Raw genomic sequence first — 144179 nt, 5'->3', positions numbered from 1 at the left:
GGTGTAACAACAACAAAAACCAGATGAAGTTTCCCTCTTGTCCCAAGGTCCTTAGGAGCTTGACCTTGTAACCATGAGCAGTACTTTCTCTTGATCTTCGCCATCTGGAGGACAGGAATTTTGGAGTTTATGTCATAGCTCTAAAACATATCTTGAGCATTTAAAAGCCATTGCAAGCTCAAAATTGACTGCTCTAGGCTCCTTCTGAGAAGAGCAATAGAGACTGCCCAGTGCTGAAGCTTAGTAGCTAAGGCTTTCTTTTCACAATGGTGGCATGAATTCAGGGTTCAATTTCTGGCTTAGGGAATGAGTCCTTTCTGGTTTGATATCTGTGTGATCTTTGCCATTTGTTGATTCTCTTCTCCTCTGTGAACAACTTCTGACTTCCCTTCTTGAATCTTCCTTTCTCTGAGCTACCTTTGGTGTTTCTAAAACTTGAAAAAACTTCTACCCACATCTTTGAAAATATCTCATACACTCATGGTTAAGTCATAACCTTAGTTAAGGCTTATTGGTTTCACCTGGGAGATTACTTTTGGTAAAGTTCAAAGGCCAGAAATATTGACTGTTTGGCCTGGCTAAAGTCAGGTAATAAGAGATACAAAAGGAATTTTTTTTTTTTTTTTTTTTTTTTTTTGAGATGAAGTTTGGCTCTTTTTGCCCAGGGTGGAGTGCAATGGTGCAATCTTGGCTTGCCGCAACCTCCACCTCCCTGATTCAAGTGATTGTCCTGCCTCAGCCTCCCAAGTAGCTGGGATTACAAGCGCGTGCCACCATGCCCGGCTAATTTTGTATTTTTAGTAGAGACGAGTTTTCTCCATCTTGGTCAAGCTGGGCTTGAACTCCCAACCTCAGGTGATCCACCCGCCTCAGCCTCCCAAAGTGCTGGGATTACAGGTGTGAGCCACCATGCCCAGCCACAAAAGGATTTTTTTTAAGAGCTCGATAGGTAAAAGTCAGCTTAATTAAAAGTGGATATCCAAGTTATGCATATATGTAGAAGGCCTTTATGTTTTTTCTCTTCTTGACTCTTGTTTTTCTGGAAAAGAGGCTTTATTTTCTTCTCAGTTGACTGAATGGTTTGCCTCCATTTTGCCTTCTTGCTACTCTTGATGCACACATGAGAGGACCTAAGATAATTTCTAACAGCCTGGGACTGCTGGGGAAAACAGAGGAGGCACCACAGACTCTATTTTGGGAAAAATCTGTTTTCCTCGTGAAACCCCAGGAATTGAAAGTGGATAGATCCCTCTCAAAATCCAAGGAACTGTTCTGTTTTGTATTGTCTTATCTGACTTTTTTTACTTTTGGAGCGTTAGCAGAAATTCTCATTATGAGAAAGCTTTGGTGTGGAATAACTAGGTAGGAAATATACTTTTGGGGATAGCTAATGGCAGTTATCAGGGGATACTCAGCTCTTTGATGTTTGGATTAGAGAAGCATGCTCTTGGCCACCTGAAAGTTATGGCAAAATGTCCTCACCCCCCATTGAGAGATAAGACTGCAATGGGAAATGGGCTAGTTCCCTCTCTTTGGTGATCCAGTATCTGGTATAAAAATGAGACCCTTAATTTTTGTGGATCTATTTTCCCTTCCAGCCGTGCCTGCTTACTAGGTCCTGGAAACTGCATGTTTTCCTAGACCTGTTTCTCGAAGGGTTCCACCCTGAAGCCAGTAATCCAATTAAGAAACTAAAAAACTGGGCCGGGCGCAGTGGCTCAGGCTTGTAATCCCAGCACTTTGGGAGGCTGAGGCGGGCGGATCACGAGGTCAGGAGATCGAGATCACGGTGAAACCCCGTCTCTACTAAAAATACAAAAAAATTAGCTGGGCGTGGTGGCGGGTGCCTGTAGTCCCAGCTACTCGGAGAGGCTGAGGCAGGAGAATGGCGTGAACCCGGGAGGCGGAGCTTGCAGTGAGCCGAGATTGCGCCACTGCACTCCAGCCTGGGCGACAGAGTGAGACTCCGTCTCAAAAAAGAAAAAAAAAAAGAAACTAAAAAACTGGCAAATGAAAAATCCTACAACTACTAGATCTTCTTCTGTCTGTGTATTTATATGTGGTATGTGTGTGATGTCTATGTATGAAAGAGATCTAATTAACTGGCTTAAAAATAATAAGCACTTAATTCAAATGTTTTGTCAGAAAAATAAAAACTGTAATGCTTTTTAGTTCACATGACTTTAATAAGCTTTGGGAAATAAAGACAGTTTTCAAGATTATTGGTAGGCCGGGTGCAGTAGCTCATGCTTGTGATCCCAGCACTTAGGAAGGCTGAGGTAGGTGATCACCTGAGCTCAGGACTTCAAGACCAGCCTGGGCAACATGGCAAAACCCACCTTTACCAAAAATACAAAAAATTAGCTGGGTGCGGTGGCATGCGCTGTGGTCCCAGCTACTTGGGAGGCTGAGGTGGGAGGATCACTTGAGCCTGGGAGGTAGGTAGAGGTTGGAATGAGCAGAGATCACACCACTCCACTCCAACCTGAGTGACAGAATAAGATCCAGTCACAAAAAAAAGCAAAATAAAGATTAATAAAATTTAGATATTTGGTTTAAATTAGGTCAGAGATTAGATTTGCTAAATGCTTTAATGTCATAAACTGCTTCTCTGACTTTTGAAAATTGGTTGACTTTATTGTGGAAGACAGTATGGTGATTCATCAAGGATCTAGAACCAGAAATACCAGTTGATCCAGCAATCCCATTACTGGGATATACCCAAAATATTATAAATCATTCTACTATAAAGACATATGCACACATATGCTTATTGCAGCACTATTTACAATAGCAAAGACTTGGAACCAACCCAAATGCCCATCAATAATAGACTGGATAAAAAAAATGTGGCACATATATACCATGGAATACTATGCAGCCATAAAAAAGGAAGAGTTCATGCCCTTTGCAGGATAAAGCTGGAAGCCATCATTCTCAGCAAACTAACACAGGAACAGAAAACCAAACACTGCATGTTCTCACTCATAAGTGGGAGTTGAACAATGAGATCACATGGATGCAGGGAAGGGAACATCATACATCAGGGCCTGTCAGGCGTAGGGGGCAAGGGGAGGGAGAGCATTAGGACAAATACCTAATGCATGCAGGGCTTAAAACCTAGATGATGGGTTGATAGGTGCAGCAAACCACCATGGCACATGTATACCTACATAACAAACCTACACATTCTGCACGTGTATCCCAGAACTTACAGTACAATTTTTTAAAAAAATTGATTGACTTACCTGCTTTGGAGCCATTAGATTCTAGGTAAGGCCTGGGGACACGTGGAGTTAGTTATGCCCCCGGCTATGCTGGAAAGAGTCAGACCTTTTCTGCACTTCTGTCTGGTGTCCTAGGCTCCACACCTAGTACATAATTCTAATTGCTTGCTTACCAGGTTTTTCACCAAAAGTAAAAGTTGCTAAGAGTTAACAGTATAAAGTGTAAATGAGAGTACTTAAGAAACAATTTTACATGCAAGGCATGTGAGGAAAGTGAAATGACCTTTTGGCAAAAGGTTATGAGAAGGCATGGGAAAGTGGATTTTTCACCTAAAGGGTTGAAGGATTGTTCTAAGTTTTATTAGGATAAAGCTGAAGGTTTGAGCAAGATGTGGAAGGTTTGTGAAAAATTAATCTTATAAAAGAAATTCTGTGCGTGAACATATTGGCTAAAGTTAAAGGGGTATTACTCAGTTTTTCTGTAAATTAGACATTGGAATAAAAGCACAATATGGTTTTCTTAGAGCACTAATCTGCTCTTTTACAAAAATTGTAAAGGGTTATCAAAGGTTTATGAGGCTCTTACCTTATGGTCAGACATTAAAATTGGATAGATTTGTCTATAAATTTTCATTAAGAACTGGGTTTGATATCAGTAGTACACTAATGCAAGGGTGAAATTTGGCTTTCTCTCTTGAACAAGATTTTCATGTAATATTAAAAAAAAAAAAATGAGGTGCTGTGGCTCACACTTGTAATCCCAGCACTTTGTGAGGCTGAGGCAGGTGGATCATGGGAGGTCAGGAGTTTGAGACCAGCCTGGCCAACATGGTGAAACCCTATCTCTACTAAAAATACAAAAATTAGCTGGGTGTAGTGGCATGTGCCTGTAATCTCAAGGCTGAGGCAAGAGAATCACTTGAACACGGGAGGCAGACAGAGGTTGCAGTGAGCCAAGATTGCACCACTGCACTCCAGCCTGGGCAGCAGGGCAAGACTCCATCTCAAAAAAGAAAAAAAGAAAGAAAGAAAGAAAGAAATTTTTGGGTTTTGTTTGACTTTTGAATAAGCTACAGGAAAAAGAAGGGAAAGACAAGAGACAGATTGTTTGGAAAGCTAAATCTTCCCTCTATCAATGAGCAAAGTTTCTGCTTTTAAAAAGTTTTTTGAGTTACCATTTTGACCAAGTGAATGACTTATGGTAACCTGGGATTCTATTTCAAAATATCAAGTGCTTAAATCTTTGATATTTAATAAACTTTCCAAAATCATTCTCTAAATTATGTCTTTTTCTGATCTAATTAATCTTTTAGATATTAGGTCCCCTAAAGTCCAAAAGAGACATATTTGGCTTATTTGGTATAAAAATCACACAGGAAGCATTGTCAAATATGAAATGGTATTTGACTTTCTTTGGGTTGTATTTGTATATGTTATTGGTATGTGTTCCAAAATTATTTGAAACTCCTATAATTCTTATATGACTTAGTGTATGTTATTAATAGTTATATTATTACATAAAATTGTTGTATGCCACAGAAGTAACCAACATTTCCTGGTCAATTGTGGCTTTTTTTTGGAGTCTCACTCTGTCACCCAAGCTGGAGTGCAATGGCATAATCTCAGCTCACTGCAACCTCTGCCTCCCAGGTTCAAATGATTCTCCTGCCTCAGCCTCCTGAGTAGCTGGGATTATGGGGGGTGGGGGGGGGCACTACGCCCAGCTAAGTTTTGTATTTATAGTAGAGATGGGGTTTCACCACGTTGGTCAGGCTGGTCTCAAACTCCTGACCTCATGATCCACCCACCTCAGCCTCCCAAAGTGCTGGGATTACAGGCATGAGCCACTGTGCCCAGCAATTGTGGCTTTAAAAGTGGCTGTACTAACTAAGACTTTTGGTCATTCACAGACAATTGTTCTCTTGTTTTGATCCTCTACATAAGGTGGTTTATAGGACTTTGATGGGTATAGGACATTGACAGGTGCTCTTGAATGCAGGTTTCTGATAATTTTGGAGACTGCGACATTAGAATATAGGAAAAAACTTTCGGACTCTCATGGAGAGCTGAAATGTTCATGAATATCAAGAACAGGAGTTAACTGCATGGACTGAGCTAATAGAAGACTGAAATAATCCTTTTATGACTTTTTGCTTAAAACATTGCTGATGAAAAACATTGTTTTGTTTTTCAGAGCCAAGAAAACTTTTGAACTATTTATAGCTTTTTTTTTTTTTTTTTTTTTGAGACATAGTCCCACTCTGCCACTCAGGCTGGAGTACAATGGCGTGATTTCAGCTCACTGCATCCTCTGCCTCGTGGGTTCAAGCAATTCTCCTGCATCAGCCTCCTGAGTATGTGGGATTACAGGTGCATGCCACCACACTGGACTAATTTTTGTATTTTTAGTAGAGATGGGGTTTCACCATGTTGGCCAGGCTGGTCTCCTAACCTCATGATCCACCCACATCAGCCCCCCAAAGTGCTGGGATTACAGGCATGAGCCATATTTATAGCTTTTAACATTTTAGTAAATTATACTCCTATAAACAAAACTTGGAGTATATTTCTCTCCACTTGATTTCTCTAAAATTTGGAAACTAGTTGTGAGTATTCTTATCAATATAGTTATTTTGCATAAGTGCAATAAGAATCTGTTTTCTCTTGTAACAGGACACAATTGGAGACATTGATTATTTTACCTAGGCTTTCACCGCCTGCTTTCCTTTAAGGAATCAAACCTGACTTGTAGAACCAATAAAAGCCCTTTCAGAAAACTGGCCACATATCTCATCTACACAGTTCCTGTACAGGGTTCCTAATCTGGGGTAAGTAAACAATGCCACTTCTGACAGGCCCAGGAGCCCCAAATTATCTTGGGAGCTCAAGGGGAAAGGAATTTGACCAACTCATACAGGTATTTGATGGTTGTATGTGTAAACCCATGGCTGGCCTTGACTTTAAAAAAGATCTTATCTGAGATTCCTTATGAAACAAAGTTCCATCAAAACCAATTAAAAAGAGCCTATGTGACAAATAATTATTCTTGCTGCACTTTTTACAAATAATTAAGCCAGGTATAATAAGATCAAAGCTTGTTTTGTAAACAAATCAGTCCTATCATGATTTGCTTTTAATAAAAATGAGAACTGGAGAGAGAAAAATTATGTCTCAAGAACTATGATACACCTGTTTATTAGATTCTGGTCTTATCAGTTGTTTTTGAGTTTTTTTCTGCAATTTAGACTCACCCTGCTTATTTCTGTGAACCAACTAGTGATTTCTGACTGAAGCGCAGAAGAAACAAGAGGGATAGGTAATGTAAAAATCTGAATCAATGTTATAATTCTGGGTACATGTTGGAATCAGCCAGAGACTTCATATCAGCTGGGTTCCAACAATTGCCCAGTTCATGGAAAGCCTTATTATTTAGTTTACTTGGGATCATTTGCTTATTTTGCTTTACTCTTGTGGAGTATATTGCTGTTGTACTCTTTGTGTTGGAATGCAGGATAAGCTTACTGCATGTTTTCTTAAATTGAACACTTTAATCTTCCAGATGTCACCTTTGGTCAGAACTCAAGAGATATGAATGGCCCTTGCCATACCTATGCTTTCCGACTGAGCTCCTGTCTACCCTGAATACAAGAGACCCTAATACTTAGGCAGAAATATCATTGCCCCTATTCAGTCCGAAGAAGTTACAGAAGATGGACTTCAACCCTCTGCAACCCTTGTAAAAGGGAGGAGGGACATATGTCGGAGCCGTTTGAACCAGAGCAACTCCATCTTGAAAAGGGGCTGGGTAAAATAAGTCTAAGACCTACTGGGCTGCATTCCCAGAAGGTTAGGCATTCTTAGTCACGGAATGAGATAATAGGTCATAAAGATACACAAGACACAGGTCATAAAGACTGTGCTGATAAAACAGGATGCAGTAAAGAAGCTGGCCGAAACCCATCCAAACCAAGATGGTAATGAAAGTGACCTCTGGTCATCCTCGGTGCTCATTATATGTTAAGTATAATGCATTAGCATGCTAAAAGACACTCCCACCAGTGCCATGGCAACATCAGAAAGTTACTCTATATGGTCTAAAGTGGAGAGGAATCCTCAGTTCCAAGAAATCTTTGCTCATTTCCTGCAAAATTCATGAATAATCCCCTTCTTGTTTAGCATATAATCAAGAAATAACTATAAGTATACTCAGTAGAGCAGCCCATGCAGTTGCTCTGTCTATGGAGTAGCCATTCTTTTATTCATTTACTTTCCTAATAAACTTGATTTCACTTTATAGACTTGCCCCCAATTTTTTGTTGCATGAGGTTTAAGAACCCTCTCCTGGGATCTAGATCAGGACCCCTTTCCATAACAGTCATGCCATTGACCCTGGGATTAGTAAAATCTACTTGTGTTAGTCCATTTTCATACTGCTATAGAGAATTGCCCGAGACTAGGTAATTTATAAAGGAAAGAGGTTTAATTGACTCACAGTTCAGTGTGGTTGGAGAGGCGTCAGGAAACTTATAATCATGGCAGAAGGCAAAGGGAAAGCTAGGCACCTTCTTAACAGGGCGGCAGGAAGAAGTGCCAAGCGAAGTGGGAAGAGCCCTTTATAAAACCATCAGATCTCATGAGAACTCAGTCACTATCATGAGAATAGCATGGGGAAACTGCCTCCATGATCCAATTACCTCCACCTGGTCTCTCCTTTGACTCGTGTGGATTATGTGGATTATAATTCAAATGAGATTTGGGTGAGGACGCAAGCCTAACCATATCACTACTCTGGATTGTTTGCTGCCTCAAATCATCTAGACCTGCAGTGGGAGTCAAGGGTAACATAGAGGCCCTCAGGTGGGGGACCAACCCAGGAGGTGGGAGTACACAGCTGAGACACATAGACTTTTAGCTCTGGCACTTGAGGAAGGGCAACCTACGCAAAGGAACTGGCCTGTGGCAAGAATGACATTGATCTTTAACTGATGGACTTGTATGGGTATGACAATAAGAATAATTCAAAGAATTAATAATTCATGGTGCTATTAGGAAATGAAGACCATTGACATTGAAAACTTATCTAATAGTTTTCATAAGATCTGTACATATCACTGCATTTAATTTTACCTCAAAAAAAAAGAATTATAAAGAAACCTTGAACTTTAGTTAATGATATGAATGCAGACATGTTTAGGGATGAGATGCCCTAATGTCTGCAACTTCAAAATGCATTTAAAAAATAGATAGATGGATAGATATGTGATAAACCAACTTTAGCAAAATGTTGTCAATTATAGAATCTAGTTGGTAGGTATATGGGTTTCTCTGTACTATTCTTTGAACTATTGTGTTTTGTTTTGTTTTGTTTTGTCTTGTTTTGTTTTGTTTTTTTTGAGACAGCGTTTTGCTCTGTCACCCAGGCTGGAGTGAGGCAAGACCTTGGCTCACTGCAACCTCTGCCTCCTGGGTTCAAGCAATTCTCCTGCCTCGTTTCCTGAGCAATTGGGATTACAGGTGCCCACCACTATACCTGGCTAATTTTGTATTTTCAGTAGAGATGGGGTTTCACCATGTTGTCCAGGCTCGTCTCGAACTCCTGACCTCAAGTGATCCGCCCACCTCGGCCTCCCAAAGTGCTGGGATTACAGGCATGAGCCACACCACACAGCCTGAACTATTCCTTATGTTTTAAATGATGCATGCTCATGAATTCTTGTTGTTTTTTAAAGACAGAGTCATGCTCTGTCGCCCAGGCTGGAATACAGTGGTACCATCATAGTTTGCTGCAGCCTTGACCTGGGCTCAAGTCATCTTCCTGCCTCAGCCTCCCGATGGCTGCCTCTGTCTATGGAGTAGCCATAGGGACTACACGTATGCACCACAATGCCAAATTAATTATTAAAACAACAACAACAACAGGCCGGGCACGGTGGCTCACGCCTGTAATCCCAGCACTTTGGGCCAAGGCAGGTGGATCACTAGGTCAGGAGTTCAAGACAAGCCTGGCCAAGATGGTGAAACCCCACCTCTACTAAAAATACAAAAAAAAATTAGCTGGGCGTGGTGGTGGGTGCCTATAATCCCAGCTACTCGGGAGGCTGAGGCAGGAGAATCACTTGAACCCGGGAGGTGGAGGTTGCAGTGAGCTGAGATCGTGCCACTGCACTCCAGCCTGGGCGACAGAGCAAGACTCCATCTCAAAAAAACAAAACAGAACAAAACAAAACAAAAAACAACAACAGGCTAGGCCAGGCATGGTGGGTCAGATCTATAATCCTAGCACTCTGGGAGGCCAAGGTAGGAGGATTTCTTGAGCCCAGGAGCTCAAGACCAGCCTGGGCAACACAGCGAGATCCTATCTCTATAAAAAAAAAATTAGCCAGGTGTGGTGGCACATGCCTGTAGTCCCAGCTACCTGGGAGGCTGAGATGGGAGGATCGCTTGAGCCCAGGAGGTGGAAGTTAAAGTGAGCCAAGATTGCAGCACTGCACTCCAGCCTGGGAGACAGAACCAGACCTTGTCTCAAAAGAAAAAAAAAAAAAACAGGCTAAATTAATCTGGGCTTCGAGAAGCCAGGATAGTGGAGGTGATGACTAAAAAGTGCATGAGGGGGCTTCTGGGAGCACTGGTAATGTTCTGTGATCTGGGTGGTGGTTACACAGGTATGAAATTATCTTTGTGAAAAGTCAATGAGCTATATATATATACTTCCGGTATATGTACATTTCTGTATGCACCTTTTCTGACAACAAACTACAAAAATAGAATGCAAGATATGTATATGTACGGATAGAGAATGATACTGAAGTATGTATGTCTTCAAATAATTTTAAAACAAACTGAATGATGAATGAATGCTGGCCAAATTCCTCTGCAGGCAAGATGTGGCCTCCTTGGCACCAGTTTGCATCTTGTTGCCCCCAACTACTACACAAGTAGGTTAATTCAGTGTGCCTCCAATAAGCTCATCCATCTTTCTCTGTCTCGCTGTCCATCAAATGCCCAGGCCGAATGCCATCATTCTCAACTTCTTGTCCTTTCTTAACCCTGCTCAAATGCTCATATACCAAAACTGGTTGATTTTACTGTTTATCCAAACTTCACTCACTGTTTTCCACTTCTATCCTAGCCACAGGCACCTTTATTCTCCTAGAGCAATAATATCCCCACTCTTCATCTCCAATTGTCTCCAAGCATTCTTTTCCATTGCAGCCAGAATTAAGTTCAAACAGGCAAATTTGACTGTGTTGCTCCCCAACTTAAAAAAAAAAAAACCCACTTCAGTGTCTGGGCACAGTGGCTCATGCCTGTAATCCCAGCACTTTAGGAGGCCGAGGCGGGTGGATCACCTGAGGTCGGGAGTTCGCAACCACCCTGACCAACAATGGAGAAACCCCATCACTACTAAACCCCATCTCTACTCAAAATACAAAATTAGCCGGCCATGATGGCGCAATCTCAGCTGTAATCTCAGCTACTCAGAAGGCTGAGGCAGGAGAATTGCTTGAACCTGGGAGGCAGAGGTTTCAGTGAGCCGAGATCACACCATTGCACTCCAGCCTGGGCAACAAGAGCAAAACTCTGCCTCAAGAAAACAAAACAAAACAAAACCCTTAGAGGACCCCCCTGCTCCTGCTCTGTCCCTCGACACAATGACCCCTCTTCAGTTCCTCAAACAAGCCCCACTCTGTCCTCTCCCACACCTCACACATCACTCTCCTCCTCTCATCTCACCAACTAGTGTACTTCCTCAGGCACTTCTTCAAGAAGGCCTCTGTTGAAACTAAACTGATTTAGGCCCTTCTGCTCTGTCCCCTGAGGACCCCACAGCTCCCCTCTCACCTTTTGTAACTCTTTGTTTAATATCTGTCTTTCAGATAAACTATAAGCACTTTGGGTGCAAGGATGGCATCTTCCCTTGCACTGCTATATGTCCAGTACCCAGCCCAGGCCACCCGGTAGGAGCTCAATATATATTTATTATGTAAGTGAGAGATGAGATGAATGAATGCTTCTTTAATTAAAGTTATTTATCTATTATGATAAAATACTTCATGGGCACTATTTAAGGTGAAGCCCTTGAGGAAAACCTTAAGGTCCTCTACATCCTAAAACTCATTTAATGAACGCACTCTTCATACCAAAGGAGGGTGCAAGTCTTGCACAGGTTGCTGGGTCTAGCAACTTTTCTTTTTTTTTTTTTTTAAGAAAAAAGAAGAGAACATAGAGGAAGAGAAGCAAAGAGGATCAGTCCTTTTTTTTTTTTTTTTTTTTTTTTTTTGAGACATGGTCTCAGTCTGTGGCCCAGGCTGGAGTACAGTGGCACAATGATCACAGCTCACTGCAGCCTTGACCTCTCAGGCTCAAGCCATCCTCCCACCTCAGCCTCCTGAGTAGCTGGGACTATAGGCTTGTGCCACCATGCCTGACTTATTTTTTTATTCTTTGTAGAGCCAGAGTCTTACTGTGTTAAGCCGGCTGGCTTCAAACTCTTGAGCTCAAGGAATCCTCCTGCCTCGGTCTCCCAAAGTGCTGGGATCACATACATGAGCCACCATGTCCAGCTATATTGTTATTTTTCACTTGTTAATTTTTTTCAAATATTTTCCAACCGTGGTTGGTTGAATATGCAGATGCAAAATCAACAGACATGGAGATCCAACTGCAGTTTCTTTTTTATAAGGTTCTCTCTAATCTATAGTATGGTTTGTTGCTTTTTGTTGTTGTTGTTGTTTGTTTTGTTTTGTTTTGTTTTTGAGACAGAGTCTCGCTCTATCGCCCAGGCTGGAATGCAGTGGCACAATCTTGGCTCACTGCAACCTCCACCTCCCAGGTTCAAGAGATTCTGCCTCAGCCTCCCGAGTAGCTGGGAATACAGGCGTGCACCATCGCGCCCAGCTAATTTTTGTATTTTTAGTACAGATGGAGTTTCACCATGTTGGCCAGGCTGGTCTCGAATTCCTGACCTCAGGTGACCCATCTGCCTTGGCCTCCCAAAGTGCTTGGATTATAGGCATGAGCCACCACTCCTGGTATGTTTATATGGCTATGTTTGTATGGCCCAGTATGTTTGTACGGCTATGGTATGTTTTTATCTGGTGGTAATTTCACTATAGGATTTCAGTTGTATTTTCAATCACAATCACTGATGTTTGTTTAATATAAGCTATCTTTATGATTTAGAAAGTCCTTTCATGCTGGTCCAGACAAAACTCTGAGCGCAGACAAGGAAACTTGGCTAAGGTACAGAGCTCAAAAGGGGAGAGTAAGGGCTGGGAGCATGGGCTTCTTGCATCAGACCTAGATTTGTGCTAATGTAGCCAAGAGCCTGGCATTGCCAGGCTCCCAGCAGAGGACTTGTGGATGTATTATGGATTTCCAGGCAAACAGGACAGTAGCATTTGTCAATGTTCAAATCCTTAATCTCCCATTTTTATCCTCCAACATGTTTTGCAAATCTTTGAAATTTAAAAATAAAAGCCATTCCTTCTATTTTTAAAGGTGTTTCAGAGGCATGCAAGATAATCAATCCTTTGGCCAGGCGCGGTGGCTCACGCTTGTAATCCCAGCACTTTGGGAGGCTGAGGCGGGCGGATCATGAGGTCAGGAGATCGAGACCACGGTGAAACCCCGTCTCTACTAAAAATACAAAAAAAAAATTAGCCGGGCGTGGTGGTGGGCGCCTGTAGTCCCAGCTACACAGAGAGGCTGAGGCAGGAGAATGGCGTGAACCCAGGAGGCGGAGCTTGCAGTGAGCCGAGACTGCGCCACTGCACTCCAGCCTGGGCGACAGAGCGAGACTCTGTCTCAAAAAAAAAAAAAAAAAAAAAAAAAAAAAAGATAATCAATCCTTTAAAATAGAAAGTCTTCCTTTTTCTACTATTTCTTACTTAGAATGTACTGCCAGAGTACAAATCCTGATATTAGTCATGTATCTTGGATAACGTCAATTCACAGCAGTTTAGGTACTGAAAATATTTATGTATTCCCTGGTCTTGATGAGCCTAAGAGCAATCTTTCCAAGATCTTGCAGTGGGATGTAATAAAACTTGAATTGCAGTCCTGAATCATTTCTGGGTTCAACTTTGTCTCTTGGTAGCTGAATCGACTTGGACATGTTTCAAGAGTAGAATAACAGAACGTTGAATTCCCCCTGGAGGAGGAATAATACTTATCCAGCTCTCAGGGGAGAGTGGTTGCTGACTATTTGCAGCCTCAGGAAGAATGAACCACTTCCCATTTAATCCTGCGGTGGGACAGGTGGGGGATGGGGAAGCAAGGAGTTTAGAGCCACATGTTGAAGACTAGGAAGGCCTCTAGGTAGAAGTTCAGAGTTCAGCTTCTTGGCTCCACAGCTCAGGAACTTTGAGCTTTCACATGTCAAAGAGTGATGATGCCCAGGGTGAACAGACCAACACTGGGGTGGAGAGCAGAACCTTCCTAGTCAAATTTTTAAGGAAGATTCAGTGCAAGTTTGGCCCTGTGCTATCAGGGAGATGTGAGCAAGTGACATGTAGGTGTTTGAGTCTGATATGGTTTGGCTCTGTGTCCCCACCCAAATCTCATCTTGAATTGTAATCCCTGTATGTGAAGGGAGGGACCTGGTGGGAGGTGATTGGATCATGGGGGCAGTTTCTCCCATGCTGTTTTCATAATAGTGAGTGAGTTTTCACAAGATCGGATGATTTAAAAGTGTTTGGCATCCCCACTTGCTTGCAGTCTCTCCCCTGCTGCCATGTAAGACATGCGTTGCTTCCCCTTCATCCTCTGCCATGATTGTAAATTTCCTAAGGCCTCCCTAGCCATGTGGAACTGTGAGTCAATTAATCCTCCTTTCTTTGTAAATTACCCAGTCTCAGGTAGTTCTTTATAGCAGTGTGAAAATGGACTAATACAGTCTCATGATTTTTGTTCTGTTTTGTTTTGTTTTCTGAGACAGGGGTCTCACTCTGTTGCCCAGGTTGGAGCGCAGTGGCATGCTCACAGCTTACTGCAGTCTCAACCTCCTAGGCTCAAGCAATCCTCCCACCTCAGCCTCCCTAGTAGCTGAACCACAGGCATGAGCCACCACACACAGCTAATTTTTGTATTTTTTTCAGAGACAGGGTTTTGCCAGTGTTGCCCAGACTGGTCTCAAACTCCTGGGCTCAAGCCATCCATCCACCTTGGCTTCCCAAAGTGCTGGAATTACAGGCATGAGCCACCACACCGGGCCAGTATTTCTTTTTTTATACCAGATATGTGCTATTTGAAAACTATTTCATTATCTTTATCATCATCACTCATCCATGTCACATCAGATTTCTGTCTCTGCAAACATGCTGGTATACAAACTAATATGAGGCCCTGGCATTTTACCATCTTTTCAGGAGTGTTAGGTGTCAACCTGGAATAATCAAAAGGGTCAGAATGTAGCTTAAAGAGAATGTATTCAAGCACAAATGTTGAGGACTGCAGCTAGGGACATGCTTCCAAATTGCCTTGATGAATGCTTGGAAAAACAAAAGAGAATCTCAAGTTTTTAAAGAAAAAAAAAAGATGAATCAGGAGAGGAGGCAATTACAAAAGTTGTTCATCAGGCATTGTCATTGGTTTACAGAAATAACATTGACTCATGATTGGCTTGTGTTGAATTACAGGTTGCATGGCATTTTATGGCTACTTGATGTCAGTTAGTCTAGAGCCCAAATAGCAAGTGGCTTCAAGAAGTAATGATTTAGCTCAAGGGGAAGGGCTATATAACGGCTGTTACATTTTAAATGCCTTTCTGGGCCTCATAATTTAAAGGGCTCACATTCCCTAGATAAACGTGTTTTTTTGTTTTTTCCCCCTTTCTCTTAGGCATGCCTAAAATTTTCTTTTTCTTCTTCTTAGGTAAAACACGACTAGTTGCAGATTTCTGAAAATCAGTGTTCGAAACATTTCTTTTTTCCTTTTTCTGTTAAATCAGTGAAAGAAAATTATAATCAATTTCTTTCTTGGCTAATCTCTTCCTGAGTAATTTTTCTTTCTTTTTAAATAGCTCCTTATCTGCAGCTTTTCTAAAAGTGTTCGATTCTGACTGTTTCATTTCACTGGATATGATGGCTTTTTACATGGAACATTCCACTCTCTGAAAAGTTCTTCATGTACTTTTTCAAGTGGTATAAAATGACACTTGAACAGCCTTTTACCAAAAAGGTGGTTCATTGTTTTGGCAACTATCTTAGCAATATCATTAGACTCAAACTCCACAAAAGCATAGTTTTGGCATTTTCAGACTTTCCACTTCTGGAGAGCTTGAATCTTGTAATCATGTCATACTTGGAGAAATATGCTCAGATCTGGGTTTCATAAAGCACTAGAGGTATGTGACCTACACAGATAACTCCAGAAGACAGTTTTTCTTGCTCCTGTTATTGGGCTGACAAAGGCTCTCTCCTTTGAGCAGAACTTTGGCCAGGCTCCTCTGAGGCCTCTGCTTGACTAGGCCTGCCCTTGGGCTTCTTTCTCTGTCCTTGTAGAATCCAGTTTGAGCAAGAATCTTGGGCAGTCAATTTAATAAAAATCCCCAGGCCAGGCACAGTGGCTCACTCCTATAATTCCGCCACTTTGAGAGGCTGAGGCAGGCGGATCACTTGAGGCCTGGAGTTCAAGACCAGCCTGGCCAACATGGTGAAACCCCATCTCTACAAAAAATACAAAAATCAGCCAGGCATGGTGGCGTGTGTCTGTGGTCCCAGCTACTTCGGAGGCTGAAGCCAGAGGATCGCTTGAGCCCAGGAGAACTAGGGTGCAAGGTTGCAGTGAGCAGAGATTGCACCACTAGACTCCAGCCTGGGCAACAGAGCAAGAAAAGAGAGAAAGAGAGACAGAAAGAGAAAGAAGGAAGGAAGAAAGAAAGAAAGAAAGAAAGAAAGAAAGAAAGAAAGAAAGAAAGAAAGAAAGAGAGAAGTTTGCAAGGTTGCAGTGAGCAGAGATTGTGCCACTAGACTCCAGCCTGGGTGACAGAGCAAGACCCTGAAGAAAGAGAGAGAGAAAGGGAAGAAAGGAAGAAAGGAAGGAAGAAAGGAAGGAAGGAAGGACATCCCCCACCCTTGCAATCTGACCACCCTCACTATATTATCACCCTAGCCTGCCTTCAGCAATAATCCTTTCAAGTCAGTTTAACCAGAAACCTCTTATCCTTGATATTTCCCCTTAGTAATTTTTCATCCACTGCCCCTACCCTGTTCCTTGGTTATAAATCTCCACTTGTCCTTTTTGGAGTCTGAGTTGAGCCAATCTCACATTGTAATGGTCCCTATACCGATCACCATGGTCCTGTTGAATAAAGTCAGCCTTACTATCCTTAACAAGTGTCACGAATAATTGTTTCTTTAGCACAGCAAACCTGTACCACCTCCATCAGAAACTTGCCCTCCTCCTGCAGACTCAGTGACAGGAGCAGCTTGGCCATGCCAGAAAAGTCTGCCATGCCAAGAGTACCCAAGCCAACCAAGATCCATCACCTCCTCAGTGAAAATAATCAACAGACAGTTTGCATCCTAAGATTCTTTAAATCTCTTGCTTCAAATTCCTCATCAATTCTGGACAGTTGTATTGTTACCTTTGTCCAATCCTAGTAACGTCGCCCACAATGAAAGGCCCATCTTAAACAAAACTCCTGAAAAGTGAAATTTATGGGAGGTCATTGATTTGGACTGAGCTCCTGTGATTGGCCCCAACAAACCACACCAATATGGAGTCACTCATGCTAAAGTTCTGAAACTAAGTTGTTTATCTGATCTTCTAAAAGATCAGAAGAGATGATAGCCAAATTCCCAAATGGGCCAGTTTTAGACAGCATGATAACGAGGCTCCCTCTGCTTTAACTCTTATAAAGAAAGTAACTTGAAGTGACCTGATGTTAACCAAACTGTTTTTTTATTATGCTGTTTCCTTTTTCTTGCTTAAGCAACCTTATAAAAACTGACTGTTCTTCTATAACCAATGGAATACCTTTAAAAAAAAAATCTTCAGATAAGATGTTGAATTGCCAATTCAACATCTAAAAGATCTAAAACCCAATTCGATCTTTAACTTAAATTTTTTGGTAATTTTGTCTTTTGACAGTCTCAATTCTAAGTCAATTTATATCTTGCCTTCCCAAGTGGGACCCTTGGGAAGGGACCCCTTCTGTGGAACCCAGAGCCACTGCCAAAGCTCTGTGGAGGGTTGTGTTCTCTCATCTTGAGGAGCAATAAATTCAGCTTTGTCTTTTCAGTTGTTGGCTGAGTTAGTGATATTCAGGGATCTCCATTGACAAATAGAATCTAAGTATTACAAAAACAAGCTGTCAAGCCTCTGAGCCCAAGCTAAGCCATCATATCACCTGTGACCTGCACATATACATCCAGATGGTCTGAAGCAACTGAAGATCCACAAAAGAAGTGAAAATTGCCTTACTGATGACATTCCACCATTGTGATTTGTTTCTGCCCCACCCTAACTGATCAATGTACTTTGTAATCTCCCCGACCTTAAGAAGGATCTTTGTAATCTCCCCCACCCTTAAGCAGTTTCTTTGTAATTCTCCCCACCCTTGAGAATGTACTTTGTGAGATCCACCCACTGCCCACAAAACATTGCTCCTAACCCCACCGCCTATCCCAAAACCTATGAGAACTAATGATAATCCCAACACCTTTTGCTGACTCTCTTTTCAGACTCAGCCTGCCTGCACCCACATGAAATAAACAGTCTTGTTGCTCACACAAAGCCTGTTTGGTGGTCTCTTCACACAGATGCGTGTGACATTTGGTGCTGAAGACCAGGGTCAGAGGGACTCTTTCAAGAGACCAGTCCCCTGTCCTCACCCTCACTCCGTGAAGCGATCCACCTATGACCTCGGGTCCTCAGACCAACCAGCCCAAGGAACATCTCACCAATTTCAAATCAGGTAAGCGGTCTTTTCACTCTCTTCTCCAGCCTCTCTTGCTCCCTTCAATCTCCCTTTCCTTCCAATTCCAGTTGTTTCCTCTCTAGTAGAGACAAAGGAGACACATTTTATCCATGGACCCAAAACTCCGGCGCCAGTCATGGACTCGGGAAGACAGTCTTCCCTTGGTGTTTAATCACTGCGGGGATGCCTGGCTGATTATTCACCCACATTCCATTGGTGTCTGATCATCGCAGGGATGCCTGCCTTGGTCATTCACCCACATTCCCTTGGTGGCAAGTCAATTGCAGGGATGCCTGCTTTGGCTGCTCACCCACATTGCAGCCCAGGGCTGCTACCCACCCCCCTTCTCCATGACTCTACCCTTCCCTTTAGTCTTGCCTCCTTCACTGTGGGCAACCTTCCACCCTCCATTCCTCCTTCTTCTCCCTTAGCCTGTGTTCTCAAGAACTTAAAACCTCTTCAACTCTTGCCTGACCTAAAGTCTAAGCATCTTATTTTCTTTTGCAACACTCCTTGGCCCCAATACAAACTCAACAATGGTTCTAAATGGCCAGAAAACAGCACTTTTGATTTCTCCATCCTACGAGACCTAGATAATTTTTGTCGAAAAATGGGCAAATGGTCTGAGGTGCCTTATGTCCAGGCATTTTTCACACTTCATTCTCTCCCTAGTCTCTGTTCCCAATGCAACTCATCCCAAAGCCTCCTTCTTTCCCTCCCGCCTGTCCCTTCAGTCCCAACCCCAAGTGTCGCTGAGTCTTGTGAATCTTCCTTTTTTACTAACCCATCTGACCTCTTACCTCCTCCCCAGACTGCTCCTCCTCAGGTCGCTCCCCATCAGGCTGAATCAGGCTCCAACTCTTCTTCAGCCCGTGCTCCCCTACCCTGTAACCCTTCTATTACCTCCCCTCCCCACACCTGGTCTGGCTTACAGTTTCATTCTGCAACTACCTCTCCCTCACCTGCCCAACAATTTCCTCTTAGAGAGGTGGCTGGAGTTGAAGGCATAGTCAGGGTACATGTGCCTTTTTCTCTATCAGACCTTTCACAAATCAACCAGCGTTTAGGCTCTTTCTCATCAGACCCCACTAAATATATACAGGAATTCTGATATCTAACTCTGTCCTACAATTTAACTTGGAGTGACTTAAATGTCATCCTAACTTCTACCTTCTCCCCAGATGAACAGGAAAGAGTTTTTTGTGTAGCCCCATCTCATGCTGATAACCACCAGCTTCATGAGCCAGACCTCCAGGAAGGCATTAGAGCAGTTCCCCAAGAAGATCCCCAATGGAACTATCAGGCAGATTCCCCAGGTATAGCTAGGTGAGATTACATGGTTTCCTGCCTAGTTGAAGGGCTTAAAAAGGCAGCTTATAAGATTTTTTTTTTTTTTTTATACTTTAGGTTTTAGGGTACATGTGCACAATGTGCAGGTTTGTTACATATGTATCCATGTGCCATGTTGTTTTGCTGTACCCATTAACTCGTAATTTAGCATTAGATATATCTCCTAATGCTGTCCCTCCCCCTCCCCCTACCCCACAACAGTCCCCGGAGTGTGATGTTCCCCTTCCTGTGTCCATGGGTTCTCGTTCAATTCCCACCTGTGAGTGAGAACATGCGGTGTTTGGTTTTTTTGTCCTTGCGATAGTTTACTGAGAATGATGTTTTCCAGTTTCATCCATGTCCCTACAAAGGACATGAACTCATCCTTTTTTATAGCTGCATAGTATTCCATGGTATATATGTGCCACATTTTCTTAATCCAGTCTATCGTTGCTGGACATTTGGGTTGGTTCCAACTCTTTGCTATTGTGAATAGTGCCGCAATAAACATACGTGTGCATGTGTCTTTATAGCAGCATGATTTATAGTCCTTTGGGTATATACCCAGTAATGGGATGGCTGGGTCAAATGGTATTTCTAGTTCTAGATCCCTGAGGAATCGCCACACTGACTTCCACAATGGTTGAACTAGTTTACAGTCCCATCAACCGTGTAAAAGTGTTCCTATTTCTCCACATCCTCTCCAGCACCTGTTGTTTCCTGACTTTTTAATGATGGCCATTCTAACTGGTGTGAGATGGTATCTCACTGTGGTTTTGATTTGCATTTCTGGAGGCATCAGGCTACCTGACTTCAAACTATACTACAAGGCTACAGTAACCAAAACAGCATGGTACTGGTACCACAACAGAGACATAGATCAATGGAACAGAACAGAGCGCTCAGAAATAATGCCGCATATCTACAACTATCTGATCTTTGACAAACCTGACAAAAACAAGAAATGGGGAAAGGATTCCCTATTTAATAAATGGTGCTGGGAAAACTGGCTAGCCATATGTAGAAAGCTGCAACTGGATCCCTTCCTTACACCTTATACAAAAATTAATTCAAGATGGATTAAAGACTTACATGTTAGACCTAAAACCATTAAAACCCTACAAGAAAACCTAGGCAATACCATTCAGGACATGGGTGTGGGCAAGGACTTCGTGTCTAAAACACCAAAAGCAATGGCAACAAAAGCCAAAATTGACAAATGGGATCTAATTAAACTAAGGAGCTTCTGCACAGCAAAAGAAACTACCATCAGAGTGAACAGGCAACCTACAGAATGGGAGAAAATTTTTGCAACCTACTCATCTGACAAAGGGCTAATATCCAGAATCTACAATGAACTCCAACAAATTTACAAGAAAAAAACAACCCCATCAAAAAGTGGGCGAAGGACATGAACAGACACTTCTCAAAAGAAAACGTTTATGCAGCCAAAAAAACACAGAAGCCGTTAATTATGACAAACTTAAAGAAACTACCCAATGTAAAGACAAAAACCCAGCCCAGTTCATGGCCTGCTTAGCAGCAACCCTTAGATGCTTTACCACCCTAGACCCAGAGGGTCTGGAAGGCTGCCTTATTCTTAATATGCATTTTATCACCCAGTCAGCTCCTGACATTAGAAAAAAGCTTGAAAAATTGGAATCCGGCCCTCAAACCCCACAACAGGAATTAATCAACCTCACCTTCAAGGTGTACAATGATAGAGAGGAGGTAACCAGACAGCAATGCATTTCTGAGTTACAGCTACTTGCCTCCACTGTAAGATAACCCACAAACACGGCTCCAGCATACAAGAACTTCAGAACATCAAAGCCACTGCTCCCAGGGGCTCCTTCAAAACATCCTCGTGGACCTTGCTTCAAATGCCAAAACCCTGGTCACTGGGCCTCAGAATGCCCGCAGCTCGGGATTCCTCCTAAGCCATGCCCTATCTGTGTGGGCCCCCACTGGAGGTTGGACTCTCCGACTCACACTGTCGCTGCTCCTAAAGCCTCTGGAGCCCAAACCCAATGTTCCTTGGCTGACTCCTTCCCAGATCTCCTCAGCTTAGCAGCTGAAGACTGACTCTGCCTGATCACCTTCGAAGCCCCCTGGACCATCATGGACACCGAGCTTCAGGTAACTCTTATGGTGGAGGGTAAGTCTGTCCCCTATTTAATCGATACGGGGGCTACCCATTCCACATTACCTTCTTTTCAAGGGCCTGTTTCCCTTGCCCCCATAACTGTTGTGGGTATTGACGGCCAAGCTTCAAAACCCCTTAAAACTCCCCCACTCTGGTGCCAGCTTGGACAACATTCTTTTATGTACTCTTTTTCAGTTATCCCCACTTGCCCAGTTCCCTTATTAGGTCAAGACATTTTAACCAAATTATCTGCTTCCCTGATTATTCCTGGACTACAGCCACATCTCATCTCCACCCTTCTTCCCAACCCAAAGCCTCCTTCGTGTCTTCCTCTCATATCCCCCCACCTTAACCCACAAGTATGGGACACCTCCACTCCCTCCCTGGCAACTGATCACATGCCTGTTACTATCCCATTAAAACCTAATCACCCTTACCCCACAACAGGCTTTAAGGGGATTAAAGCCTGTTATCACTTGCCTGCTACAGCATGAGCTTCTAAAACCTATAAATTGTCCTTCCAATTCTCCCATTTTACCCGTTCAAAAACCGGACAATTCTTACAGGTTAGTTCCAGGATCTGTGCCTTATCAACCAAATTGTTTTGCCTATCCACCCTGTGGTGCCCAACCCGTACACTCTTTTGTCCTCAATACCTTCCTCCACAACTCATTATTCTGTTCTTAATCTTAAAGATGCTTTTTTTTCACTATTCCCCTACACCCCTCGTCCCAGCCTCTCTTTGCTTTTACCTGGACTGACCCTGACACCCATCAGTCCCAGCAGTTTACCTGGGCTGTACTGCTGCAAGCCTTCAGGGACAGCCCTCATTACTTCAGCCAAGCTTTTTCTCATGATTTACTTTCTTTCCACCCCTCCGCTTCTCACCTTATTCAATATATTGATGACCTTCTACTTTGTAGCCCCTCCTTTGAATCTTCTCAACAAGATACCCTCCTGCTCCTTCAACATTTATTCTCCAAGGGATATCAGGTATCCCCCTCCAAAGCTCAAATTTCTTCTCCATCTGTTACCTACCTCGGCATAATTCTTCATAAAAACACATGTGCTCTCCCTGCCAATCAGGTCTGACTGATCTCTCAAACCCCAACTCCTTCTACAAAACAACAACTCGTTTCCTTCCTGGGCATGGTGGGATACTTTCGCCTTTGGATACCTGGTTTTGCCATCCTAACAAAACCATTATATAAACTCACAAAAGGAAACCTAGCTGACCCCATAGATCCTAAATCCTTTCCCCACTCCTCTTTCCATTCCTTGACAACAGCTTTAGAGACTGCTCCCACACTAGCTCTCCCTGACTCATCCCAACCCTTTTCATTACACACAGCTGAAGTGCAGGGCTGTGCAGTTGGAATTCTTACAGAAGGACCAGGACCATGCCTTGTAGCCTTTTTGTCCAAACAACTTGACCTTACTGTTTTAGGCTGGCCATCATGTCTCTGTGTGGCAGCTGCTGCCACCCTAATACTTTTAGAGGCCCTCAAAATCACAAACTATGCTCAACTCACTCTCTACAGTTCTCATAACTTCCAAAATCTATTTTCTTCCTCACACCTGACACATATATTTTCTGCTCCCTGGCTCCTTCAGCTGTACTCACTCTTTGTTGAGTCTCCCACAGTTACCATTGTTTCTGGCCCAGACTTCAATCCAGCCTCCCACATTATTCCTGATACCACACCTGACCCCCATGACTCTATCTCTCTGATACAACTGGCATTCACTCCATTTCCCCATATTTCCTTCTTTCCTGTTCCTCACCTTGATCACGCCTGGTTTATTGATGTCAGTTCCACCAGGCCTAATTGCCACTCACCAGCAAAGGCAGACTATGCTATAGTATCTTCCACATCTATCATTGAGGCTACTGTTCTGCCCCCCTCCACTACCTCTCAGCAAGCTGAATTCATTGCCTTAACTCAAGCCCTCACTCTTGCAAAGGAATTACATGTCAATATTTATACTGACTCTAAATATGCCTTTCATATCCTGCACCACCATGCTGTTATATGGGCCGAAAGGGGTTTCCTCACTACACAAAGGTCCTCCATCATTAATGCCTCTTTAATACTCTTCTCAAGGCTGCTTTACTTCCCAAGGAAGCTGGAGTCATACACTGCAAGGGCCACCAAAAGGCATCAGATCTCATCACTCAGGGCAACGCTTATGCTGATAAGGTAACTAAAGAAGCAGCTAGCATTCCAACTTCTGTCCCTCACGGCCAGTTTTTCTCCTTCTCATCAGTTACTCCCACCTACTCTCCCACTGAAACTTCCATCTATCAATCTCTTCCCACACAAGGCAAATGGTTCTTGGACCAAGGGAAATATCTCCTTCCAGCCTCACAGGCCCATTCTATCCTACTGTCATTTCATAACCTCTTCCATGTAGGTTACAAGCCGCTAGTCCGCCTCTTAGAACCTCTCATTTCCTTTCCATTGTGGAAATCTATCCTTTAAGGAAATCACTTCTCAGTGTTCCATCTGCTATTCTACTATTCCTCAGGGATGTTCAGGCCCCTTCCCTTCCCTACACATCAAGCTTGGGGATTTTCCCCCTCCCAGGACTGGCAAATTGACTTTACTCACATGCCCCAAGTCAGGAAACTAAAATACCTTTTGGTCTGGGTAGACACTTTCACTGGATGGGTAAGAGGCCTTTCCCATGGGGTCTGAGAAGGCCACCATGGTCATATCTTCCCTTTTGTCAGACATAATTCCTCAGTTTGGCCTTCCCACCTCTATACAGTCCGATAATGGATCGGCCTTTACTAGTCAAATCACCCAAGCAGTTTCTCAGGCTCTTGGTATTTGGTGGAAGCTTCATACCCCTTACCGTCCTCAATCTTCAGGAAAGGTAGAACAGATTAATGGTCTTTTAAGGACACACCTCACCAAGCTCAGCCTCCAACTTGAAAAGGACTGGACAGTACTTTGACCTTCTGCCCTTCTCAGAATTTGAGCCTGTCCTCGAGATGCTACAGGGTGCAGTCCATTTGAACTTTTATATGGAAGCACTTTCTTACTTGGCCCCAGCCTTGTCCCAGACACCAGCCCTCTAGGCAACTATCTTCCAGTCCTCCAGAAGGCTAGACAGGAAATTCACCAGGCTGCTAATCTTCTCTTGCCTACTCCAGATTCCCAGCGATATGAAGACACCCTAGCTGGATGATCAGCTCTTGTTAAGAATCTGACCCCTCAAACTCTACAACCTCAATGGACCGGACCCCACTTAGTCATCTATAGTACTCCAACTGCCGTCCACCTGCAGGACCCTCCCCCTTGGGTTCACTGTTCCAGAATAAAGCTGTATCCGTCAGACAGACAGCCTGATATCTTCTCTTCCTCCTGGAAGTCGCAAGTACTCTCCCCTACTTCCCTAAACTCACTCACATTTCTGAAGAACAATAATGACCCTTATGAGCCTAATACATCCCTTCATTTATTAGATCTATCCATCCTTACCCTGCTCTTTGCAACAGGGCTTTACACAGTCACCCCCACTACTTGGGCTGCACCCCAAAAAACTTGTCATCCCTTCTATATTCTCTCTAGTCATACTCCTATTCACCATTCTCAGCTACTCATAAATGACCTGCTCTTGTTTACACTGCCAGTTAACATTGTTTCTCCAAGCCATCACAGCTGATATATCCTGGTGCTATCCCCAAACAACCACTCTTGACTCCCTCTTGGAGTGGATAGATGATCTTTGCTGACAGGGCACCCTCCAACACTTCCACCCTGATGAAGTTCTATTCTTTACTTTTATACTCACTCTTATTCTCATTCCCATTCATATGCCACTCTCTACCTCTCCCTAGTTACCTCCAGCATACTAGCAATCTCACCCACTCTCTCTTCACTGCCACCAATCCTTCTCTAGCAAAGAATTGTTGGCTATGCATTTCCCTTTCTTCCTGCTCTTACACAGCCATCCCCGCTCTACAGGCCGACTGGGCTACCTCCCCTGTCTCCGTGCACCTCAGAACCTCCTTTAATAGCCCTCACTTCACCCACCTGAGGAACTTCTTTACTTTCTAGACAGATTTGGTGAGAACTCGCCAGACATTTCACATCAACAAGCTGTCACACTTCTCTGCATCTACTTACGGCACCTTTCTCCTTATGTCAATTCCACACCCCCATATTTGGACCCCTAACCACATAAACTATCCCTGTTGCCACTCCTTTATGCATCTCTCGACAACAGCCTACTGGAATCCCTTTAGGCAAACTTCCACTGTCTAAATGTTCCTTTACTCTTTATCTCCAGAACCCAGCCACACAAATTACCAAACAGATGGGAGCATTCCAACTTCCCATTACTGATAAGCCCTCTATCATTACTGACAAACTAAAAAACATTGGCAGTCACTATTGTTTAGGAAGACACCTACCCTGCAACTCACTCCATTCTTGGCTACCCTCCCCCTGCTCATCTGAATCTCCTCCTAGCCCCTCCTCTTGCTTGCTTATACCCAGCCCCATGAATAGCAGTGAAAGGTTACTTGTAGACACTAAGCACTTTCTCATACACCATGAAAACCGAACCCCTCCCTCTCTGCAGTTGCACCATCAATCCCCATTACAATCTCTAATGGCTGCTGCCCTTGCTGGATCTCTAGGATTTAGGGTGCAGGATTCCTCTTTCAGTACGCTCTCTAACCTTTTCACTTTACATTTCCAGTTCTGCCTGATACAAGGTCTCTTCTTTTTATGTGGCTCTTCCACCTACATGTGCCTACCTGCCAACTGGACAGGCACATGTACTCTAGTCTTCCTTACCCCCAAAATCCAGTTTGCAGATGGGAACAAACAACTGCCTGTCCCCCTCATGACACTAACATGACCAAAAAGAGTCATCCCACTAATCCATTTACTTGTGGGTCTACGACTTTCTGCCTCCACTATTGTACTTGGAACTGGAATAGCAGGCATCTCAACCTCTGTCACAACATTCTGCAGCCTCTCTAATGACTTCTCTGCTAGCATTACAGATGTATCACAGACTTTGTCTGTTCCTCAAGCCCAGGTTGACCCTTTAGCTGCAGTTGTCCTCCAGAACTGCCAAGACCTCGATTTACTCACTGCTGAAAAAGGAGGAGTCTGCATATTTTTAAATGAAGAAAGTTGTTTTTACCTAAATCAATCTGGTCTGGTACATGACAACATAAAAAACTCACGGATAGAGCCCAAAAACTCACCAACCAAGCAAACAATAACATTGAACCCCCCCTTGGACACTGTTTAATTGGACGTCCTGGGTACTCCCAATTCTTAGTCCTTTAATACCTATTTTTCTCCTTCTTTTATTCAGACCTTGTGTCTTTCGTTTAGTTTCTCAATTCATACAAAACAGCATCCAGGCCATCACCAATAATTCTATATGACAAATGCTCCTTCTAACAACCCCACAATATCACCCCTCACCCCAAAATCTTTCTTCAGTTGAATCTCTCCCACTGTAGGTTCCCACACAGCCCCTAATCCCGCTTGAAGCAGCCCTGAGAGACATTGCCCATTATCTCTCCATACCACCTCCAAAATTTTTTGCCACTCCAACACCTCACCACTATTTTGTTTTGCTTTTCTTATTAATATAAGAAGACATGAATGTCAGGCCTCTGAGCCCAAGCTAAGCCAGCATATCCCCTGTGACCTGCACATATATATCCAGATGGCCTGAAGCAACTGAAGATCCACAAAAGAAATGAAAGTAGCCTTAACTAATGACATTCCACCATTGAGATTTGTTTCTGCCCCAGCCTAATTGATCATTTGTAATCTGATTTGTAATCTCCCCCACCCTTAAAAAGGTTCTTTGTAATCTCCCCCACCCTTAAGTTTCTTTGTAATTCTCCCCACCCTTGAGAATGTACTTTGTGAGATCCACTGCCTATCCCAAAACCTGTAAGAACTAATGATATGGCCAGGCGCGGTGGCTCACGCCTGTAATCCCAGCACTTTGGGAGGCCAAGGCAGGTGGATCACGAGGTCAGAAGATCAAGACCATCCTGGCTAACATGGTGAAACCCCATCTCTACTAAAAATTCAAAAAATTAGCCAGGCGTGGTGGTGAGCACCTGTAGTCCCAGCTACTCAGGAGGCTGAGGCAGAAGAATGGCGTGAACTCGGGAGGCAGAGCTTGCAGTGAGCAGAGATTGCGCCACTGCACTCCAACCTGGGCAACAGAGCGAGACTCCATCTCAAAAAAAAAAAAAAAAGAACTAATTATAATCCCACCACCCTTTGCTGACTCTTTTCGGACTCAGCCCACCTGCACCTAGGTGAAATAAACAGCCTCGTTGCTCACACAAAGCCTGTTTGGTGGTCTCTTCACACGGACGCGCGTGACACAATCTTAAGGCATCTGGTCAGAGAAAGGGGATCCTTTCTCTGGTCGCCTGGCAAACTTTTTTAACTGTCCAATGGGTTCATCTTGACTACCACCTAGACAGCCGATTTATCAAGACAGAGGAATTGCAATAAGGAAAGAGTATTTCACACAAAGCCGGCTGTGCGGGAGACCGGAGTTTTGTAACTCAAATCAGTCACCCTGAGCATTCAGGGATCAGAGTTTTTAAGGATAATTTGGTAGGTGGGGGGCCAGTGAGTCGGAGGTGCTGATTGGTAAGGTCAGAGACAAAATCACAGGGAGCCAAGCTGTCCTCTTGTGGCTGAGTCAATTCCTGGGTTGGGGCCACAAGATCAGATGAGCCAGTTTATTGATCTGGGTGGTGCAAGCTGATCCATCAGGTGCAGGGTCTGCAAAATATCCACTGATATTTTGCAAAATAAAGCACTGATATTATCCCCAAGAACAATTTGGAGAGGGTCAGAATCTTGTAGCCCCCAGCTGTATGACTCCTAAACCATAATACCTAATCTTTTGGCCAATTTGTTAGCCCTACAAAGTCAGTCTAGTCCCCAGGCAAGAAAGGGATTTGTTTTGGGAAAGGGCTATTATCGTCTTTGTTTTAAACTATAAACTAAGTTCTTCACAAAGTTAGTTCAGTCTACGCCCAGGAATGAACAAGGATAGCTTAGAAGTTAGAAGCAAGATATAATTGGTTAGGTCACATCTCTTTCAGGGTCTCAGTTATAATTTTGCAATGGTGGTTTCACTGTCATCTAAACTCTGCTCTGAGACTGCCTGTGCTAATGTTACAGGTAGTAAACCAGGCATCAGCAGGGCAGGAGAGCACTCTCCCCTACCCACTAGGAATGTTCGGTAATTATCACATTACCTCTCTAAAAGTGATGAATTGGGAGCCAGGCGCCAGGGGAGAGGCCGTTTCCTGATGGTCCACACCTGTTGCAGTAAAGTGTGATTTGAATGCCGACTCCAGGGAGAAGCAGCTTCCTGGGCATGCACATTGAAAGAGTCAAAATGGTGGCGTACGACCACCATTTTCCAGGGGCACGCCACTGGAAAAAGGAAGAAAGCCTCAGGGGGGCATGTGTACAACTTCCTAAACACACCGCACATGCTCACCTCCCAAGGGTAAGGAGGGCGCTGCATATTCGGGCAGCCCACCCTAACAGAAGAATCACGGAAAAGAGGTGAGCCTATAAAGTCCTAGGATGCAGTTAAACGTCACACTTGACCTTGGTGCCTGTTTGGGTCTCTTCCCAGCATACTTTCTTTTCCTTTCTTTCCTGTTCTGAAGCCTTTTAAATAAACTTCCACTCCTTCTCAGAAAGGAGTTGCCCTTCCTGCCTTAGTCTTTTTTTCTGCTTTATGCCCCTCAGTCGAATTCTTTCTTCTGAGGAGGCAAGAATTAAAGTTGCTGCAGACCTGTATGGATTTGCCGCCAGTAACTCGGATACTTTCCACCAGTAACACTAAGACCCCTCGATTCTTCCTGCAGAATCTGTTCTGTGCTCAGCTAGCCTTATGGCTTCTCACCAGTCATGGTCCTGCCTCTGGAAATCCACAGAAAGACTGGCCTCTTTTGCAGAAATCAGCTGTGTCCTTAGTCAGCTCTCTCTGCAGGCAGCTGCCCCAAAGCATGATCTAAAATGTCCGAGGCACCTGCTCAGAGATTTCTGTATCTCCCCTCCTTCTTCAAATAGGGTCAGAAATTCCCACCATTACTACCACCTTTAGAAATTGTGAATCTGCATCTTCTGCCCTTTGGAAATAGACATTTTGTATCTTATGAAATAAAAAAAGATTATAAATTTGTTTGCTCTTTTGGTAAGGTGATCTGTATCTTTTGTCCTTTGAGAATAGTGCTACTGTATCTTATGAAACAAGAAAAAAATATTTTTTTCCTTTATGTTAAGGTCTGGGGACCTCGCTTCAAATGCAAATAAGTTTTGAGTGGTGAATGTATAATTTCTGTTCCGCTTCTCGCAAATAATTCAAGTCCTGCTTGGTTCACCTTCAAAGTGTGCCTCAACTCTCCACTCAAGGTGAACCCAGCAGGATGTGAATCCCAGTTGGTTTGAAAATGTTTCACTGTTGTTCTTTTGTTATAGAAACAATGCATATTTATTATAGAAAATTTAGAATAGATAGATATCAAAAGACAGAATTACAACAAGTTTAAGCATCTCAGTTGGCTTTATTTGCAATTCTAGAATAGGCAAGACTTTTTTCCATAAAACAGAATAAGTGTTCCAATGAGCTGAGCAAGAGAGTTTGGCTTTATAGACAGAGGAGAGCCGAAGAAAGCAGAGGCAAAGAACAAAGAGTTTATCAGTTACTTTTAGACAGAACAATAGAAAAAGAACTGATTAATTAACATTAGGTTACTTCAGACTACTTCTTTGGTGTATGGATTAAAGAAGAGGGAACTGCATTATTACGCCCATTGAAGATATAATCTGGTCCATTTGGGAAATTGGCTATCTCTTTCTCCTGGCTTCTCAGAAGGTCAGATAGCAACTTAGTTTGTGTTTGATGATGTGGAACTTTAGCATGGGTGACTCCATTTTGATTTTTAGTCCAGTGTGTTGGGGCCTAGTGCAGAAACTCAGTCTAAAACAATGGCCTCCTAAAATTTTTATTTAATATACATAAGTTTTTAAAAAATTTTCTGTGGGCCGGGCGCGGTGGCTTACGCTTCTAATCCCAGCACTTTGGGAGGCCGAGGCGGGCGGATCACGAGGTCAGGAGATCGAGACCACGGTGAAACCCCGTCTCTACTAAAAAATACAACAACAAAAAATTAACCGGGCGTGGTGACGGGCGCCTGTAGTCCCAGCTACTCGGAGAGGCTGAGGCAGGAGAATGGCGTGAACCCGGGGGGCGGAGCTTGCAGTGAGCAGAGATTGCGCCACTGCACTCCAGCCTGGGCAACAGAGCAAGACTCCATCTCAAAAAAAAAAAAAAAGTTTAAAATATTTTGATGTTTGATATTTCAGTTGTTTTATCATTAACATGCAAGTAGGTGTGTGTGTTTACACATTATTTTATGTGTGTGTATAAATATACATATCATTTTGTGAACTTTTAAAATTTAATGTATCTATTATTTTAATATCACTAATTATTCTCTGAAACATCATTTAATAACTATATAATACACAACTATGTAATTTACCTATCATTGGACATTTAGGTTTTTCTGAATTTTTAAATATTATATTATATATTTATATGTCTATCATTTACACACATTATGTAAATTAAATATATGTATAATAGACTATTATTCCTCTTGGTATACACTTAAGATATTTCTTTTTTTTTTTTTTGAGTCAGATTCTCGCTCTGTTGCCCAGGCTGGAGTCCAGTGGTGCCATCTCGGCTTACTGCAAGCTCCACCTCCCAGGTTCACACCATTTTCCTGCCTCAGCCTCCGCAGCAGCTGGGACTACAGGCGCCCACCACCAAGCCTGGCTAATTTTTTGTATTTTTAGTAGAGACGGGGTTTCACCGTGTTAGCCAGGCTGGTCTCGAACTCCTGACCTCGTGATCCACCTGCCTCAGCCTCCCAAAGTGCTGGGATTACAGGCGTAAGCCACCGCGCCCAGCCTAGATAATTCAATAGAAGTGGAATAAAGCCAATTTATTGTCTTTGAAAATCATGGCACTGTATATTTCCATCCACAGAGTACAACAGAGCCCCTTTCCCCCTGTCTTCATGAATGTTGGATGTTAGCAGACCCCTCTAACTTTTATGTCAGCTAATAGAAAGAAATCAAACCTCAGTGTTGCTTCCTCCTGCAGTGTTTGAACTACCTCTGATCCGGAATATTTTCATGTGTTCATTGGTCATTTCTGCTCATGCAAATTGTCTTTTCATGCCCTGTGCTTTTTTTCTACTAAGATATTCAGTTTTCTCTTGTCAACCTAATATAATCGAAAGGGTCAGAATCTAATTTAAAGGGCATTTATTCAAGTGCAAAGTATGAGGATGGACCACCCAGAAACACCAACTCCAAAAGGATGGAGTTGGTGTTGCAATGTAGGGAAGTTAAGATTTCATGTCTATGGGTGGAGACAGAGGAGTTTTTGGTGGGATTACATTATTCATACAAGGTTGGCACATAGTTACAGCAATTTGGTTTTAGGCAATGTTTCTTTTGAGAAGGGTATATTTTAACATCTTTTTACAGAGGATATGATAGTCACGGATTTTCCGTCATCTGGTTTAAGCAAAGCAGGACAACAAAAGGGAAGTTAATCTTTAGCAAGTGCTATTCATTAAAAAGGCAGGAAGTTTTTGTCTCTGATTTTGTTTAATTCTCTCTAGTCATTGTACAGAATGAGAAAAATAAGAAAGCAAGTTAATCCATAGTCTAAGAACCATAAATTGTAACCATATGTGGCTCAGATCACAGTCATCTCTATCTAGGCTAAATTTTTTTTTTTGTCTGGGGGGATGGGAAGCAGGTCCCAACAGCTTTAAAACTGTATTTATTTTCACACTTTCTCTGCACAGCTTCTCACACTGTCAGAGGCTTCCTTCCCTTTTTTTTTTTTTTTTTTTTTAAGAGAGAGTGTCTCACTCTGTTACCCAGGCTGGAGTGCAGTGGCACAGCCATGACTCACTGCAGCCTCAACCTCCTGGGCTGAAGTGATCCTCCTACCTCAGCCTCCAGAGTAGCTGGGACTACAGGCATATGCCACCACACTCAGCTAATTTTTGTATTTTTTGTAGATACAAGGTTTCACCATGTGGCCCAAACTCCTGAGCTCAAACAATCCTCCTGTCTTAGCTTCTAGAAGTTCTGGGATTACAGACGTGAGCCACTGTACCTGGCTGACTCCTTCCCTTGATACTCAACCTAACTTAGGAATGCCCCACCTGGAAGACCTCCAAGCTGCTGTAACATTACCTGGCCCACTCCACACTTCTGATATGGGAACCCTTGGTTCCTGTTTCCCTCTATGCCACCCCCATCCCCATCACAGCAGTCATTACCCGTAAATACATTGTGATCGTGTCTGCTACAAGACAGAGCCAAAATGTGGATTTTCTCAATTTTGTCCTCCTAGTATCTCACACACAAACATACACACACACACACAGGGACTCAGCATAAATATTTGTTAAGTGAATGTATTAGTCCATTCTCATGTTGGTAATAAAGACATACCTGAGACTGGGTAATTTATAAAGAAAAAGAGGTTTAATAGACTCGCAATTCCACATGGCTGGGGAGGCCTCACAGTCACGGTAGAAGGTGAAAGGCACATCTTAGATGGTAGCAGGCAAGAGAGAATGAGAGCCAAGTGAAAGGAGAAACCCAGTATAAAACCATCAGATCTTGTGAGACTTATTCACTAGCACAAGAACAGTATAGGAGAACCGCTTCCATGATTCAAATTATCTCCCACCCAGTCCCTCCCACAACCCATGGGAATTATGGGAGCTACAATTCAAGATGAGATTTGGGTGGGGACACAGACAAACCATATCAGTATATAAACACACATACATATGCCATAACTGCTAGGGGAAAATATTCAAAACCATTGGCTTGCTAAAGTGAATCAATATCTTTATATGTGAAAGCCAGTTTGGAGTATACAATGTGATATCTCTTTCTCCTGGGAAACTATAGAACTCTCCTCTTGAGGATTACTCTGCTCTGGAGAAGAGTTTTCAGGATGCTGACTTGCGGGTGTGCCCCCACTGAAAAAGACTTGCTTGTAGATCAGTAAGTTATCTATGGGTTACAGTAATCTATTGCACATTTCAAAATAGCTAGGAGAGAAGAATAGGAATGGCTTTAGCATAAAGAAAAGATAAATATTTATGGTGATGCATATCCCAATTACACTGATTTAATCTTTGCAAATTATATGAATGTATTAAATTATCACACATGGCCTGAAACTATGTATATTTGTTATGCATCAATTTTAAAAAAATTAAGGCTTACTTGCAACCCAGTCACCCTCTGTTGACAAGTCGTGCAAGTCCACTTAGAGCCATTTCACTCTTATACCAACAGCCACACATCACCAAACATTTGACAGTCTCCAACATAAAAAAGACAACACAAACAGGATCACGTAAACATGAAAGAAAATCAAAACCTATAATAAACATCTTCAAAGAAATAAAAAGAATAATGAGAAAGAGCTCTTGGAAATGGACAACAATATGGCTTTAATTTTTTAGAGAAATGCACCAAAAGGGTTAAAAGATGAAATCCAGAAAGTGAAGATGAGTACAAGCAAACAATTGGAAATAAGAAAAGAAAAGACTTCAGGAAAGGTGACAATGCTAAATGATAAAATTTCAAATAGAAACTACAGAGAAAATGAAAAGGAGTTACTTCTTGAATAAATAACACAAAAAATTCTATGAAACTGAAAAACACAATCATTCAGATTTAAAGGACACAGAGTACCCAGCACCCTGAATTTTAAAAGGCTTGTGACAGGACTCTAAGCATGAAAGCCGGGGATAAAAAGAGGATCCTAGAACTTTCAGAGACAGAGGAAATAAAAAAAAAAAAATCCAACATATCTGTTCAAATAAAAACCTTAGACAAAGAAACTTTGCAGAGTTTAACTGGGCAAAAGAATTATTTGTGAATCGGGCAGCCTCCTGAGCCAGAGTAGACTCAGAGGCTCCAGCACAGCCACGTGGTGGAAAAAGATTTATGGACAGAAAAAGGAAAATGACGGACAGAAAACCGAAATGAGATACACAAAAAGCTGGATTGGTTACAGCCCAGCCTTATTTGAACACTGAACAGCTTGATTAGCCAAAACTCGGTGATTGGTGCAAGAGTAGGTTACAGTGTTTATCTCTCCATTTAGGTTATAGTTCACTATGTACAGAGAAAACTTTAGTTCAAACTTAAAATACGTAAGGAGGAAATTTAGGTTAAACTTGGTTTAACAGGTCGTATACAAAGAAACTATAATAATGAAGAATCTAAACAGTGTTAATATAGAAATATGTATAAAAGTGGAGTGGCATAATCAAGACAGAAATTAATTCCGAACTCATATCACAGTTCAGAGGTAAAGTCCAGAGCAAGAATGGCAGCTCTGGGAACCTCATCACACAGCTTCCAGCCCAGAATTCAAGGTGGCAGCCAGGTCCTCTGATCATGTCTGCACCTGTCCATGGGGAAGAAGGGAATGGGAAAGGCCATTGGCTGCTGATTCCTTCCAGGCAAAATCTAAAATGGAAAATATCATTTCAACTCAACACTCCACTGGCCGAACTTAGTCACATGTCCATAAAGTGCTGCAAGAAGGGTTAGGAAATGTCATCTCCAGCCAGGCTAAAAGTTAGGCATTATTTTACTAAGGAAAAAAATGGATACTGAAAGAGAAATAGAAGCCTCTGCCACAAACAGGAATCAAAACAGAATCATATTTCTTCACAGCATCACTGTGATACTAGTAGTCAATGAAATAATGTCTTCATCGTTTGGTGGGTAAAAGACACTTACCCTAGAATGCCATTTTAGTCCGTTATCAAAAGTGAGTTTCAGTAAGGCAATGAAGACATAAACACAGAGTTTTCTGAAAATTACTGTATGGTGTGCTCTAATTAAACACAGAGTAATCCAAGAAAGAGGAGTACGGGGGTCTAAGAAGCAGGCCTGCAGAGCAAATAGTGCAGGCTGACGGATAGCTCTGGGAAGGAAGTCTCCAGGAAAAAATGAAATCAATAAATTACCTAATAAACTTGTATTTGATCATTTGTGAACAACTACTAGTAGACATATACTAGATTCAGTGAAAACAAGTAGGGAAAAATAACCTGTAAGGATAAAAGGATGAATAGTATACAGGTAAAAAATGCAAAGGCAATCATCAAGTGTGCGGGGGTTTGGGGAGAGCACACTAGAGAAAATTTAATTATAGAACATGATCTGGCACTATAGCTAAATATATTTTCTTTCTTTCTTTTTTTTTTTTTTTTGAGTTGGAGTCTTGCTCTGTCACCCAGGCTGGAGTGTAATGGTGTGATCTTGGCTCACTGCAACCTCCGCCTGCTGGGTTCAAGTGATTCTCCTGCCTCAGCCTCCTAAGTAGCTGGGACTATAGGCATGCGCCACCACTCCTGGCTAATTTTTGTATTTTTAGTAGAAAATCCACCGAAAACTTTCCACTGATAATGAGAGACAGGCTGTTTCTGATTAACAGAAGGTGCAGAGAAAGCAAATCGAGGCCTATCCTTCTCATGCAATAGTGTAACCAAAAAAAAAATCCTTAAAATCTATCACTACAAGAAGCCTGTCCCTCAGAATGGCCATGGGGGATGGCAGACCCCGCTGCAATGCACCCACTGGTTTAATCTGTGCATTAATAGCTCTCAAATCATGTAGCAATCGCCACCTTCCTGACTTTTTTGGAATCGCAAATACTGGTATCAGTTTATCCTTTGATAGAGGCCATTGCTCCACCCATACAGGTTTGTTAGTCAGCCACTCTAACAGCAAAGCAGTGGGTGGAGGAGAAATATCAATGACCCTCGTGAGAAATCCTGACGACCTAGCCCTTTTCTCTCTGTCTGTTCAGTTATTGATATTGATTGAGGGTTTCCTTGGAGGGGCTTTCCTAAGATGTTTCTGCTCTGAGATCCCATTTTCCTTAACATTTTAAATCCTAGATTATCAATAGTTTCATTTGTAAGTCTCATATCCCATGCTATAAGTAAATCTTGACCCCATAGATTAACAGCTATATTTGCAACATAACATTGAAAAGTACATGACTGTCCATCTGCTCCAAGACACGGCAAAATCTCAGCTCTCTGTTGAACACTTTAAGCTGTTCCTACTCCCACTAGGGATGTAGAAGTTAACTGCAGAGGCCAGGACAGGGGCCAATTGTTTTTAGATATTACTGACACATCAGCTCCCATATCCATAAGCCCATAAAACTTCTTTCCTTTAATTTGCACTGTACAGGTGGGTCTATTAGGTGCTATGGGGTGTGATAGATAAATTTCCCTCCTAGTTGTATTCCCAAATCCTTGATTCCCTCATTTCTCCTTAAGTGGAGAAGGGTGTAATTTACAGGGAATAAGCAACAGTCGAGCAATACATTCTCCTGGTTCAAAAACCCAAAGATCTTGTGACATCACCATCACCTGAATTTCTCCTGCATAATTCAAATCAACAACTCCTGGGACTACAGTAATGCCCTGAAGGTTAAGACGACTTTTGCCTAAAATTAATCCCATACATCCTGTTGGCAAGGGTCCCCAAATACCAGTGGGAATCTTGGTGGGTTTGTCTCCTCCAACTAATGCAACCCATTCTCTGACCTGGGAGATCTAATCCTGCACTTCCAGGTGTTCTTAAGCCTTTCGCACATCTCACAGATGCCAGTGCATATTTACAATCCACACTTGCATTCCCAAAAGCCAAAGCTAGCATTTCTGCAGCCACAGAAGAAGACAGTACAGGCCAATTTTCATCCTCCCTCTCCTGTTCACCATTTTCAATAGGTGCTGTGGGTAGGGCAAAAGACTCTCTCAATTTTTCAGAACATAACTCCTGCTGTCCCGCTAAATAAGAAGGAAACAATGGCAAAGAACAGCATGGACCAAACTCCAAACAAAAACAGAAAGAATAGATAAATTCTGCCCCATGTTACTGTGATTCAGAAACTTCCCACTCCCAGTACCTCTTTAGGACACTGACCTTATATCAGCTGTTGGCAGACTTGTCCCGGGGTTTCTCGTTCGTCTGGTCAGTTTTACTTTCTCTGCTCCAGCAGACCTTCTTCATTCATGTCCCTGTATGTCCCTGTCGGTTCCTGTTAGTCCCTGTAAGTCTCTTCTAGTTCCTATTTCTCCTATTGTCTCTATTTGTCTGTATTTATCTCTATTTGTCCCTGCAGGTCCCTGTTTAGGCACCACTTGTGATGGTTACTATGGGACTGAACAAAGGGGGATGAACGCAGAAATGAAAAACAAAAACAAAATAATCTGTTTTAAAGAAGGGGTCAGGGGGCTCCTTGGGGGCTCCTTGCTTCTAGTGAGCAAGGGCCTTGAGCTTCCACAGCCCTTCGTATTTATTAGGTAGAAAGAGCAGGGAGGAGGAGGTAACAATTGGTCAGCTGCTTGACTGATCACAGGTTCACATGTGCCTAATCACAAGAAACACTGCTCCTCGGGCATGACTGCCCTCAGCATTCCTTCTGGGTGGCAGATGCAGTTTGTCAGTTTGCCAAAGTCTTCTCATGCCAACACGAGAAGAGTTTGCCGTTTATTCATATAGCCTCTAGAGGTATACTGAGTTTATCATGACCCTCATTCTTTCGGTCTCCAACACCTTTAATCTGTCAGGTCCATGTAACATGCTTTGGTCAATGAACTGGAGCAGAGGAGATATGGGTCAACTCTGGGAGAAAGGCTTTCAGGGCCAGTGAGTGATTATTCATGTTCCCTGCCCACTCCCATCACAAACATGACCCTCCAGATGGTAGACACTCAGTTGGTTTGCAATCCTGGGTGAGGAAAATGTGAATCCCCAGCCAGCCCAGGATGGACACACAGCATGTGGGAGAAAGAAGCCATGAAGATGCATAAATTGTTTGTTACTGCAACATATTCTCCTTTATTGTGACTGGTACAGGATAGTATAGCACCTTTTGTGTAAAAAAAGAAAAAGGCAGAAAAATTAACCCTTTTCTTGTTTAGAAAAACAAAGTGGGCCAGGCATGGTGGCTTATGCCTCTAATCCGAGCATTTTGGGAGGCCATGGCGGACAGATCACCTGAGGTCAGGAGTTCAAGACCAGCCTGGGCCAACAAGTCGAAACCCCATCCCTACTGAAAATACAAAAACTTAGTCAGGCGTGGTGATGCCCACCTGTAATCCCAGCTACTAGCGAGGCTGAGGCAGGAGAAATGCTTGAACCTGGAGGTGGAGGTTGCAGTGAGCCAAGATTGCGCCACTGCACTCCAGCCTAGGTGATAAAGCAAGACACCCTCTCAAAAAAAAAAAAAAAAAAAGAAAAGAAAAGAAAAAGAAACTGCAGCTCGCTGCCAGTGCTCATTTAATTTTACATAAGCATGCTCTTAGAGACTGAAGCAAATCTGACTGATTTTCAATGCAAATATAAAATATGAAAACTGGTCTTGGAGTTATTTCTAAACAGAGCTAACATCAGAATTGTCTGAATCACCAGAATCATCTATTTCAGAAAAATTGAATTTATCAAATGAATCTTCAGCCAACAACTGTTTGAGAACAATGTTAACATCACGTATAGGAATGCTACATTTTTTAGGATTTGCCACCTTCAGTGATTGAGAAATATATTTTGTAAATGGAAATACCACTACTAAAAACATAATGCTATAAATATTAGAATTATGTCTTTTGTTTCCAAAGTTGATATACTAGAGCGATGCAAAAATAATAATACCAGCAAGATATTTTGTGGCATAGTTATCTTAGGGCAAATGCTGCAGTAGCAAGCACTACCAGCAAGTATTCTTGGGGCAAATGGGAAAAGGACTAAATGTATAATGGTATTTTCTCATATACAGGCATACACAAAAAACAAATAATAGTGGTTACCTGATAAATGGAGTTGGGTAGGAATTGGATAGAGGACAAGAGGAAGAGAAGTGCTCTTTACTGTACATCTTCTTATATGTTCTATTTTAGAACAATGTGATTTCATTACTTATTCAGACACTTTAATTTAAAAAAAATAGAAGCATAAGGACATTATGTAGAAATATGGAAGTAAATACCAGAAGAAATATTGAAAGTGGTTGTTTCTAAGGAGTAGAATCTGGAGAGAGGGTTGCTACTTTCCATTTAGTATTTACTATTTCCTCTTAGATTTAGTAGTTGGTACTAGATCATTTTAAAAACCACGTGCATGTACTAGATTTTTGATTTTTAAAAATTAAGAGAAAAGACCCCAGACAGTGACCAACCAAACGTCATGTGAAGCAATATTGCAAGAGCCAAATTTTATCCACGTCTCATATGTTGAGAAGTGACATAAGAATATAAATTTTTGAACTGCTCCAAAATGCCAATCTTTTACAAATTAAATCACATCTCTTATACTTGCAGGTCATTCATGGAAAACTGCAATCAGTCTTGAATGCTGTTTGGCATAAAATATAAAGCAAGGATTGGTATCTGATTTCATAGTTCAGAAAAAAGAAAAACCAGAAAAGCCACAGATACTTTTGCTTTTGCCAAGAAGGCAACTTCTGCCTCAAAACATCCCGTCCTATTCCCCTCCCACCACCACCTACCTAGCTGTCCAAGTAAAAAATCTGAAAGTCATCGTTAACTCTCCCCAACATTGCCAGATCTTGTGGGTTCTACCTATAGTCCTGGATCACTTAGGTTCAAATGCCAGATCCTATAGGTTCTTCCTTTAACTGGTCCACTTTTTTCCATCCCTTTTGTATGCAACAGCCTCTTATTTAACTGTTCTTGTTACTTCCAACTTTGCCCCTTCTAGGACATCTTCTTTGCTGCAACAAGAGTAATCTTTTTTTGTTTTGTTTTGTTTTGAGACGAAGTCTCGCTCTGTCCAGGCTAGAGTGCAGCGGCGTGATCTCGGCTCACTGCAAGCTCTGCCTCCCGGGTTCACGCCATTCTCCTGCCTCAGCCTCTCCGAGTAGCTGGGACTACAGGCGCCCGCCACGCGCCTGGCTAATTTTTTGTATTTTTTTAGTAGAGACGGGGTTTCACCATGTTAGCCAGGACGGTCTCGATCTCCTGACCTCGTGATCCTCCCGCTTCAGCCCCCCAAAGTGCTGGGATTACAGGCGTGAGCCACTGCGCCCGGCCAAGAGTAATCTTTTAAAAACAAATATGGCTACCTCACTCACCAGCCTAAACACTTCAATATTCCCCCAGTGTCTCCAAAATAAAATCAAAAGCTCTATGATAGAAGCCTGCATTATCTGGCCTCCACCAAACTGTCTGCCTTATCTGTCTTTATTCTCTCTTTTTTTAAATACTTTTTTCTTTCCTGTCTTTCTTTTTTTTTTTTTTGAGATGAAGTTTCACTCTTGTTGCCCAGGCTGGAGTGCAATGGCGCCACCTCAGCTCACTGCAAGCTCCCCCTCCTGGATTCAAGCGATTCTCCTGCCTCAGCCTCCCGAGTAGCTGGGATTACAGGCATGTGCCACCACTCCCGGCTAATTTTGTATTTTTAGTAGAGACGGGGTTTCTCCATGGAGGTCAAGCTGGTCTTGAACTCCCAGCCTCAGGTGATCCACCCACCTCAGCCTCCCAAAGTGCTGGGATTACAGGCGTGACCCACCATGCCCGGCCTCCTTTTTTCTTTTTTTAGTGACTTTGTTTCTGATTTTTAAAAACACTTTATCTATCTATCTATCTATCTATCTATCTATCTATCATCTATCTATCTATCTATCTATCTATCTTGAGGCAAGGTCTGTCACCCAGGCTGGAGTGTAGTGGTATGATCTCTGCTTACTGCAGCCTCAACCCCTGGGGCTCAAGCAATCCTGCCACCTCAGCCCCCTGAGTAGGTGGGACTACAGGTGCATGCCACCACGCCTGGCTAATTCTTGTAATTTTTGTACAGACAGAGTTTCACCATGTTTTTCAGGCTGGTCTCGAACTCCTGAGCTCAAGGGATCCTCCCACCTCAGCCCCTAAAGTGCTGGGATTACAGGTGTGCACCACTGCACACGGCCTCTCATCTGTGTTTATGGCTTGAATTATCCTCCAACTTATTGAATTTTCAGTTTCTCAAAAGAACCAATGACTATTTTCATTTTGCTTCCTAACCTTCACCCGTGCTGTTCTCTCTGCTTCAAACACTCTTCCCCCACTTAATTCCTACTCATCCTTCAATTCAGACATCCAGAAGGTCTTACCTGACACCTTGGGTCCAGGTTGCTGCCCCTCTCATTTGTTCTGGTGTCCCTCATCTCTCATCAGGGGGACATAAGGGTGGATAGTTTTGTAGATACCCGCTTTGTTCTTTATCTAGTCTCCCTTCTGGACTGTAAGTTCCATGATGGCAGGGACTTTGTTTTCTTCAACATTGTGTCCTTAGCTCCTGGCACATAGTAGGAGTTCAGTAACTACGTGTTGAATAAACAAATGAAAAAGACAAACTAAAAACCAAGCAGACTGGACACAGTGGCTCATGCCTGTAATCCCAGCACTTTCGAAGACCAAGATGGGCAGATCACTTGAGGTCAGGAGTTTGAGACCAGCCTGGCCAACATGGTGAAACCCCATCTCTACTAAAAATACAAAAATTAGCCAGGCATGGTGGCGGGCACCTGTAATCCCAGCTACTCGGGAGGCTGAGGCAGGAGAATCGCTTGAACCCGGGAGTCAGTGAGCTGAGATCGTGCTACTGCACTCCAGCCTGGGTGACAGAGGGAGATTCCATCTCAAAAACAAAACAAAACACAGAAAACCAAGTTCAGGTGGATATTTGACTTTTAATCAAGCAAAAATTCTGAATAGGTATGCCTTTCTCTGGTCAGTTAACAGTGCTGTCTGGTAAATTCATCTTTAAAACTCCCAAGTTCTCCAAATGATCCAAGCTGGCTGACACCCAGACATAATCTATAATAATACACAGTGCTGGGCTAAGAGCTGGCTTCTAAACCAAAAGTAGATTATGGTAGTGTGGTTTATAAAAGAAGCAACACATTTTCACACTGTCCCAATTTAAGGAACTGGTGAAAACGTGTAGTTGCTGGATAAAACCTGGTACACAGACCTCTTGGATAATGTAATAAACTTTGATGTGAACAGATTACAATTGACACCTGCTACTGCTAAGTGCCTGGGGCTCTATTCGGGTCTTTCAAGCAGCCAAATCTGCCTTTTATCCATTATGTCTCTATTCCCCAAGGAAGTGAGATAAAAGCCAATATAAGTTTCCAGAAGGAGGCATTGTTTTCTTCTGCCAAAAATCTGTAATTTATCACTGGATTGTCAATAACAATATTGAAGATGGGTAATTGCATTTGAAACCACTATACCAAGAACAAATGTCACCACCAGAGATTGTATGGTGTGTAATGAGGAAGCAAAGTTGTGACATTTGTGGGGTAAGGCAGAATAGATAAAAGGTTTCTCTATGGGAGTCCAAGTGTATGTTTTACTTGAAACTAGAGGAATAAATCTAACCAACATCAGCCTGTGAAAAAGTTTTCAGTGTCACAGAGAAATAAGAAAAAGACTTTGGGGGAGTGTTTTCCAAAAAGCTAAGTTTTTTTCTTTTAAGGTTTCCTTATGTGCATCCTTTTCTTATGTTGACTGACATTTTTAATGCGAAATGACATCTAGCGAAAAAGCAAGTAACAGAACAATGTGCATAACATACTAATTAAAAACAAGAGGAGCCAGGCGCAATGGTTCATGCCTGTAATCTCAGCACTTTGAAAGGCTGAGGCGAGAGGATCTCTTGAGCCCAGGAGTTCGAGACCAGCCTGGGCAGCACGGTGAAACTTCATCTCTACCAAAAACTTTTAAAAGTTGGCCAGGTATGGTGGCTCGCACCTGTAGTCTCAGCTACTTGGAAGGATGAAGTGAGAGGATTAATTGCTTGAGGCTACGAGGTCAAGGCTGCTGTGAGCCATGTTTGTGCCTCTGCACTCCAGCCAGGCAACAGAGCGAAACTCTGTCTCAAAAACAAAAAAAGAGAGAGGAAAAAAATGTATTTGTATATGCGTGGAATATTCTTGGAAGGATACACAAAGAAATTGGGATTGAGAGGGTTTCTTCAAAGGAGGGAATTGGGCATCTGCTGTAAAAGAAAGGCATTTCACTGTATACCTCTTTAAGACTTTTGGGTTTTGAGCCAAATGGATGCATTAATTATTCAAAGGTGAGTTGATTAAAGTAAGATTAATAAGATGAATTAAAATAAAATAAGATGAAATAAAATGGTAATAGGATATGGCAATAGCTTATGTCCTTACTTGGAAAAAATGGACAATTCTCTGTCAGACATCAAAAAAATTAAAAATATTTTAATCTGTAAAATCCTGAAGTCCTATTTTTAAAAATAAATCTCTAACACACTGATATTAAGCAAATATCTTCTCATTTTAGTTAAAGAAGGTGCATGTGTCAGTTTGTCCCATCACTGGCGATGACTTTAACCATGTGGTTAAGGTGGTGTCAGCCAGTTTCCTCTACAGTAAAGTTACTGTTTTATCCTTTGTAAGCAATTTCTGTGGACACTTTAATGCTAAGTAAATATCCCGTCCCACGTCAAACTTTCGTCACTATTGTTAGCATCCATTGATGATTGTCTAGAGCCATCATTCTTTCCATGTTTATGGGTTGACATTCGACTTGTTTGTCTGCCTTGTTTGTTTACTTATTTCCCTTCTACCTTGTTTGTTTCCTTGTTTCTTTGAATCGGTATAGGCTCACGAACTTTTATTCAAAGAGTTTAAATTCATAACTATTATTATTAATTTTAATGCATGCATTGAATCAGATTTGCCTAGTGGGAAATCCTTTTTTTTTTTTTTTAATACTGTGGACCACAAGACCCTGCTATTTAATCTGGGCTGACTGTGTCTCTGACTGAAATGCTCCTGTCTCTCATACTTACTTATTAATTGTAGTTTTCTGTTCCTCAAACATGCAGGCTCTGCACTGCCTCGGGGCCTTTACACTCGCGGTCCCCCTCCCTGGAGTTCTCTTCTGCCCACCTTCCCATGGCAGGCTCCTTCCATGTGTTCAGATGTCTCCTTCTCAGAGAATTTTTCTGGGACCATCTCGTCTAATATAAGACAAATCCCTTGGCTGGGCGCATGGCTCACGCTTGTAATCCCAACACTTTGGGAGGCCGAGGTAGGCGGATCACGAGGTCAGGAGTTCGAGACCAGCCTGGCCAACATGGTGAAACGCCATCTCTACTGAAAATACAAAAATTAGCCTGGCTTGGTGGCGGGTGCCTGTAATCCCAGCTACTCGGGAGGCTGAAGCAGGAGAATCACTTGAAACTGGAAGGCAGAGGTTGCAGTGAGCCAAGATGATGCCACTGCACTCCAGCCTGGACAACAAGAGCGAAACTCTGTCTCAAAAAAAAAAAGACTAATTTCTCTCTCACTCTTACTCTCACTCTCATTCTCAGTCTCTCTTTTGTATTTCATTTTATTTACCTTTTGAGACAGGGTCTTGCTCTGTCTGGAGTGCAGTGGCACAATCATAGCTCACTGCAACCTCAAACTGTTGGGTTCAAGGGTTCCCCCTGCCTCGGCCTCCCGAGTAGCTGGAATGACAGCTACTCAAGAGATCCTCCTGCTGGGATTACAGGTATGAACCATTGCACTTGGTCTCTCCTGTATTTTAGATATCTCCCTCTCTACTGGCTCCTCCCCAGGACTGGTTCAACATATTCTAGCCTCCTCCACATGATGTAAAACAAACAAGCACAAAAAGACTAAAATTATTTTGCTACTGTTTAGTTTTGCCCCTCCTCTTCCTCATGTCCCTACCTCTCATCTTCTCACAGCCAAACTTCTAGAAAACACTGTCTACTGCTGCAGTTTGAATGTTTGTGTCTTCTCCAAAATCCATGTTGAAACTAAATCCCCAATTTGATAGTATTAAGGGGTGGGGCCTTTAGGAGGTGATTAAGTCATGAGGGCTCTAATTGGGAATTATGACTTTATTTGTTTATTTGAGACAGAGTCTTGCTCTATTGCTCAGGCTGGAGTGCAGTGACACAATCACTGAAGCCTTAACCTCTTGGCCTCAAGGGAGCCTCCCACCTCAGCCTCCCAAGTAGCTGGGGATATAGGTGTGCACCGCCATGCCCAGCTATTTTTTAAAATTTTTTGTAGAGACAAGGTCTTGCCAACTGGTCCAGGCTGGTTTCAAACTCCTGGGCTCAAGCAATCCTCCCAGGATAGCCTCCCAAAGTGCTGGGATTATAGTCATGAACCACAGCACCTGGCCAGATTATGACTTCATAAAAGAGATACAGGGAATTAGTCCCTTTTCCCCCCGACCCCTCTGCTCTTCCGTCATGTGAGGACAAGCAAGAAGGCTTTTACCAGACACTGAATGCCAGCACCTTGACCTGGGACTTTCTGCATTCCAGAACTAAGACATAAATTTCTGGGCTGGGCTCGGTGGCTCATGCCTGTAATCCCAGCACTTTGGGAGGCCAAGGCAGGCAGATCACTTAAGGCTAAGAGTTTGAGACCAGCCTGGCCAACATGGTGAAACCCCATCTCTATTAAAAATACAAAAATAGACAGGCATAATGGTACAAGCCTGCAATCCCAGCTACTCAGGAGGCTGAAGCACGAGAATCACTTGAACCTGAGAGGTGGAGGCTGCAGTGAGCCAAGATCCTGCCATTGCACTCCAGCCTGGGCGACAAAGGGAGACTCTGTCTCAAAAAGAAGCAAACAAACAAACAAAAAAATTCTGTTCTTTATAAATTGCCTGGTCTTAGGTATTTTGTTACAGCAGCACAAACAGACTAAGATATCTGCACCTTCTCAAGCCTCATTTCCCTACCTTCCATTTATTTATACCTCCACCCACCACACAATGAGTTTATGCTCTGCCCCAAAACTGAAAGTGACTTACTCTGACCAGAGACAGCAAAAAACAGGCCTGTGGCTAGCCCATATATTGCTTTCATATGGACTGGAAAAACATTTCCCTTTTTCAAGACGCTTGCTTCCATCTATCAGAAAATAGTCATCTTAGGTATACCAATCTGCAATGTCTGCAATGTGCATGGTGCCTGCTGGTGTTGTGCAGTGTGCTACCTGCACAACCATATGAGGACCCTACCAATATCCTCCTAGCCGGAAAGATACATTACACGGCCGGGCGCGGTGGCTCACGCTTGTAATCCCAGCACTTTGGGAGGCCGAGGCAGGCGGATCACGAGGTGAGGAGATCGAGACCACAGTGAAACCCCGTCTCTACTGAAAATACAAAAAATTAGCCGGGCGTGGTGGTGGGCGCCTGTAGTCCCAGCTACTCGGAGAGGCTGAGGCAGGAGAATGGCGTGAACCCAGGAGGCAGAGCTTGCAGTGAGCCGAGATTGCGCCACTGCACTCCAGCCTGGGTGAAAAAGCGAGACTCCGTCTCAAGAAAAAAAAAAAAGAAAGAAAGATACATTATACTTTAGTCCTATCCATTTTTTTTTTATGACAAATTCTTGCTGTGCTGCCCAGGCTGGTATCAAACTCCTGGGATCAAACGAGCTGCCCATCTCAGCCTCCCCAAGTGCTGGGATTACAAGCATAAGCCACTGCACCCAGCCCTAGTTTTTATTTGACCACTCTCAACTCCCCTGTGACCATCCTTCCTTCTTGAAATGTTGCCTTCTTTTGGCAACTGTGATACCACACAATGTTCTCATTGTTTCTTTCTTGTCCTCTCATGCTTCTCTTCTTTAATATTAGGTCCATTCCAGAGTCTATCCTGATTTGTCTTCCCATCTCTCTGAGTGATCTCAATCACTTTCATTCAACATTTATTGAGTGCCTACTCTGTGCTAGGCATTGTGCTAGGCATTGTTCTAGGCACTGATCACTTGCAACTTCTAAGTACATGCTGGTAAATGACAAATGTGTCTATCTCAGGCTCACATATCCAACTGCCTCCCTGAAATCTGAACTTGGATATCAAATGACCTTCCCCAAACTTAACTTGTCTAGAACTGAGTTCATCATCCTTCTCTCTAGATCGGTTTCTCTTCCTGCGTTCCCCATTTTAGCAAATTATATTCATTCAGTTGCCCAAGACTGATAGCTGGAGTCATCCTAGACCCTTTTCTCTCTCCCACCTGAGAAAGTAGTAAGTCTTTTTTTTCTGCTTCCTAGATATGTTTGACTTTCAATCATCTGTCTCCATCACTGTTACCACCACACTGGTCTCCATCTCACTCTAAGCCATTATTATGGCTCTTACAGAATACAGTAGCAGGCTCCTTCCTGGCCTCAGCCTTTGGGCCTTCTCCCTGTGAATTCATCCAAAGCATGCTTCCTATGACACAAGACTGATGATGTTAAGCTCCTGCTGAAACCCTATAATGGTTATTTTGGCCTTCAGGATTTCAGTTCTAATTCTTCAATATGCTTTATAAGGCCAACCATAATCAGGTACCTCCTCTACCTCTCTGCTTTTATTTATTTCCATTTCCCCTTTCCCCTCATATTCTGTCACTCATTCATTCTTCCCTCCATCCATTCTAAACTCTTCTTAGCTCCTGAATATCCAATTCTCTCTCTAGACTCTGAAATTTTGCCTGTGCTATTCCCTCTGCATGGAACAGCTCATTAGCTGATGCCACCTTTACTTTGCCGATGCCATCTTTTCTTCAGGTTTCAACAGAGATCTCACTTTATCTAGGAAGCCTTCCCTAAACTACCAAATCTGGGACAAGGGTCTTTTTCTGAGCTGCCATAGTAAGCTGGTACCATTTATCACACTAGGGTGCTTCCCTGTTCATTGGTCTACATCTTCCTTTAAATATAAACATCTAGGGAAGTGATCGCTGTGCGAATCGTGGGTGGGATGGCCGCAGGCCGCCTCTTTCTAAGTCGGCTTCGAGCACCCTTCAGTTCCATGGCCAAGAGCCCACTCGAGGGCGTTCCCTCCTCCAGGGGCCTGCACGCGGGGCGCGGGCCCCGAAGGCTCTCCATCGAAGGCAACATTGGCCTGCACTGCCCAAAGTCTTGGAAACTTGCTGGATATGATGTACCGGGAGCCAGCACGATGGTCCTACACATTCCAGACATTTTCCTTTTTGAGCCGCCTGAAAGTACAGCTGGAGCCCTTCCCTGAGAAACTCTTACAGGCCAGGAAGCCAGTACAGATCTTTGAGAGGCTCCACTTTGAGGCTCTGATGAACATTCCAGTGCTGGTGTTGGATGTCAATGATGATTTTTCTGAGGAAGTAACCAAACAAGAAGACCTCATGAGAGAGGTAAACACCTTTGTAAAGAATCTGTAACCAATGCCATGATGTTCAGGCTGTGATCTGGGCTCCCTGAATTTCTGAAGCTAGAAAAATGTTGTGTCTCCCAACCACCTTTCCATACCCAGCCCCTCTCATCCCTGGAGCACTCTGCCGCTCAGGGGATGGTTTGTTAATTATTGTTAGACTTTGCCATTTTTTTCTGTTGTATCTGAAGCATTTTGAAAATAAAAGTTTACTTAAGTTTTGCTTGTTTTTCTAAAAAAAAAAAACATCTAAGAGGTCAGGAATCTTGCCTCTCTTCTTTGTTTGTTTTTGAGACAGACTCTCACTCTGTCATCCAGGCTGGAGTGCAATGGCACGATCTCAGCTGACTGCAACCTCCACCTCCTGGGGTCAAGTGATTTTCCTGCCTCAGCCTCCTGAATAGCTGGGACTACAGGCATGCACCATCACACCTGGCTAGTATTTTTTTTCTTTTTAGAGATGGGGTCTTGCCCAGGCTGGTCTCGAACTCCTGAGCTCAAGTGATCTGCCCATCTCAGCCTCCCAAAGTACTGGGATTACAGGTGTGAACCACCTCACCCAGCTCTTGTTTAATATTTAATTCTTGGGACCTAGCACAGTGACCAGCACATAGTAGGTGCTCAGTAAGTACATGTAGAATAAATGAACAGTTGATAAGTGCAGGATATGAATCCAAAAATTCTGGTCCTGACTCAGCACTGGACCCTTGAAAAGTGTTTATTAGTGTTGCTGTACCTTAGTGTCCTCACATGTAATATGAATATATGATATAGAGCATGGCAATGGCAATTTTAAAACATAATCCCCAAATTCTTTGACACTTCTTTTAATGAGAGGTAGAGCCTATGTCCCTTCCTTTAGAATTTGGGCTCTGTAATTTCTTGACCAAAAGATCACAACAAAAGTGATCTCATGGCCATTTCTGGACTCAAGTCTTAAGAAATCGGCAATTTCCGTTTTGTTTTTCTTGGGATGCTTCCTTGCGGAATGCAGGCACTACCCCAGGGAGAAGCAGATCCAGAGAAGCCCACATAGAGGACTCCAGCCTCCAGCCCTCAGCTTCCGCCAAGCTCCCAGCCAGCAACAGCCATAACTTGGCCGCCATTTTGGCCTCCATCTTGCTCCATCCAAGCAAGTCATCTTGCCAGTGGACCTTCCAGCTCCATTTGAACATCCACTCCCATGTAAGATTCTGGAGATAAAGAAATGTTGTTTTAAGATCTACATTTTGGTATGGTTTGTTATGCAACAAGCAATAATCAGGACAGATTTTGATACCTGGACGTGGAGTATTGATGATACCATAACACGCAGCACTGGCTTTGGGACTGGGCAGCAGATGTAAGCCGGAAATGCCTCTGGGAGCATGTTAGTAATGGTGTAGGAGGCTGGGGGTGAGGACTTAAAAGTGAGGGAAATGTTATCTGGAGAGAGGAAAGGGGACTCCAGTTACATAAAAAAGTTTGGCAACACTGTTGCCATGGCCTTCTGTAATGTGGAAAATAAAAAGTGTACTTCATGAACTCAGCAACCTTGCTAAGGAGATTTCTGGGCTGAGTTTCCAAAGTGCTACCTGATTTTTACATGGCTAGCTAGTGGCACCTCTTTCTACCACAATGCATGAACCAGTCATGTTGTTAAAGACATTGTCTCCATGCATGAAATTATATACACCCTATGCCAAGCTTGTCCAACCCACAGCCTATGGACCACCTGCAGCCCAACACAAATTCGTAAACTTTCTTAAAGCATTATCAGATTCTTTTCGCAAGTTTTTTTTTTTTAGCTTATCAGCTATCATTAGTGTTAGGGTGTTTTATGTGTGGCCCAAGACAGTTCTTCTTCCAGTGTGGCCTAGGGAAGCCAAAAGATTGGACACCCCTGCCCTAAGCCTTCTCCAGGTCGCCAAAGAGTTGGCACTGTCACAATGACAATGGCTAACCTTTTGTCTTCCAGGCTACTCAACCCTTTTGGAGAAGGTGGCAACATCATTGGCACTGTCATCTTAGACAAAAGAGAGTGGGACTGGCAGAAGATCAGCTATCTCAAAATTGGAAAGCAGGTCAGTAGTTCCTATCCACTATGATTCGTTTGGCTTTCTTCACTCCTCTGTACTGTGGCTTCTCATTTCCCCCATGATTTTCATTAAACATCTACACAAAAATTATTTAATATGTGCAAAATGTATAAATAACTAACCCTGCCCTTCACCATATCCATGATCCTGCATTTTGTGTGTTTCCTTTCCTTGTTTTCCTCTACGGTTTCATTACATGTGAATCCCTAGTGATAGATTTATTTTTGTTTGTTTCTGAACTAACAGAAATGGGATCACACTGTATGTATTCTCCCGAAACTTGCTTTATTCTCTCAACATTAGGTTCATAAATTTCACCTATTTGTTTTTTGTCTTAATCTTTGTAACCAGTCTGTAAAACCAAATGGCTATCCTCTCTGTTCTGGCACAATATGTTGTGCATATCAGGTGACCAATAAACACTGTAGGATGATCCTGGGCAGGATATGTCCACAGTGTTGGGAGGAAAGCTGAGTGTTGGGAGAGAAGCTGAGGCAGGGCTTGGAACATGTCAGGGGTCCAGGGTCTAAAACCCCTCATGGCCTTTGGAATGGGTCTAGACTTGTGAGCTCCTTGCTTCTAGCACTCCCATTATCTCAAGTAGCCATATGTTTCAAGGAAAATGCTAAACCATCACAGCTGTAGCTCATTCACTTGATACACCACTTCCTTCCAACCCCCACATCCTCACCACCTGTTTCTTTGTTTTATCACCAATAAATAGCGTGGGCTCCCAGAGCTCAGGGCCTTCGCAGCTTCCATACTAGCGTTGGCTCCCTGGTCCCACTTTCTCTCTTGTCTTTTCTCACTCCTTTGACTGCGCTGGACTTTGTAGCACCCACAGCCTAGTGTTGGGTCTGATCACCCCAACACTCAGAATAGCTGGGTAGCTCACGCTCATGCAAATGTAGTTGTAATATTCAGGAATAAGAGTTTCCAGAGAAGGTACAAAACTTTTAGGTGACCCCCAAAAAATTTAAAAACAAGAAAAAAACCAAAAAACTTCTAGGTGGCTAGGAGTGGTGGCTCTTGCCTATAATCCCAGCACTTTGAGAGGCCAAGGCAGGAAGATTGCCTGAGACCAGGAGTTCAAGATCAGCCTGAGCAACATAGCAAGACCCTGTTTCTACCAAAAAAAAAAACTTTTTAAAAATAAACTAAAAACTTTTAGGCAACTGCTAAAAATGAATCATTTGGTGTAAAGGAGACAGAGCAGGGACCTCTCTTAAAGGCCTGTGGATCTCCCAAGCATGGAAATAACAGAAAATCTTGAGTTCCTCCAAGGGAAATTCCAGGCACCTTCCCAGCGTTTAGAAGTAAATGAGCAAATTAATAAGCAAGAAGGTAATAGTAGCTTAAAACAATACCCAAGGCTGGGCACAGTGGCTCATGCCTGTAATCCCAGCACTTTGGGAGGCTGAGGCAGGCAGATCACTTGATCTCAGGTGTTCGAGACCAGCCTGGGCAACATGGCAAAATCCCATCTCTACAAAAAATACAAAAATTAGCATTGTGACATGTACCTGTAGTCCCAACTACTTGAGAGGCTGAGGGAGAAGATCACTTGAGCTGGGAGGCAGAGGTTGCAGTGAGCTGAGATTATGCCACTGCACTCCAGCCTGGATGACAGAGCAAGACTCTACCTCAAAAAAAAAAAGAGAAAAAAAAAAAGCCAAGGAAGTTAGAGTCAGAAGATGGTCCCTATAGAAACTAATGATGCATCTTACCATATGTCCCTGAGTTGTTTTTTAGAAACCCAGACCCTCACGAAATGTATCCACTGGCATGTAGACCTCACATAATGAGGAACTGAGGGTTGAACTCTGACTACTGTTCTGTGTTGTAAACATCTTTCAGAGGGGCCTGAAAGTCATGTCTGCAAATCAGAACTAACATTCTTTTTTTTTCTTTTATTTTTTCTTTTTGGAGACAGTGTCTCACTGTGTTGCCCAGGCTGGAGTGCAGTGGCACAATCATGGCTCACTGCAACCTCCACCTTCCAGACCCAAGCAATCCTCCCACCTCAGTCTCCCAAGTAGCTAGAATCACAGGTCCGTGCCACCATGGTCAGCTAATTTTTAAATTATTTTTGTAGAGATGGGGTCTCCCTATACTGCCCAGGCTGAGGACTAACGTTCTTTTCTGCTGACCCCAAATTTTTAGACAAAGCTTTGTCTAAAGTTCCTTAACCAATTGCAAAAAAGAAAATCTCTGATTCACCTATGACCTGTGGGTCCCCCTCTCTCACTTTGAGATGTCCTGCTTTTTTAGGTCAAACCAATGTGTAGCTCCATGTATTGATTTATGACTTTGCCTATAACCTCTGCCCCACGCACCTTTATTTTACTTTTTATTTTTGAGACAGGGTCTCGCTCTTTCGTTCAGGCTGGAGTGCAGTGGCACAATTACAGTTCACTGCAACCTCGACCTTCTAGGCTCAAGTAATCCCCTCATCTCAGCCTATCCCGACTAGCTGGGACACCCAGCTAATTTTAATTTTTTGTAGAGACACGGTATGTGTTATCCAGGCTGGTCTTGAACTCCTGAGCTCAAGCAATCTCCCCACCCCGGCCTCCCAAAGTGTTGAGATTACAGGTGTGAGCCACCGCGCCTGGCCCCCAACTACCTTTAAAAACCCTTACTTGCCAGCCATCAAGGAGGAGCTACCTGATTCTCCTTGCTTGGTACCCTACAGATAAACACCCTTCTTTCTCCTTCTGCAAACCTTGGTGTGGGTATTTGGCCTTACTGTGCTAGGTGAAGGGACCCTAGTTCAGTTAGATAACATAAATATTTGCAGTGTATGTGTACTACCCAAGTACATGACTTCATTATTCAATTTGACAAATGCGTTCTGTTACACAAATACAGAAAGGATTAATAAAGCTTGACTAGTCCATCTTTCCCATTATCCCTGCAAGTATCCTTGCATTAGTGCAAATAATTGAGAACAAACCATTGGTGAGGGGATGGAAAGACTGCTCTGGCTCACCAGCTCCCTTTAAGTAGTTCCTTAAGTAAATATCATAAGTAACACAAATAAATATTTCATACAATGTAGAGAGCAAAGCAAAAATAACAGTTCTCTGACCATCAAACTAATAATAGGCTTAGTATTATTATGATTTTTTTGAAACGGAGTTTCGCTCTTGTCGCCCAGGCTAGAGTGCAGTGGCAAGATCTTGGCTCACTGCAACCTCCGCCTCCCAGGTTCAAGCGATTCTCCTGTCTCAGCCTCCCGAGTAGCTGGGATTACAGGCATCTGCCACCATGCCTGGCTAATTTTTTGTATTTTCAGTAGAGACGGGGTTTTGCCAAGTTGGGCAGACTGGTCTCGATCTCCTGAGCTCAGGTGATCTGCCTGCCTCGACCTCCTAAAGTGCTGGGGTTATAGGCGTGAGCCATGGCACCAGGCCTAGGCTTAGTTTTTTGTAGGTACTAGAGTATTTGTTTCTTTAGCCAGAATCCACTGATATTTTAGTCTTCTGGTTCTCAATCTTGGCTTCCTTTTTCGATTACCTCTTGAACTTTAAAAAATTCTGCTCCAGCCTGGGCAACAGAAGGAGACTGTCTCAAAAAATATATAAGTCAATAAATAAATAAATATCCTGATGCCTGGATCCCACCATGGGACATTCTGATGTAACTGGCCTGCAGTGGTGCCTGGGCATGGGGATTTTTAAAAGCCCCAGTGACTCTAATATGCAGCAGAGTTTGAGAACCACTGGTTTAAAGGACTTTGTTCTACTCTGACAGCGTCTAGCACAGTGCCTGGCAGAGACTGATGCTCAGAATGAACAAACTAAGGTTCTATTTGTCAAGAAGGAGGAGAGCATTGTGTTACTCACAAATGCAAACAAACCACAAGCAAGGGATAAGTCACGCCCTAGGCAAAGACAATGGTAAGGCAATTCCTGCCAAGTAAGCGTGTGAGGGTGACACCCACTGAATGCAAGCTGTTGTTACCTTTTTTCCTTTATTTTTATGTATTTACTTTTTGTTGAGACAGGGTCTCACTGTCCTTCAGTCTGGAGTGCAGTGGCCCTATCCTGGCTCACTGAAGCCTCGACCTCCTGGGCACATGCAATTCTCCCGGCTCAGCCTCCCAAGTAGCTAGGACTACATGTGCGTGCCACCATGCTTGGCTAATTTTTTAAATTTTTGTACAGACGGGTGGGGGGGGGGGGGTCCTAATTATGTTGCCCAGGCTGGTCTCGAACTCCTGGGCTCAAGTGATCTTCCTGACTCGGCCTCCAAAAGTGCTGGGGTTACAGGCGTGAGCCACTGCACCAGGTCAAGTTTCTGTCTTGACTCTAACTAGAAAAGGTGTCATCCTTGAAATGCAGATACTGTCCAGCCAAATTCCAAAGTTCTCTGAAGATCCAAGTTTGCTAAGAAGTTCAGAGGTGCCAGGCTGTGTCTTGTTTGTGCAAATGAAACAGAGGATGACAAGGCCGGTTGGGCATTTCGAGCTCTGCCCCAAGTCTGGTCGGCTTGATAGTCAACCTAGGAGCCTCTCGGCTCCAAATGGCAATGTGTCAGCCCTTCCCGCGTAGGGAAAAAGGAGCGTGTAAGGGGCACCACGGCGAGCTGGTTGGGTCTGCTCCACCCATAAGGATGGAGTGCAGCCTCCACCGGGAACCAGGGGCGCGAGTCGCTGCTCAGTGGCCCGAGCCTGCACGTGGCGCGGCAGGAGCTGCTGTCTAGGGCCGCGCAGCGACAGGGGGTGAGGACTACATATCCCGACGTGCCTCGGGGAGGGTGGGGCGGTGCTGGAGCCGGGCCGGGAGGCCGGCCAGGGCGAGGCGTGCGCAGTGATTCTTGGGAGTGGCGAAGCGCGTCCTGCCCGGCTGTCAGCTGTGGCCCCCAGCGCCGGGCGGGGGTGGCCGCGACCATTGGCGGAGAGGCGAACGGGGCGGGGCCACCTCCAGCCGCTGCGGGCAAGGCTGAACAGGCGGAGGTGGGCAGCCGGCCAGGGAAGCACGGTCCAGGCGGCTACATTCGGCCTGGCCATGGCAGCGGCGCCCCTGAAAGTGTGCATCGTGGGCTCGGGGAACTGGTGAGCCGCGGCGGGTTGGAGGCCGGGGCTCCGCTTCCAGGAAGGGCCTCTCCCGGGCGGTGAGGACTGCGCGCCCCATGCTGCGGCGTGGGCACCGGGCACTGCGCGCAGGGAGGCGGGGTGGGCGACCTCGTTGCTGGGCTGGGCATCGTGCGCCCGAGGAGGCCGCACTGGGGCACTCGCTTGGGAGGCGCTGGGCCCGCGTGCGTGCGGGGCACAGCGCGGAGAGAGGGCACCCCGCGCACGCGGGCACCTGTCTGCGTCCCCGTTACTGAGCGCACAGAAGCCACCTGCTTGCCACGCCTGGGTGTTTTGCACAATATCCTAAGGGCGTATTCCGTTCTCCACGACGGATCTCCTGGGTCAAGGACTTGGAGGAGGCTCGAGCATTCTTACTGCAGTTTTGGTGTTGAGGAAACCGAGGCGGAGAGGGCTAAAGGGCACTTGCTGCCCAGGTCACGGGCGGGGCATGCTCTGCCCTTCAAGGTGCCCGTCTCGCCCCCGTTTCTGATAGATCCACTATCTTATCGTCGTATCAGGAAGAAAATCCAAGTTTCAACAGGCCGCTCTCCCTGAGGCGTTGAGTATTCTCCCTTGCCGAGATGTTTGCGAAGCTTTGCGTCTCTTTGGGGCCTTATTTGACTTTAACATTTTATAGAGCACTTTAGAAATGTCAGTTCTTCTAGTACCCTTAATCAAACGTACACTGTGGGATTCTCTGGTGTGTTTGGGTGAATGTAGAGGTAGGGGTATGAAGGGGGAAGGAAGCAAAGTGTAGCATCCGGTGTTTCCAAGCCTTTTTTCATTGCTGTACACTCTTCGCCACATTGGAGGGACTGGTGTACAATAGTTAAGAGTGATGATGTCCTTTCAGTGCTTCTGTTTCCGGTTTTTCTGTGGCGTGACAGGCATCAGAAGTGCTGCAGCAGTTGGTTCTAGGTAGTTGGTCTTAGTTTTACTCTTTCAAGACTTGGCCCAGAAAGTACTTATTGAAGGAAACCTTACCTGGTTCTTCATTTTTCCATCCCAGCAAGGCCAGTGGCCTCTCTCTGTGTCCCTATTGCTGGCCTGTATCATTGCATTATAAGGAGTTATTTGATTATCTGTCTCCAAGTTTTGAGAATGGCATCTACTCTAGTGCCTGGCATATGCTAAGTCAATACTAAGACTTTGTTGCCCAGGCTAGACTGCAGTGGTGCGATCTTGGCTCACTGCAATCTCCACCTCCCGGATTCAAGCGATTCTTGTGCCTCATCCACTTGAGTAGCTGGGATTACAGGTGTGAGCCACCGCTCCCTGCCTAAAAACTAATTTTTAAAATCATAATGATATTTGATTGAATAATACATTCACGTTGTTTAACAACCAGGGCTGGGCACAGTGGCTTATGCCTGTAATCCCAGCACTTTGAGAGGCTGAGGTGGGCCCAGGAGTTTGAGACTAGCCTGGACAACATGGCAAAACCCCGCCTCTACAAAAAATAAAATATTAGTCGGGCATGGTGGCACATGCCTGTGGTCCCAGCTACTTGGGATGCTAAGGCAGCAGAATTGCCTGAACCTGGGAGGCAGAGGTTGCAGTGAGCCGAAATCAGATTGCACCATCGCACTCTAGTCTGTGTGAAGGGAGTGAAACCCTGTCTCAAAAGAACAAAACAAAACAAAAAATAAAAAACAAAAACCAAAGAGTACCAAAAACAGTGAAACATCACCCATCCACATTTATCCCCCCTGAATACCTCCTGGAGGAAAACCAGTGTTATGAATTACTTCTGTCCTTTCTGGAGGAATTCCATGCAAGTGAATGCTTACATATATCCCTTTTCCCCTCACCCTACAAATACTAGGGTATTGCATACTTTTCTGCGAGCTGCATTTTCAACCAACAACAGAATGTTCTACACAGTATTTAATAGAGTTTGGTACCTTGCTGCTGCAAAGCTTAATTTGGACTTTCAGCTTGGCTTTGCCAGTTTTTTTTTTTTTTTTTTTTTTTTTTTTTAAAGACAGAGTCTCGCTCTGTCGCCCAGACTGGAGTGCAGTGGCACAATCTCGGCTCACTGCAAGCTCTGCTTCCCGGGTTCACACCATTCTCCTGCCTCAGCCTCCCAAGTAGCTGGGACTACAGGCACCTGCCACCATGCCTGGCTAATTTTTTGTATTTTTAGTAGAGACGGGGTTTCACTGTGTTAGCCAGGATGGTCTTGATCTCCTGACCTCGTGATCCGCCCGCCTCGGCCTCCCAAAGTGCTGGAATTACAGGCATGAGCCACCGCGCCTGGCCGGCTTTGCCAGTTTTAATCTCAAGGTCACTTGAGTGCAGTGTCAGCTCCCCTGTTGGCCATGCCATTTGAAAGGCACCCATTTAGCACATGTTTTTTTAACATTAGTTTTTTAGTCTGTAAAATTCCACAGATGACAGCCCCTTTTCCTAATTTGCAAGGTGCAGGACAAGTAGCACAGCTCTGCCATGCTGGAACTGAGCCTGGAGCAAGAGTAGTGAAGTGAGCCTCCTGCCCCCTCTGCTGGGATTTGGCTGCCTGCCCATGGCTTCTTCATTCTGGTGTACTTGACTGTTTCCTTGGCCCACTCCAGCCCAGGGAAATGGAGTAGAACTTGGCCAGTGGTACTGAAGCAGAGCAATTGAGAAATGTGCTGATGGTTTGGGCTGGCTGCCTGGCTTCATTAATTATGGGATTAGATGGGAACAATTCTTGGCTTCTGTGCCACTGCCTTGGGTACAGAGATACTCCAGTCCTAGAGAGAGGATCACGACCTCCACAGAGGGATTCAGGAACTCAGGAACTGAAAACAACATGGAGAAGCCCCAGAGGGGTGTTCAGCTCTAGTCAGTAGACATTTGAGTGTTGCCCGGTGAAGAGACTGTGGTCTGACCAGGGATGCAGACACAGCTGGACACAGTCCCTGTCCTTAAACAACTTACCTTCAGGTCTGAAATCAGTGAGGACATGGAAGATAAGACCAAAGGAAATGCCAAGTGGAATGGAGTAACTGCTCTGTTACACTTTAAATTGTGTTTCTTTTTGTTGTTGTTGTTGTTTTTCTTGAGACAGAGTCTCTCTCTGTCGCCCAGGCTAGAGTGCAGTGGTGCAATCTCGGCTCACCGCAAGCTTCGCTTCCCAGGTTCACGCCATTCTCCTGCCTCAGCCTCCCAAGTAGCTGGGACTACAGGCGCCCGCCACCACACCCAGCTAATTTTTTGTATTTTTTAGGAGAGACGAGGTTTCACTGTGTTAGTCAGGATGGTCTCGATCTCCTGACCTTGTGATCTGCCTGCCTCGGCCTCCCAAAGTGCTGGGATTACAGGCGTAAGCCACTGCGCCCGGCCTAAATGGTGTTTCTTAAAGTGTGGTCCCAAGACCACGTTGTCAGAATTACCACTGAAACTAGACTTGCTTAATCATATCCCCTGAGAATGAGATTTTTTTTTCTGAAGGAACTTTAGCCTTTTGCCAATTTTAATACAGATCACCAAGAGATAGACCTACCCTTCCAGATCTGGTTCTTACCTCAGGAATGTCAAATTGCTTAAACAGTATTTATACTTGGAACTTTAGGGCAGCTTAGCCTGCTTGTGTAAATAAAGGTGTTTGTCACATTTGAGAACTCTCACATGGAGTGCCTCTCCCAAGTCATTTGTCATCAGTTGCAATACGGTTACCAGAATATTGAATCTAGCTGGCTTGCCAGGGAGCTTCAGCCAGGGAGGTCCTGGGCAGGAAAGTAGACGTGTTGTATGACACGCCCTTGTCCTGTCCTTTGGTGAAGCTCAGTTTCTCTACATAGATCAGAGAGAGGAGGCTAGAGGAGGGGCCGTCATGCATCCAGCTGAGCCCTGCTGTGTTGCCCACTGCTGCAGGTGCAGGGAGGGACTTCCTAACCTGCATGACTTTTCCTGACCCTGTGAATTTGATTTGGAAAAACAACAAAAGCTTCTCAGGTTCTTTCAAAGATGAAACAGTTTCTTTTTTCTTTTTTTCTTTTTGTTGTTGTTGAGACAGAGTCAGCTCTGTTACCCAGGCTGGAGTGCAATGGCACCATCTTGGCTCACTGCAACCTCCATCTGCTGGGTTCTAGCGATTCTCATGCCTCAGCCTTCTGAGTAGCTGGGATTACAGGTGGGCACCACCATGCCTGGCTAAGTTTTATATTTTTAGTAGACACAGGGTTTTGCCGTGTTGGCCAGGTTGGTCTTGAACTCCTGGCCTAAGTAATCTGCCCACCTTGGCCTCCCAAAGTGCTGGGATTACAGGCATGAGCCACAGTGCCTGGCCCCAAGTTTCTCTCTTTTAACCAGCACCTTGGGAAGATCACCCAGACACAGTGCAAAATAAAATTCTAGAGTTAAAACCTCAGGGCTGTATTTACAGCCAAATCCTTGTGATAGGAAGCATATGTCCAGAAACACATCCTGAATCTCCTTTGGAGGCAGCGTAGTGCAGTGGTATAAGAAGGAGCTTGGGAATCTGATTGCCTAGGTTTCTGCCTGGGTCCCCCACTTGGCAGCTCTGAGGCCTTGGGAAAAGCACTTCTCTCTAAGAATCATGTATTGATACCTGCTGTCCGGGATTATGGTTAGGATTAAAAGAAATGATCTGAGGAGAGTGCATGGTGACTAGCACTCAGTAAATGACAGTTGCTATTAGTATTATTAGTTTTATCATCCTTGATTGGACCTGTCATTAAGTCACAAAATGGACTGGTTTGGGGTTTGGCCAAGGGTTAGAGAGGCAGAGGATAGGAGAGAAGACAGGAGATGAGGAGAGAGGCTGATAGACAGCTGGAGGAGTGTCCTTGGGAGTTGCCTATCCCTTGCCCTTGTTTTCACATCACCCCACAGCCTGACATTTTCTCTGATACTGAAGGTCAAGGAGAGCTTTGGCCCACTTTGCACTGATGACTGAAGCTGGACCTGTGACTCTGTCTTTTTTTTTTTTTTTTTTTGGTCTGCTGGAACTGGTTGGGTGCAGCATCCTGGCTGTTCGTCTGCCCTGGGCACCCTTTTGTCTGTGCTACTCAGTTTCTGTTGTGATTCTCGCCACACAGAGAGCTCAGAAACCATTTGAGTGACTATAAGTTAGCTCCTTGATGGTCAGAAATAATCCTTCCCTGAGGACAGGCGCACGGACACACTTCTGCCTTGGAAGTTGGAGTGAGAGTTGATAGGTGGACTGGAGATGAACTGGGAAGAGATTTACAGTTCGCCCGTGGGCTAAGGTGAGAAAGTTTGTACGGCTTTTTAAAAAGTAATATTTAACCACCTGTTTCCTTCATCTCCCCCACCTGTTCGGTATACAAATCATGAGTGTGGCTGGGTGCAGTGGCTCATGCCTATAACCTCAATACTTCAGGAGGCTGAGGTAGAAGAATCATTTGAGCCCCACAATTTGAGTCCAGCCTGAGAAACATAGCAAGACCCTGTCTCTAAATTTAAAAAATAAATAAATAAAATATAAATAAAAATCATGGCCGGGCGCAGTGGCTCATACCTGTAATCCCAACACTTTGGGAGGCTGAGGTAGGTGGATTGGTTGAGCCTAGGAGTTCAAGACCAGCCTAGACAACTTAGTGAGACCCTGTCTCTACAAAAAATGTATAAAAATTAGCTGGGCATGATGGCATGCACCTGTAGTCCCACCCACTTGGGAGGCTAAGGCAGGAGAATCACTTGAGCCCAGGAGGCAAAGGTTGCAGTGAGCCAAGATGGCACCATTGCACTCTAGCCTGGGTGACAGGAGGGAAACCCTATCTCAAAAAATATATATATATATAAAATATATATATATAAAATACATATATACATATATATATAATAATGCCTACTATTCTAGGAATGAGTCGAGAGCTCCCAGTGTCTTACCTTAACCTTTCATTTCTTAACCTTTACCTCTTGTTTCATTCTTCCATTCCATCTCCTTCTCTTCCTTAAGAGGCATAAATATAATAATTGATCATTTTCTGTGTGTCATGTACATGATGTTATTTCATTTAAACATGTAATAGGCCTGTGGGGTACTATTATTATAACCCTATGTTAGATGACATAACGAAGATTTAGAGAAAACTTGCTTAGGTCAACAATAACTATTAGGTGGACTTGAAACCCAGATCCTTGTAACCCCAAAGACCATGTTTCTGTAAATTCTTACCATTTTCATTGCGAAGCATACTTTTACATGAGGAGAAATATCATTTTCATAAAATCTTGAGTATCCTCCCAACAAAATGCAATTTTATATTCCCCTTCTGAGAAATAAAATGGAAGCAAGGCCTTAAAAATCATCTCATTCAGTTTCCCACCAATATAGTCATCCCTTCTCCTATAGATATGACAGATGATTATAGTTTACTATTTTCAAGGCAATTGATCTTAAAATTAATTAGAAGATTAATTGTTGAAAAAATCTTATCTTTTTTTCTTCTTTGTATGTGAAGAAAAATCTTAGGAAAATCTAAGCTAAAAATCTATCACCTCTAACTTTTACCTGTTAATCCCAGAGCAACACCTGGGTGAGCCTACTCTTCTCTAAGTCATGTCGCTTTGGACAGAAAAGTCACATATCCCCTAAATCTTGTCTCTGGCAGGCCAAGTAGCATCCCCAAGTCTCCCAGTGGTTACAGGTGGACGCTAGTTTCTGGGGTCCTCACCATCTGTGTCACCATTCTCCTTTCCCTTTCCTCCTCCCCAACTTGGTGATGTCAGAAACTAAGCTCACTGTGCCAGAAGTGTCCTGGGCTCCCATAAGGTTATACTGGTGACACTTTGTAGTTATTCTGCTTTGAGGCTCAGCCTCTTCCACAATTGGAAGAGGAGAACTGAATCAGTCATCTCTCACTGCCTAAAAGTCTACCCCCAAACTTAATGGCTTCAGACAGCAATCATTTATTAGCTCATGATTCTGGGGTTTAATAATTTGGGCTGACTAACCTGACAGATTTTCTGCTGATCTAGCCTAGGCTCACTCATATGGCTGTGGTTGGCTGGTGAGTTGGTTGGACACTCTCACCCACCTTTTTTTTGTTGTTATTTTTTGAGAGTCTCACTCTGTCACCCAGGCTGGAGTACAGTGGCATGATCACAATGCATTGCAGCCTCAACCTCCCAGGCTAAAGCAATCCTCCCACCTTAACCTCCTGAGTAGCTGGGACTAGAGGCACACACCACCATGCCTGGCTAATCTTCAGATTTCATCATAGAGGTGGGGTCTCACTATGTTGCCCAGGCTGATTTCGAACACCTGGGCTCAAGTGATCCTCCTGCCCTGGCCTCCCAAAGTACTGGGATTACACGCATGAGCCACCACACCCAGCCTGGCTGGGACTCTTGGTCCTAGATGACCTCCTTCATGTCTGGCAGTGGGCAGGCTTCAGCCAGCATGAGAGGGGTGACCAGCGCACATGTCTCTCATCCTTCAGCAGGCTAGCTTAGGCTTCTCCATGTGGTGGTTGGGTTCTAACAAGAGTAAGAGAAGGCAAACCTTCATGAACTTAATAGGCACTTTTCAAGCTGTAGCACGAATTGGGCCAGATGCTTTTCTAGTCCATGTGTTCAGGAGAGTCATAATTTCCTAAATCTGTGGCTTTAAATTTTTTGACTTGCAACTAACTGACATACAATTTTATGTTATGATGGAGGATACTTCATATCCAACCAGAAACAAATGTTTCACAGTAACAAATATTACTGTGGGTGAGATTAACTGTGATCTTTTCTCCTTGTATTTATTTTGTACCTGCATAACCTTCAGTTTGAGAAACACTGTCCTAGATAGTAAAACAGTTTCTCATTCTTATTGTTTCCGGAATCGGTTCCTTCCGGTGGGTTCTTGGTCTCACTGACTTCGAGCACGAAGCCGTGGACCCTCACGATGAGTGTTACAGTTCTTAAAGATGGTGTGTCCAGAGTTTGTTCCTTCAGATGTTCAGATGTGTTCGGAGTTTCTTCCTTCCGGTGGGTTCGCGGTCTCGCTGACTTCAGGAGTGAAGCCACAGACCTTCGCAGTGAGTGTTACAGCTCTTAAAGGTGGCGCATCCAGAGTTGTTTGTTCCTCCCGGTGGGTTTGTGGTCTCGCTTACTTCAGGAGTGAAGCCGCAGACCTCTGCAGTGAGTGTTACAGCTCATAAAGATAGTACAGACCCAAAGAGTGGGCAGCAGCAAGATTTATTGTGAAGAGTGAAAGAACACACACAGAGTGGAAGGGGATCCGAGCGGGTTGCCACCGCTGGCTGGGGTGGCCAGCTTCTATTCCTTTATTTGGCCCTGCCCACGTCCTGCTGATTGGTCCATTTTACAGAGTGCTGATTGATCCGTTTTGTAGAGTGCTGATTGGTGCATTTACAATCCTTTAGCTAGACACAGAGTGCTGATTGGTGTGTTTTTACAGAGTGCTGATTGGTGCATTTACAATCCTTTAGCTAGACACAGAGTGCTGATTGGTGCATTTACAATCCTTTAGCTAGACACAGAGTTCTGATTGGTGCGTTTTTCCAGAGTACTGATTGGTGGGTTTACAATCCTTTAGCTAGACACAGAGCGCTGATTGGTGCATTTTTACAGAGTGCTGATTGGTGCATTTACAATATTTTAGCTAGGCAGAAAAGTTCTCCAAGTCCCCACTTGACCCAGGAAGTCCAGCTGGCTTCACCTCTCATTATCATTACAGCCAGAGTCACATGTAGGTCCTAAGAAAACTATATCCTCACCATTTGGATTTTCTCTACCTGGTTTTTCCAGTGCTGAAGAAAGGAAGTGGTTTGCATGGGTTATAGGCAAAAAAAAAGAACCAAAAGGTTCGTGTTTCTCCAGTCCTGGAGGAGGAGGAGAACTCTAACCTAATAGCCCTAACACTGGCTATCTGGACAGAAATATCCCCAAGATGAAATTAGTAATTCATGTAGCTACCTCAGCTTGATGGAAATGTCTTCAAGCATCTAAACCCTTTTTGTGTACATTGAAATTTTTTTTTTTTTTTTTTTTTTGAGACAGAGTCTTGCTCTGTTGCACAGGCTGGAGTGCAGTGGCACGATCTTGGCTCACTGCAACCTCCACTTCCCGGGTTCAAGCAATTCTCCTGCCTCAGCCTCCGAGTAGCTGGGACTACAGGCATGTGCCACCACCCCAGGCTAATTTTTTTGTATTTTTAGTAGAGACGTGGTTTCACTGTGTTAGCCGGGATGGTCTCGATCTCCTGACCTCGTGATGCGCCCGCCTCGGCCTCTCAAAGTGCTGGGATTACAGGTGTGAGCCACTGCAGCCGGCCAGGTTGAACTTTTTAAGTTGGGTTTCTTGAGTGGATCCACCCAGTGACAGGAAGTGCCTTTTGTAGACTGTACTCCATGGTTTTCCATTGTGTGGATTGTCTGTTGAAATTCTGCATGTGCAAACACTTTGACAACTGTAATATGTTATATAAATGTTAGAAATGATTATGGATAAATTTGCATTATCACATATAATTAAATGACCATGCATTCACATTTGTCTTCAACTATGGTTTATACTTGTCCCAGTCTAATTTCAGAGCATTCTCAAAAGGATCTTGTTTTAAACAATAAATCTTATGGTAAACTGCTTAAAATGAACTCTTGCGAGTTTGAGTAACATGATTCTGATCCTCACAACCAGGACCAGCAATGATGGCAGATAGATTTCATCTCAAGCACTGACTCTAGTTGATTGATGGTGGCTGCAGAGAGTTTTGTGTTGAGAAGGATTCTGGGGAAGAGAGTAGCTTTGCCAGGAAAGAGTGCTGTGACCTAAGATAGCAAGCTGGGGTGGGGATTGGGGTGGGGACTGACAGCATCTAGCTTGGACTGATTTACTACTACCAATTTAGCTACTACTCATATTTAAATTTACTACTACTTGGGCTAGTTACTTCTACCAAAGTAGAACCCATCTGTGAGGCCTTGCCTGACACAGCCAGCTCATGCTCAGCTTTGACCCACAGCTGCACAAATGTTAGATTCAGTAGTAAGGACTATCCCGGTTAACCGCTTAAGCACTTTATGTGTTATCGCAGTTAATCCTCACAGTATGAGGTACTGTATTGTCATTATCTTTATTTTATAATAAGTCTGAGCTTACAGAAGTTATGTAATGTGTTCTAAGTTACACAGATACTATGCAGTAGAGTGGTTGAAGTTCTCTGCCTTCCTGCCCACTTGAAATGTGGCTATTGGGACTACATTTAAATGTTAACTAATTAAAATGTAAATACTATGTGTAGCTACATATGCAGTGGAGCTCTACATACTTATTTTCTCCTTGCTTTTTCATGTAACTGTGTCTTGAAGCCCTTTCCATATCTATACATAAAGAACATCTTCATTCTTTTTTATACTTGTATAATATTCCTGGGTATAGGTACGCTTTTGTTTAATCAGTTTCCTGTTGATGGATATTCTAAGAGTTCTGCAGTGAATAGCCTTATACTGAACCATCTGCATATATGTTGGTGGAAGCCAGAATAATACATGATAAATAATTTAGTCATGATTTCTTATTTTGTTTTTCACTTTGTAATAAGCAAGTATGAGGAAGGTGGAGAGTAACATTCCAGCTGTAGAGGGCCTAGAAACATAAGCAGAAAAGAGATTTGTTTGTTCTGGATTACCTAGCATGTCTGGTGTAGAGCTCAGGTTTGAAAGCTGAGATTTTGCATCGTTGAGACTCTGGTGGATGTTTGCAAATGGTTTTCAGTAATTCTCATTATCCAGGAATGAGGGCAGGGGTGTATAGTCTTTCAGTTGTTATGTCCAACAGAGACCAAGTGCCAGGTGGCTGTTAGAATTTGCACTACATGGTTCTTTCCATTATCAATAGTTGGGCCTGCAGAATGTATTTATCTAAAAAGTTTTTGCTAGGGTGTAGAATATGCTTGTTTGAAGCACCATGGACAGTTTGGTTCTCTGCCATCCTTGCTTAAGACTGGTGGTCCTTAAAGGCAATTTGAGACTGTGACTTAGACATTCTGCAGGACCCTGTGTGGTGTTCTCCTCAGTGGGCAGGTAGATTCTCCTGCTATCTATGTCTTTGATTCTGATCTGAACTAATCACTGACCATTCCTCCATTCACTCAGATGAACATTGTTCCCATGGTGTGTGGGGTTGATAGCATGGCTGACCAGGTCATGGATAGCCATTTTTGAACAGGCTGATAGAGGTGTGGTCCATCCCCAACTGCTCCTACTTGGCTGCTCTGAAAACATATTGAAATAAGTATCGACTAAAATGAGACTTAGGGGGCATCTGTGGATTTCAGTTAAACCTCCATAGTTTCTATTTTCTGGTTGGCTAACAGGCCTTGGGACTTGCTGGAACTTGCCTGCTTTGGATTTCGGGTCTGTTAAAATATCTAAATGGGAATGATTTAAAATCAGAATAAAAAAATAAACTAATACATGTCTGTTTGGGAAAATTGGAAAAGATAGGCAAGTATGAAGAACACACTAACATTTGCTTGTAAACTTACCAACAAGAAAGGATGTATTCGTGCAACAAATGTTTGTTTTGCATCTACTATATCAACACTTCAATGTGCATGTGAATCTCCTGGGGATTGTGTTACAGAGCAGATTCTGATTCAGCAGGTCTGGAGTACAGCCTGAGGTTCAGCATTTCTAACACGCTCTCAGGGATATTTTCACTGCTGGTCCACGAACTACACTTTTAATAGGATCTGACCATAGGCTGGGTCTTATGCTTGTTCTTGTGTGTTTTCTTGCCATGCTTTTTAAGTGTGTGTGTTTTTTTAATTGTGGCAAAATACACATAACATAAAATTTACCACCTTAACCATTTTTAAGCATACGGTTTAGTAGGGTTAAGAATGTTCACATTGTTCATATTGAAAACAATGAAAATATTGAAAAGAATTAGAGCTCCAGAATTCTTTTCATCTTGCAAATCTGAAACTCTATATTCATTAAACGACAGTTCCTCAATCCACTCTTTCCCCAGTCCCTGGAAACCATGCTTCTACTTTCTGTCTCTATGAATTTGACTACTCTAAGTACCTCATATAAGTAGAATTATACATTATTTATCCTTCTGTGTCTGACTTATTTCAATTAGCATAATGTCTTCAAGCTTCATCCATGTTGTAACATGTGTCAGAATTTCCTTTTTAAGACTGGATAATATCCCATTGCATGTATAGACCACCTTTTGCTTATCCGTACATCAGTTGTTGGACACTTGGGTTGCTTCCACCTTTTGGCAATTGTGAATAGTGTTGCTATGAACATGGGTGTACAAATACCTCTTTGAGACCCTGCTTTCAATTCTTTGGGGTGTATACCCAGAAACAGAATTGCTTGATCGTATGTTAGTTCTATTTTTATTCTTTGAGGAACTGCCATTTGGTTTTTCACAGTGGCCGCAGTATTTTACAATTCTACCAACAGTATACAAGGGTCGTGATTTCTCTGCATCCTTACCAACACTTATTATTTTCTGTGTTGACAGTAGCCATCTAAGTGGATCTGAGGTGGTATTATTTATTAATTGGAAACTTGCAATCATATGATATGTACAATTTTACATCCTTTTTGCTAAATGTAACATTCTATCATAAGCATTTTCCTCTGCAGTTTGAATTTTGATAGAAAGCCTTTTCAGTCTCCTTCCTCTTTGAAGTGAAGTTGTTCATATTGATCTTTTTTCCTTTGTGGTTTCTTTCTTTGATTTTAAGCTTAGAAAGCTTCCCTATGTAGAGATCAAATAACATTCACCAAGTTGGATCTATTTTTAAAATACTTCATTTTTAACATTTGCATGTAATACTCTGGTATTTGGTTGTTCTTTAAAAGCCCTTTGACTGCAAAGAATTACGCAAAATGTTAATAGTGGTTCTCCCTGGGTGGTGAGATTATTCATAATTATTTTTTCATGTATTGCTTTTATGAGTGAAAAAGTACATGTTATTTAAACCACAAAGGACCACCCTCTTGCCCATGGAACCAGCCCGGGTCAGCTCTGGAAGAGATAGGGGCATGGAATGTGGAGAATCTGATGGCGAATTCTTCCTGGACCTCCGCTTCCTCCATAGGCAAAAGAAGGATGGACTATAGGGTCCTTTCTGGCCTCGAAGAAATTCGTCAGGTTTTTAGGCCCAACTTGATAGTGTCAACCTAAAATAATCAAATAGGTCAGAATCTAGTTTAAAGAGAGTTTAATTAAGTGCGAAGGTTAAAAGTGAGCCTGCCGGCTGGATACAGTGGCTCACAACTGTAATCCCAGCCCTTTGGGAGGCCGAGGCAGGCGGATCACGAGGTCAAGAGATCGAGACCATGCCAGCCAACATGGTGAAACCCTGTCTCTACTAAAAATACAAAAATTAGTTGGGTGTGGTGGCACGTACCTGTAAGTCCCAGCTACTGGGGAGCCTGAGGCAGGAGAATCGCTTAAACCCAGGAGGCGGAGGTTGCAGTGAGTCAAGATTGCACCACTGTACTCCAGCCTGGCGACAGAGTGAGACTCTGTCTCAAAAAACACAAAAAACAAACAAACAAACAAAAAAACAAGTGAGCCTGCCCAGAAAGAACAGATTCCAAGAAATTTGAGTGTTCAATAGGATTTCAGCATGTTTCTATGTAAGTTACAATGATCTGATTAGTCAAGGTGGTCTTTTTGAGTGGTGGGGGAGGTATATTTAACTTTCCACAATGCAGATGTAACCATCATTGGGTCTTGGACTGACGCTATCTGGTGCGAGTTAGGTACAGGACAATGAAGGAGGCAGTTAATGTACAACAAAGATCAGCAATTAGAAGCGGGAAGATCTGGTCTCTCCTAGTCATTTACAATGAGGAAGTCAAGAACAGTGGGGAAGAGAGTGAAGCAGAATTGCAAGCATGCAAGTTATACATAAGCCAGTCTCCAAGGCCTAACTTCCCCCTTGGCATAATAAATTTATTATGTTTAGAGGGTTCTGAAATTTTTATTTTTATTTAAAAACAGGCGTCCATTCCTTGGCTGAAGTAGTACCTCCCCGGCCTAATTAAATACTACACCATTTTAGAGAGAAAGGGGCGAAAAGGCTGTGGACAGAGTGAATGGCAAAGGGTTAGCCGGGGGTGGAGGCGGGGAGGGCATTGCCAAGCTAGGGGTTAGGACCTCCTGCAGGCGGGTGTCCATCCAGCTGGGACTCAGGGCCGTAGAGCAGAAGGGTTAAAAGGGATACTATGGGTAAGGTATTTGAAACAGTGCCTGACACCTGGTACGCACCAAATTAGTGCTGTTTTTGCCCACCCTGTCCCTTCCTTGCCTCTTGCCCCTGCCACGCCATTTTCTCCACCTTCCCTCCCTCCTCTTTTTCTCCTCCCTTAGTCTCCCTGATCCTCTCCATTTCTCTTGCACTGTCTCCTCTTCTCTCCTTCCCATAACCTGTCTCCTCTTCCTTCTTTTCTCTCCTCCCTGGATGTGTTGGTTCTAGATAAAATCTGTGCCTATTGTTGGCCATGCCACCTGCTATGAGTGAGCTTTGCCCCAGAGGCCTTACTGCTGCCGGGAAGGTACCCAGTCTCCTCCCCAGGTAAGGCCCACTAAGCCTTGGAGCTCCGCCCTGGCTAGGCTTTCTTTATATATATATATATATATTTCTATATAGAATATATATTTCTATATATATATTCTATATAGAATATATATTTCTATATATATATTCTATATAGAATATATATTTCTATATATATATTCTATATATATTTCTATATAGAATATATATTTCTATATATATTATATATATTTCTATATAGAATACATATTTCTATATAGAATATATATTTCTATATATATTATATATATTTCTATATAGAATATATATTTCTATATAGAATATATATTTCTATATATATTATATATATTTCTATATAGAATATATATTTCTATATAGAATATATATTTCTATATATATTATATATATTTCTATATAGAATATATATTTATATTTCTATATAGAATATATATTTCTATATATATTATATATATTTCTATATAGAATATATATTTCTATATATATTATATATATCTATATAGAATATATATTTCTCTATATATTATATATATATCTATATAGAATATATATTTCTATATATAATATATATTTCTATATAATATATATTCTATATATAATATATATTTCTATATATATTATATACATATTTCTATATATAATATATATATTTCTATATATATAATATATATTTCTATATTATATATATTTCTATATATATTATATATATTTCTATATATATTTTATATATTTCTATATCTATTTCTAGATATATTATATCTATTTCTAGATATATTGTATCTATTTCTAGATATATTGTATCTATTTCTAGATATATTGTATCTATTTCTAGATATATTATATATATTTCTGTATATATTATATATTTCTATATATATTATATATATTTCTATATATATATTTGTATATCTTATATATATATTTCTCTATATATATTTCTATATATATATTATATATATATTTCTATATATATATATATATTTTTTTTTTTGAGGCGGAGTTTTGCTCTTTTGCCGAGGCTGGAGTGCAGTGGCATGATTTCAGCTCACCGCAACCTCCGCCTCCCAGTTTCAAGTGATTCTCTGGCCTCAGCCTCCTGAGTAGCTGGGATTACAGGTACCCGCCACCACGCCTGGCTGATTTTTGTATTTTTAGTAGAGACGGTGTTTCACCATGTTGGTCAGGCTGGTCTTGAACTCCTGACCTCGTGATCTGCCCCCCTTGGCCTCCCAAAGTGCTGAGATTACAGGCGTGAGCTACCATGCCCTGCAGTACAGTTACACTTTCTTCTGTGCTTGTTGAAACAACATCAATCTCTGTTTACCAGTCTCCAAGCTCCATGAGTATGGGAACTTGTCTGCGTTTATTCCCTTGTATCCCTTGCACCCAGCATGGTGTCTGAAATTAATGGGTGCTCAATAAATATTTTCAATAAAAGATTCTACACTACAATAGGGCAAATATGAATTAGCAACAAATGCAGGCTTTGGAGACACTCAGATCTGGGTTTGAATTGCTAACTGTAGATGGACAGCATGACTTAGGTAATTCATTTATGCTCTTTGGGCCTCAATTTCATCATCTATAAAATGGGGATAATGTGCACCTCTCTTGTGGGCTGTAATAAAGATTAAATGAAATCTTATAGGAAGTACCCATCTACTCAAGTTCCTTTTAAATTTTATTTGCATAGCATTACAGGATTTGTGAAATAGTGTATATTTTAAGGCCTAATACTTAAGACAATTCATTATTTCATGGGTAATAGAATTTTATACATCTATGTAAAGACCCAGGACTGGCCATCAGCAGACCTGAGTCCTCCAAGTTCTGCCTTAGCTAGTTATTGACCTTTGCTCCAGGGGCCTTCCTTCTGTCTGGAAGGCTCCCCAACCTCCTCCCCAGGTAAGACCTACCTGAAGGCCATACCTGGTTGTAGGATGCAAGGTGAACATGACTGAGTCTCATGCATCTTAATCTGCAAGATGAAGAGTTTGAGTAGGATTAAACACATCATGCAGGCAGCACCCTTATGGCTTTGGCTCTATCTGCTTCATAGCTATAGTATTATTTGACTGCTATTCTTTCTTTAAAAGTTTATTTTTATTCATTTATTTTTTGGAGACAGGGTTGTGTGCCATTACCCAGGCTGGAGTGCAGTGGTATGATCATGGCTAACTGCAGCCTTGACCTCCTGGGCTCAACTGATCCTCTCGCTTCAGCCTCCTGAGTAGCTAGGACTACAGGTACAGCCACCATGCCCAGCTAATTTTTTATTTTTTGTAGAGACAGGATCTCACTATGTTGCCCAAGCTGTCTCAAACTCCTGGGCTCAAGAAATGCTCCCTCCTTAGCCTCCCAGTGTGCTGAGATTCCAGGTGGAAGCCACTGTGTCCAGCCTAAATGTTTACTTTAAAAGACAACTTCATACCACTATAGTAAATATCACAAGTAGAAGGTAACAACAACAAAACCCAGTAGAATGAAAACAAGACAGTGTTATAAAATTCTTGCCAGATATTACTACCTGCCAAGGCTCAGAGTCTGAGGCCTCTTCAGAGTTTGTGAAGAAGGGAAATTAGCACATGCTGGAGAGATGGTAACCACTTAATGGCACTGCAGCGAGACATTCTGCACTCGCTCAAGACCATGAGAGTTGAAAAGGGCACGAGTGATTCAGTGTCATTTGGTTTCGTGTGTATCCCTAGTACCCATTTCTCACTTTGGGAAGCACTGGATTCGATCATAGACCTAGAAGGAACCTTAAAGATTACCTGACCACCACCACCCCCCATCATTTTGTAGACGGATGAGCTGAGCCTGATGTGGAGGTGGCTGCTCATGCCCTTGACCCAGCCATGTGAAGACCAGTGCCCTCGATTCTCAAAATGCGGGAGTTGAAAGACAGACAGACAGATAGATAGATAGATAGATAGATATGCAGAAGTTGAAAAATAGGCAGGCAGGTAGATAGAGAGATAGATACGTGGGAATTGAAAGATAGATAGATAGATAGATAGATAGATAGATAGATAGATAGATAGATAGATAAAGACCTGTGCCTGACTACGCTTGTGTAGTGTTACAGAAAGCAGCTGAGACATGGAGAGTGCCAGCAGTGTGGCCGCGGGACCCCAACTATGACCTGTTCACATGCAAACCACCTTTGTGGACTGTAGTCAGTACTTTTATTTTAAGCTCAGCTCTAATATATCTATGTACATTTTTGGAGTGGCCTTCTGTTGGCCAGTCATCTCTCTCTGTCTCTCTCTCTCTCTCTCTCTTTCTTTCTTTCTTTCTTTTTTCAGACAGAGTCTTCCTCTGTAGCCCAAGCTGGAGTACAGTGGCATGATCTCGGCTCACTGCAACCTCCGCCTCCCGAGTTCAAGCGACTCTCCTGCCTCAGCCTCTTGAGTAGCTGGGACTATAGGCGCACACCACCATGCTCAGCTAATTTTTTGTATTTTTAGTAGAGACGGGGTTTCACCGTGTTGGCCAGGATGGTCTCAATCTCCTGACCTTGTGATCCGCCCACCTCAGCCTCCCAAAGTGCTGGGATTACAGGTGTGAGCCACCACCCCCGGCCCATTTCTTTAGAACCGGGTATGTCACTTATAAGTAGACTCTGTTCCCTTCAAAACCCTCTGGCTCCTCCAAAACACTTTCCTTGCTCTGTTTCATCCACAAGAAAAATGAAACTGCTCTTTCACATTGGTCAGAAGAGGTAACACTTGGGACAAATGCATCTGGTACCATTCCAGAGGCACAAAGGAGTTTTGGGTGCAGGTTATACTTTTTGATTTTTTATAAACCACACAAATAAAAGTGGACAACAGAGAAAATATTGAGTTCAACATGGAGATTGGACTGGGCGCAGTGGCTCACGCCTATAATCCTAGCACTTTGGGAAGCCAAAGTGGGAGGATCGTTTGAGCACTGGAGTTCAAGACTAGCCTGGGCAACATAGAGAGATTTCGTCTCTACAAAAGTTTTTTAAAAAATTAGCTGGGCATGGTGGCACACATGTAGTCCAGCTACTCGAGAGTATGGGATGATTCCCTTGAGCCTGGGAGGTCAAGGCTACAGTGAGCCATGACTGCACCACTGCACTCCAGCCTGGTCAGAGCAAGACATTGTCTCAAACAAACAAACAGAGAGAGTATACCAAAGGGAGTTAAAACAAAATGAAATATAATGTTTTAAGTTCTGGTCCTCCTCCTCCATGTCCTGCCTCCCTGCCACCCTTGCCAAAAAAATTATTGTATAAATTATATATAGAGAACAAAACTAGGCCTTAAGGTACTAGGATCGTTTTGTTCCTCTCCATATGTGAATTTAATTCCACAGTCCTTCCTTCAACACTGAACACTACCCCAGCCCCTAATCCCTCCCACCACATTGCCAATCCCTGGGTGGCAAATCCAACAGTTTGGCCAACAATTACTTGGAGTGGCCTCCATACAAAGATGCTGTATTTATGCATCGTCAGCTTTTGCTGCAACACAGCCCACTCTCCCCTAACTCAGCTGCTTAAAATAACAAGCATTTATGATTGCTTATGAGTTATGGATCAGCTGGTCGGGCTCACTCATGTGTCTGCAGTTAGCTGAGTATTTGGGTGGAAAGCACTGCTGTGTCTGCTCTTCCCAGCCCTGATTTGTGAAGCCGTTTTTGCTTCTCAGCAGGGGTTTGGTCTTCCTGAGCACCATCCTTGTGTCTTCTCCCTGCACCCTGGGTTGGGCTGTCCATTATGGTTCTCTCAATAGAAGGTTGAGCCTGGGAGACTTGTCATGGATCAACATGTATTACAGTTGGGTCCTTTGTATTGAAGTCCACTGCAGTTTACCCTTCTAACCACATCTGTTTCCACTTTCCTCCACCTCTTACCACACACAGCATCATGAATGCTTTTTAGCTATTTATCTCTCTGAGCGGGTGGTAAGCTTTTGAGAGCAAAGAACACATTGCCTTTCCCCTGCTGTATTACCACCATCTGGCCCAATGCATTACGCATAGTAGGTGCTCAGTAAATATTTGATGACTGCGATAAATGAGTGAATTAATGAAATTGTTGATGAAACCAGGAATGAAGTAGAATGAGGTCTTGGTGACCCCCCAAGAGTAAAATAACTGGAATTCCCCTTATTAATTTTTTTATCCTGTCCCCTCAAGCCCCATTGAATCCCAAAGGACGTACAGACATGGTCTGGAGGGCCTAGTTCTTAATGGTACCAATGTTTGTTTAAATTTTCCTAACTCTAGCCAGGTGTGGTGGCACGTGCCTATAGTCCCAGCCACTCAGGAGGCTGAGTTGGAAGGATCACCTGAGCCCAGGAGGTCGAGGCTGCAGTGAGTTGTGACTGCGCCACTGCACTCTAGCCTGGGTAACAGAGTGAGATCCTGTATCAATAAATTAAATAAATAAATAAATAAATAAATAAATAAATAAATAAATATTCCCAACTCATTGCAGCAGATACTACAGGTTTGCCTCTGTTTGCAAATATTTGGCTTCCCCAAGAGGCAGCTGTAAAGGGGAAAGCAAGTGTATTCCAGTAAGATCATGGGGAGGGATTCCTGGTTCTGATTTATTTTTCCACTTTTTTTCTATTGGTTTACTAGAAAACCAATAGAATAGTCTAGTGGTTTACTAGACTTAGATTCCTGGTGTCTCATAGCCCCTCGTCAGTTGATGCTCAGTCCCCCAGAACCACACTTGTTCTCTGTGACCTTGTGAAAGTTACTTGATGCCAGGGAACACTGTGAACCACAGCCTTTATCTCCCTGTGAGTACGTGAGCAGCTGTTTCTAAGATTAGAATAAAAGTCGTAGTGATGGTGGGAGATTGCTGGCCTCCTTTCTACAAAGTGTCAGTAGGAGAATTGGATTAATGGGTATTTTTCTAATAACCTGTCCTGCTGGCATAGAATAAGAATTTCACAGGTACAGCTGCATAGCCTTGATATCTACAGCTATTCTTTCGTGAGGGAGGTGGGCATGAGAATCCTAATCATTGTGCAGAGCAGTGGCTCTCAGCCCTGGCTGCACATCAAGTCATCAGGGAGCTTTAAAAAGTACAGATGCCTGATCCCACCACAGAAGTGCCAGTTCCATTGGCCTGGGGTGTGGTCTGGGACTCAGGATTTTTAAATCTCCCAGGTAACTCTGTGTGCAGCCAAAGTTGAGAACCACAGTTTCAGTTTATTCATTCTATGTCAGGAAAGGGACAATAATTATAATCTGTTAGAATTATTTGAATTTTTGTGGTTGTTAAAGCATATAGGTTTATATGCTGGGATGTATTATCATTGGGTTAGAATAACAGATTCATCCAAGGATGAAAATAAATGTCTCCAACATGTTCTGCATCTGCTTGGCTGCCCCTGCCTTTTGTTATCACCCCCTACTCCATCTCATCAAGTTGTCTTGAGAATAATTGTGAGAAAAAGTAGCAACTGCCCTAACACATGAATTTGCAAGATGCTCTTTACTGCATTCTCTCATTTGCTCCTCACACTAGGAAAGTCATCTAAGAAACAAACTGTCTCTCAGTTGAAAGTCCAGAGAGGAAAGCTGACAGGCTCAGCTAGGATCAAGTGCCCACTGTGGCCCCATCAGCGGCTTCTGTGAGATGGACACAGGTGCCTGGTCCGACCTCCTCTGTTGCAGCAACCACGTGCAGACCCGCACTGCTGTCGGGAGGACAGATGTTAACAAATCAGGGTCATTCTTGTCCCCTGTAGGAAAGCCTATGGGAGACCGAGCCGTCACTAGAACATGTTTGCTAAATAGAGATGAAGAGAAAAGGGAGCTTGGGGACCAGAGGCCAGCTTGGTTGCAGGGAGGAGGGAGTGCAAAGTACTCAGCAACTGGGCCCTGTGCTCTCTCTTTGCTCCTCTTCTGGAATCCACTCAGGTTCTTGTCTTTCCTTTGTGATTCTGCCTTGCACCTGTTGCAGTTGATCAAGACACAGTTTATTTTACCGTAGGTACATCTCAATATCCTTTGAAGACCTTCTAGGGTCATTTTCATGCTTTGGGGTGGATTTCTCTTCTGCCTGTGACGTTGTCTTCCAAGATAGGTTGATTCTTACTAGTTTCAAGGGGTGGTGCATTTTGACCTTAAGCCAAATTCTGGTGCTTTCCCGGTCACAGGTGGTGGTATTCCATGTGAAAACAACTAAGTTTCAAATGGCTTGGGGCTGATACACATCACATCTTGAGTAGGCTCAGTGTTTGAATCAGAATCAAAACACAAGTCTTCTGAATTTTAATCAAATGCTTTTTCTCTCCTGCCCAAGTGAGTTTACTTTTTTCTTTTCCACGGTTTCTTTTGCAGGGGTTCAGCTGTTGCAAAAATAATTGGTAATAATGTCAAGAAACTTCAGAAGTTTGCCTCCACAGTCAAGATGTGGGTCTTTGAAGAAACAGTTAATGGCAGAAAACTGACAGACATCATAAATAATGACCATGAAAATGTAAAATATCTTCCTGGACACAAGCTGCCAGAAAATGTGGTAAGACTTTGGGGTGAAATGTACATTGGTTCATTCTGCAAGTTATGCTTGGCTGAGCAGCACCTGGGTCTTGGAACTGGGAAAGCTGCTTCCCTTTCCCCCAGTTCCTTTCCACTACCAATTGGTTGGTTGGTTTTGGTTTTCCTGACTCTGAAAATGGGTTTTCTATTACGTTGCTAAGGATGCCTTAACAAAGTGCCAGACTGGGTACCTTAAACAACAGAAATTTATCTTTTTTTTTTAAATTTTATTATACTTTAAGTTTTAAGGTACATGTGCACAACGTGCAGGTTTGTTACATATGTATACATGTGCCATGTTGGTGTGCTGCATCATTAACTCGTCATTTAGCATTAGGCATATCTCCTAATGCTATCCCTCCCCCCTCCCCCCACCCCACAATAGTCCCCCATGTGTGATGTTCCCCTTCCTGTGTCCATGTGTTCTCATTGTTCAGTTCCCACCTATGAGTGAGAACATGCGGTGTTTGGTTTTTTATCCTTGCGATAGTTTGCTGAGAATGATGGTTTCCAGCTTCATCCATGTCCCTACAAAGGACATGAACTCATCATTTTTTATGGCTGCATAGTATTCCATGATGTATATGTGCCACATTTTCTTAATCCAGTCTATCATTGTTGGACATTTGGGTTGGTTCCAGAAATTTATCTTTTATAATTCTAGAGGTTTTGAGCATGAGATTAGGGTGTTGATAGGGTTGATTTCTTCTGAGGCCTCTCTCCTTGGCTTGTAGATAGCATCTTCTGTATTTTCACATGGTCTTCCCTCTGATCCTGTCTCTGTCATAATCTCCTCTTATAAAGATAGCAGTCATATTGGATAAAGACCCACCCCAATGACTTAAGTTAATTACCTCTTTAAAGACACTGTTTCCAGATACAGTCACATTCTGAGGTACAGCCCTTAACAGGCTTCCTCCTTGGCATTCAAAGTGCCAGCCACGTCTGGAACTAACAAACTTGCCTTAGGTTGCTCGTGCTCCCCAAGTAGCTCCTGCTGTACCCTAAGTGCATGAGATCAGCTTGCTAGGACAGCTAATGCAATGGTCTGTAATTAAAGTCAGGGTCAAGGCCTAAATTACAGAAGGAGATAGAAGAAAATGGGAAAATGTAAGACTGACAGTTTAAATTCAAGCTTATTAAGTCTGGGAGAGAAAAATACAGGTTATTGCCTGACCTCCTTCTATTGACTTGCGGGGGAAGAAAGAAATGAGCTTCGGGAGTGAAAAGGGTGTACCCTGCTGCTTGTCTGAGTGGAATTTATGAACTTCTTCTGTTGTCAGATTCACCCCTTTGTGGCTTTCTATCATAATCTCTTTGAAAACCAGACAGCTGTGGCTGTCTGATTCCTATGGTTAACCCAAGAAGCTCATCTCCTTTGTTAACGAAATACCCTTTACTGCATATATTCACTCACCAAACCTTATGAGCATGCACTGTGCATGCAAAGCACAGTGTTGGGTGCTGGGGACAGAAAGAGGAATAAGACAGTGTTGCTTTCCTCAAGGAACTGAGCGGGGAGACCGATCTCTAAATCAATAAATGTGGGGAAGTTTTAGTTACAGTGTTCGTTAGTGTCAAGCACTGTGCTAAGCAATACGTATAGTCTCATTTAATCCTCTCAATAACCCTCTTAGGTTGATACTACTGGTTTTCCTATTAGGATGATGATTTTGATTATATAATGGAGGAAACCAAGACTCAGAGAGGCTAATGAACTTGTCCAGGGTCACACAGCTAAGGGCTACGGTTCAGACTGATTCCTGGTGGACGCATCCCTGAGCATGCTGAATCCGTTGCCTTCCAGGCAATGATGACATTCTGCTCTGGACTTGGGCGAGCCAGCATTTCCCTACAGTTATTCTTGATGCAGTTGGTGGGGGAAGAAGAACCTTTAGAGTTGTGAGCTTAGAAGTTAAGTTGTCCAAATGTCTGCTGGAGAGACTAAAAGAGGTGGCTATTCACACTGCAATGGAAGGCCTCTGGGGTCATCTCTAATCCATTCTTGGGGCAGATCACTCTTTTGAGCTTCACTTTTCTCATTTTTATCAGAATTGGTTGCCCCTTCCCTTCGGTAAACTACATGCTTCATTGTTATATTCCTTCCACGCTGCCTGGTGCCAGTCCCTTGTGTACCTGTCTGTCTACCTCCACATGCCCTCACTGTGTGACCTTGCTTTCTGGTTCTTCATTCACCCACAGTCTGTGGCACAGTGCTTTTCCTACAGTGGATATTCGAGGAATGTTGGGAGAAGTGAATCTGCTGAGTTGTTCTGTGAAGCTGGAGCCTGTGCTGCAAACAGGGAGAATGGGAGGGAAGGAATCGACATAGAGGAGTTGAGAGACCTTGCCCCCCACATGACTGACTCCACCACCCACCTCTGGTCACTGGGTGTGGACAGAGGCAGGAGAATTCACTCCTAGAACCCTGCTGATGTCTAATAGATCTCTCAAACCTATTCTTCCTGTTTAAGTGAAATTTTTGACCAACATGTCCCCAGTCCCTCACCCTGCAGCCTCAGGTAGCCACCTAAAAGTCCAGTTTTTAATCATTGTTTTTCCTTCCAGTTCAAGCAGGAGAGGTTTGTTGCATTTCCGTCAACACAAGCTCACTGTTTATGCTGTCATTTGATGTGCTGACTTCAGACTGAGCCTTTTCTTTGTGAGACCCCCAAACTGCTGCCAACCTGACCCTTCCCCAGGTCCACACTCATCATGTGGCCCCTCCCACATAGGAGCCTTCTGTTACAGTGACTTCACCATGTCATTGCCTGCTCACTAAAAGCTGAGCCCGTCTGGGTTTGCGATTTCCCTTTAGATCTGAATGAAAAGAACGCTCATTATTTTCTGAAGGCTGGGTGCGGTGGCTCACGCCTGTAATCCCAGCACTTTGGGACTGAGTGCAGTGGCTCATGCCTGTAATCTCAGCACTTTGGGAGGCCAAGGGGGGTGGATCATTTGAAGTCAGTAGTTCCAGACCACCCTGGCCAACATGGCAAAACCTCATCTCTACTAAAAAAAGAAAAATTAGCCAGGTGTGGTGGTGCACACCTGTAATCCCAGCTATACTCGGGAGGCTGAGGCAGGAGAATTGCCTGAACCCAGGAGGTGGAGGTTGCAGTGAGCCGAGATTGCACCGCTGCACTCCAGCCTGGGCAACAGAGCAAGACTCCATCTAAAAAAAAAAAAAAGAATGATCCATCTAAAAAAAAAAAAAAGAATGCTCATTATTTTCTGTAATTGCAAAATGGTTGATCCTGCTTTCTAGCTCTATTTCTAGAGCCTGTGTTTGGAGCTCATCAAGGTAGAGGACTCTTTTGCTTCCCTGTTCCAGCTTCAGCCAGTGACACCAGGATTTAGATTCCAGCACCCCCATGAAATATAGTTGCCGTTGCCTCTCATCTTCTGTCTCGTTTTTAAAAAACTGCTTCACTGAGATATAATCCACAGACCATACAATTCAGTGGCTTTTTTCGTATATTTACTTAGCTGTGCAGCCATCACTGCAGTCAATTTTAACACATTTTCATCACCTTGAAAAGAAATCTTGTACCCTTTCATAGTCACCTCCTGTTTTCCCCAATTGTCCCACAGCCCTAGGTGACCACTAATCTACTTTCTATCTCTATAGATTTACCTATTCTCCATATTTCATATAAATTGCATCTTACAATATGCAGTCTTCCGTGACTGGCTTCTTTCACTTCGCATAATGCTATGAAGCTCCATCCATGTTGTAGCATGTATCAATACTTCGTTCACTTTTGTGGCTAAATACGATCCTGTTGCATGGATGTCCCACATTTTGTTTACCCATTCATCAGCTGATGGTCATTTGAGCTGTTTCCACTCTTTGGGTATTATGAATAATACCTTTATGTACAATGTGAACCTTTATATACAATGTTTTGTATGAACATATGTTTTCAGTTCCTGCTTTCTAGCTCTATTTCCAGAGCCTGGAAATAGACTGACTCCACCAGGAGTAGAGTTAACTTTTTGAGGAACTGCCAGACTGTTTTACAAAGTGGCTGTACCATTTTACATTCCTATCAACAACAGTGTGTGAACGTTCCAATTTCTTCACATTCTCACCAGTGCTTGCTGTTATCTGACTTTTTAATCCTAGCGAGTATCTCATTCATAGTTTTGATTTTCATTTGCCTGATGGCTAACCATGTTGAGCATCTTGTGCTTATTGTCACTTGTATATCTTTGGAGAAATGTGTATTCAAATCCTTTGTCCATTTAAAAAATGGATTGTCTTTTTATTATTGAGTTATACAAATTCTTTATATCTTCTAGATACAGGTCTCCTTTCTCCACAAGTATTTTCTCCTGTTCTGTGGGTTTTCTTTTTACCTGCTTGATGCTATCCTTTGAAGCACAAAAGTTTTTAATTATGAAGTCCAATGTTTACCTTTTTACTCTGCTGTGAACTCTTTGAGTGTAGTTTCTTGCATAGGTCTTTATTCACTCATGTCTCCTCCGCACCTGGAATAGTGCCTGGCATTATTTGTGGTCTGAATAAACGCCAAGGGTAGTGGAAGTGCTGAGGAAGAACAAACCAGGATGAAGAGTTTTGTTTCAGTGCTTCAGGTGGCATCACATGGGAAATAAGGTTAGGGCAAGACTTAAAAAAAATTAATCATTTACATTCGGGTACTAGGGTTGGGGTAATACCTATTAATTTTTGCTGAAAGCCTTCTGAAAATTAAAATATCAGTTCAGTGTGAAGCCTCAGTATTACTCCTTTCCTCCTTGGGTTTAACTCTTTGATTTCATTAGAGGAGTAGTTTTCCCTGGTGATCTTCAAATTTTAGTGTTCATCAGATCACTGGGAGAGCTTCCCAGGGATATATGGGCCCACTCCTATAGTTTCTGATTCAGTAGGTTTCAGGTGGGGTCCCTGAATGTGCATTTCTCACAAGTTCCCGGGTAATGGGGATGCTGTTGGTTCAGGAGCCATGCTTTGGGAACCATGGGGGTACATAATAAATTGATATTATTGGTGTTGTACTGGGGTATCCAGGTGGTGGATAGCTGTTTTTCCAGAAGTAGCCTTACTTACCAACAGTGGCATATTTACATAAGAATCATCAGATAAGGTCCTCTGTCTGAGGGTCATGTTTCTGCATGTAGAGCCAAGTATGTGAATTTCACCTGAGATCTTGGCTGCAAGTGAGATGAAGAGACAGAGGAAGATTACACTATTTTTGAGCCTCTACCACGTCCCAGGTATGACATTGCTATGTGTTTTACTCCTGGTATTGTCTTGAATCTGAGTACACACATCCCCCAGATAATGTAGGTGAGTTGCCGTGGCATCCAGTTAGCTGACTGGCAATAGAGCCCGGCCATGATGCTCTGTGCAGCCACGGCAGCTGGATTATTGTTAAACCACACCATTCTCATTAGGAACCAGAATTGTTTCAGCATGCAGATTCATACAGACTTGAAGCAGAAATAACTGTAGTGGCCCTAAGAGATTAGATAAAAATGAGAACAGTCTTGGTATCTTTTATTTGGCTTATCCTTGTTTTATCTGTCATTACTATGATGTTGGTACAAAAGGGTTGGTAGTAAGATTCATGGATTTTAGGGGGAAAAGTCTTCATTTGAATAACAGGAAAATTCTTATAATACTATATTAAAAAGATATAAAATATTACTCTAATTCTATAAATACAATTTTAGACATTTCTGTGGGCTCAAAAAGGCCTTGGAAGGAATGTACCAAAATATTGATAGTGATTATTTCTGGTGCAGGGAGGAGCTGTTCTTATTTTCCTTCTTAGAGGTTTTTTCTTCAGATTTGATCCAGTGAGCCTATTTATAGTCATGAATGAATGGAGAAAGCATTTTAATCCTAATTGGTTTTAAAGACCATAAAATAGCATCTTTGGAGGGTGAGGAGACCAGTCTGTGATGATGAAAGTGAGATCTTTTTCTTGCCCACTCTGATGACTGCAAATAAGATGTTGCTAACAGGTAAAAAGCTCATTGAGCACACACTGTGGACAGTGATGGTGGATCCAGGAGGTACAAAAGAACCCTCAGGCTTGTCCACACAGACTTCACCAGCTTTGTTTCCAATGATTTTTATTTATTATTAGGTTTTTATTAACTTAGACTAAGAGCACTGGGCTCCTGAAAGTCTGGGCATTAAGCAAACCAGCCCTGATGTCTTCGTTCTGGGTTGTTTGTCCTACTTGCCATTGAAAGGCAAGACCTGTTGTTCTGAGTTGTGCTTCCCAGCATATTTCAGAATCTGGAATGATGGACACCCTCAGAAAGAGTTTTGGCAGGAGGCTCACAAAATCAGTCACCATTTCCAAAGCAGCTCCTGATTATTTTCAGAGCAGAAAATCGGGTAGGGGCTTAGCAAAAGGTTTTATTCTGAAAGATGAGATTCACATGATCTCATTAGCTGATGAGAATTTGTTCTGATACTGTGTAAGAGGAATAATGTTCTGTGAATGGACCATGCACCCATAAAAATACAGCTTGCATTGTACACGTTGCTTCTGTGGGTTAAACCCTAAGTATTCCACCAAGGAGAATAAGCCCCAACCACATTGTCCTAGAGACCATCACATTCCCTACCACCTGCAGGTTCCTCTTTGATTTATTAAGAAAGAAATGTAAAAGACAGAAGAACTCCTGACCAGCCAGCAGCTTCCTTGAGAATGGTTTGTTTGTTTGTTTGTTTGTGACAGGGCCTCACTCTGTCCCTGAGGCTGGAGTACAGTGGTGCAATCACAACTTTTTGCAGCCTCGACCTCCTGGGCTCAAGTGATCCTCCCACCTCAACTTCCCAAGTAGCTGGGACCACAGGCACTCGCCACCACACCTGGTTAATTTTTTTTATTTTTTGTAAAGATGAAGTCGCACTGTGTTGCTTAGGCTGGTCTTGAGCTCCTGGGCTCAAGCAGTCCTCCCACCTCAGCCTCCCAAAAGTGTTGGGATTATGGCATGAGCCACTGAACCTGGCTGGGGATGTATTTTAGCAAGAGACATGGGAATAGGCTGATTCCTTAAAAGTTAAGGATTTGCAGGACACAGGTAGATTTTTCGATGAACACGCTTTCATTTGTTAAGGTCTTTGTAGTTTCAAAACACTGTCACTCATTACTTAATTGGAAGGTGTTCTGTGAGGTAGCCAGATCGGAAAGGTAATTTTTATCTCTATTTTACATATGGGGTGACTGAGGTCGATGAAGCTGAGTCATTTGCCAGAGGTCATACAGCTGGTCAGTTGCAGATGTGCAACCCAGACCTTCAAACCTGTATTTTTTTTCTACTTGGTTCTGGTGTTTTTTCCACTTCACCATGTTGAAAATGCCCTAAAGGGGGAAAGGGAGGAGTGTGTATGTGTTAGAGGTGGATGGGGGAGAGGAGAAACAGTAGGTCCAGAGGAATGTGTTTTAATTAAAAGTCAGGCGGCCAGGCTTCATATGAACCAGGGAGTAAGGTGCATAAATGTCCATCTGAGCAAGGCCAGTATTGAAGGGGAAGGAGCGATCAGAGTTCTTGTGAAGGCCGTGGGAGCATGGGTGGGACACAGGAAAACACATGAGAGCAAAACGATGAGCTTTGCCAATAACGGACACACAGGCCAATTGTAGGTTGGCATCGAGAGGGTTGTTTTTTTGTTTGTTTTGTTTTGTTTTTTTGGGACAGAGTCTTGCTCTGTCGCCCAGGCTGGAGTGCAGTGGCACGATCTTGGCTCACTGTAACCCTCCCCATCCCAGGTTCAAGTGATTCTCATGCCTCAGCCTCCTAAGTAGCCAGGATTACAGGTGTACACCACCACACCTGGCTAATTTTTATATTTTTAGTAGAGATGGGGTTTTGCCATGTTGGCCAGGCTGGTTTCAAACTCTTGGCCTCAAGCGATCCACCCACCTCAGCTTCCCAAAGTGCTGGGATTATTACAGGCGTGAGCATGGCGCCCAGCCTGCATCGGGAGATTAATGCAATAGAATCAGAAAATGCTTTGTTGGAGGGGGTGGAGTCTCCAGGTGCGAGAGCAATAATGTAGCAGGTGGATTTTTTGTAATAAACCTTCGCCACTTGTGGACTACCTAGCCTAGATTACCAATCTGGAGAAGCCTTTCCAAAGAGGAAAATAGGCAAATAGGCCTTCCCTGCCTTTGGGTCTGCCACTAACGAGGGAGAAGTGCTGAGCTTTGGGTTTTGATCTGCTCTATGGGGAGTGACTCTAGGTTGTCATTCAAATCAGCTTAAAGCTAAATGTTTTGGCTCTTGTAACTAAAGATCCAGGTAGGGCTGGCTTCAGGTGTAGCCTGAACCAGCAGCTTACATGATATTAACAGGGCCCTGTTTTTCCCTCTGTTCCCCTGCTTTGCCATCCACAAAGTTGGCTTCATCCACATGGTAGCCCCGTGGCGTAGGTTCCCCCCTCACATTTGTAAACATGGATGCAGTAGTTCCAGACTTCACAGCAGCATCCCACACTGTTCAAGGAAAGACCCATGGCTACTCCTGAAGAGCAAGGAAGGATCTGTTTCCCAGAAGACATCTACTGGTTTCTTGTTGGCCCTGATTGTTTAATGTGCCCATTAGCTTGAACAAGTTAAGAACCACCCCTGGAATGGGGTAGTGGCCAATTCCACCCAAATGGCATGGTTAAAATTGGGAAGTGGTAGCTTTTGAAAGGAAGTTTAAGGAAACTTCTTCTAGAAAGAAGGGGAATGGAGGCTAGGCAATAAATTATGGAAGTCCTCCACACCTCCTGAAGGGATAAGGGAATTAAACTTCAGATACATTTTCTTTGGGGAATCCTTTGTGTGAGGGAGTAACTCTTAGCACAGGCATTAGTCAAGGTAATAGGCTAAGATACTGCAAAAGACATAATATTGTGACAAAGAACAAGAGACTTGTCTTCCTCTCACATAGAAATACTCCAGTGGTTTGCTTTACACTATTATTCTTGGTCCCGTGTTTTTTGTTTTTTTTTTTCCCCCTGCACCATCTCCTAAGCCTTGTAACCCTCACTGTGATCAAGGCTAAGTTACCAAGGTTTTCAGCTCACAGGAAGGGGGAAGAGAAAGTGTGGAGGAGGCAACCCACTGTCTTGAGAGCTCTGGGCTGTCAGTGGAAACCACTTCTCCCTCTCACATCCAGCAATGAGAACTTGGTCCATGGCCATGTGTAGCTGCAAGGACTGCTGAGAAATGCAGTCCCTGGCTAGATGACTAGTGACCAGCTTACAGGTCTGTGATTATAGAGAAAGGGGAGAAGGAATTTTGGCTGGGAGTTGGCAATCTCCATCACAACCCCCAAACTAGGTTTCCTCAGAGGCTGGCCCACTCTGAATGATGTTCCTGTGACAGACACAATTTCCTCAGAGAAGAATCTTCATTCAAGGCCTTTCATTTTGGGAACCAGGAATGCTTAATGGGGACTAAGTCAGTTATAGTTAGGTTTAAATACATATGACAGAACACCTAAAATAACAGTGGCCTAAGCAAGGTAAATGCTTGTGCATTTTTCTCCCATGTAAAGACATTTGTGGTTGGTGTAGCCTCATGGTGGCAGAGACTTATTTGATTCCACTGTTCTGCCATCTTGGCATGTGCTGTCCTCCTTCTGCTCTAAGATGACTGTCTGAATTTCAGCCATGCCTTCACATTCCCACTGGCAAAAGGAAGGAGAAGGACCTTCCAGGACATTTTCTAGAAGTCACAGGCAGCATTTCCATTGATGCTCCCTTGATCAGAACTCAGTCCCATGGTACACCTAGCTGCAAGGAGCACGGGGAAACATAGCCTTCTTTGCCAGCATGCAGGAGCCCAGCTTGAAACTAGGAGTTCTAATGCTGAGGAATAAGGAAGAACAGATACTAGGCGCAGCAAGAAGCCTTTGCCAGAGACCATGTGCCCTGGAGTCCGCACTGCATGCCCTCACTTCTGCCGTGTTAAACTAATCTTCACCCTTAAGGAAAGAAATCATCATAATAGCTGACATGTGTTGAGTGTATATCAAGTCCCAGGCAGTTTTCTATATCATTTAGTCCTCACAGCAGCACTCTCAAAGGAGAGTTTAGTGTGGGATCATTTACAGAGGGGCCATGGGGTCGAGGGAATCAACAGGGGTTGATGAAGTGCTCAGAGATTAGCAACAGCCGGAAGCCATTACCACCCCTGAAAGGGTCAGGGAAAGAACATGTCACCAGCCTGAAGAGGGCTTAGAGACATGGCCTTAGAAAGGGGCTGCCTGGCAGCAGCTGCAGCTGTGGAATGAAGCCAAGCCAGAACTACTGTGAGCCTAAGCAGAAGTGGCCCGAGGAGGCTGATAAATACCCTTGACCTGTCTCTCCTCCCATCCTTTGATCTCCTGACAGTGTCTCCCATCGGCTGAAGCCCACTGGAAGCCAGAGAACAAGGGAGCCTGGGGAAGTAGTTTAGAGAAAGCAGCCTCCTGGGAACAGAATGGGGCAGAGAAGAGCGGAAAATGGATGGGGGGCTGGTGAGGTGGGAGAGCAACAGAGAGCAACCCACATAGTGTTATTAGTGGTGCCTTTTGCAGATAAGGCGGTTGAGGAGTGGAGAGGATAACTCACCTGCCCAGCTGGTGACAGAGGCAAACCCTCTGCTTCAGACCCCCATAAGGAATAAGGAAGGCAAAGCAAACACACTTGCCTTCCTTGTCTATCTGTGCAATGCACTGCACATAGTAGGCATCTGATAAATGGTCAGTAAGTGAAACCATGTGGACAGGCAAGGTTTGATATAAGAGGAGAAACGGTCTTCTCTGCCTTTTGGTTGCAGGTTGCCATCTCAAATCTCAGTGAGGCTGTGCAGGATGCAGACCTGCTGGTGTTTGTCATTCCCCACCAGTTCATTCACAGAATCTGTGATGAGATCACTGGGAGAGTGCCCAAGAAAGCCCTGGGAATCACCCTCATCAAGGTAACTCGAGTGCATGCTGCCCAGGGCTAGACATTGGTTATCGGAAATTTCATTTCCTCACACTTTCATCTGCTTGAGATTTGGAGCTGAAGGGGAAGTTGTGGCAGTTTTTCATTTGTGTTTTTAAAGATGCCCAAAAGTCATAAAAAATATAAGACTAGTTTAGCTCAGATTGAGAGTGGGCTGCTTTCTGTTGCAGCAGACTAGCAGCAGCAGTGATGTGAAGAGCTGTGCCACCCCTTCCAGTCCACTCTGGGGGCTCAGCCTGCCATCTAGAAACCACCAGCGGTTTGAATTAGCTGGGAAATTAAGACCCATTAGTGCCTATTCCTGGATATATACCCTAAAGCATGTGTTTTTAACCGGAACTCCACGAACCACCTCTGAAGGTCCACAGGTTGAATGCAGGAAGTTCATGCATTTAAATGTGGAGGAAAAAAATCCTTGCATTCTAACTCATTTTAACCTGTAAGTGAAGTAAGCATTCTCTTCATTTATGAATGCAGCTCACAGCCAAAGTTTCAGTAATAGTAGTATTAGCAGGATCTGAGACCTTGTTGTCAATAGGAGTCACAGGGCTTTCATTTCAGTTTACACCTTTTTCTGATATCTCAAGGTATCATTTATACTCGTCACTACTTGGAAATTGTGGTAATTGTTAGACCTGCCATGACATCTTTTTCTAATTGCATTAATAAAACAGTGCATATATTACTTTATCATAAATTTGTTTTTTAAACAAATTTCAACATAATTGGATTCCTGGGTTATTTTAGGTGTTTTGTTTTATGCATATGAAATTCTGAGAATGAGTCCATAAACTTCACCAGATTGCCAGGGGTAAGGCCCATGTCGTTGGAAAGATTAAGAACTCCCTAGAGAGGCTGTGCCAGAGCATTTACAGATGAATGTTCAGGAAGGCAAACCAGAGTAACCCAAATGTCATCAGCAAGAGAGTAGACAAATGAAATGTGAACTATTCATTTTAGAATACTGTGCAGTAAGTGAACAGAAATGAACCAGAAGTTTGATGCAGCCACATGAGTGAATCTCTAAAACGATATTGTAGTTCAAGACAGCACGTCACAGGTGAATGGCACAATTCTCTTTATAGACTTGAAACACCAGGGATAATGACATATAACATTGTCTAGGGACCATCTGATGTGGTAAAATAATCAAAAGCAAGGGAGCAATGCATACAGCATTCAGGACAGTGGTTCACCCTGGGGAGCAGGGGTAGAAGGAGGATGAACTTGAGAGGAGACACACAGGGGACTTCAGTGGTGTCAGTCACGTTCTATTTATTAACACGAGTGATGAGTACATGTTTATTTTCTTCATTTGATTCTTCTTTAAGCTGTACATAGGCAGTATAGATGCTTTTACTCTTGTAAGTAGGAGACATTTTTCAAGTTATGTAGCCATGGGACATCTACTATCCCATGCCTCTTTGATTTTGCGGTTTGTTTTCTCCTAACTTCTTGGCATCCTTGTAGGGCATAGACGAGGGCCCTGAGGGGCTGAAACTCATTTCTGACATCATCCGCGAGAAGATGGGTATTGACATCAGTGTGCTGATGGGAGCCAACATTGCCAATGAGGTGGCTGCAGAGAAGTTCTGTGAGACCACCATCGGTAAGCACTGCCTGGGAGGGACCCAAGGAGTCTGGACATTTGATGTTTGAACATGTACATATTCCATTTCTGATATTTTCTGTAATAGACTCTTCACTGTCCCTCTTAACATTCCTTAGTGGGCATTCAGTGGGGCGAGGGTTTTACGTAAGGAGGCTATTTTGTGGAATTGAAGTGTTTCAACAACCTCCAGAATGAATATCAATGAATATGGCCAAGAAGACCATTCTGACTTGCTGTGATCCAATAATGAATTATTGAGGTTAAACACAAAAGTGCAAGGTTGCTTGTACCAAGAAACAGGTGGCTACATCCATGGTAGGGGTCCTCTGGCCTCAGAAACCCACATTCTCTTTTCTTACAGATGCTAGTATCTGGATCCTCATTGCTTCCAATGAGATCTAAAAATTGGTTGAATGACCCCCCATTTTCAGGTGAATAATAAGACTCAGAGAATAAATTACCTGCCCCAAGATCACACACTAATGCAGAAGCCAGGAACAAATTTGAGTCTTCTGTTTCCTGAAATAGTAAGCCTTTTCTACTCTTACACATTATACATTAGATACATTATTCGCACATTGATGTTATGAAAATTTTCATTTCTTTTAAAAGGGGCTTTGAGAATTCTCAAGTGTCCGTGTACCATATTAAAGGATGCTTTGTTGCAAGAGTAATATTATTGTATTTTCAGAAGCTTTGCAAAAGTTTATCTACCCCTGCAGAACTTACTTTCACCCTTGTCAAACCTGCAAGCAATGTGAATCATTTCTCCTTGGCAGCTTTGTAAAAGGACGCTCTGAGAGGTGTCAGGCTCTCTTGCGTGAGATGAATGCGCAGGAAAATGTAGCTCCAGATTCTTATACCTGCCTATACGTAGGGCTTTTTAGGGTTTGGTTTTTTTTTTGGAATTTTATACCTTAATTTTTATTTTTAATTATGGAGGTATTTTACATGATTATTATGGAAGATAGAGATAATCAAAAGAAAGCCATTTTAAAATTTTGGTAATTTTGTTATATATCCTTTTTTTCTATTTGTATGAACTATTATGTTTGTAGTGAATCATATACTATTTAATAATTGCTTTATTCACTGAATATGTAACAAAAACCTTTCAGAGTCTGTTAACATACTATACATCCTCATAAATGCAGAGCATTCCATCAACAATTCCATGTATTTGGACACAAAACTTTTTTTTGAAAAATAGTATTTTTTGGAGAGAAGTATCACAAATAATATAAAGAAGAAAAGAATAGCCTATGATACCACCTGCCCATGTTGTCATTTACAAAAGTGATACGGCCACAGGTTTAAAAAAAAATTCAAGCACCATGAGAAGATGGAAAAGTAGAACTAAGATTGTAATTTCCCACCCATTTCCCTCTTCCCAGAGGGAATCACTGTTAGCAGTTTCTTTTTTGTTTTTTATAATTTCAACTTTTATTTTAGATTCAGGGGGTACATGTGCAGGTTTGTTACATGGGTGTATTGCGTGATGCTGAAGTCTGGGTTATGACTAATCCTGTCACCCAGGTAGTGAGCATAGTACCCAATAGGTAGTTTTTCAATCCTTCCCTCCCTTCTCTCCTCTCTAGTAGTCCCCAGTATCTGTTGTTGCCATCTTTATGTTCATGAGTACCCAATGTTTAGCTCTCACTTATGAGTGAGAACATGCAGTATTTGGTTTTCTGTTCCTATGTTAACTCACTTAGGATAATGGCTTCCAGCTGCATCCATGTTGCAAAGGACATGATTTCGTTCTTTTTTTTTTGAGATGAGGTCTCACCCTGTCGCCAGGCTTGAGCGCAGTGGTGTGATCTTGGCTCACTGCAACCTCCGACTCCCTGGTTCAAGCAATTCTCCTGCCTCAGCCTCTCCAGTAGCTGGAATTATAGGCACGTGCCACCACGCCCAGCTAATTTTTGTATTTTTAGTAGAGACGGGGTTTCACCATGTTGGCCAGGCTGGTCTTGATCTCCTGACCTCATGATCCACCTGCCTTGACCTCCCAAAGTGCTGGGATTACAGACGTGAGCTACCGCGCACGGCTGATTTCATTCTTTTTTAATGGCTTTTACTACTAGCAGTTTCTAAATATTCTTCTGGAAAAAATTTATTCATATACGTATACTAGTATATACGTATATGAATATGTCTTATTCTTTTACATTAAATTCTTTTATTTATCTGCAGTTTTAATATAGCCTGTGAAATTGTTATGTAATTACTTATATTTTCCCAAAAAGATTAACTAGTTTGTTCCAACTCAATCCTATTTGCCAATAATCCTTTCCCAGTTCATTTCGGAAGACTAAATCTTAATCTGCAATCCCAATCCTTGATCCAATCCTGGCTAGGACTCCAGCCCTGTTTGTTGTAGGAAAGTTTCTAGTTAGGTGCATTAGGCTTTTTTGGTTTAAAAAAAAAAAAACAGATAAAAGCACACAAGTTACATTTCTTTCCCTCTGGCATTTCTTTACCCGGTGCTTCTATGCCTTCTCTGTGGGGTGGACTGTGATAAGCACTGATGACCTGAATTAAATTAAGTAAAGCATTTCTGGGTGGAGTAGCTCTCGTGAGGCTAAAGCCGAGGATCTTCTGAGGCCAAGAGTTTGAAATCACCCTAGGAACTGTAGCTGGGAGTTTCCAAAAAAGAACAAAAAAATTTTTTAATTAGCCTGTTATGGTAGTACATACCTGTAGTCCCAGCTACTCAGGAGACTGCTGTGGGAGGATCACCCTGAGGCTAGGAGTTTGAGCAAGCCTGTAGTCACTGCAGTGGCTATGATCACGCCATTGCGCTCCAGCCTGGGTGACAGCAATACCCTGTCTCTTTAAAAAAAAAAAAAATTCAGTAAAACATTGAAAGTAAGACAGAATATGAAAGTGATGTTTAAAAATTGTTTTATATAACCTGAATTAATTAATTTTTAGAAGTAGAGTCTTGTTTGAATTCTTGGCCTCATGGGATCCTCCTGCCTCAGCCTGCTGATGTACATCAGCCTGCTGATGTATTCTGAGTGTCCCAGAATAAAGAAGACTGAAGATATATTACCACGCCAGGTGTGGTGACTCACACCTATTATCTTAGCACTTTGGGAGGCCAAGGTGGGAGATCACTTGGGCCTAGGAGTTTGAGACCAGCCTGGGCAACAATGAGATCCCATCTCTACAAAAAATAACAAAAATTAGCCAGGTGTGGTGATGCATACCTGTAATGCCAGCACTTTGGGAGGCCAAGGCAGGCGGATCACCTGAAGTCAGGAGTTTGAGACCAGCTTTGCCAACATGACAGATGAAACCTCATCTTTACTAAAAATACAAAAATTAGCCGGGTGTGGTGGTGCACGCCTATCTTCCCAGCTACTCGAGAGGCTGAGATGAGAGGATTGCTTCAGCGTGGGAGGTGGAGGCTGCAATGAGCAGTGATCGCACCATGGCACTCCAGCCTGGGTGACAGAGCAAGACTTTGTCTCTAAAAATAAAAAAGGAGACATGAGCACTAAGTGCAGTGTGGGGTCCTGGATTGGGCAGGGAGAGCTGCTTTGGAAGACAATGCAGAGGTGATTGGTGAGATTTGAATGTGGATTATATGTTAGATAATAATATTATGTAAACATTACATTTTCTGTATTTGATCATTGCAGTGTGGTTATCCAGACATCCTTTGTTGATGCATAGGGAGTATTTTAAATTATGGTAGGTTCAGGAATCGTGGCCCACTTGAGTCTTCTGTGGAGGGAAAAGATAGGGCAGCTTCAGTCTTCAAAATCCTGTCATGGTGAACTACAGTGCCCTCTTGTGGTGAGGTCTCCTTTCGTTCTTGGGGCATCCCACAGGCTTTTAATCCAGTCATTCCACAAATATTTTTCAAACCCTCTTATGTATCAGGCATGGTGCCAAATGTCTAGAATACATAAGCTCCTTATGGAACTTGTAAGCACACAAACACATATGGAATCACAAACTAAAATAAGGATTTTGAAGGAGTTTTATTAAATAGGTTAATTGCCTCTAAAACTTGGTGTGGCAGAGAAAGGGGATTTTCCTGTCTTTGGTTTTCATTGAGTTTTGGGCAGCCTTCCCACATGGCTGTCCGGCATTATCTGTTCTGTACAGATGCCCTGAGTCCCTGCTTGCCATGTCACTGTTTATGACTGGGGTTTGTTGTTGTTGTTGTTGTTGTTGTTGTTGTTGAGATGGAGTCTCACGCTGTTGCCCAGGCTGGAGTGCAGTGGCGTGATCTCAGCTCACTGCAACCCCCGCCCCCTGGGCTCAAATGATTCTAATGCCTCAGCCTCCTGAGTAGCTGGGAACACACACACACACACACACACACACACACACACACCACCACCACCACCACCACCACGCCAGGCTAATTTTTGTATTTTTTGTAGAGACGGGATTTCGCCATGCTGACCAGGCTGGTCTCAAACTCCTGACCTCAAGCAATCCACCTACCTCAGCCTCCCAAAGTGCTGGGATTACAGGCATGAGCCACCACGCTAGCTTATGACTGGTATTATATTAATAATAAAATTAGTGGTCCGGGTGCAGTGGCTCATGCCTGTAATCCCAGCACTTGGGAAGGCCAAGGCAGGTGGATTTCTTGAGGTCAGGAGTTTGAGACCAGCCTGGCCAACATGGCGAAACCCCAACTCTACTAAAAATACAAAACTTGGCTGAGCATGGTGGCGCATGCCTGTAGTTCCAGCTACTCAGGAGGCTGAGGCGGGAGAATTGTTTGAGCCTGGGAGGTGGAGGTTGCAGTGAGCCGAGATAGTGCCATTGCACTCTAGCCTGGGCAACACAGCAAGACTCTGTCTCATAAATAAGTATAGTACCTATTATCCATGATTTAAGGTAATAAATTTTAAAAGGTACCTTTGAGAAAATATGAGATTGCTGTAAATCAAGCCCACCTCTTGGATGGACATTGTGTTATTTGCAGCCACAAAGGAACCCATAGACCCTACCTTGTATCTATGGCAAGCCAAGAGTGTGCCTTCCCCCGCCCATTCCTCAGTTTGTTCACCAGCAACCCAAGCTTCCAGCTGCAGATGGCTGGATTAAAGTGACTCGAGGGAGGGGCTGGTCTGCAATGTTCAGGAGCATCCTTCCTGTTGGAGGCACTGAGCAGTGGGAGGAGAGACACGGTGAGGCTGTAATATGATGTGGGGGCCAGGGGCTGATTTACCCAACCCAGATGATGCAACAGTGTTGCACAGAGTCACCTAGATAGCCTGGTGGACTGTTTAAAAAGGAAGAGAACAGTTTGCACAAAACTGACATAGTTCTAGCATTTGGAAAAGGGGAACTCAGCTAAATGAAGAACAGTAATGCTACAGAGTAGACTGTGTTTCTAAGTGTTGGGTGTAGATATTGTGTTTTATTATGAAACTCTTCAGAAAACAAAAGTAGAGCAGTATCATGAACCTTACATGCCCGTCACCCATCTTTAGAAATGATTAACTCCTGGCCAGTCTCATTTCATCCACTCCCCACCCTCTCTCAACCCTCAGATGGCCTGGATTATTTTGACATTGTGTCACTTCTTGGTGTAGTTTTAGTTGTTGACAATCATGCTTTTTTCTTTTTTCTTTTTTTTTTGAGACAGAGTCTCGCTTTGCCGCCCAGGCTGGAGTGCAGTGGTGTGGTCTCAGCTCACTGCAGCCTCCACTTCCTGGGTTCAAGCAATGCTCCTGCCTCAACCTCCTGAGTAGCTGGGACCACAGGTGCGTGCCACCACACCCAGCTAATTTTTTGTATTTTTAGTAGACACGGGGTTTCACCATGTTAGCCAGGATGGCTTCAATCTCTTGACCTCGTGATCTGCCCGCCTCAGCCTCCCAAAGTGCTGGGATTATAGGTGTGAGCCACCGCACTGGCTGACAATCATGCTTTTTTGTGCTTTGGAAATGTATAGCTCTAATTCTGATGTATGTTTGGTTTTTGCTTGTTTTATCCTCTGTCTTCCCATCTCCAAGAGGTGGCATAGGATAGAGACTCAGAGCATGGGCCTTGGCGGCCAGAGCAGTATATGGGTTAGAATTTGGGCTCTCCTCGTACCAGGTGTTTGACGATGGGCAAGTTGGCAAACCTCTCTGGGCCTCTGTTTCCCTGTCTGTACATGGAGAAAATCATAATAATAAGCATGCAAATGTCAGCTGACTCCATAATTATTACATGGGATATTTGAATGCTTCTTACCAGTGAAAGACTGTTTTCACATATTATTCTGAGTTAGCTGTACCGCAGCATTATTACCGATGAAGCAGAAGCTGAATGAGGTTATATCAGAGGTTTTCACACTTGTCTGCCCATTGGAATCAACCTAGGGAGTTTCATAAACGATTGATGCCTGCTCCACTCCAGAGATTGTAATTTAATTGGTCTGAGATGAGGCATGGGCTTTGGTATTTGTAAACATCCCCAGATGATTGTTCTGTGCATACAGGCTTGAGAACAGCTGGTCTCCCACCTTGAGGCAGGCAGAGCCCAAGTGCTGTAGTATTCAATGTGCCTTCTGCTATCTTTATGTGGTGACACTGATTTGGGAGCCAAGACTTGGCTGGTAAACCTTATGATCCTGATTTTCAGTCTCTGTAGAGCTGGGTAGGATGGATTTGGTTAGCCTCACCCTGAACCCCACTAACCACAGCAGATTTCACATCAGGCTTTGTGTGTATGACTTTATTTTTGTTTGTTTTTGTATTTTAATCAAAAGTTTCCAAAACAAAAAAAGTAACTATAATAAATATGTGAAAACTAGCAAACGTCATCACATCCCAGGCACTGTCCCAAAGGAGGAGAATATAGTGGTAGCAAAAACAAGTACTCTGACAGCATTTCCATCTTCTCAAATTCAGAGAGAGCAGATGATAAAACCACATATATGTTATGTTCCCAATTTTGAGAAAAACTTTTTTTTTTTAGGACAGAGTCTCACTGTGTCATCCAGGCTGTAGTGCAGTGGCACAGTCTCGGCTCACTGCAACCTCCACCTCTAGGTTCAAGAGATTCTCCTGCCTCAGCCTCCCAAGTAGCTGGGATTATAGGCATGTGCCACCACGCTCAGCTAATTTTTGTATTTTTAGTAGAGACGGGGTTTCGTCATGTTGGCCAGGCTGGTCTCAAACTTCTGACCTCAAGCGATTCACCTGCCTCAGCCTCCCAAAGTGCTGGAATTACAGGTGTGAGTCATCGTGTTTGGCCAAGAAAAACTTTAGATTCACATTCGGTCAGTTAAAAATGTATGTCAAATTGTAAATGATCACCTCTATTGGAAATGGGATATTTTTACTGTATTTCTGCTCCTATGTATTTTCTAAATATCCTATCATGAACATATGTTACTTTTATAGTAAGTAGAAAGTTATTTTAAGGTGTATTAGGTGTGAAAATTAAGATTAGAGGCTGTTATTAATATCCTGTTTGTCTAACCTTTCAACAGGCAGCAAAGTAATGGAGAATGGCCTTCTCTTCAAAGAACTTCTGCAGACTCCAAATTTTCGAATTACCGTGGTTGATGATGCAGACACTGTTGAACTCTGTGGTGCGCTTAAGGTAAAGTCAGCCTCAGGCTAGGAGTTCATCAAGCAAGGCAAATGTTAGCATCATTGAGCCTAATCCTCAAGAATGGGCTCTGTGTTCTGTGCACCCACATCAGCGAAGAATAGTGAATTGAGAGCCTTGTTTATAACTTCCTGTTTTGCTGCAGCCTTTCCTGGGTGGTTCAGTTCCTCTCTTACTCGTGGCTTGCTTTAACTTGTAAATATGGGGGAATTGTGATGTTTTGGTCTTTGGGAAGTTGGCAGCATTGATATTTGGAAAGCATGGGAGTTCCTTGATGGTAGGGTTTCACCCAGGAGCAAATGATTCTATTCATTCATGTTTTTCTCCCACACTTCATCCTGAGCAGGAAAAGGATCTTGTTCCCTCTGAATTATGCTACTCTACTAGTTTGGCTGGTTGTTCTTGTTAAGGGAAAAAATAATCTGCTGCTGGTAGAGGTTTTTCTAAGAATAGTTTTGTCTTTGCCCTCAAGGGGAGAAGATGTGATTAAAGAAGCGCCGGCCGGGCGCGGTGGCTCAAGCCTGTAATCCCAGCACTTTGGGAGGCCGAGGCGGGCGGATCACGAGGTCAGGAGATCGAGACCATCCTGGGTAACACGGTGAAACCCCGTCTCTACTAAAAATACAAAAAAAAATTAGCCGGGCGTGGTGGCGGGCGCCTGTAGTCCCGGCTACTCGGGAGGCTGAGGCAGGAGAATGGCGTGAACCCAGGAGGCGGAGCTTGCAGTGAGCCGAGATCGCGCCACTGCACTCCAGCCTGGGGGACAAAGACTCTGTCTCACAAAAAAAAAAAAAAAAAAAAAAAAAAAGAAGCACCGTCCATTGGCCAGTGGCTTGCTGGATTTTTATAAGTGGAACTGTACACTATGCACTCTTTTGAGTCCGGCTTCTTTGATTGGAGGTGTATTTTTGTTAGTTTTAATGTAAATTTTAAGAGGTACTTCATACAGAAAAGTACAAAAATCATAAGTATATAGTTTAATCTATGTTATCTTTTTTTCCCCTCTTTTGAGGTAAAGGGAGGTCTCCACACCTGGGCTCCTGACTTGTTGGCTGCTGGCTTTTAAAGCCTTAGGCACTGTCCCTCTCTCTGCCGTGACTTGGGGAACAACCAACCGGGAACAGCAGCAGCTACCTGCTCCTTCCCCCTCACAATCCAAGTTGCCTTCATTTCACTACCATCTGCAAAAAAGAGTGGGGAGAATCGGGGAAATAAAAAGTTCTCAATGTGAATGCCCCTTTTGAGCCACTTCTGAGTCATCTCTTTTGCAGCAAAAAGCCACCCTTCAGAAATTTGAACATCTAGGGAAGAGGTTAGGCAATCCACCAGTCATCTGTCTATTGGATGGGAGTTGCAAAGGTGGAAAGAATGCCTGTCTATGCTTCCTCATCAATTGTATATCTTTTTTTCTAGTCAGAAGTTAAAACCACTCTCTAGAATTAACATTGTGTATATATGTGTGGTCATGATATACAATGAGCATTTAAAAAAATTAAAGCCAATTAAAGGCCTGGGCTCCTAGGGAGCACACATGCATATTTCTAAGCGCCTGTGTGAGGCATTCTTTGCATTAGCATTACATTACATGCAGGCCCAGTTATACATGTAAGACGCTGACTTTGGCTGCTTTGTTTATTTTTGTTGGTTGAGATTTTTATGTGTTTTTAATAGTCCTTCATTAAACTAATTACCATTCAACAGCAGGGGGCATCATGAATGCCTAATTGCTCAGTGCTGGCCTGAGCTGCTCCAAAGCTGCTTTTAAGCGACTGGATGTTTTTGGTGGTCATGGAGAAGCTGTGAAACCCTGCCCAGAACAAAGAGTGCTGGGTGAGAAGAAGGAGTCTAGATTGAGGTGAGGGCTTTCGAAAAGCTTCTGCTAATGGGAACCCATGCTGGTCTTGTGTCTGAACTTAGAATGGCTTTCATTTTTGCTGGCAGGAAGACTGTAAGTAGATGTGCCAGCTACCTTGCTGGAAAGTGATTCATGGGGGATGCAGGGAGGTGGGGGTTGAAGGCCCTTAATCATCCTCCTTACAGCTTCCCACCCAATCTTTTAAAACGAGATCAGTTACCATCATTCCTGGGGGTTTGCATCAGAGCTGAAATTTTTGAAAACTGAGAAACAGGCACTTGTAGCAATTATTAACTCCAACCATTGTCTTGTACAGGTAAGGGAATCGAGATCCAAAGAGCAAATGACTTTAGGGTAGCAAACACTGGCACAGTCGGAGCGTGAACACGGGTTTTAAGACTCTTAGCCCAGTTTCTTTGGTTACTATGTACAGCTTGACTTTTCTGGTTAGTAACCAGGCAGCATGAATGAAACGAAGCCCTCTCTCATCAGAGCCTGCCAGAGCAAGGACACATGACCATATGTTGCTTTCATCACATAAATAACAGTGATGGGCTTTTCCCCCCGACTATAACATAGTCATATTCCTTGTTTTCACACAACAGAAAGGTGTAAAGAAGGAAGTAAAAATCAAATTACTGACAATCCTACATCCTGAAATAACCTCAGTTAATGTTTGTTGTATACCCTTCCAATGTTTTTAGTGTGTACATATGTGTATGGGTCCTTTTAAAAACAAAAACTAGATATTAGTGTTCAAGTAGTTTGATTTTGTGTGTGTGTGTTTTGTTTGTTTTTGAGACAAGGTCTCGCTCTATTGCCCAGACTGAGTGCAGTGGCACAATCGTGGCTCATTGCAACCTCAGCCTCCCAAGCTCAAGCTATCCTCCCACCTCTGCCTCCTGAGTAGCTGGGACTGCAGGCACATGCTGCCATGCCCGACTGATTTTGTTTATTTTTTGTAGAGATGGGGCCTTGCTGTGTTGTTCAGGCTGGTCTTGAACTTGTGAACTCAAGCAGTCTTCCCACCTCGGCCTTCCAAAGTGCTGGGATTACAGGCATGACCCACCACATCCAGCCATTGATGTGTTTTACTTTTTTTACGTTAACAATCTTTAGTAATATTCTCCATACTAGCCAATTTACAAAATGTACATTATCTTTTTGTACTCAAAAATGTGGAGCATTTGACTTACTAGGAAAAATATGAAAACAGCTCTCTACAAGGATAAAATAGAAAATTCAAAGGATTTATGCATAATCATTTTGTACCAGTGTCTCTTACTACCTTCAGAATGTCCTTCACTAACTCTTAGCTGTATTCATCTCTTAGTAAGGATATATTCTTTTTTAAAAGTCAACTTTAAGTGTAATTCGTGTAATTAGGCCAGGCATGGTGGCTCACACCTGTAATCCCAGCACCTGGGGAGGCCGAGGCGGGTGGATCACGTGAGTATGGGAGTCTTATACCAGTCTGGCCAATAGGGCAAAACCCCATCTCTACTAAAAAATACAAAAATTAGCTAGGCGTTGTGGTGTGTGCCTGTAATCCCAGCTACTCGGGAGGCTGAGGCACGAGAATCGCTTGAATCTGGGAGGCAGAGTCTGCAGTGAGCCAAGATAGCGCCACTGCACTCCAGCCTGGGCAACAGAGTGAAACTCTGTCTCCAAAAAAAAAAAAAAGTGTAATTCATGTAATCAAACTGCTTCTATTTAGAGTTTATAATACCATGGGTTTTGAGAGTTGTGTGCATGCATTCGTGAAAACCACTACCAAAGTACACAACATTTCCATTATCCCCAAACAACTCTACATGTCCCTTTGAGGTTCCTCATCATCCCAGCCTCCAGTTGGGCAGCCAACTGATCTGCTTTTATATGCCATCGTTTGCATTTTCTAGGATTTTTATAAGTGGAACTGTACAGTATGCACTGTTTTGTGTCTGGCTTCTTTGATCGGAGGTGTATTTTTGTTTGTTTTAACATAAATTTTAAGAGGTACTTCATACAGAAAAGTACAAAAATCATAAGTATATAGTTTAATCTATGTTATCTTTTTTTTCCCTCTGAGAGAGGTCTTGTGTTCCTCGGCTCAAGCTGTTTTCCTGCCTCAGCCTCCCAAGTAGCTGGGATTATAGGTATGCACCACAGTGCCTGATTTATGTTATTGTTTTCTGTGTTTTTAAATAGTCTAGTGGTCTTTTTTTCCTTAACAACTTTTTTTTTTTTTTTTGAGACACAGTCTTGCCCAGGCTGGAGTGCAGTGGTGTGATCTCAGCTTACTGCAACCTCTGCCTCCCAGGTTCAAGGAATTCTCATGCCTCAGTCTCCCAAGTAGCTGGGATTACAGGTGCACGCCACCACGCCCAGTTAATTTTTGTATTTTTAGTAGAGATAGGGTTTTGCCATGTTGGCCAAGCTGTAGCTGGCCAACAGATGTATTATATCTGTAATGTACATTTTGTAATTGGCTAGTATGGAGAATGCTACTAAAGATTGTTAAAAAAGTAAAACACATCAATGGCTGGATATGGTGGGTCATCCCTGTAATCCCAGCACTTTGGGAGGCCAAGGTTGGAAGATTGCTTGAGTCCACAAGTTCAAGATCAGCCTGGACAACATAGCGAGACCCCCATCTCTACAAAAATATACAGAATTAGTCAGGCGTGGTGGCATGTGCCTGTAGTCCCAGCTACTTGAACTCCTGGCCTCAAGTGATCTGCCCGCCTCAGCTTCCCAAAGTGCTGGGGTTACATGCGTGAGCCATCACACCCAGCCTATTTTTCACACCTATTATGCATGAATTCATAGGAAATAAGTCCCAGCAGCTCAGGCTCCTTCCCATTGGTTCCCACAAAGTGTGCTTCTCTGGGTAGAGCAGGCTGGTACTTCAGTCTAATCCGGGTACCTTTCTCTTTGGCTTCCTTCTTTTTCTGATCATTTTCCTTCATGTGTTTCAGGAAGCTATCTCAGCTCTTAGCTTAATATGCTCCATCCACCCATTAATTCTCTTGGCAAGAATCTTGCCCTTAACTTGTTTACCACAATGCCAGCAGCATGCTGGGTAACACTGTAGACTCTTCCAGTTTAGCCATGGTGACACTTGTGGGGCATTCCATTTTGAACAGCGACCATTCCCCTGATGTCTACAATATCATATTTTTTAAAAAAAGTTTTTTTAGCTTATGTATTTATTTTTTATTTTTTTGAGACAGGGTCTCACTCTGTTGCCCAGGCTGGAGTGCAGTGGCACAATCTCAGCTCACTGCAACCTCTGCCTCCTGGGCTCCAGTGATCCTCCCACCTCAGCCTCCTGAGTAGCTGGGACTATAGGTGCTTGCCACCATGCCTGGCTAATTTTTGTATTTTTTATGGAGACAGAGTTTCACCATGTTGCCCAGTCTGATCTCAAACTCCTGGACTCAAGTGATCCATCAGCCTTGGCCTCCCAAAATGCTAGGATTACAGACCTGAGCCACCGTACCCTGCCAATATCACCTTTCTGATAGATTCACATATATGTGGCCAAAGGAGCAACTTCATGCTTTCTAAAAGGCCTAGAGAACATATGTCAGGTACTTCTCTCCTCTTTCCCTTTTGTATTCATCATTTTGGTAAATTACTGGAAGATGGCGATTCTGGCCAAAAGGCTATCATTTTTAATAGATTCTTTATCAGGATTAAGTTTCATTAACAGAGACCCAAAATAATATAGGTTGAGTATCTCTTATCCAAAATACTTGTAACCAGAGGTGTTTTGGATTTGGGATTTTTTCTTTTTTGGAATATTTGCATTATACTTACCAGTTCATCATCCTATTTGGAAATCCAAAATGCTCCAGTGACTATTTCCTTTGAGCATCATGTTGGTGCTCCAGAAGTCTCAGATTTTGGAGCATTTTGGATTTTGGATTTTCAGATTAGGAATGCTCAAACTGTACTGGCTGAACAAGGTACAGCCAGTACAGCTTTCTTTCTTTCTCATGTAAAATCCAGAATGTATATGACAATTGTATTCTATAGAATTCGCAGGGACCCAGGCTTCTTCCAGCTCACTTGGATGCCTTAGCCCATTTTGTGCTGCTATAACAGAACACTTGAGACTGGGTGATTTATAATGAACAGAAATGTGTTGGCTCATTCAGTTCTGGAGGCTGGGAAATCCAGTATCGGGCACCAGCAGTTCTGGTGTCTCATGAGGGCACGGTCTGTTCCAAGTGGCACCTTGAATGCTGCCGGAGGGGAGGAGCGCTGACCCTCATGCAGCAGAGGAGTGGAAGAGGAAAACCCAGAGTCTTTTGTCTAAGGAAAAGCCTCAATCCATTCATGAAGGCAGAACGCGCATGACCAAAACACTTCCTGTTAGGCCCCACCTCCCAACACTGCCACAGTGGCCACTGAATTTCAGCATGGGTTTTGGAGAGGACAAACACTGAATGGCATAGGGTAGCATAGGGTGTGGCCCTTGTCTTCATGGTCTATGAAAGTGACCAGAGCATCAATGTCACATCTACCTTCCAGGGAGCGAGGTTAAAAAAAGAAGAAAGAAAGAAAAAAAAAAAAAAGAAAGAAAAGACAAAGAGCACATAGCAGCTATCTTTCGAGGAAGGTTCTGGAAAATCAACCTTGTCACTTGGCTTCATCTCAGTGGGTACACTAGGTGTGACCATAACTAGCTACAAGGCAGGCTGGAAAATCATTTTGGGGATCTTTTTTCTGGATAGCCATACACTTGCATTAAAATAAGAGACTATTCTTGTAGAAAGAAAGAATAGATTGGGGATAAAGCAGCAGCCCATGATACAGGCTGGTGGTGTTCCTTTGTGGGGCAGTTCTGCAGTTCTAATTGCTAGGCATGTAGGTTTGCTCCAGGGCTTTGGCTGTGATAAACCATGCTGGGATGCCCAGCTTTGGGTCTCATCTGTAGTCAGGGCCACTGCTCGCCCAAAAGCACCTTTATGTGAGTGAGAGCAAGGCCTACATAATCTGACATGCTAGCCACTAGGCATATGTACTTTTTACATTTACATTCAAATTAATTAAAATTCTTAAAAACTAAAAATTCCATTTCGAAGTCACAGTAACTACATTTTAAAGACTCAGTGGCTGGCTAATGGCTACTGTATTTGATAGAGCAAATATGAAACATTTCTATCACTGCAGAAACTTCTATTGGACAACACTCTTCCAGCTAAGGCAGCTTCATATTGGTGCGACCGGCTGGGTGAGCCAAGTGCGGGCCTGCCTCAGCCTTCCTTGACATCTCAGCCAGGCTGCCTTAGACAGGGGCCAGCAGCAAACAGTATGTGGCACCTTGCCTTTAGTAATCCCAAACCCGGCAGTCTCCTCTTAGCAGCTAGCCTCAGGAGGAGTCGGATGGATTGTTGGACTGAGAGAAAACAGTGAGTACTGACTTGGGTTTCAGGGAGGCAGTTCTTGCTGGGTGGTGAGAATGTTTGTGTAACCTGAAGGTAGCATGGGCTGGTTCTCCTGTTTTCTATTCTTTTTGTGGGAAGGTGGAAGTGGGAGAGGAATTGAGCCCCATCCAACCCACCCCTATTCAGAACTGGAAAAAGTACACTTGAGAGTGGATGATTGCCTCTGAGTATTGCCATCACTCAGGAGATGGGAAGGGCTACACACGTCTGTTTTCTGAAAATTATGGTATTTTTAGCTCCAAAAGAGTTTAAAGCAGATTTCAATGCACAGTAGATAATGATAACTTTCACATCTGAGCGATCTCGGAGGACATCTGCTCGGATGCTGTTCAAACACGCTCTGACTGGCTCAATATGTTTATTTTTCTTTTGACAGTGATAAGTGGTGGAGGGAGAGAATGAGGATTTCAAGATCTGTCATAAGGCAACTAAACTGGGTTGCAGCCCAGGGTCCTCTTAGAATAGAGGAGTTTACCCTGCACTAGGTCTCCTGATCTCCCCTGGTGGGGAGGTTAAATTTAAATGTCTAGTAAAACCTTCTAGTAGAAGCTTTGGGGTGGTCTAGACTTCCATGCCCTGCAGTGAAGGGGCCACAGAGGAGCTGTGAGGGAGCACCCAGTCACCCTCATCTGGCTTTTCTGAGTACAGCAACACGGAAGCACTGCTTTGGACTCAGGGCCTGTCCGTACAGTCCTGCTTGGATGGTTCTGGTTGCAGAGAGCTCCTGCTAAATCTTTCCTGTTGGGTGGGGTCAGCTCTTCCTGTTAGAAAGTTCTCATCTGGACTCTGCGGTGGCCTCTCTGTGCCTTTCACTCACTGGCCCTAGAGCAGCACAGTGTGGCATGATCTTCTCGGGCAAGGTCCTTACTCTGTGTGCTTCAGTTTCCTATCATGTTCCCATGATAATAGGACCTGCCCTGTGACAATGTTGTGAGGTTTAAATGAGGTAATAATATATGAAGCTGTTAGAACAGTTCGATAAGGTTTGCTGTTGCTATTTTTTATTACCTTTTCTTCTCCTAAGCTACTTTTTTTTTTTGAGACAGGCTCACTCTGTCACCCAGGCTGGAGTGCAGTGGCATGATCTCGGCTCACTGCAACCTCCGCCTCCCCGGCTCAAGTGATCCTTCCACCTCAGCCTCCCAAGTAGGTGGGACGAAAGGTGCGTACCACCACACCCAGCTAATTTTTTGTATTTTTGGTAGAAACAGGGTTTCACTATGTTGCCCAGGCTGGTCTCAAACTCCTGAGCTCAAGCAATCCACCCACCCCAGCCTCCCAAAGTGCTAGGATTATGCCCAACCTAAGCTACCCTTTTACCTCCCAAGCCTTGGTGTAGGCCAGGGAGGCATTCTCCTTTGACACCCAATTGCAAAGGGTCAGGCAGGTCTTTTTGACGGAGGGTGGAGGAAGGGCAGATTTCCCACACTGGAGGAGCAAGGCACAGGGGACAGAGCGGGCTGCAAAGCCAGGCACCAGGGGCGCATCCAGACTCCATCTTTTACCAGTGAGGTGTTCTCAGCAGCCTGTAAACCTCTCTGAGCCTCAGTTGTGCCAGTTGGGAAATAGGAGGATAGGTACATACTTCAGGGTCGTGGGAATGATGATGAGGCAGTGTGTAACTAGCCTGGGCTGGCCGAAGGCACGTAATAAATAAGTGCCTCTCCTCCTCTGTTGACAGGAGCCTCTTGTTGAACAGAAGTCCATGTTCTGTCCCATTCAGCCCATAGACATTTCCTGGGGTTGGTTTTTCATATAACAGTTTCAGAATGGTTCATGTTGTGATGGAGGGGGACATAGGGACACAGTCCAGGGGGCATCAGAGAGCAATTTCAGGAATCTGACCAGTTGGCCAACAGCCTAAGCCTTGCCACATTGCATGGCAACTTCAATAAAACCACTTGGCCAGCTCACCCAAGGGCTGGCCTCCGGGCTTCGGCAGTCAGACCCACTGCATGTCCCCAGGTGTCAATCTGTTGCCCCAGTAGTGGTTGCAGCCCCAGTGCAGGCTACAATTGCACCATCTTCCCGGAAAGAATGTCAATACCAGAAGGGTCTTGAAAAATCTTGTCTAAGCCCTGAATTTTACATCTGAGGTGAAGATGGCCTGAGAGGTGGAGTGGTTGGCCCTAGGTCCCACTGTGATGCTGTAGAAGCTCTCTGGATGTCAGTGCCGTGTACCGCTTCTGTCTCCTTGCAGCCTCCTTAGTCTGGCTGCTATGCTGGGAAGGGTGTCCAGACCTAGATGGGCCCAGCTCCAGGTGTTCTTATGGTCCCTGCTCTTAGCCTCTGCATAGCACTCATCCTAAAAGGTCTGGGTGTCCCATCCTGACTCGGCAGCTCACCCCTTCTAGAAGCAGAGCTGCAGAACGGGATCCCACCTGACCCCCCAGTGTCTCTCCAGGCTCCTTTCACACAGCCTCTGCCTTGCCTCTTCCCTGATGCTGCCTGTTGCTGAGAGTGTGTAAGCCAGGAATTACTCCCTTCCATTGTCCCTGCACGTGGAAGTTTGAAATGACTGCTGTCTGAGAACTGATGAAACCCATAGTTCGCATAGCCTGTGTGGCAGGAAAAGGCTGAGAAGCTTTCGCAGGTTCGGGCAAGTTGGTACCTTACGAAGACATATGCACTTGGTCAGGCTGTCAGTTCCTAGGACCAATTCCTCATCAGCTCTGCCTGCATCATTTTTAGAGAATTTTTCTACTTTTTCCTTTCTGTGTTGACTGCAATGAGAGGCATAAGCGGCAACCCCAGTAAGCTCTCACATTATCGCTCAGGAAGAGCAGACACTGGGGGGGCCTTCCTATCCCCATCCTTTATTCTCTAGCCTTCTTCATTCCATGTCACCCCATGGGAGAGGGCAAGAGAGGGCTCTGTTCTGTGCGTCTGTGGGGAGTAGACGGAAACTTCAGGAGGCCCAATTGGATGTTTTTTTCATGTGAAGTAGCTTTGCGCCTCAGTCTTCTGGTGAGCGATAGCTGTATCTAAATGACCAAGTCTGTTTGTCATGGTGACCCCGGCCACATCAATGCTGTGTTTGATGTGTTTTATCAAAAACTGCCTGTGTACTAGAGAAGACATTTTTATTCCCCAGCTCATTTTGTTTTTCACCTCATCCCTCACATTTATAGGCCCTGATGTTTTAAGAAAAGTTATTCTTTCACTATAAAACCTAGTTTTATTAAAATACACTTATTTTAACTCATTTCCCAAACTAAATTCATGTTTTAAAATCTCCCACGGCTCTCTGTATAGTCACCAGGTATTACTGGAATCCCTAGTGTGGTTAGACAGTTGGATGTTTGCTTTTTAGGGGGCATTGAGTGTTCTTGGTAAGGAGCTGAAAAAGTGGAAGGGGCCAGGAACCCAGGGGCTCAACTGAAGTTCCAACTGAGTTGCCACCTGTGCAACTGTGCAAGTGTTACTTGTCATAGGTGGTAATCTGACTTTTACTTATTATTTGGGCCCAGCTCAGATGCCACCTCCTCCATGTGGCCTTCCCTGCTTTGAACGGAAGCTTGTGGCTCCTGCCGCTTGTCAGCACACTCTCTCCCTCTGCCTTTTTTTTTTTTTTTTTTTGAGACGGAATCGTGCTCTCACCCAGGCTGGAGTGCAGTGGTGCGATCTCGGCTTACTGCAAGCTCTGCCTCCCGGGTGCATTCCATCCCCTCTGCCTTTTGATGTGCTTTGTTGTGTCTCTTTTCTCAGCCAGATTGTCAGCTCCTTGAGGACAAGCTCTGTGTCTAACTCTCATCTTTGCAGCTCTCCCCTGGGGGCATCTTCAACCCCTGCATTCCCCTTGCCACCCGCTAGCCCCTGCAATCACTGTGTCCCTCCAGGGCTGAGTGGGGTGCTCCCCACACAGTACATGCTCAGTGCATACCTGTTGAAACGGAGTTTCAGATTCTCAGTACCTTTTATGGAACATCACTTTCTGCTGAGCGTTAACAGTTATTTGTACACGTTTTATTTTTCCTGTAAGGTCAGGGCTGGTAAACGTTTTCCATCAGGGCCAGACAGAAGAGGCCTTGTGGACCATACGGTCCCTGTTGCAATTACTCAAATCTGCAACCATAGACGATGTGTAAATGAATGGGTATGGCTGGGTTCCCATGAAACATTATTTACAAAACAGGCACTTGGCCTAGATTGCCAGACCCCATAGCAGATTATCAGCTTCTGAAAAGGCAGGCTCTGTGTCTCATTTGCCTTGTGTCTAGCAGAGGCCATGCGAAGAGTGAGTGCTCCATAAATACTCATTTGGGGATTATTAAATGAAACAAAAGGCTGGAATTTGAGCTGCACACATACAGGCAGGCCTCATGACCCAGTGTTTCAACTCCTAGGTCATGCCCAACAGGATTGCCTGCACGTAGTCACCAGAGGGCATGTGCCAGGGTGTCCATGGCAGCACTATTTGTCATGGCCCCAAACGGGAAACTACCCCAGTGCCAGTTGACAGGAGATAATTAAATAAATTGCAGCATATTCACAAAATGGAGTACTATGCAGCAATTAAAATAAATGTGCTCTATGTAAAAATATGGATGAATCTCACAAACATGATGTTGAATTAAGATGAAGCTACACATAAAATATTACATATTGTATGACTCCATTCACAAAAAGTTGAAAGGCAGGTAAAACACATCTATGCTGTGAGAAGTGAGGAGAGTCGTTACCTTTGGTGGTGGAGGTGGCTGGAAGGGGGGTCTCGGGGGCTTCTTGCAGCTCTGGCTGTGCTTTTTTCCTTGATCAGTGTGCTGGCTATGGGGGTGTGCTCAATTTGTGAAAATTCTTCAATCTGTCCACTTAGGATTTGTGTACTTTTCTGTATGAATGTTATGGTTGCATAAAGCATTCCATTTAAAATGAAACAAAAAGTAGTTTGTCCAAACATTATTTAACCAAAGACTATTATCAGCCGTTCTGATTTTCTGGCCAATGCTCTTCAATTGCTGACCCCAAATATGGGCTCTTTGTCCTAGAAAGGGGAATATGGAAGCCTTGTCTCTCCTTTCGTCATCTCTTTCACCCAGGTGTACAAGAGCAGAACCCGGCATTGAGCATTTTGAAGATGGAGCCAATGTCCCTGGTCTGCCCCTGCCTCGGCATCCCCCACCACCTCTGGCATCCATACGCACACTGGGTGCTGTAACGGCATCTGGGCTTTGTCATCTCCTTTGCAGAACATCGTAGCTGTGGGAGCTGGGTTCTGCGACGGCCTCCGCTGTGGAGACAACACCAAAGCTGCCGTCATCCGCCTGGGACTCATGGAAATGATTGCTTTTGCCAGGATCTTCTGCAAAGGCCAGGTGTCCACAGCCACCTTCCTAGAGAGCTGCGGGGTGGCCGACCTGATCACCACCTGTTACGGAGGGCGGAACCGCAGGGTGGCTGAGGCCTTCGCCAGAACTGGGAAGGTAGCCCCTCACCTGCTCTCCCGCACCCCCTCCTTCCTTACTTGAGACTCCTGGCTTGGGGTGAGCTGCAGCCCAGCAGAGATTTCATGCTAGCATCTATTTGCTGGGATTGTTCTGTTTGCCTGGCTGCTTTTTCACTTGACTCTTCTGTTCTTTATCTTTGTGTCTTTATCTTTCCTTGGCTTCCAGCAGGGGATTGAAGCTCTTCTGTCACTCTGCTCTTGAAATAATTGATGCTAGGCCAGGCATGGTGGCTCGTGCCTGTAATCCCACCACTTTGGGAGGCCAAGGTGGGAGGATTGCTTTAGGCCACAAGTTCGAGGCCAGCCTGCACAGCATAGCAAAACCCATTCTCTACAAAAAAAAAAGAAAAAAAAAACACTTAAAAATTAAACAAATAAATGATTCTTTAGTCTTTACCATAGCTTTTTAAATATATAATCCTTTGTTTTTAAGACCATTGAAGAGTTGGAGAAGGAGATGCTGAATGGGCAAAAGCTCCAAGGACCGCAGACTTCTGCTGAAGTGTACCGCATCCTCAAACAGAAGGGACTACTGGACAAGTAAGTCTCTCAGTCGCCCATGAGACCAGATAAATATCCATCATTCCTATTCTCAGGACTTCCAGCCCCACGGAGATGAGCTAGACTATTTGACAAGTGCCCTTAGAACTTATCTGGATTAGTTCAATCCTTTGTATTATGTGAACGTCTGTGATGAGAAGCATCTACCTACTCCGAAAACATGTGTTTACACAAAACCAGGCTCAACTTCAATGAAAGGAGCTCAATTCTATAAGTCATGTTATAAAATATGAAATTTAAGATTCTAGTTTGTCTTGCAGGGTGTTTGGTAAATGCTACATATCATGTTTTAAAATTTGTAAAAATGATTACTTTTTTGTTTTTATAAAAAAGCATGGTTATGTTATTAAAATGTCAAGTCAAAAAAGAAGGAAGGACGAGTTAACCCAACATTATACCATTAGAAGGTAGCTCTGTTAACGTTTGGTGCACAGCCTTCCAGTCTCTTCATTGGGTAGGTAGATGGGGCATAGGATGGAATGGGATGGAATCGGATGAAGTGATGGATGATGGGTGGGTGGGTTGGCAGGTGGGATGGGATGGGATGAGATAGATGGATGGATGGATGGATGGATGGATGGATGGATGGATGGATAATGGATGGGTGCATGGGTAGATGGGTGAGTGGATGGGTGGGATGGGTGAATGGATGGATGATGCGTGGGTAGGTGGGATGAGATGGCTGGCTGGCTGGCTGGCTGGCTGGATGGATGGATGGATGATGGATGGGTGCATGGGTAGATGTGTGAGTGGATGGGTGGGATGGGCGAATGGATGGATGATGGGTGGGTGGGATGGGATGGGATGAGATAGATGGAGGGATGGATGTTGGATGGGTGCATGGGTAGATGGGTGAGTGGATGGGTGGGATGGGTGAATGGATGGATAGATGGGTGGGTGCATCCATCCTCCATTGCCCTTCCAGGCCAGTTGTGTGTTGAAGGTGGGCTTAAGTCAGTTTATTTGACACCTGATTGAGAGAGTGAGCCCTGTAGCACCAGAAAAGCTTCCCAGCCTCTCCTGAGGCCGCTCCCCAGCCCTACCTGCTCCACCACTTTCTCTTGCCAATTTACTGAGCATGATTGTGGGGGACCATAATCATGATGCCAACTACACCACCGCATAAATGCTTATGCAGCATATTGTATGTATCCTTAACTCTCCCGTAATACTCGCTGGGGGAGGGGAAGTCTGGTTGCCTAGGACTGGAGGGAGCTGGGCAGCTGGATTGACATGCTGATTGTGGCTAATTCAGAGCATGAGCTTCTCTCCAAGCTGGGAGGAGGGTCGTGGACGTTGTTGCTATTATCTCTGGTTGCAGCTCCTTCATCCTGGTTCTGTCAGTTTAGTTGTCTACTGTTCCCAGTCATGCATCTTTACCTCCCCCTGCACCCAGCACCCCTCCTCCTTTTACCCAGAACAAATTAATCAGCCATGGAGTTCCGTACTGAAAGTTAAAAATGAGGGTGGATGGAGCATTTGTCTTCCTCTTTAATTTGCACTTTATTTTTCTGAAATGGCTTTTAAAACCAGCCATGCAGAGATGGAAGTTCACAAACAGGCTGCCAAAGGAGAACTACCTTTAAATTGTGACTAAAAGGAAAATGCCTCTGACATGCATGAAATCCTTACCTACTTAGCAGCAGACAGTGATATGTTTGTGTGTGGTTGGACTACTTTAATGACCACTGAGCATTTATCAAGGAATTTTTTTAGTCTCAAAAAAAAAAAATGCTTGGCTGTTTAGTGAGACTCTCCCAACCAGAATTTTCAAGTGGCATCTGTGTGCTACCGTGGGGTGCCTTGATAGGATTCTCTGGATGGACAGGTTGGCTGGGCATTAGCCTGTTAGCTCCAGGGGGACATGGACTGGAACTGCGATTCTGGGGCCAGTAGCTTCCTGTTTTCAAAAGCAGGTGTAATCAAGCAGGTAAATCTCTGCTCTGAGCAGACATCTCTCCTTGGTCATGTCCCATTTTATTTCTTCTGATTAGAAATTGAACAGGCTGCACCTGTGCTTAACGACATCACTGCTGGATTGGACGTGGCAGCACCCTTCTCCTGGGCTGGAGTGTAGAATCCCCTGGGACTCCTCCCCGTTCCTTGTACCACCTGCCTCCCAAAGGCAGAGGCCTGTTGTGCTCCCTTTGCACCACCTCTTACTTTGATTCCTTTTTTCTTCTTCATTCTGACCACCACTGCTCCAGTCTTCCTCTGTTTCCTTCTCCCTTCCCTTCTCTTCTCCATTGCTATAGAAAAAATAGCAGGAGGGCAGCATTCAAAGCTGCCCTGTGGCTTATTAGCCATGTGGCCTTGAGCAAGTCACGTATTTAGCTGTTCTGTGCCCCAGTGTTCTTATCCACAAAATTAAGATGGAAGGCCAGATGATCACCATGATCCCTACTAGCTTGAGCACTCACATTCAGAGGCGTCCTGCTCTTACAGAGTGAAGCACATGGTCCTTAGACAGAGGTGGCCCCCCTCAATGAAGCACCAATGTAACTTCCTGCAGTACATCCTCTCACTCCCTATGGTACCTTCTTTTCTTGAATGGAACTTTTCTTTGCCTCCTTCTCAGACTCTCATTTTACCTTAATTACCTTTTCAAAGGCCCTGTCACATTCTGAGATACTAGGGGTTAGGACCTAAGCATATTAATTGGGAGGAGGGCACAATTCAGCCCATACACAACATGTTCTCTGAGGGGCATGTTGCAAGCTCCTGGGTCTCGCTCTGTCACCCAGGCTGGAGTGCAGTGGTACAATCTCAGCACTGCAATCTCCGCCTCCCATGTTTAAGTGATTCTCTTGCCTCAGCCTCTCCAGTCGCTGGGATTACAGGCATGCGCCCCCATACCCAGCTAATTTTTGCATTTTTAGTAGAGACTGGTTTTTACCACGTTGCCCAGGCTGGTCTTGAACTCCTGGCCTCAAGCGATCTGCCCACCTTGGCCTCCCAAAGTGCTGGGATTACAGGCCTGAGCCACCACGCCTGGCCTGGCTTTATTTATAATACTGCACATCACTGCACTTAGTCTGAAGTCTGAAACATCTTAAGCCCTCAGTATTGATTAGTGGGATAGCTGACTGACTGGTTTGTCAATTTTTTTTTTTTTTTTTTTTTTTTTTGAGACAGAGTCTCGCTCTGTCACCCAGGCTGGAGTGCAGTGGCATGATCTTGGCTCACTGCAACCTCCACCTCCCAGGTTCACGCCATTCTCCTGCCTCAGCCTCCGGAGTAGCTGGGACTACAGGTGCCCGCCACCACGCCTGGCTAAGTTTTTGTATTTTTAGTAGAGATGGCATTTCACCGTGTTAGCCAAGATGGTCTCGATCTCCTGACCTCGTGATCCACCTGCCTCGGCCTCCCAAAGTGCTGAGATTACAGGTGTGAGCCACCACACCCGGGCCTCTGGTTTGTCAATTTTTTAAATGAAATGTTGTCTTTTTCTTCCTTTCACCTCTAATTTTATTTAGAGAGTCTTCCAAACTGATCTAATTGGCCTTTTAACATTTTATGTAATAGAAAATAATATTTAGATGGGCAGTGTAGCCTAATGGTTGATCACTGGCTTCAGAGTCCAAAACTGTGGTTCAATTTACTCATATATAGAATGGGGACAATATTTTCTACCTCATGGGGTGATTGTAAGGATTAAACAAGTTACTTGTCTGTAGAAATTTCCCTTCCACACACTTCATATCTCTTGTTAACATCCCTTCCACAGAATGCACTTTGGAAATGCTAGTTTTAAAAGTTGGGAGTGCTTTCAGCTGCAAGAGCAACACACAGTTATAACAGGGAATATGGAGGTGAACATTATTAAAGTGTTGGCCCAGTGGCTCTGGCTCTGGATTAGAATCTCAGTGATCCTGTTGGCTTTCCCTTGAACCTCAAGATGGCTGCAGCAGCTCCAGGCATCACATTCACTTTTACACTCAGAAAGGGAACAAGAGTAGTCTGGGGTAACAGATTTTTCCTCTAGTGCCTCTCAAGGAGAGAAATCTTCCCCGAGAAACCTTCAGCAGATATATTATGTCTTGCTGCCTAGGACTGTGTTACTTGACTAATTCTAGATGAAAGGCTAGGAAGGTGAGTAGTCTCTTCCAACCTTGGGGAAAGGGAGAAGCAGGTTGGAAATGGCTTTGGATGGCCAGTCATCTGCTGCCACACTGCTTTGGGGACATATGCATTGTTCTTGTTTCAGGAACAGGGAAACATAGCATGGAAGGACAAAGAAAGGGGCTGAAGTTTCTAGGCTTTAAATCCCATCCACAGGAATTTATTCAACGAATTCTCACAGAGCACTTGCCCCTTGCTGTGCATGGTGCCAGGCACTGAGGATACAGTGGTGAAAAAAACAGACTTGGTCCCAGTCCTCATGGAGCTTTCTTGGTCCAGGACACACTGTCCATCTTGTGGCTGCTATTATAAGCTGTTGTTACTGCACATCCACCATTTTCCAAGTGTGTACTGTACGCTTCACACGTAAGTCATTTAATACTTGCAGCAAGGCTGTGTATCCAGTCCCATTTTACAGATTGCAAACAGGGTCAGAAGGATTGTGAAACTTGCCCAGAGTTAGCAGGCTGTAGAGTCAGATTTGATTAGGTCTACCTGACTCCAAAAAAGTAACAAAACATTCCATACCTTAAAAAAACTACAATGAAGAAACAACCCTACAGCGATAGAGTCTCGTAAAGACATATGATCTATTAGTACTATTTGTTTTTCTTAAATTAAATTATCATTATAAGATTCTGTCCAGCTAATTTTCAGGATTGCCTTTCAAGACTCTATTGATTCTGCCAAGCTCACTTTGAGCTATTTGTGTGTGTGTATTTAAAAGCCTGGGCAGGCGCGGTGGCTCACACCTGTAATCTCAGCACTTTGGGAGGCCAAGGCGGGTGGATCATAAGGTCAGGAGTTCAAGACCAGCCTGACCAACATGGTAAAACCCCATCTCTACTAAAAATACAAAAATTAGCCAGGCATGGTGGCGCACACCTGTAATCCCAACTACTCTCAGGAGACTGAGGCAGGAGAATCGCTTGAACCCAGGAGGCAGAGGTTGCAGTGAGACAAGATCACGCCACCGCACTCCAGCCTGGGCGATAGAGTGAGACTTTGTAGCAAAAGAAAAAAAAAAAAGAAAAAAGCCTGATGAAATTATTTCTTTAATGATTTTTCACTTATATCTGTATTCACATCTTGGTAGAAAAGGTAAGATAAATCAAGCTTCTGACATAAGATGAGTTCTTTGCTAATCGTGGGTCCTCACTTGGATTCTTGCGGGAGCATTCCAGCCTACATTATTTGTGGTGATGTTTAGACTGCCTCATTGTTATTTTGGGATGATTCTTTCTGGAGAAGGAAGAGCAATGCCTCCTTGCAATTTAAAAATTTATTTTTACAACTTTTAAAATAATGACAGAATACAGACTCCTCCAAGATTTGACCAAGAGTCAGCGCCACAACTCCTTATGTAAATGACAACAGTTTGCCCTGATAGGATTACCATGTGACTTGTTTGTGGACAGTGCGCTCCAGGCTTAATTAGGCAGAGGATGGTCTAGGTTGCACCAGGATCTGACAGCCACATTCCAGAGGCTCTCTGCAGACCAAATAAGAAAGGAATGTAGAAAGTGCTCACTGTATTTTCCATAATCACATACTAACCTGCAATCTGTTAGGACAGAAAACCTAACTTACTCTCTGAAGTAAATCCAGTGGCCTAACCATGTCTTTTCACATTTCTTCCCAACTAGGTTTCCATTGTTTACTGCAGTGTATCAGATCTGCTACGAAAACAGACCAGTTCAAGAGATGTTGTCTTGCCTTCAGAGCCATCCAGAGCATACATAAAGTGAATCATGCAACGTGTTGGGGGAAGTTCTGCCTTTCTGATCAATCTTTTGGGTTCACGTGGAAACCAGGACTTGGCAACATGATGTTTGACTGTAATCTCATCATGGATATGTATGAATTTTTACAGGTTCGTTTTTGAATTGTGAGAGGCAGTTCATTGGCAAAGATGTACTGGGCAGTAACTAAACACACATGCAAATGTGTGAATGGTGGTTTATTCCTCATTCTGTGGATGTTTCTATGAGCCAAAATTAAATGTCTTTTTTCAAAATTGCTTATGAAATTTCCACACAATCGTAGCTTATAAGATTGGAACGATCTCAGCTAAATTTTTTAGATGTAATTCTTATATATTTGGATTGAGGATTTTTTTTCTCATTTTTCTAATGTTAAATTTTAACAAGCATTAACATGGTAGAGTGGAGGAGTGAGTATGTTCAAAGATCAACATATTTAACTTTTAAACATTATCTCAAAGCCAGCATAATTAACTACTTTGATTGTGGGCTGACCTTTGTTTTTTTAACAATCAGGTATTTTTAATTAGATAATCCACTCATGTATTTCCCCCTCACTGCAGTTGTCTGCGTTTTTAGCCTCTTTTCTCTTCGTTAGTTGTCAGAATGTTCCTTCGTCAAGGCTCAGAGGTAATAGAAGACAGAAAATTCATCTGGGATTTTCCTGCTATGGCTGGCACATTCTTCTGATTAACAGACACTTGTATGATGCTTTAGGCCAGTTAGTGCATTTTTTAGCAAACATTTATCTTAAGCATCACAGATCCACTGGGGGGTGCAGGGGGTTACTGTTACTCCTCTTGTCACTCCTCCTGGTCACCTAGTGAGCAGGGACAGAGCCAGGAGTCAAGTGCAATGCCAAGGTGCATGGCCCTCTGAGAAGTCACTGGGCTGATTTGACCTCCAACTGATTGTGGCAAATGCCATGTGCAGCCTTTCCTGAGGCCATAGGAGGGCTTCCTGCAGCTGAGATCTATGCAGGCCATCCTCTCAACAGGTGCCACTCCAAGGGCGGTCCTCGGTGCAGCAGCATCAGCTTCACTTGAGGGTGAGGGGGTGGGGGGGTGGGGGTGGTCTCAGAAATGCAGGTTCCCAGGTCCCACCCTGGACCTCTGAAGGGGTGTGGCATCTGCGTTTCTGATGCTTACTACAATTTGTGAACCACTACTTTAGAAAATCTGCTTTCACTTGGCATTCCTCTAATTGTGTTCCCTAGGAAATGACTGTCCCAAGATCCAGTGATTATTCCAGGTGTTCCCTGGAAAGGTCAAGTGAGTTTGGGAAACACTACGTCTGTACACCTTTTGGAGGTGTAGAATGTGTGTTTATACATCAGTGGAACCCATTTTTCTAGCCTAGCAAGTCCCAAACACATTACACTGAAGAGATTTTGGTGAGGAAACTTGCTGGAGTTTTCAGGGAACACTGTTCTAGGCTTAGGTGACCTTAGGATCACTCAAGTAGACCCTTCACTCCCTGCGAGAAATTAGGATGAATAACTAACTGTGGTATTGTTGGTTCTGAACTTTTACAGTTCAGGCCTGCTGTGAATCTTTGATGAAGCTTTAAGGTGACACTGTTGTACAAGATGTCAGCTTTGCTGAAACGCACATTACCTGGAATAAGTGCTTTAATTGTAGAATTAGAATGAGATTTACTGTACTGTTTTAAATGAGATCGGCTTCAGAATCCATTACAGTTAACTTACGTAGCACTTGATACGTGTTAAAGGAACATATGAATGTAATTTATATATTCCTGGAATTTAAGTTACTTTGTGAGATTTGGGCCTGTCCCTCAGCACCAGTTTAGGATTTCTTTTTTTCTATACCTTGAAATGATTATAAAATAGATTTTCATGGAAATTTTAAAAACTCTATCCAAAACATTTTTGGAGCATTTTAAAGCCCCATACACAGAAGTATGTGAAAGCACACAAAACACTCCAAGTTTCACGCCACCGTTATCCCACTTTGCTTGTCTCATGAAAAATCTTTGTTAAAGTTTGTACATAGGTAACAAAAAGTTACTTTAAAAGATACATAAAGGGCTGTAAGCTAATTGTGTCTAGTAAGTAGCATAATGAGATGTGAAGAGTTGGGACTTTGCGTGTTTTGCGTATTTTCGTCTGCATTCAGCTTCTTACTCTGGGTTTGTACTCGAGTGTTATTTCTTTACAAATGCCCTTGTAATTACCACTCTGAGGTCTGCTGACTGTGTCTCTTGAACATATTAGGATATTCTACACATTATGGAAAAAGGTAAATTTTAGAAGTTTCTGCTCTACTAACTGTAGATATTTATGACTCTGCGAGTTACCTATTTTTATAACCACCTGTGGTCCATTGTTCATTTTAATTCACATTTCTTATGAAGTATGGTAACAGGGAGGGAGACACCTAGACTAGCAGCTCAATTTGTACTACTTCAGCCAATCTGTGAATGTAAAAACTACACTGTTGCCTTGCTAGGATCCACCCTCCTATAATATGGAACAAATATCCGAATGAAATCCACCCTAGGAGATGGAGTCAAACTAAACTTGTGGTTTTTCATTTAACTTTTGACTACAAATGGCCCCATGGCATCCACACCAAGAAGGTGTTGTGACAAGGTGCCGGTGTGCAAAGGGAACTTTAGTTTTTCCACTGGTTCTTATCTGCTAGCCTTTTACATACATGTGTACTATATTTGTTTATAGACTGTAGGTGGATATATAATTTAAAAGCTTGATTTAATAAAGCTTGATTTAATAAAACTTAACCCCCTAAACTTGCACCGTGGATCCTGTTTTTCTTTTTATCAGCTTAGGTAATCATTTATTTGTCAGCTCTTTCTTTTTTCCTGAACTGTGTTTCATTACCAATATCAAAAACAGTTTTCAACAGAAGGGCTTCATCTCTAATCCCAGGCCTTAAATGCATCTGTTTTTATTGTTTACCGATATTTTTATATAATTGCAGTTTAGGATGGAGACCTTCTAGTGAATTTGAAATCCCCTTCTCCCCACTCCATGTATACCTTTAAAAGCTGGGAAAATATAACCAGTGCTGGTCTCATAAAAATATAAGGGAAATTCCTAGAATCCTGAAACAAATAGGGGACTGATTGCCAGAGTCGAAAGGATTGAGTTGTGAAGCTTATGTTACACGAGAGCCCACCAAAGGCTATGTTGTCAGGGAAAAAAATGAAACAAGAAAACCCAGGTAGAGGCACAAACAAGGAAGCTGGGCTCCATGTGGAGAAAAATGTGTTGTTTTGTTTGCTACAGAGTCTTGCTCTGTCACCCAGTGGTGGCACACACCTGTGGTCCCAGCTACTCAGGGGATTGAGGTGGGAGAATCACCTGAGCCCAGGAAGGTTGAGGCTGCAGTGAGCAGAGATCATGCCAATGCACTCCAGCCTGGGAGACAGAGTGAGACACTGTCTTGAAAAGATAAAATAATTGAAAAATAATTCATTATGAGTGAAAACCAACAGATTTTTAAAAACAGAGTTAGAACCTTAGGATTTCAGATAATTTGAGTAATATGATAGATGCTTTTTTAAAATCATTTGAAATCCTTTATAGAGATGGGGTCTTGCTATGTTGCCCAGGCTCGACTGCAGTGGTGTGATCATAGCTCACTGCAGCCTCCAACTCCTGGGCCCAAGCAATCCTCCTGCCTCAGCCTCCCAAGTAGCTAAGACTCCAGGGACATGGTACCACACCCAGCTTTTTTTTTTTTTTTTCAAGTAAACATAGGGTGTTGCTATGTTGCCCAGTCTGGTCTCAAACTCCTGGCCTCAAGCAATCTTCCTGTCTCGGCCTCCCAAAGCCCTGGGACTACAAGCAACAGCCTGGCCAGATGCTTTGAAAGATATTTTTAAAAATAAAGGCATAAAAGAAGATTAAAAAATAAATTATATGGGTGGAAAAAAAAAAAGAACCCAGCCAGGCAGATTTGAAAAGGAACCTATTCAAACATTTAGGAATGAATGTAATCATTTGAAGTTTAAAAATAGGCAGATGGGAAGATTAAAAGACTAGATTTGACAGAGCTGCAGATGGAATTGGCAAACTGGAAAATAGATCTGAGGATATTAAAGTAGCAAAGAAAATATTTGAGAATTTAAAGGTTAAGTGGAAGATAGAATAGGACTTGAACATACATCTGATAGGAGTTACAGAAGAGAGAAAAGGGAGGCAATTTTTGAAGAAAAGGCTGAGATTTGTCCCGATTTAATTATGTGCACTCAATTTTATATTATTCTCCATAATGTGTTTCCATTAAAATTTAATCACGTGGTCTTTATAACTTTTTATGACTGCATATAAACTAAGTTGATGGTGAACATTTTTGAGGAAATACGCTTTATGAAGAATCTCTATGGATAGTCTAATTTACTGAAGCTATGATTGATTCAAGTTACTGAAGCAAGTGATGTTACCTTTGGTAGGGATGGGAGACAGCAGGCATGGTACTGTGGGAAGACTTGTTCTAGCTCCTGCTTAACATTTAATATCCATGTTGTTTAGCCAAGACAGTTAACTTCTCTTTGAGGTTCATTTTTCTCATTGGTAAGTGGGAATAATATCTGTGCAGCCTGCCTCATAGGATTGCTGTAAAGGTCCATAAAGAGCAGGAAATCAACATATTAAAGGAGAAAAATTAGATGATCATGGCAATATCTCCTTGTGGCAGAAACAATACCAAGTTTTCACTAAATTATTTTTTCTTTTTTTTTTTTTCTGTAGATACACAGTTAAATTACATTTCCCAACCTCCCCAGCAGTTAGGTTGCATCACATGATTGAGTTCTAGCCAATGACATAGGGAGAGAAAAATGCCACTTTCAGGTGTTATGTTCTGTCTGATTCGTTATTATTTCTTCTGTGTGTGCTGGTTGGATATCAATTTCCAGTATGTTCTGGAAGTCATACATTGAAGATGATGGACCCCTTTTCAGCCAGGATTCTACAAGACAATATGGAGAAAGTACCCCCCAATCACATTAGTCTGTGATTGATAGGTACAAAAATTATTGTATTATGCCACTGAGACATAGGGGTTACTTGTCACAGCAGCTAGCATAACTTCACTCCATACATTGCTTAAAAGATGTTTGAGGAGATCCTTTTGTGGTTGATAAGTGTGATGATTGAGTTTTCATGCTCATGTATGAGATGTGCCCCCACTCAAACTTGTCATAACATCTGTTTATTATCAGACATGGAAAAAAATAGATGTTCCAGGAATTTAAAAATGGAACTTGCAGAAACATCAAGAGATTAGGGAAATTTTAATCCCTTGGTCACTACAGCATCACAGTATCTGTTTTGCCATCACTTTTTTGGACAGAGGAGGCTATATATGAGTGTGAGTGTGCCTGTGGGTGTGTCTGTCTGACTCTTCCCTACCCAGGATAACTCTGGCTAAATCCAAATTTGTATATCCAATAGTCCTTCTTTCTCTCTCTCGCTCTCTCTCTCTCTTTTTTTTTTGTTTTTGTTTTTTGAGACGAGTCTTACTCTGTCACCCAGGCTAGAGTGCAATGGCATAGTCTAGGCTCACTGCAACCTCCGCCTCCTGGGTTAAAGCAATTCTCCTGCCTCAGCCTCCAGAGTAGGTGGGATTACAGGCGGGTGCCACCACACCCGGCTAATTTTTGTATTTTTAGTAGAGACGGGGTTTCACCATGTTTGCCAGGCTGGTCTCAAACCCCTGATCTCGTGATCCGCCTGCCTTGGCCTCCCAAAGTGCTGGGATTATAGGTGTGAGCCACCATGCTCAGCTTCATCCTTCTTTCTCTAGGACTAATGCCAGCAAGTTCCAGGACTTATAACATGTGCTTAACATCAGAGAAGTCTTCACCAGGTGGTAATGTTCTTAAGATGTCTTCCTCATTTCAAAAGCTTTAAGTTAGAAATGTCATTAATCTTAGATAAGGCCATATGCTACTTGTAACCTCCTAAAACCATGTCTGTCTGAAACCGGAAGGAGTGGTTCTTCAGCTGCCCCTCAAAGACTGAGGAATTAAACTTCTCTGAATTGCACACATTGTGAGTGAAATAGAGCCATTGAAAAGTACTTTACCATTGAACTCAATGCACCCTGTTATTTGTCCAATTGGTGTTATTTGACTCGTTACAAATGGAAATGCTTTTATGCTATGATAGAAGTGTTATTTGCATTTTTGTGACTAGTCTTATCTTTAAATAATTTTTCAATAGGTAACACAGTCATTTGGTGCAAAAATAAAGCCTGCTTCCCAAGTAGTTATTAGAATTTCATTTCACACACATAAGCAAAATATATATATTCTCATTCCCTTCCCCATTTCTCTACACAAAATTGAGCTTTCTAGATGCATTGTTCCACATCTTGCTTTTTTTACTTAACATGACACCTTGACAATCTTTTATATCAGTTATTTTTAATAACTGCCTGTTTAACTTTTTACTTTGAAATAATTACGGATTCATAGTAAATTGCAAAGGTGCCCTTCACCCAATTTTCCCTAATATATCAACACCTAGTTTTTAAAATTGTAAGTTAAAATAACAGTAGCAAAACACTTTCGGCACTGCTCTTTTTCTTTCTTTTTAGTCAGGGTTTTCCTCTGTTGCCCAGGCTGGAGTGCAGTGGCTCGATCCTAGCCCACTGCAGCCTCCAACTCCTGGGCTGAAGCATTCCTCCTGCCTCAGCTTCTTCCAATAGCTGGGACTTCAGGCATGAGCCACCAGCTAATTTCTGAATATTTTGTAAAACCAGGGTCTCGCCATGTTACCAAGGCTGATCTTGAACTCCTGGCCTCAAGTGATTCTCCTGCCTTGGCCCCCCAAAGTGCTGGAATTACAGGTATAAGCCACCACGCCTGGCCCACTTTTAGCACTGTTCTAAGTGCTTTGCATAGATGAACTTATTAATAAAAATATATCACCCCCATATACAGATGGGGAAACTAAGGCACAAAGAGGCTAAAGAACGTGTCCAAATAACAGAGATAGTAATTAATGAGGCCAGGTTTTGGACCTGGGGAATTTGGCTTAAAAGTCTGTGTTCTTAACTCTTAGATAAGACTACATTAACTCCTTTGAGTAATGGGTGTTCACAGTTAAGCAAAAGCAAACAATGATTTGAAGGGTTGAAAGTGTCATCACTCTTAATTCTTTTGCAAACTTTCGTAAATGTACTGTGTTCATGCATGCGATATATTTTAAGACAATACTGTTTTAAAACTTTTTTAATAGTTTTAATATTGAACTTTCCATATCAATATAATCTCCTACATCATTCTACATATCTGCGTCATTTTCTATGACTCTTCCTTAGTTTATTACAGATAAATATTTGTTTTCTGTCTTTTTATTATAATAATTGGTGCAGAAAACATTCTTGCACATGGATTTCTGCTCATTTATATGAGTGAATCTACAGCATAAAATCCTGGAAGCAGAATTGCTGGCTCAAAGGTATGTGTGTTCTTTTTTTTTTTTTTTTTTTTTTTTGAGACGGAGTCTCGCTCTGTCACCCAGGCTGGAGTGCAGTGGCGCAATCTCGGCTCACTGCAAGCTCCGCCTCCCGGGTTCACGCCATTCTCCTGCCTCAGCCTCTCCGAGTAGCTGGGACTACAGGCGCCCGCCACCACGCCCGGCTAATTTTTTGTATTTTTAGTAGAGACGGGGTTTCACTGTGGTCTCGATCTCCTGACCTCGTGATCCGCCCACCTCGGCCTCCCAAAGTGCTGGGATTACAAGCGTGAGCCACCGCGCCCGGCCTAGGTATGTGTGTTCTATACTTTAATAGAAACCGCCAAATCCCCCTTCACAAAGATGGCTGCAATTTATGCTTCTGACCTCACTTTCTGTTCCTAATTACCTCTACAGCCTCTATTAGGGAATTCTTTATAATAACCAGGGACCTAAATTGAACCAAATAAGTCCCAGAAATGTGAGCCTTTGTACTTAATAATTTATATCTCTCCTATCAGTTTCACTGTAAAAAATAAAATTTTTTGTTATTCAAAGCTACAATTGTGTTAAAGCAGCCATCTTACTATAGTTGTACTCCTTTTTTTTTTTTTCTTTTTGAGACAGGGTCTTGTTCTGTCACTCAGGCTGGAGTGCAATGGCATGATCTTGGCTCACTGCAACCTCCACTTCCCGGGTTCAAGCAATTCTCCTGCCTCAGCCTCCCAAGTAGCTAGGATTACAGGCACCCGCCATCACGCCCGGCTAGTTTTTTGTATTTTTGGTAGAGACGGGGTTTCACCATGTTGGTCAGGCTGGTCTTGAACTCCTGACCTCAGGTGATCTACTCACCTCGGCCTCCCAAAGTGCTGGGATCACAGGTGTAAGCCACTGCACCTGGCCTTGAAAGTTTTTGTAGTCACAGAAAGGTTCATGTAAATGAGATGTTTATAACGAATGTTAAAACAAGAAACATTATTTTGTTAATCACAAATTCACTATTTATTCAAAACCTCTTCAAGCTGTTGTGAAAACAAGCTGAAATGGGGGTAAGATGCTTTTCTGGGGGAGTTCCAGGTTCTAATTAACTATGACCCTTGCCCACTAGAGGCCGCTCTTCATGAATAACTTTTCTCTAGGCAGCTGGCATCCTGTGAAAGACAACACCATTATTCCTATGGCATTTTGGTCAAGTTTTTAGAAGAACACATATTTCTTTATGAACTAAACTAAATTTGTACTAGGAAGCGCCCAGTGTCTAAGTTTCACTTTGACTTTTAAACTCAAAACAGACCACAATTTGTTTTTGTTGTTCCAATAAAACTTGATTTACAAATATAGACAGTGGGTCAGATTTGGCTTGAAGTCTGTCAATCCCTAGGTTAGCAGACAAAGTTTTTAAACAAGAAGAATAGAGTTGATGCAGCCTTTCTCTGCAAGGGGACACAGCCTGGGAAATAGAGGTCTGGAGCAAAATGTGAGTCCCCAGAATACAAAGGATACAAATGAGGAGATCCATAGGGTCAGGTATGGGGGCTAGGGGCATGGAGCTTCCATGCCCTCCCTGGGCATGTCAGCCTCCGGGGACCTCCATGTGTTCAGCTATCCGGAAACTCCCAGACCACACATTTTGACATACAGCAGCTTTACTTTCACTGCTGGCCTGTGTCCACCTAGATGTCTGGGGGACTTTTGTTGCTTCTTGATCTCTTTCTCTTCCTTGATGTTGGAGATCCACTTACGAACATCTTTATTAAATTTCTGCTTTCTTCTCTCTGTCTCTCATTCTGACAAAAGCAAAAATACTTGCTTCCTGCTTTTTGCTTTTAGGAAAGATTCCAGGAACACACCTGGGAAATACTTTTAAAGGAGGCAGTTTCAGCAAGGAGAGTGGGAGGAAAGATAAAACCTCTTTGCATCCTAATCTTCCTTCTGGTTTGCTTGTCTGTTATCTTTGGAGATAGCATAATTTTCACCAGGATGCTGTGTAATCATGAAGCTAATGAAATGTAAGCTTCAAGACCCTCACTTGTGTAAATCCTTTCTAAGGCCCTGTACCAAACTTTGTTTTCATAGATTTTTATTTTTCTTAAAGTCATAACTCCCTAAAACTAGTCCATCTCTAGTTTCAGAACTTTGGAGTCAGGTGGGGGTTCAAATTTTAGACCTGTGTGAACTTGGGGAACTAACTTCCCCCAGGCCTTAATTTTCTTGTCTGTAAATAGTATCTTTTATCTTGGGTTTCTTGAGAAGTCAGAAAACATGTCATTTGCTTTTCCCAATTCCCCAAACATATTAGGGGACTTCATGATGGAAAGAACCCAGAGAGAAAATGACAAATCCATATTTGGATTGAATTGCTTGGGGCCTTTGTGGGGAGATGTGCAAGAAGCAAGAGGACACTCTGGACAACACATCAAAAGGGGATGAGGAGCAGAGATGTCGGGTGAGGCCAGTGTCCAGGCAGTTACTGAAGCCAGAGTTTGGTGAAGGAAGTATCTGTGTGGCAGGAAGGAAGAAGTGGGAGTCTAAGCCCAGCACGGTGTCCAGGGTGAGGCCTGAACTTCAGAAGTTCACATTTCATTTCTTGCCGGTAATTTATAAATTTTGCACCCCATTCCTCAGGACTTAGTCATTCAGGACTCTGTTCTCATTGATCCTGCCGTCCTAAGTGTGACAACCACACGGAGTCCGTTTAAAATTAATTATTGCAATACCCAGAGTAATCACTTGAGGGCAGCACTGCGCAAGGGTTATGCAACCAACATCGTTCATTTGACAGATACTTAGTGAGGACATGTCATGTGCTAAGCGAAGTTGTAACTAGGGTCAAGGAAAGCTTTCCTGAGGAAGTGACCCTCGACCCATGTAGCAGGATGGGGTGGAATTAAATAGGGAAGGAAGAGCTTTTCCAGGTAAAGGTAGCAGCATGTGCTAAGAAGTCTCTGTGATGGTAGAACGCCTGGGAGTGGGGGAAGAAGGGACAGTGCGGTGGTAGCTGGAAAAGTGAGTAGGATGTGGAGGCAGATCGGGGTTAGAGCTCAGTTTCTGGAGCCTATTAACATTTTCTAAGTGGTTACTATATGTCAGGCCCTTTCCTATAACTTATTTCAGGGAAAGTGGTAATAGTCCCATTTTACAAAGGCACAGAGGTATGGCTACCACCAGTCTTTCTTCAAGGCACCTCTCCTTCCCAGAGCATCCTTGTCTCCACTGGACACTAAGTTTTACCTTTCCTTCAACACATGGGCCAATTGTGGCTTCAAGTTGAATATCTTACTGATCTTTTTGTGCATACATCCAGTTCTGTGCATACATCCTGTTCTCCCTAAGCCAGAGGTTCTACTGATACTGTGTGTCCTCAGTATCTAGCCCAGAGATGACCACTAGCGGGTGCTCTGTTCCAGTTGGTTCCTGTCTGGAAATAGGCACATGACATGGCGATTTGGCAGATCAAATGACATAGTGATGTAGTAGATCTTGGCTCCACTTCACCCCTCCCTGAATCCATGCATTTGGCCACGAGACTTTACAGACTTTACAGACAGAGTATATTTCCCAGGCCCTCAAATCTGGGTTTGGTCTTGTGACTTGCTTTGCCAATGCAGTGTGGCGGGAGTGATGGTGTGCCAGATGCAAGCAATATATATATTTATCAACATGACTTTCTTCTATACTTTTGCTCTATTTAGTCTCATTTTTAAGGAGATAAAATATGAATTCTATTTTAAATATTTTTAATGCATACAATAGCTCAAATTCATTTATTTTTATCTGCTGTCTTACTTTCCATTATAAGAATAAATCCCATTCTAGTTATTCATTTCTCTATTGATGGGATTTAGGTTGTTTGAAGGTTTTTTTTTTTTTTTTTACTAATAAAGAAACAAAATGGAAAATATTTCTGTGCATGCCTCCTGTGTACCTAAGTGAGACTTTCTCATGGGTATATACTAGGAAGCCATGGGATACTCACATCTTCAAATTTACTAAAATATTACTAAATTGCTTTCCAAAGACCTTGGACCAATCTATTCTCCCACCATTATTAGTATAGAAGAATTCTCATTTCTCCACATTTGGCATCACCTAGTGTTGCCATACTAATTTGTGTAGGTTTTTGCCAATCTGATAGGTCTGAAATGGTATGTGGTTGATATTTTAATGTTCATTTCCCTGATTTCCAAAGATGTTGAGCTTCTTTCCTTGTGTTCATTGGCCTTCCAATTTCCTTTTGTGAGTTGACTGTTTCCCTTTTCTTTTCTTCTTCCTTTTTTTTTTTGAGTTGACTTGCTCCTGAAAGTCTGTCTTTACATAATCTTAATATTTTATATTATACATAATGTATTCCTGTATATTATATAAACATAATATATTAAAGACTATAATATAGTATATACAATACATTTAAAATATATATTCTTTGTATATTTGGTTGCTTATATGCACTGCAAAGATCTTCCAGTATTTTATAACAGTTTTATTTAGATGTAGTTCATATATCATACAATTCAACCATTGAAAGTGTACGATGGGTTTTTGTTACAATTTTAGAACATTTTCACCAACTTAAAAAAAAAAAACCCTCATCTTTTGGCTATCATCTCCCTATTCCCCCATCCCCAACCCTAAGCAACCACCAACCTACCTTCTGTCTCTATAAATTTGCCTATTCTGGACATATAAATGGAATCATATAATATGTGGTCTATTGTGACTGGCTTCTTTCATTTAGCCTAATTTTTCAAGGTTTATCCATGTTGTAGTATGTATCAGAACTCTATTCCTTTTTATGACCAAATAATATTCCATCGTAGGGATATACTACATTTTGTTTTCCCATTCATCATTTGAAGTAATGTTTACTGAAAAATGTAACTGAAATTCAAAACTGTTTTTAATAGCATCTGATTTCTACTCATCTGATCTGGTTGCTTACCCCTGACCTCTCCTCACATGTAAATAAAGTGGGGTTTTTTTGTTTGTTTTGTTTTTACCATGATGATCAAAAAGTTTCTGACTGGCTTTGAACTGTACTTCATTGGTGAAAATCCTCCATTCCAATCCCCATAATTAAAGAGGTAGGCCTGGGGACCCTTGTTATCCCGTGTGGCCTGGGATCAAGAGCATCAGCATCACCTGAAGCTCGTTAGAAACTCACTCTCTAGTCTCCCAGACCTGTCTGGATTACACTCCGAACTTGAAGGAGATCCCCAGGTGAGTCCTGTGCCCATTTGCTTTGACAAGCTCTGCCCTGGACCACTCTTTCTCACCCGGGTGAGTGTTGGAATCACCTGGAAGCCTTTGGGAACAATACCAAGGACCTGCCCGCCTTTCTGAGACTCTGATTTCACTGCTCTAGAGTGGGTCCCAGACTTAGAGTGTCTCCAGAGCTCCCACGGGATCCCACTGAACAGCCAGACCTGATGCAGATATCTTTGAGGGGCAATCACAAATTTTTTCTGTAAACCACTTTCATTTAGGGATGTTCAGTCTACATGATTTAAGCCACCAGATGTGCAATTCTGTTAAGCAAAACTGACTGGTTCTCGGTGAAGGAGCCGCAGGCCCCTTTTTAAAGGGACAGGAGTATGACGGCCAGTTACACCTTATGAGTGGGTGTCAAGGCTCTGTTGACAAAGATGGCTTGTGTTTCTAAGAAAACACAGCTGAAGCCCTGTGAAGGGTAGGTTGCCAAGGATGTGCTAGTTTTTCTTGGTTCATTTTCAGTTCCCCGTTTACAAATTTGCTCTGCAAATTTCGAATGGCTACTACTTTAAGCAGTGTTTACCCAAAAATGACTTCTTCCTTACTCCTGCCAACAGAGTGAATACAATAAGAACGGACATCTTGGGTAGACATCAGGATGTCTCTTCTTAAATAAACCCCATCCTGATCTTATCTTTGTTAAGGAAGCTGTGGCAGCAACAAGCTGTCAAATCAATTTCCCTCCCTTCTCATCCCTCCAAGGATTTCCTTGAACGCATGTGTTTCTGTTCCCTGTCATGTCACTGGGTTCACACAGCAGTCACCACAGTAACCTTCTCACGGGTGGGGGTGGGGAGTTCAGCATCCACCCTTCGTATCCACAAAAGGCTTTGCCACCTTGCTGGGGGGTTGTCTATGTTTCCTTGTCATCTACAACCCTGCCCCATTTCTGTTCCAGACAGTGGCACAGTAATGCCCCAGACTGAGGTCACTTTTCTTGGAGTTAAAGGAAACAGGAGAGGGATGCATGGTGTTTGCGCCGTGCATCCTGCCGTTACCCAACTCACAGATACGTGTGTGCGTCCTCTGGACTTCCTGGCTATGGTCTTTTCAGCCACCTCAGAGACTGTGTCACCTTGACTTACCGAAAGGAGTGACCACCTGAGAATCAAAGGCCCCGGGGTTCCTGAAATCCACACCAGGCAGGGCATATACAGGTGTCAAATCGCTTCTTGGGTTCTCTCCATAAGCAGCTAAATGACTACGCTGTTAACTTGATCTATTTCTCTCATACTGGGCCAGAGAACCCTGCTTTATTTTCCAGATACCTAGTGCTAATTCTCCTGTGTTTGTGACACTTTCCTAATTCCAAATCTGGGATATTTTTCTACTACTTGAGGCAAATTCCTTAGAGGCTTTTAATCTGATAAAGAGTTCTCAAACCTGGGCAATCCAGGGTGTGAGTCTTAGTCTGAGAGAGGACAGACCTCCTTTAACCCAGCAAGTCAGAGATCTTTCCTGAGTGGTGAGTTCTGTGCCCCCAGAAGCCAGCATGGCTTGCTTAGCAGTACAGTACCCTGGGCCTGCCGTGGACAATTACTTCTGGTTTTGATCTTCACTAAAGACTTTTGCTTCATTTTCTGGTACACTGCCTTTCTGATCACATTACAGGTCTGCACCTGCGAGTCTGTGCGCATGTGTGTGTCCTTTGTAAATAACTGCCTGTTCTTTTCTTTCAGCCAGTCCTTGCCTGCTCCCCTGCCCTGCCTTTTTTATTTTTTAAACTGGTTTCATTCTTTTAAATCAGAACTCCAATAAATAATTGAGTAACCTGGCCTGAGGTCCCTGCCTCCTGGAGGTGGGAGTATGCACACAATGCTTGTTGGCAATTTTCACAGAAGGGTGTTGAGCCGCTTGCAATGTGATTTATTTTTCCTCCAGAACAACTGATCGCAACTTCTGAGACATCTCTGATGTCCTCTGCAAACTCCAGCGTGCATGTTCCTGCGTGTGCTCTATTGACAAGGATTTGATGTGAACATCATTTCTTTCAACTTTAGTACATGAATCTGCAGAAGAATCTGTGTTCCTGTTGATTCACAGAGCTGACTTCTTCATTGGTTTCTATGACAGCTTTCTGAAACAACAGGCTGGGGTGTGTGTGTGTACATGTGTATGTGTGTGTGTAGAGGAGGAGAGAGAGAAAGGGGAGAGAGAGAGAGAGAAAGAGAGAAACAGTACCCCACGGATTGATTTCATTTGATCATTATGCCTAGGTTTCCAAGTCTGTCTGTCACTCCGCTGCGTCCCTGTACTATCATGCCTGTCTTCTACTCCCTTTTCTTTTCTTTTCTTTCTTTCTTTCTTTCTTTCTTTTTTTTTTTTTTTTTTTTGATACAGAGTCTCACTCTGTCACCCAGGCTGGAGTGCAACGGCGCAATCTCGGCTCACTGCAACCTCTGCCTCCCAGGTTCAAGCTATTCTCGTGCCTCAGCATCCCAAGTAGCTGGGATCACAGGCCTGTGCCACCATGCCCAGCTAACTTTTTGTGTGTTTTTAGTAGAGGCTGGGTTTCACCATGTCGGCCAGGCTGGTCTGGAACTCCTGACCTCAGGTGATCTGCCAGCCTCGGCCTCCCAAATTGCTGGGATTACAGGTGTGAGCCGCTGTGCCCAACCTCTCCCTTTTCTTTCTCCGCCCCCTCTTGTTTATTTTCTTCATTCCTAACCATCACATCCAGTTTCATCCACTTTAACACAGAACATTATATATGATTCTAAATTAATTAAACTTAAGAAGTTTTACTGTCCTCTGTTATTAAATGTCAGCAGAATAGAATGATTTCTTTTTCTTCTTAAAGAAAGGAAAAAAGTGGTAATTAAAATGCTTTCTTTTTCCTCTTGATTTTTTTGGATGCAATATATATGGTTTTGATGTCAAAATTTCAATCACCCTGTATGATCTCATCTTTTTTTTTGTTTTGTATTAAACCAAGAGCATTTTCCCATAGTACTGAATATCCTTAGGGAATATATTTAACCATGTATAAGTTGATGACATTTTTAGTGTTTTATTTTAATTTGGGGATACACAACCTAATTATATCCATTGGTCTATTGCTAGTGGTAGAATTACAGGATTTGAAGAGTAGATTTTCAAAGCTTTCAATAAATATGACTCAACTGCCTACCAGCCACGTATGAATGCCCAGGTTAGTGCCCATCCATCTGGCATTGAGCAATATCTTGGAAAAATACAACTTTGCTCATTTAATAGGTGAAAATGATATCTTCATATTTTCAATTTGCATTTAAGTATCAGTAAGTTGAAGATTTGGAGATAATAGCATTTAGAAAAGGAAAAAGTTTACTTGCAAGAAACACGGGGACCTCAGAAGGAACTACTCATCACATAAAAAACACAGCAGGTCATTAACAGCAAACACTGCAAACTTACCAAGGCTACTGAATTTATAGTTGGTGTGTTCATGACAGAAAACCGGCAATTTTCTTACAGGGTTATCATTTCTACAAAGACTGGGGTAGTCTTCAGACAGCAGTTTTGCAAAAGTCTGGGATAAAGTTGTTTGCATTAGGTAGTCAGCAACTTACAGGAAATGCTTGGGAGTTCATTTATTTGGGGCGCTAGAATTAGAGAGGGTTCAAAATGTTTGTTTTCCTCTAATCATGGGACTTAACGGAGGCAAGAGATCAGTTTTGCTTCCATGAGACTTTTCAGGTGTAGACAGGACTGTGTATTTCTGCTTGTATAACTATATGTGTCTTTTGCCCTATTAATTTTACTGGGGCGTACCTTTTGCTTATTTAACTTTATTTGCTATATATTAAAACTCTATTGCCATAAAATGTAAAAAACAATATTTTCAGTGTCATTTGCCTTTTGGTTTATGATATTTTATCATAACTAACACTTTTATCTTTATGTAGTCAAATTGTTCAATTAGTTTCCTTATAATTTCTGCTTTGGCACCACACTTATAAAGTCCTTTTCAGCCAGGCGTGGTGGCTCTCGCCTGTAATCCCAGCACTTTGGGAAGTCAAGGTGAGCGAACCACTTGAGGTCAGGAGTTCGAGACCACCTGGCCAACATGGTGAAACCCTATCACTACTAAAATTACAAAAATTAGCTGGACGTGGTGGTGCACGTCTGTAATCCCAGCTACTCAGAAGGCTGAGGCAGGAGAATCCCTTGAACCTGGGAGGCAGAGGCTACAGTGAGCCGAGATTGCGCCACTGCACTCCAGCCTGGGCAACAGAGCGAGACTTCATCTAAAAAAAGGAAAGAAAGAAAAAAGAAAGTCTTTTTCAGCTCTTTTTATATTGTTTATAGGCAACCCACAGAATGGGAGAAAATATTTGCAAATCATATAACTGATAAAGGATTGATATCCAGAATATACAAAGAATTCCTACAACTCAACAACAAAAACACTCAATTAAAAAACTGACAAAGGGCTTAAATAGGCATTCCTCCAAAGATATACAATGGCAGTAAGCACATGAAAGGATGCCCAACATCACTAATCACTAGAGAAATGCAAACCAAAACCACAATGAGATACCACCTCACACTCATTAGGAAGGTTATTTTTTTCACAATATGTAGTTAATAACAAGAGTTAGTAAAGATGTGGGAAAATTGGAACTGCTTTGCATTGTTGGTGGGAACATAAAATGGTGCAGCCGCTATGGAAAATAGTATAGTGGTTCCTCAAAAACTTAAAAATAGAATTAGCATATGATCTAGTAGTTCCACTTCTGGGCATATTCCCACAAGAATTGAAAGCAAGGACTCAGATATTTGTACACTGACATTCATAGCAATATTAATCACAATAGCCAAAAAGTAGCAGGAATCCAAGTGTCCACTGAGATGAATGGAGAAACAAAATATGGTCTACACATACAATGGACTATTCTTTTTTTTTTTTTCTTTTTTCTTTTTTTGAGATGGAGTCTCGCTCCGTCGCCCAGGCTGGAGTGCAATGGCGCAATCTCGGTTCACTGCAAACTCCACCTACTGGGTTCAAGCGATTCTCCTGCCTCAGCCTCCCGAGTAGCTGGGATTACAGGCATGCACCACTGTGCCTGGCTAATTTTTGTATTTTGAGTAGAGTTGGGATTTCACCATGTTGGCCAGGCTGGTCTCGAATGCCTGACCTCATGATCCACCTGCCTCAGCCTCCCAAAGTGCTGGGATTACGGGTGTGAGCCACCACGCCTGGCCCATAAAATGGACTATTCTTTGACCTTAAAAAGGAAAGAAATTCCAACACCTGCTACCACATAGATGAACTTCGGAGATACTATGTTAAGTGAACTAAGCCGGATACAAAAGGATAAATACTGTATAACTCCACTTATATGAGGTACATAGAGTAGCCAAATTCATGGAGACATAAAGTACAGTGGTAGTTCCAGGGACGTGGGGGAGGGGAGGATGGGAGTTGTTTAATGAGTACAGAGTTTCATTCTAGGAAGATGAACAAGTTTTGAAGGTAGATGGTGGTGATGGCTGTGTAACAGTGTTCAGGTGCTTAATGCCACTGAACTATACACTTAAAAATGATTAAAATGGCAAGTTTTATGTATATTTTACCACATTTAAAAGATACTTTGCTTACATTTTCTCTTAATACTTTATAATTGCATTGTGTACTTTTCAGAACCATTCTGGCTATGAAAGCATCAGCAATTCCTATTCACACTTCAAGTTTACCCATTGGTGGTGACAGGTTGGTGGTTGGGTGCCCGGTGAGTTAGAAATGAGGACAGACCTTGAGAGATGGAGTCAGGTGTGCTCGTCAGGCTCTTTTGATGACAAGGAACATGGATTTTCTTAGACTACCTGTCCCACTTACTATCACTGTATAACAAACTACCCTAAAACTTTGTTGATTAAGCAAAACCATTTTATTATATGTCACAACTACATGGATGCTGCATGATTTTTTTTTACCTACCCTTGGAAGACACATAGTGTTACATCCACTGCATTCTGTTGACTATAGTAATGTCAGCTCAGGTTCAAGGGGAAAGGAATCATAGGCCCCCTCCTGATGGGGGAGTGGCAAGGTCACATTGAGGAGAGCATGTGGGATGGAGATAGTGTTGTAACCATCTTTGAAAAATAGAATCTCCTCCACTGCTAAGAAAATGAGGATTTATTATAAAAATACAGAAGACTTGAATTAGGAAAGCCCTGGAATGGACCAGTTGCTCTGTCTCTGACCTCTGCATGTCTGCTTTGCCCTCTCTCTACTCAGTTTCTCTTGGTCTTGTTTGATTTCCCTCAGCCTCTGCTCCTCCCCAGCACGCTGGCCTTTGACCTGCTATGGCCTCTCCAGCCTTTGTCAAGCTTCCTCGAATGTGTTAGTTCAAATTCCGGCGAGAGGCTCTGACTGGCTCATCTCATATGTCTCAGCAACACTTGGTCCAATCAAACGGAGGAGCTGACACAGGCTGGGAGTAAAGGGAATGAGGAGCTGGGTGGCTCTCAGATCACCCTGCACTGATTCTCACACCTGGCTGCATATTCGGATCACCTGCGCAGCTTTAAAAACATACCCACGGCCTGGGTCCCACACTTAGAGATTCTGATTCAATTGATCTGGGATTAGAGACTAAGTGTGCATGTTGTTTTAGATGCATGGTACCCATGCTTCTCCCGAAACCAGGGAACTTTGCTGCTGGCTGTGATACACAGCCAGCAGGTGTGGACAGCAAGCTAGCCCAGGGAGTATCACTTACCAGACAGGGAAAGAAAAACAGGCTTTTCTTGTTTTTCAGCCTGTGTTGTTGCTTTTGTTGTTTTTTTCACAAATCTCAAAGAATTTGTGAGCTGGAAGAGACCTTAGAGACAATCTAATACAACACATTCATTTCCAGGTATGGAATAGGGCGACCAATTTGTCCTGGTTTAGCTGGGACTACCCCAAGTTTAGCACTGGAAGTACTGCCACATCCCAGGGAAATCCCTCAGTCCCAGGCAAACCGAAAAGGCTGTACCTTGTATAGAAACTCCAACCCATTAGCAGTCACTCCTTGTCCTCCTTGTCCCCAGCTGCTGGCAACCATGTATCCACTTTCTGTCTGTACGGATTTGCACACTCTGGATAGTTCATATAAATGGAATCCCACAATATGTGGCCTTTTGTTTCTGGCTTATTTCACTTAGCATGTTTTTAAGGTTCATACATGAAGTAGCAGGTGCACATACTTCATTTCTCTTTATGGCTAAATAACACTCCCTTATATGGCTTTACCACATTCATCTGTTGATGGACATTTGGGTCATTTCCACTTTTGGGCTATTGTAAATAATAGCTCCTGTGAACATCTGTATGCAGGTTTTTGTGTGGACATATGTCTTTAGTTTTCTTGGGTATACACCTAAGAGTGGGATTGCTGGGTCATATGGTAACTCTATGTTTAACATTTTGAAGAACTGCCAGACTTTATTAAATAAAGTGTGTGTATCATTTTATGTTTGTACCAGCACAAATATGAAGGTTCTAATTCCTCCGTAGCCTCACTAGCACCTGCTATTATCTACCTTTTGATTCTAGCCATCCTGTTAGGTGTGAAGTAGTATCTCATTGTGGTTTTGATTTGCATTTCCCTGATGATTAATAATGTCGAACATCTTTTCATGTGCTTATTGGCCATTTGTGTATCTTTTTAAAGAAATGTGTATTCAGATCCTTTGCTCATCTAAAAGCTGGGTTATTTATCTTTTTATTACTGAATTGTAAGAGTTCTTACATATTCTAGATATAAGCCCCTCGTCAGTTACATGATTTACAAATATTTTCTTCCATTGAGCTTTCTTTTCATTTTCTGGAAGATGTCCTTGAAGCATAATAGTTTTTAATTTTGATGAAGTCCTATTTATCTATTTTTCTTTTGTTGCTTGTGCTGTTGGTGTTATAGCTAAGAAACCATTGCCTAATCCAAGATCATGAAGATTTAAGCCTATGCATTCTTTTAAGAGTTTTATAGTTTAGCTCTCACATTTATTTAGGTCTTTGCTCCCTTTTGATGAAGTTTTGTATATGGCATGAAGTAGGAGTTCAATTTCATTCTTTTGCATATGGCTATCCAGTTGTTTCACCACCATTTTTGAAGATACTTCCTTCTCCACTGAATGGTCTTGGCACCCTTTTAGAAAACAAGTTGACCTTAGATGTATAAATTTCTGTCAGGACTCTCACTTCTATTCCATTGACCTATGTATCTATCCTTACACCAGTACCATACTGTCTGGACTACTATAGATTTGTAGTAAGTTGTCAAATAGAGGAATGTGAGTCCTCCAACTTAATTCTTCCTTTTTAAGATGGTTGGGTTATTCTGGATACCTTGAATTTCCATATGATTTTTTTTTAGTTTTTCTCATTACTGTTGGGTTTATTTTATTTTTTAATTATTTAATTTTTAATTGACAAAGAAAAATAGTATATATTTATCATGTACAACTTGTCTGAAATACGTACATTACAAAATGGCTCAGTTGAGCTAATTAACAAATCCATATGATTTTCAAGATCAGTTTGTCGATTGCTGCAAAAAAAAAAATCCAGGTGGGATTTTGATAAGGACTGCATTGAAACTGTAGATCACTCTAGAGAGTATTCCCATCCGAACAATATTAAGTCTTTCAATCCATGGACATGGGATGTCTTTTCATCTATTTATTGATTTCTTTCAGCAGTGTTTTGTAATTTGAGTGTACTAGTCTTATACTTCTTATGTTAAACTTATTCCCAAGTATGTTACTCTTTTTGATACTATTACAAATGGAAATGGAATTTTTAGATTAATTTCATTTTCAGATTGTTTACTGCCAGCATATAGAAATACAATAGATTTTTGTATATTGATTTTACATCCTTGCTGAACTTGTTTATTAGTTCTAGTAAGTTTTAGTGGATACTTCATAACTTTATATATATAAGACCTATGTCTGCCAATAGGTAACATATAGTTTATTTCTTCCTTCCAAATCTAGATGCTTTTTATTTTATTTTCTTTCCTAATTAATTCATCAGTTAGTTGAATGTTGAGTAGAAGTGATGAGCACAGATATTCTTATCTTGTTCCTGATTTTAGGAAAAAAGCATTTGTCTTCCACCATTATATATGATATTACCTATGAGTTTTCTTTTTGTAGATGCCCTTTATCAGGCTTAAGAAGTTCCCTTCTAGTCCTGGTTAGTTGAATGTTTTCATCATAAAAGTATGTTCAATTTTGTCAAATGCTTTTCCTGTGTCTACTGAGATGACCATGTGGCTTTTTTCCTTTTTTCTATTCATGTGGTATATTACATGATTTATTTTCATATATTGCCAACCTTGTATTCCTGGGATAAATCCCACTTGGTCAGGGTGTGTAATTCTTCTATCTCACTGGTATTTTGTTAAAGGTTTTTGACTACATTTATAAGGGACATTGATCTGGCATTTTCTTTTATTGAGTTGTCTCTGGTGTCAGGGATAATATTGGCATCATAGAATGAGTTGGGAAATGTTCCCTCCTCTTCTATTTTCTGAAAGAGTTTGTGAAAAAATTGGTATTCATTCTTTTTCAAATGTTTGATAGAATTCACCGAGTGAAGCCATCTGAATCTGGGGCTTTCTTTGTGAGTAGTTATTTGTTTGCTAATTCAATCTCTTTACTTGCTGTAATTCTCTACATAGCATTCATCTTGAATGCTTACACAATACTGTGTCAGGTACAGTGCTAGTTCTTAAATTTCTTTTGGGAGGTTTGGACACTAAGAAGAGGGAAAGGGGCTAGATGCATTCATTCATGCGGGTGTTCTTTCAAAACACTTATTGAGTACCCCTGGCTGTGTTCTGTGCTCAGCCCTGAAACTACTAAGACAAACACGGCAGCCACAGGATGAAGGAGTGAACAAGCTGATTTCAGATCAGAGTCTGGGTGGCCACCTGCTGAGTGTGAGAGGAGACGCAGCAGTGCTCATTGGTGTTGGAGTCATTCTTAGCTCCAAACAAACGGTGATGCCTCAGAGTCCTCTGGCACTTTGTAGGTTATAAAGTGCTTTCACTTATAAAATCTCATCACAGTTGATCCTTAGAGGCAATTCAGCAAAGTTCATTATCCCTCTTTGCAAAAGATGAGAAAACCAATGTTCTGAGGTCAGTATGAATTCAAACTTTTAGGAAATGCTTCTCCCTTACTAGCCCCATGTAAGGCCCTAGGAGATAAAGATATGACAAGGTTCTTGCCTTCAAGGAGCTGTCAGTCTGAGACAGAAAGAGACAAGAAGTCAGAGAGACATAACAATCTATGATGGTCATCTCACAGGGTGAAATGGAGGCAAAGTGGAAGGGGTTCAGAAATGGTTTTGCCGTGAATGTGACCCTTAAAATGTGGCTGTGAGCAACCTGGACATTACACCAGGAAATAACAAAAGTCATTCAGAACTGGGATGAGTATATGTCCTAGTTTCCCCAGGATAATACGTTTGCTTCTGTTGTCACAGTTTAAGTATCAGTAGCACCCTTTTTTCCTCTCAAAATACATGTTTGATATATGCATGCTTTCAAAGTATTTACCTAAAAAATTGTTGTAATTATGAAGGAAAAAAATAGTAACTTTACAGTAGAGAAATCTGGCAGATGCTTAATCCAGTAACAAAGATTAATATCTTCCCAGATGGTACCAATGAACATCATGTGCCTCCTGTTAAGATGTGCTGAGAGCTTTCTGCCCTACCCACAGAGGGGCCATACGGCATTGTTCTGGATTCCAGTCGTAACTTAAAAGGAAACTTTCACAATGTCCAGAGCCCTTGATGTCCTACAGATGAAGGAGGAGGATGTCCTTAAGTTCCTTGCAGCAGGAACCCACTTAGGTGGCACTATTCTTGACTTCCAGATGGAACAGTGCATCTATAAAAGGAAGTGATGGCATCTACATCCTAAATCTGAAGAGGACCTGGGAGAAGCTTCTGCTGGCAGCTCATGCCATTGTTGCCATTGAAAACCCTGCTGATGCCCGTGTCATATCCTCCAGGAATACTGGCCAGAGGGCCATGTTGAAGTTTGCTGCTGCCACTGGAACCACTCCAAATGCTGGCCGCTTCACCCCTGGAACCGTCACCAACCAGATCCAGGCAGCTTTCTGGGAGCCACGGCTTCTTATGGTTACTGATCCCAGGGCTGACCACCAGCCTCTCATGGAGGCATCTTATGTTAACCTACCTACCATTGCTCTGTAACACAGATTCTCCTCTGTGCTATGTGGACATTGCCATCCCATGCAACAACAAGGGAGCTCACTCAGCGGGTGTGATGTGATGGATGCTGGCTCGGGAAGTTCTGCGCGTGCGTGGCACCATTTCCCGTGAACACCCGCAGGAGGTCATACCTGATCTCTGCTTCTACAGAGATCCTGAAGAGATTGAAAAAGAAGAGCTGGCTTCTGCTGAAAAGGCAGTGACCAAGGAGGAATTTCAGGGTGAATGGACTGCTCCAGCTCCTGAGTTCACTGCTACTCACCCTGAGGTTGCAGACTGGTCTGAAGGTATGCAGGTGCCCTCCGTGCCTATCCAGCAGTCGCGGGAGACTGGTCTACAGCTCCCACTGCTCAGGCCACTGAATGGGTAGGAGCAACCACTGAATGGTGTTAAGCTGTTCTTGCACAGGCTCTTAAGCAACATGGAAATAAGGTTGATGGAAAATAAACATCAGTTTCTAAAAAAAAAAAAAAAAAGAAAGAAAGAAATTGTTCTGAGAAGGGCCGGGAACGGTGGCTCATGTCCATAATCCTAGCATGCTGGGAGGCCAAGGCAGGCAGATCACGTGAGGTCGGGAGTTCAAGACCAGCCTGTCTAACATGGTAAAACCCCATCTTTATTAAAAATACAAAAGTAGGCCGGGCACGGTGGCTCACGCTTGTAATCCCAGCACTTTGGGAGGCCGAGGCGGGCGGATCACGAGGTCAGGAGATCGAGACCACGGTGAAACCCCGTCTCTACTAAAAATACAAAAAATTAGCTGGGCGCGGTGGCGGGCGCCTGTAGTCCCAGCTACTCGGAGAGGCTGAGGCAGGAGAATGGCGTGAACCCGGGAGGCGGAGCTTGCAGTGAGCCGAGATCGCGCCACTGCACTCCAGCCTGGGTGACAGAGCAAGACTCTGTCTCAAAAAAAAAAAAAAAACAAAAAAAACAAAATTAGCTGGCCATGGTGGCGTGTGCCTGTAATCCCAGCTACTCAGGAGGTTGAAGCAGGAGAATTGCTTGAACCCGGGAAGTGGAGTTTGCAGTGAGCCAGGATCGTGCCACTGCACTTTAGCCTGGGCAACAGAGTGAGACTCTGTCTCAAAAAAAAAAAAAAAAAAAGTGCCAAGAGGGACACAACAGCACTTTTGTGATATTGTTGCCAGAAATATACAAACTGAATCTAATCACTAAGAAGTATCAGACAAACCCCAACTAAGGGACATTCCACACAACAATTGAGCCACAAAACATATCAAGGTCATGAGAGACAAGAAGGACTAAGGAACCATTCTAGATTAAAGGACACTAAAGAGAAACAACAACTAAATGCAACACATGGTACAAGATTATATCCTGAATGGAAAAAAAGTACATCAGCAGGCCGTGTGAAATCTGAACACTGTAGGTTAAATAACGGCACTGCTATCAATGCAGAATGTCCTTAGGTTTAGGAAATACACATAGAAGTATTTAGGGTTTTTTCAAAGTCCCACAGTTTGGATGATAAATGGTGATGGTGTGGTCTCCCTTTCCAGAACCCAGTGAGAACCTAGCCCTCTCCACTCCCAGGCTGTGGACCTGTCACCATCATCCACCTCAGATGGCCACTCAACTCCTCACCGCTGAGAGGGCATTCAGATGAGCCAGGGGCTGGTATGCCCTGGGACACACAGGACCCCTTGTCAGCACCATGCCAACCTGTCCATCCACAATGTGTCTCTGTTCCTCCGGCACCTTAATTCCCTGATAAGGTCTCAGTCAAGCTTTTCCTGATAGTCAGAAGTAAGAGTCTCAAACAAAAGAAAAAAACAAACAGGAGAAAAGTTGGCCTTTTTGTGGTCATTTCCGCTTTCTTGTTGGGTGGGCCAAGGCCTCCTCAGACCTGATTCTCTGAATATGTCCTATGTGGTCTGTAGGCTAAATGGTTAGTAGAGAAACTGTGTTTTTCTTCCAACTACATCCTTTCACCTGAATTACAGGTCTCTTAAAATCAGGTAATCCTCTAGGGCCAGAATACGAGATGCAGACATCTTGGGCAAGCTAATAATTTGGCATTCCCTTAAACTGATGTTCCTTAAATATTTATTTATGGGGAGCAGAAAGAACTGGTTTTCTGTTCCTACATAGATACAGTTTGATTCACTGAATATGCCTCTGCTGGCCAGAGCAGAGTCAGTGGACTTCAAATAAAAGGCAAAAAAATTTCCCCTGGATCTGAAGTCCTAATTCTTTCTCCAGCTTTTATTTTATTTTATTTTATTTCTCTCTTTCTTTCTCTTTCCTTCTTTCTTTCTCTTTCTTTTTCTCTTTCTTTCCTTCTTTCTTTTTCTTTCTTCTTTCTTCCTTTTTTTTTTTTTTTTTAAAGAGACAGAGTCTTGCTCTGCTGCCCAGGCTGATCTTGAACTCCTGGCATTAAGCCACCCTCCTACTTCAGCCTCCTGAGTAGCTGGGACTACAAATGCATGCCAGTTTTCTTTGGGATTTTCTGAACCAGACAAATATTTTTAACATCAGTTACAGAATCAAGTTCTTTTATGATTCAGTTTATCACTTACTATCATCTCTGCCTGGGCTGTACCTCACTTTTATATGTATTTTATTTTATTGGATTTTCCCCCTTCATCTCTGTTCTGTGTTTCTTTTTTTCTTTTGCTATTTTTTTTAAGAAAGGGTC

The 144179-nt window shown here is 43.0% G+C and overlaps 1 protein-coding gene, 1 non-coding gene and 2 pseudogenes across 4 annotated transcripts; all 4 read left to right on the top strand.

Annotated features, from left to right (window-relative positions):
* Window positions 1-48547: 48547 nt before the first annotated feature.
* LOC129485655 (deoxyguanosine kinase, mitochondrial-like) lies at window positions 48548-49223 on the top strand (annotated as a pseudogene).
* A 6660-nt stretch (window positions 49224-55883) lies between these two features.
* Window positions 55884-120353, top strand: GPD1L (glycerol-3-phosphate dehydrogenase 1 like). Of its 3 annotated transcripts, none has more exons than XM_055284729.2 (8): window positions 55884-56138; window positions 78034-78211; window positions 89028-89168; window positions 90668-90806; window positions 98269-98381; window positions 110873-111106; window positions 111563-111669; window positions 117459-120353. In XM_055284729.2, exons 1-8 carry the CDS (start codon window positions 56092-56094, stop codon window positions 117553-117555), a joined length of 1056 nt encoding a protein of 351 aa, XP_055140704.1. In that variant the 5' UTR covers window positions 55884-56091; the 3' UTR covers window positions 117556-120353. The 3 variants fall into 3 exon arrangements, with proteins under 3 accessions (XP_055140704.1, XP_063468738.1, XP_063468741.1); XM_063612668.1 differs by having other exon boundaries at window positions 55895-56197; XM_063612671.1 differs by lacking the exon at window positions 110873-111106 and having other exon boundaries at window positions 55966-56138.
* A 2336-nt stretch (window positions 120354-122689) lies between these two features.
* Window positions 122690-122789, top strand: LOC129461720 (small nucleolar RNA U13). Its single transcript, XR_008650674.1, has one exon. It is a non-coding gene; the product is annotated as a small nucleolar RNA U13 (small nucleolar RNA).
* An 18225-nt stretch (window positions 122790-141014) lies between these two features.
* On the top strand, window positions 141015-141935 carry LOC129489193 (small ribosomal subunit protein uS2B-like; annotated as a pseudogene).
* Window positions 141936-144179: the final 2244 nt, after the last annotated feature.

Source organism: Symphalangus syndactylus, chromosome 1 (genome assembly GCF_028878055.3).
Source record: "Symphalangus syndactylus isolate Jambi chromosome 1, NHGRI_mSymSyn1-v2.1_pri, whole genome shotgun sequence".
In the NCBI taxonomy this organism is placed as follows: Eukaryota; Metazoa; Chordata; class Mammalia; order Primates; family Hylobatidae; genus Symphalangus; species Symphalangus syndactylus.
Note: the sequence above shows the minus strand (reverse complement) of the source record. Positions and strands in the feature narration are given on the sequence as shown.

Coding starts and splice junctions, on each gene's coding strand:
- GPD1L (XM_055284729.2), top strand. CDS start 56,092: ATGGCAGCGGCGCCCCTGAAAGTGTGCATCGTGGGCTCGGGGAACTG. Junction 56,139..78,033: donor ATCGTGGGCTCGGGGAACTG/GTGAGCCGCGGC, acceptor TTTCTTTTGCAG/GGGTTCAGCTGTTGCAAAAA. Junction 98,382..110,872: donor AACTCTGTGGTGCGCTTAAG/GTAAAGTCAGCC, acceptor TCTCCTTTGCAG/AACATCGTAGCTGTGGGAGC.